The following is a 144179-nucleotide window of genomic DNA, read 5'->3' as shown; positions in this document are numbered from 1 at the left end:
AGAGGGAGACCAAGAGATGAATACACTAAGCAGTTTCAGAAGGATGTAGGCTGCAGTAGGTACTGGGGTATGAAGAAGCTTGCACAGGATAGAACAGCATGGAGAGCTGCATCAAACCAGTCTCAGGACTGATGACCACAACAACAAAAACAATGTTGAGCAGTTGGATGTGAACAGCGCGTAGCGTTGGGCAGTTGGAGGTGAACCGCCAGCAGTGGTGGATGTGGAGAGAGAGATGTCAGAGTTTTGAGAGTTTAGTATAAGCGGACGATCTGGACGTGTGTCCGCCAGAAAAAGGAAATTTGTGAAGATCGATGTCAACAATTGATAGATATATCTGTCATGACTTTTGAACATTATTAAGGTAAATACATTGTTTGTTCTCTATCACAATCTTTCATTTGCTAACTGTACCTATCAGTAGTTAGTGCCTTAAGTAGTTAGAATCTTTGATTTAGTTGGCAGTATTGGCGCTCGCTGTATAGCAGTAGTTCGAGTAACGAAGATTTTTGTGATATAAGTGATTCAAGAAAGGTATAGGTTATCGTTAGTCAGGGCCATTCTTTTGTAGGGATTATTGAAAGTCAGACTGCGTTGCGCTAAAAATATTGTGTGCTAGTTTAGTGATGATCAGAATAAGTAAAGAGGAAACTGTTTGAGTACGTTGAGTTTTGCTCAGCTGTTTGAAAATCAAATATCGTAGAAGTTTACCAGCACTGTCATTCATAATTTTTTAAAGGGGGCGTTTCAATGTTACTTCTCGTAACCTATACGGCTGAGCTATCATAAAAGTTCTTCATGCGATGACATCGAGAGGAGGAAAATTCTCTATGCAAGTTGCCAAAGAACGAAGAACTGAATCAATATGAACAATAGCAACAGAAAACTATATTGCTGTCCAGCTTCTACAGCAATTTTAGTGAAAGCAAAATCAATACGTCCACCACGGAACACTGGTTGACCTTGCAATACAGCAATTACCTTCGCTACATCAATATTCATCGTGTTTCACCTTTTCCTCTCGTTTAATAATTCTGTACGATCTGTTTTTTGAACATATCTGGTATTGTATTTCCATGTGGTCCGATGGAGGACATGCATTACATACCTTTGTTCGTGAACTTTCCTGCTTACTTCTTGCATAATAACGTGAATTAATTTCAAATCTACCTTTATTTTCTTCTGTTAACTGTTCTAAACTTTATATTTATGCTTAATTTATGCATGCTTATTTATCCTTTGACAACATTCGTAAATGATGCTAGCACAGCTCATTGAAAACAATTTGCCTTCCGTAGAGTTAAAATAACAAGCAACTGCTCTTGGCCGATGATCTTTCTTCTTTCCACGAAACTTATAGCCTGTATAAAGCAGGTCTGAAAATGGCTCTGAGCACTACGGGACTTAACAGCTGTGGTCATCAGTCCCCTAGAACTTAGAACTACTTAAACCTAACTAACCTAAGGACATCACACACATCCATGCCCGAGGCAGGATTCGAACCTGCGACCGTAGCAGTCGCGCTGTTCCGGACTGCGCGCCTAGAACCACGAGACCACCGCGGCCGGCTAAAGCAGGTCTGAGCCGCAGAGAAGCTCGAGATACTTGCCGGAGTCTTTGAGTACATCGAGAGTTGATTCTTTTGAGATACATGCTCATTACTACGGTTTCATAGGGTGCTAGGCGGTACCAGTGAAACGTTTCTCCTCGTCCGTCGTGTCGGAGCTTCTGTAGCGTCCGGCAAAGTTCCCCGCGGCTGCGACCTGAGTAAAAAAGACCGAGCGGTGCGCGATTCAAATCACATGACGTATTGCTCCGTAAACTTCCTTGTGGGTGGGCATGGATGATTTCTAGGCCCTGCTACACCTATGCTATAAAGCCAAATAAAAGTCGCCAGCCTCGCTTAGACAGGCGAGATAAGGTTAAATTAGTCATTTCCGTTATAGGACTACCCCATACCCCGCGACAATCCGACTACTCTCGAAGGTCCGACCGCTGGATTGGACAACAAACACTGCAGTCAGCCTCTGTACCATTACCAACCGGTTTCTACCATCTCCTCTGTAAACAACACAGGAAAACAGTCTAAACTCAAAGAGAGTAATGGCATACACGAGAATTCCACACTTCAAATTTCAATTGAAGCAAAACACAGTGTATTGTCTTCTAATATCCATTCACCATTGCCAAATTCGTTTCTTCCGTCAGACAACGTGTGCAAGTAGCCCGTTGCTCCACAATTTGTTAGGTTGCCTCTTAGTTAACAGCTCGCTAACATCAAACCCCCATCTAGAAAACCAGCAATAGATTAATATGTTTCCAAGAGCGCGAAAGGGAACATACTTCTGATCTTTCCACATCCATAGAAACACCGTACTGCTCCCTGACTACGAACCTCCTTCCAAAATACGCCTCCACACCTCCTCCGCCCCAGAGGGCTCAACTCACCTCTTGCACGTGCCTTTATTTGCACATACGAGGGTTCGAACTTAAATGGTGGCAACTATTTATTCACAACCGATACAAAAGAGTTACATGTTTGCACCTGTTACTGTCCTTCGAAGGTCACCATCGTTGTGTAGAACCCGTTGCCAGCGATGTGGAAGGCGTAGAACACCGTTGGAAGAGGCTGTTCTGTTGATGGTGCGAATGGAGGCGTCTACTGCCTGTCGAATTTCTGGAACAGTTCTGAAGCGAATCTTCGGAATCAAATCAAAATCACAAGGAGTCAAGTCCGGGGAGTATGGTGGATGGTACAGTACTTCCCAGTTACATCGATCGAACAGAGCAGCCACAGCTTGCGCTGTAAGCGCCCGCGCATTGTCGTGCAAAATGATGGGTGGGTTGCGCCGAAAGCGTCGTCGCTTCTTTCTCACAGCATTATGGGTCGCCGCGAAAGTCGAAAGTGCGTCAGAGCCCCAGTACGGTGAAAGTTATGGTGATTCTTGTGTACGACTGTGATGGTGTTATCCTAACGCATTACGTTCCTCCAAGGCAGACCCCTCAATGCACAGTATTACTGTTCGTTCTTGGAGCATCACCTGCGACCAGCTTTGCGGAAAAAGCGGCGATACTTTCTGCGCAACCCACCCATCATTCAGCACGACAATGCGCGGGCGCTTACAGCGCAAGCTGTGGCTGCCATGTTCGGTCGATGGGACTGGGAAGTATTGTACCATCTACCACACTCCCCGGACTTAAGTCCTTGTGACTTTGAGTTGATTCCGAAGATGAAGGAACCACTTCGTGGCATTCGCTTCAGAACTGTTCCAGTGATTCGACAGGCAGTAGACCGCTCCATTCGCACCATCAACACAACAGGCTCTGCCAACGGTATACTACGCCTTCCACATCGCTGGCAACGGGTCCTACACAACGCTGGTGACTACTTTGACGGACAGTAACAGGCGCAAACGTGTAACTCTTTTGTATCGGTTGTGAATAAATAGTTGCCACTATTTAAGTTCCAACCTTCATGCATAACGAGAGATACCGTGGCTGCGCTCCTTTCAAAGATGTACTTTGATTCTCTCGAAGGCATCGATAGATACCGTCGTGAATGCAGCAGTCATTCTAGCAGACGAATTAAAGCAGAAGCTCTTTATATGTTCAGCTGGACCATTCATTGCAAATCTAGGAACTACTGCTGTCTTTTCTTTCTTTGAAAGTGACTTTCTGCCCACTTCATACTCGTTATTTACATAACGGTATGTAATATGAATGGCACTTAAGAAACTCCCCCACCGCTAAATAAGTGTGGTGGTTGTGTGAAGTGTGTTCTAATTAGTGCAAACATTATACGTATTCCTGTATTTTCCTTCTTTGTAAGTGAGAACCTGTCAACTACATACTAGTTATTTATGCAGTGACTTGTATTACAAAAATTGCTTAAGGAGAAGCTCCCCCCTTCCCCCTCCCCCACACACACACCCTACTAAATAAATGTGCTGGTTGTGTGAAGAATGATGTAATATTGGCGAAAAATTACAATTCATTTCCAGGAAAATAAACTGTTTCATTTCCTCATGAAAGTAATTGAAACAACTACAAAAACCACCAGCAGAATTATGCCTGCACCATTACCAGAATATATTTCATACTCATATGTGCTTAATTTGAAGAGGTTCTAGTTTTGAAAAGAAGTCTCCTGAAATAGCTAGCTTGTAAATTTTGTTTTATACTTTATCGGCGGCTGATAGACTAAGCCATCTTTTAATTCTTTCTCATATGTGTCAGTCTTGTTTGTGTTTTTTGTTCTGACGATGAACGGTAGTTTGTTTCTTCCAGAATATCAAGGTGTTTTGAATACTCACTCTCACATCCGTATTTCACGCTTAATTTGTAAATGATTGACAATTACAAGTCACAGAGGTCGTCAAAAACGTGAAGATGAATATTAAAATTTTTGCGGATGGCAGGACGCGACCCCAAATCTCTTAATATACAACGCTACCTCAAATACTTTCGTTACCCCCTATGCCAGAGGTTTTCTTTTCCTTTTTAGATTGGTTTATTGACACCAACGATACTACAACGTTTGACCACGTTAAAAATGTTACAACTCATGCCACTAAAGTGAAAGGCGTTCGTGAATGGCCAACAGCAGACTGAACTACACTTTTAAAGATGTACACGACATTCATTCTTTATTCCATTATTTCATTATAAGATAGAGTCGCTGAAGGAGACGTACTTCAGGCTTGTTCTTACGGAAGATAGCCGTCGATGAGGTGGGTATTGTATCCGCGTGAAATGTAGCCGCAGCCGTCTACGCTCACCTTCGCTGCATGAGTAATGAGTACTGGGTTTCACCTTTGTTTTGTGTTATACGGTTACCGAAACCTTTAAACGCTCATAACTCACTATTTGACATTCAGCATCAATAAACTGTACCCTTTCGGGAGTTTCTGAATGCGCTAGTATTTTGTAACAGCATTTATATGCAGAGCATATACTGTTGTTTATAATATAAAACACACCAAATTCGAGCTTGACGAAATCGAATATGGCGTCATACAGGTGCTTCAGCCAAAGTATATACAGGGTTATTACAAATGATTGAAGCGATTTCACAGCTCTACAGTAACTTTATTATTTGAGATATTTTCACAATGCTTTGCAAACACATACAAAAACTCAAAAAGTTTTTTTAGGCATTCACAAATGTTCGATATGTGCCCCTTTAGCGATTCGGCAGACATCAAGCCGATAATCAAGTTCCTCCCACACTCGGCGCAGCACGTCCCCATCAATGAGTTCGAAAGCATCGTCGATGCGAGCTCGCAGTTCTGGCACGTTTCTTGGTAGAGGAGATTTAAACACTGAATCTTTCACATAACCCCACAGAAAGAAATCGCATGGGGTTAAGTTGGGAGAGCGTGGAGGCCATGACATGAATTGCTGATCATGATCTCCACCACGACCGATCCATCGGTTTTCCAATCTCCTGTTTAAGAAATGCCGAACACCATTATGGAAGTGCGGTGGAGCACCATCCTGTTGAAAGATGAAGTCGGTGCTGTCGGTCTCTAGTTGTGGCATGAGCCAATTTTCCAGCATGTCCAGATACACGTGTCCTGTAACGTTTTTTTCGCAGAAGAAAAAGGGGCCGTAAACTGTAAACCGTGAGATTGCACAAAACACGTTAACTTTTGGTGGATTGCGAATTTGCTGCACGAATGCGTGAGGATTCTCTACCGCCCAGATTCGCACATTGTGTCTGTTCACTTCACCATTAAGAAAAAATGTTGCTTCATCACTGAAAACAAGTTTCGCACTGAACGCATCCTCTTCCATGAGCTGTTGCAACCGCGCCGAAAATTCAAAGCGTTTGACTTTCTCACCGGGTGTCAGGGCTTGTAGCAATTGTAAACGGTAAGGCTTCTGCTTTAGCCTTTTCCGTATGATTTTCCAAACCGTCGGCTGTGGTACGTTTAGCTCCATGCTTGCTTTATTCGTCGACTTCCGCGGGCTACGCATGAAACTTGCCCGCACGCGTTCAACCGTTTCTTCGCTCACTGCAGGCCGACCCGTTGATTTCCCCTTACAGAGGCATTCAGAAGCTTTAAACTGCGCATACCATCGCCGAATGGAGTTAGCAGTTGGTGGATCTTTGTTGAACTTCGTCCAGAAGTGTCGTTGCACTGTTATGACTGACTGATGTGAGTGCATTTCAAGCACGACATACGCTTTCTCGGCTCCTGTCGTCATTTTGTCTCACTGCGCTCTCGAGCGCTCTGGCAGCAGAAACCTGAAGTGCGGCTTCAGCCGAACAAAACTTTATGAGTTTTTCTACGTATCTGTAGTGTGTCGTGACCATATGTCAATGAATGGAGCTACAGTGAATTTATGAAATCGCTTCAATCATTTGTAATAGCCCTGTACTTGAAAGGAGCGCAGCCATAGTTCCTCTCGTATACAAATAAAGGCACGTACCTCTTACACGCTACCACTGCAACCGACCGACCTCTCGATTACGCGAGCTGCCACAGCTCCACGACATGGGTTCGTTGGAGTAGTTGCCAGCGGACTTGGCGGCCGAAGTGGCCGTGCGGTTAAAGGCGCTGCAGTCTGGAACCGCAAGACCGCTACGGTCGCAGATTCGAATCCTGCCTCGGGCATGGATGTTTTTTGATGTCCTTAGGTTAGTTAGGTTTAAATAGTTCTAAGTTCTAGGGAATGGAATGGCCAGTGTTTTGAATGGAGGATATAAGATGAACATCAACAAAAGCAAAACGAGGATAATGGAATGTAGTCGAATTAAGTCGGGTGATGCTGAGGGAATTAGATTAGGAAATGAAACACTTAAAGTAGTAAAGGAGTTTTGCTATTTGGAGAGCAAAATGATGATGGTCGAAGTAGAGAGGATATAAAATGTAGACTGGCAATGGCAAAGAAAGCTTTTCTGAAGAAGAGACATTTGTTAACATCGAGTATAGATTTAAGTGTCAGGAAGTCATTTCTGAAAGTATTTGTATGGAGTGTAGCCATGTATGGAAGTGAAACATGGACGATAAATAGTTTGGACAAGAAGAGAATAGAAGCATTCGAAATGTGGTGCTACAGAAGAATGCTGAAGATTAGATGGGTAGAACTAATGAGGAAGTATTGAACAGGATTGGGGAGAAGAGAAGTTTGTGGCACAACTTGACCAGAAGATGGGATCGGTTGGTAGGACATGTTCTGAGGTATCAAGGGATCACCAATTTAGTATTGGAGGGCAGCGTGGAGGGTAAAAATCGTAGAGGGAGACCAAGAGATGAATACACTAAGCAGATTCAGAAGGATGTAGATTGCAGTAGGTACTGGGAGATGAAGAAGCTTGCACGGGATAGAGTAGCATGGAGAGCTGCATCAAACCAGTCTCAGGACTGAAGACCACAACAACAACACAAGTTCTAGGGGACTGATGACCTCGGATGTTAAGTCCCATAGTGCTCAGAGCCATTTGAACCATTTTTCAACATGTAAACACGACGGCGAAAAACGGTTTCCGAAGTTCGGTTTTCGTCTGTCGGAAGATGAAGTGAATGAACTATATATGCCGAGAGTGGAGTTTGAATTTCCGAGTATGCTGCACACTGCGCATGCACAGAGGCAAGGGACTGTGGCGGTGTCTGCTAGCGTCGAAGTTATAACTTATTTTGATCGAGCTCACTCCCATCATGATTATTATTTTGTCTGCGTGTTTTCGTGGCACATTGAAAAGTTACACACGGTCCGGGGATCTTTTTTTTTTTTTTTTCCTTGTAGTGTTCTTCTCGTCTGCAAGAGAGACGAAATACCTGAAAGCAAAAAGTATTTATGTTTTTCAGAGAAAGAAACCTACACCACGTATAAATAAGAACGTAAATAGACAAATGTATTTAACTAAAATCATCTACACAGCGGAAAAGTAAAAATTATTGGATGATAAAAATAATCTTCGTTGTTTGTCACTTAGCAAGAAAACAAGATACAGAGGATAAAGCGTTCTACAATTTGTCTGATGTGTTTGCAAGTAGACATTATTTTCTCGAGCAAAGAAATGTACACGTTCTGAAATGTTTGGATGACACTTTCCTGTTCCTTTAGTCATCAGGTATGTATTGAACAATTTATCACACATTTGACAAGAACTTCGACTATGGATTCTGCTTCAGTCATTAATCAAATCTATTCTACTTCGGTTATTAATCAAATCTATTCTGAAATGGTCTTTAATCAAATCTAGTGTCATTGCTTATTCCAACATTTTGTTACTATATTCCGATTTTTCGTATAAACAATAATCCGTCATAACCTCCTTCAAATGCCAAACTGTACAACAGACAGCTCCACAACTCCGGCAAGTTCGGTGCTGACGTGTAAAGAACGTGACCACTCAAAACTGACAAGACTCAGTACGGGAAAACATCAGGGGTGCTGCAGTAGCCGCACTTCTCTCGAGTCAAGTCAACTGAATCAAGGAAGACGATTGTGTAAAAGGGACTTAAGAGAAGACGCACCTACATTTTTTTTCGAGTCATCAGTCTTCTGACCTAATTTTTGACTGATATCATTTTATTTCGTAGCAGCTTTACTGAGTTCACCCTCATCATGCATCCATTAATTTTATTTCAGCCAGTCCAACTGAATTTATTTGTATGAAAACGTCACAATGATTTTTTTAAAAATTGTAGTTATTAGTACTTTTAACGAAGTTACTGCGGCTGTCATGGATTTATATCGTTATAGTCTTCTTTCTGAATAAAATGCGTCTTCAAACTTTGGGGTCAAAATTACACAGATTGTGGAGTAAATTAAACTGAATGCTTTGAGATAAGGAACTAATGTAGAAAGTAAGTAGTTGGTTCCTTATTGACACAAACTGTTTACAAATAATAGCAGTAACCCAAAAACAATTTTTGTAGCGACAATGGGCCTGCAACAGTAGTTCGTAGTAACGACCTCTGTTCTCAGTGCATGCATTACGGTGTAATTCACTGACAAAACTGAACTCCCAATTCAAACAGTTTTTTATTTCTTTCCTCTTCTTCGTTTCACTCTTCTTTGGGGTAGGTTAAATCAATCTTTTTTTTCAAATGTTCTGTGCTTTTGTATTGACCCAGTATTATTAAATTCATTCTGATCTTTATTACCTTCTTCTTCAGAGTTTTGGATTGCTCGTTTGGTTTTCATTAGTCAAAGTTTATTTTGTTGATCTCTTTTAGTTCATGATGAGGAGGTGTCCATAAAAATCAATTCTCCTTCTTCTCATTGTGTCTGAAAGTTTTTCGGTAGTTTAATAAAGTATTTCACTTTTGATGCGAATTACTTTGCTGCTGTGGAATCTGGGACCAGGGAGTTTTCTTATATCTTCCTTTCTTTAGTCTCCAGCCTTTCAGTTGAGCCATGGGTGGTAATGGACAATGTTTCGGCTGAATACAGGGCTTCTGGTTTGGTTACTGTATTGTAATGTCTTATTTTTGTGCAATCCATGAGAGGGACTTTTTGTTATATATGTTTTCTGTGAGGCTTTTTTTTTTTTTTTTTAGTAATTGGCTTTCGGAATGTGCTCATACAGCTATCTCCAGAGTGGAAAGTCAATTACGACAATAGGATCGTAAGGACGACACAACACCAAGTCCCCGAGTGGATAAAATCTCCGACCCGGCCGGGTATCGAATCCGGGTCCCTTCGGTTAGCAACAAAATAATTTGGCCCTCTAACTTGCGCACTTTGCTCATGATGGCGAGGGCGGAGGGGGAGGGAGCGAGAGAGCGGGAGATAATCGGGTGACCCGGTGGGGGGCTAAGGTGTAATTGGTGCTTTACCAGAACTGTATTCTCTCAAATTCTGTTTGGCAAACAATTCTTGCTCGAGAACATTGGCCAGCTCTCAACGGCTGGAACGACACAGTTTCGAGAAACTTTCCATTTCGCCTTTGCGACACTACCCGCTGCTACACCGCACTTTAATTTCTTGTCAGCTTGTTCTTGTAACGGCAAAGGCCTTATCTTCAATAACCAGTTACGAACTGTAAACAGTGATTCACTCAACCTAAGCACACCACAGATAACTGTTGGTCAACCAGCATCGCTGCAGCAGGCGGCTGTTTACTGTCAAACACACGAGTATGCTATTTGCAAACACGAGCCTTACTTGAATTTATCGCCGGCCGCGGTGGTCTAGTGGTTCAGGCGCTCAGTCCGGAACCGCGCGACTGCTACGGTCGCAGGTTCGAATCCTGCCTCGGGCATGGATGTGTGTGATGTCCTTAGGTTAGTTAGGTTTAAGTAGTTCTATGGGACTGATGACCAGAGATGTTAAGTCCCATAGTGCTCAGAGCCATTTGAACCATTTTTTGAATTTCTCATTCGAGAACTCCTGTAAGATATACGTCACCTGATCAAAAGACCACTAGATGTCATGAGAGGTCAGGTAAGCAGTTGTTAGCATCCTACTTCGACAGTGAGTAGACATTATTTAGTTTCAATACGGTGGGCACAGAGGAATTGTGGGCAAAATTTAAACTAACTGCAAATCGCGCTGTGGAGAACTGTGTGTCCAGTAGATTAAGTATGAGGAAGACTCGTTGTGGCATAGTAACAGAATTCTCTGGTAAAAAAAAAGTAGAAATGATGACAGGTAAATGTTAGTAGAAATACGTACGTCCATAAAAAAAAAAAAAAAAAAAGACAACGGTGCTCGAAGAGTACAAGAAGTTCCGCCGTCATACCTTAGCGAAGGACCTTGCCGAAAACGCGGAATATTCCGTTCCCACGGAAAACCACTTAGTGGGCTGAAGGCTTCTATGCAGCCACTCGTCGGCCAGTCTGGTTTGACAACAGAAGACATTAAAACGGAAGCTGAAGTTTAATTTCGCTTTTGAGGAATCATTCACGAAGAGGGATCGTATAAACACACCACGTTGGACCGTCGCACAGGATCTGGTATGGACATAAAACTGGCGTCCCTGGCGTTGAGAAGCAGCTGAAAGAGTTGAAATAGAGTAAGTCGCCAGGTCAGAAAGCAATTTCAATTTTGTTTTGCAGAGATTACGGCATTGACCCCTTACTCAGCTTGCGTTTATCGCGAATCTCTCGCCCAGCACGAAGTTCCAAGTGACTGGAAAAAAAAGCAGGTAACTCCTGTATCTATCATTTTTTCGCACGGTATCCTGCGAACCACGGATGAAGGACAGCAGGTAGATTTTAATTTTCTAGATTTCCGGAAAGCGCTCACACAGTGCCCCACTAAAGACTGTTAGCGAAGGCACGAGCATAAGGAACAGGTTGCCAGATACCAGATACGTGAGTGGCTCGAAGACCTCGACAGTGAGTGTTCATCAGAGACAAGGGTATCGTCAGGAGTGCCCCAGGTATACATAAATGATTTCATGGAGAAGGTGAGCAGCAATGTGCGACTGTTTGCTGATGATTTTTTATTATACGGGAAAGCATCGCCGTTGAGTGGCCGTACAAGGATACAGGACGACAGACAGAATTTCTATTTCGTGTGGTGATTGGCAGCTTGCTTGAATCCAGAGAAGAGTAAGTTAATGCAGATTAGTAGGAACAACAACTCCTTAATGTTCAAATACAGTACAAGTGTTGTGCTGCCTGGGACAGTCACGACGATTAAATACCTAAGCGTAACGTTGTAAAGCGACATGAAATTGAACGAGGATGTAAGGACAGTAGTAGGGAAACAATTGGTCGATTTCGGTTTACTGGGAAGGTTTCATTAAAGTGTAGCCCACTTAAAAGGAGACCGCGTATAGAGTCCTCGAATGTTTGGGATGCCCACTGCGCCGCATTAAAGGAAGACATCGAAGCCATTCAAAGTCGTGTTGCTACATTTGTTACCAGTTGTGGGTGTTCTTGTATACTCAAAGGGGAATCCCTGTAGGAAAGACGATGCTCTTTTCGTGATATACTATTAAGAAAATTTATAGAACAGGCATTTGCAGCTGCCTGCAGAACAACTGAACTGCCGCCAACGAACGTTTCGCGTCAGGATCAAGAAGATAAGGTAGAAATTAAGGCCCGTACGGAGGTTTAGAGAGGTTGTTTTCCCTTCGCTCCATTTTAGTGAAAGAGGAAAGGAAATAGCCGCCAACGGCATTGACGCAGTGCTAACACCGGTTCCCGTCAGATCACGAAGTCAAGCGCTATGGGATGGATGACCATCCGGTCTGCCGAGCGCTGTTTGCAAACCGGGTGCACTCAGCCCTTGTGGGCTCTGGTCTCGTAAACTGACATACGGCACGGAGAGCGGTGTGCTGAACACATACCCCTCCATATCTGCATCCTGTGACACCTGAGGGCTGAGGGTGACACGGCGACCTGTCGATACCGTTGAGCCTTCATGGCCTGTTCGGGCGAAATTTTGTTTTAAAGGAAATGGCTCGTAGTGGTACTTGGTACCCTCCGCCACATGCCATATGGCGGCTTGCAGAGAACGTATGTAGATGTATACGAAGCAGAACAGCGGAACTTATCAGTCAAGACAGCTGAGTGGACTCGTAGTTGGATATCAGATGAGTAATAGTTGCACAAGATACATTTCAACCCTTATAAAGCTGCCCACGTCGACTGTTGCGGATGGAATTGTGAAGTTGAAACATGAAGAAAGAACAACAGCTTAACCAAAACCAAGCATACTTCATGCTCTGATGGACAGGGACCATAGAACTTCGTGGAGGGTGACTGTAAAACATTACATGAAATCAGCAGAAGAAATCACTCTTGAGTTCCAAAGTTCCACCTACCAGCAGTACAGCTAACGCAATGACTATATGTAGGGAGTTAGAAAGAATTGTGATCAATGGTAGAGCAACTCTGTTGTCAATCGTAAGCGACACCTGAGATGGTGTAAAGAGTGACTCGACTGGACAGTGGATAGCTGGAAACGAGTGATTTGGAGTGATGAATCACGCTGTACCCTGTGGCAATCGAATGTAAGGATTTGGATTTGGCGAATATCCGGAGAAAATTACCTGCCATCACGTGTAGGGTCAACAGCGAAGAACGGAGGAGGTAGTGTTACGGTAAGGGGATGTTTTTCGCGGTTAGGATGGGATCCACTTATTGCGCTTAAGAAAACGTTAATATGAAAGGATATTAAAACATTTTGCAGCATTATGTACTCTGTACAACAGAGGAAGAGTTTGGAAGCGATGACTGTACCAGCATGACAGTACACCCTGTCATACAGCAGCATCTGTGAGGCAAAAGGTGTGTAGACAATGACATTCCTAAAATGAACTGGCCTGTCCAGAGTCCTGACCTGAACCCAATGGAACACCCCTAGGACGAGTTAGAACGTCGCCTTCGGTCCAGATCCAGTGTCCATTATCACTACCTTCTCTGCTGTCAGCGCTTGAGGGAGAATTAGCTGCCATTCCTCCTCAGAGATTCAGACACCTCATTCAATGAGTCCCCAGCAGAGTTCAAGCCGTCACAAAGATGAAGGGTTGACCCATCCCTTATTAACGTCCTCTGATAGGTTCAAGTGGTTCAAATGGCTCTAAGCACTATGGGACTTAACATCTGAGGTTATCAGTTCCTAGACTTAGAACTACCTAAACCTAACTAGCCTAAGGACATCACACAAATCCCGAGGCAGGATTCGAACCTGCGACCGTAGCAGCAGCGCAGTTCCGGACTGAAGCGCCTAGAACCGCTCGGCCACACCGGCCGGCCTCTGATGGGTGTCCACATACTTTTGATCAGAGTATTTACAAACACGAACTTCACATGAATTGCCCATTCGAGACCTCCAATAAGAAACGCTCTTTTCCAGCCCTTAGTTCCTTATCCCAAAATATTCAGTTTATTGTATTCTACCGTTGTATGATTTTGATCCTAAGGACTAATTAAACGCACTGTGTATAGTTGTAAGCTGCAAAGCCTGAATGGTTGTCGAGTTCACGGGCACTGCAAACGGATATTTGCTAAAAGAGTCCACAAGAATAGGCCACCGAATGTTCCAAATGAGACCAGCAAAGTCAATAGGCCCTTATTGCCAGAGCGAATGAAACTTTGGCCAAGCTGAAAACGTTTGCGGTGGGGCTGATAGAGTTTCAGCACAAGCACGAGGCTGTGACATCACCTGTTCAATGCGAGCGTCCATATCCGCCCAAGTACCGTGTCGTGCCGATGCTCTAACTGTTTCGTTCATACAATTTCATAGTGTCCTTGGTGGAGCAATTGTAACACATATTTTTGCAACACTTTAGGGACAAGCACACGTGACTGTCCAGAGTCATTTTGCAATGAAATCACACGGTGCTGGATGGACAGGTAATGCCGACAAGTAAAATATCGGCGCACAAAAGAATTCTGAATGTTTTTCACTGCACGAGGCGAAGCAGTACGGATGTAGTGCAATAAAATGTTCAAATGGCTCTGAGCACCATGCAACTTAACTTCTGAAGGCATCAGTCCCCTAGAACTTAGAACTAATTAAACCTAACTAACCTACGGACATCACACACATCCATGCCCGAGGCAGGATTCGAACCTGCGACCGTAGCGGTAGCGGTCGCTCGGCTCCAGACTGTAGCGCCTAGAACCGCACGGCCACTCCGGCCGGCGCAATAAAATGTTCAAGCGAGTGTCTACTTCTGTGGCCTGTGCTATTTTCCTAAGGCGTAGTGGAAAAATTTGTAAAAGTTCAATGTCCCGCGGTCGATCTGACAACAAGATGCGGCAGTAGCATCAAACTCAGAATCAGGACCAACAGGAAGGTGAAGAAGGGCGTCAGCACTTGCATGCTTCGACGTGGATCGGTACGGTATTTCGGACTGATACTGTGCCAATAACAAAACCCAACGTTGCAGCTTCTGAGCCGTGCGTGGCGGAACAGGTTTGGACGGATGAAACGGACTGAAGTAGCTTTTGGTCCATAACTAGGTAAAACTTCGGAAAAAAACAGATAATGGTGAAACTTTCTCCCACCATAGATAAAAGTAAGCGCTTCCATCTCGTTATGGGAATAGTTACATTGAGTCTAAGTAATTTGAAGTGAAAGCAGTCAGCCTGTGCTGTGGACTAAATGTGTGCCAGAGCACAGCTCTGATCTTCCACGAAAAAGCGACCACTACCAGAACCACAGGCTTACCGGGATCGAAATTAACAAGGCATCTGTCACTCAAAAAGGCATTTTTAAGTTTCTGGAATGCACCCTGACACTCTTTGGTCGAAACAAAAGGCACATTCCTCCGGCGCAACAACGCAACGGAGCCGCAATCTGGGCTACGTTGATATAAACCGGATATAATGTCAAGTTCCCAAGGACTGACTGCAATTCCGTCATGTTCCGCGGGCAGGGATGCCAACATGGCCTAGGTACTAAATTACAGTCTGAAAAAAAGGGACATTCGTCCAGGCGACACTTCAAACTTGCAGCTGAAGTACTTGAACAAGCGCATGAAGGTTACTGATATGTTCCTCCGGTGTATGGCCTGACACCGCAATGTCGTCCTAGTAATTTGACACTGTTCTAAGTAAACTGTTGTAAGTAGCGCAGGAAAATGGCAGGTGCGGAAGCGCTGCCAAAGGGTAAGCGCAAAAGTTTGAACAACCCTAAATGTGTGTTGACCACAAACACTTTCTGAAACTAGCCGGCCGGAATGGCCGAATGGTTCTAGGCGCTACAGTCTGGAACCGCGCGACCGCTACGGGCGCAGGTTCGAATCCTGCCTCGGGCATTGATGTGTGTGATGTCCTTAGCTTAGTTAGGTTTAAGTAGTTCTAAGTTCTTGGGGACTGATGACCTCAGTAGTCAAGTCCCATAGTGCTCAGAGCCATTTGAACCATTTGAAACTCCCCATCTAGTGGAATTTGCAAATACGTATCGCGTAAGTCAATTTTTGAAAAATAGCGGCCTGCACCAAGCCTGTCCATTAATTCCGCGGGCTGAGGCAATTGATAATCATAAGTTATTGTTTGTGGATGCACAGTGGATTCAAAGTCAAGACAAATACGAAGTCTTCGAGAAGGCTTTGGTAAGATTAGCCTGGATAGGAGCAACAACTCCATTGTCTTACCATTATGTAACTTCACTTGCAACTTTGTCTCTAAGCGCACTAGGGACGGGATGTGCCCGAAAAAATTTAGGTTGCGCGTTGTCCTTCATTGTCAGAAGTACCACAAAATTATTATCTCTGCCAGCTAGTTCAGAAAATAAATCAGGAAACTCCAAAATCAGTTGTGTAACACCGTCTTTTAGGTTGAACGCAGAAACCGAAAAGTACATTGTCCTGAATAAGAAGAGCAGACACATCAAATGAATCTAACCCAAAAATATTTTCACAGTCTCGCGAACGCAAAATTGTAAATGTCACCGTTTTGGTGTGAGACTGGAATGTGACAGGTAAACGACATGTACCAAGCACTGGAATGTCCTGACCGTTATACGCAGTAAGTTACGAGCAAGATTTTGTCAACTGTTGCGAGCCTATAAAGCAATATAACGGAAACGCCAGTGTCTAACTGAAGTCGTAACTCAGCGTCTGACAATGACTAAGTTCACAAACAGTATGTTTGACTGTCGATGCACAACACTTGGTGGGGTGAACGCACATTAGGAATTTAGTCATTAGTAGTACCAGTAGCCAGTTTAGAAAAAACTACAGTCACTAAGTGAGAAGGTACTCCGCGCTTACGAGAGCGAACGTGGGTAGAGTTCTTTTGCTGTTGCATGCGCACTGACTGTAAATGATCTACAGGGTGTTTCAAAAATGACCGGTATATTTGAAACGGCAATAAAAACTAAACGAGCAGCGATAGAAATACACCGTTTGTTGCAATATGCTTGGGACAACAGTACATTTTCAGGCAGACAAACTTTCGAAATTACAGTAGTTACAATTTTCAACAACAGATGGCGCTGCGGTCTGGGAAACTCTATAGTACGATATTTTCCACATATCCACCATGCGTAGCAATAATATGGCGTAGTCTCTGAATGAAATTACCCGAAACCTTTGACAACGTGTCTGGCAGAATGGCTTCACATGCAGATGAGATGTACTGCTTCAGTTGTTCAATTGTTTCTGGATTCTGGCGGTACACCTGGTCTTTCAAGTGTCCCCACAGAAAGAAGTCACAGGGGTTCATGTCTGGCGAATAGGGAGGCCAATCCACGCCGCCTCCTGTATGTTTCGGATAGCCCAAAGCAATCACACGATCATCGAAATATTCATTCAGGAAATTAAAGACGTCGGCCGTGCGATGTGGCCGGGCACCATCTTGCATAAACCACGAGGTGTTCGCAGTGTCGTCTAAGGCAGTTTGTACCGCCACAAATTCACGAAGAATGTCCAGATAGCGTGATGCAGTAATCGTTTCGGATCTGAAAAATGGGCCAATGATTCCTTTGGAAGAAATGGCAGCCCAGACCAGTACTTTTTGAGGATGCAGGGACGATGGGACTGCAACATGGGGCTTTTGGTTCCCCATATGCGCCAGTTCTGTTTATTGACGAAGCCGTCCAGGTAGAAATAAGCTTCGTCAGTAAACCAAATGCTGCCCACATGCATATCACCGTCATCAATCCTGTGCACTATATCGTTAGCGAATGTCTCTCGTGCAGCAATGGTAGCGGCGCTGAGGGGTTGCCGCGTTTGAATTTTGTATGGATAGAGGTGTAAACTTTGGCGCACGAGACGATACGTGGACGTTGGCGTCATTTGGACCGCAGCTGCAACACGGCGAACGGAAACCCGAGGCCGCTGTTGGATCACCTGCTGCACTAGCTGCGCGTTGCCCTCTGTGGTTGCCGTACACGGTCGCCCTACCTTTCCAGCACGTTCATCCGTCACCTTCCCAGCCCGTTGAAATTTTTCAAACAGATCCTTTATTGTATCGCTTTTCGGTCCTTTGGTTACATTAAATCTCCGTTGAAAACTTCGTCTTGTTGCAACAACACTGTGTTCTAGGCGGTGGAATTCCAACACCAGAAAAATCCTCTGTTCTAAGGAATAAACCATGTTGTCTACAGCACACTTGCACGTTGTGAACAGCACACGCTTACAGCAGAAAGACGACGTACAGAATGGCGCACCCACAGACTGCGTTGTCTTCTATATTTTTCGCATCACTTGCAGCGCCATCTGTTGTTGAAAATTGTAACTACTGTAATTTCGAAAGTTTGTCCGCCTGAAAATGTACTGTTGTCCCAAGCATATTGCAACAAACGGTGTATTTCTATCGCTGCTCGTTTAGTTTTTATTGCCGTTTCAAATATACCGGTCATTTTTGAAACACCCTGTAGCTTTCCACAAGCAAAGCAAGTCGCGTTCCACGAAGGAAAATTTTGTATTTTATGCTTGGAAAAGCAGCGGGGACTTGATTTCACAGTAAGACAGAGGTTTTAACACTTGTTTACTCTGTCCATGGCGTGGTGGCTTTTTTGCGTGCAGTGATCGGTCTCAAGGCTGGACCTGTCCGCCACTTTGCGTTTCACTGCAAATGTGAGCTACCTCAAAGTTTTGTACGGCATTATCACACGAAAATGATGTTCAATGATTTGTAACACTTGTTTCAAAGTAGTGTCAGAATATTTGAGAATTTGTTCACGAATCCTGCTGTCTGCCACATTGCACGTAGTCGCATCACGAATCATTGCGTCAGCGTAGTGCTGTCCACAACTAAATTGAAAACGACACTGTCGTGCCATATCCTGAAGCTCTGTGGACCAACTGACGGTATGTCTGTTCTGGCTTTTTCCAGTACTGAAAGAACTTGTAATTAGCTGCAGCAACTTGTACCTCATCCTCATAACCCTTAGTGACGGTGGGAATTAAATAAAAAATTAGCAACTCGGGCCTACTAATCGGCGATAATTTGACAAGAAATGAGAAATTTTCACAGTACCTTGCATTTGATGTGTAGAACAATGGTACTGGGTTGGTTCAAATGGTTCTGAGCACTATGGGACTTAACATCTATGGTCATCAGTCCCCTAGAACTTAGAACTACTTAAACCTAACTAACCTAAGGACAGCACACAACACCCAGCCATCATGAGGCAGAGAAAAACCGTGACCCCACCGGGAATCGAACCCGCGAACCCGGGCGTGGGAAGCGAGAACGCTACCGCACGACCACGAGATGCGGGCAATGGTACTGGGCTACCGTCATCAAGTGCGACATTTGGCGATTCTAAGACTGAATAAACTGCATTAGATCAAAGCCGACAGCAACCAAAGGTCTAGGCGCAAGTGTTGTAGGAGGCGAGTTAGAGGCAATTTTAATGAGAGGAGCGCTGCAACAAATTAATCACAAGCAATGGAGGGACGCAAATAGCTGAATCCTTGCGGCTAGTCTACAAGAAAGAACACATTTAGTAGCAATGCACCTGTGTGAGAAAAGAGGGAAATATTAGTAACGTGATGTGATGGTGCAGCGGAGAGAGCGTAGGTTATATAATCCTCGTCGCCAGATGTGACGGCTACTTTAGGAGTCAGTACCGACACAAACAAGGACGGAGAGAAGTTTCTGTGGCCAGAGGCAGGAATCCAATATGATCTGTACATAAAATTTGCAGATTAACAGAACACCTCATTTCTAAAAAGGAAAGAAACGTAACTTAATTTCAGGTTATGAGGTGGCGTGATGTGTTTCCTGTACCTCAACATCTACATCTACATGGATACTCTGCAAATCACATTTAAGTGCCTGGCGGCGGGTTCATCGAACCACCTTCACAATTTTCGATTATTCCAATCTTGTATAGCGCGCGGAAAGAACGAACACCTATATCTGTCCGTACGAGCTCTGATTTCCCTTATTTTATCGTGGCGATCGTTTCTCCCTGTGTAGGCCGGTATCAACAAAATATTTTCGCATTCGGAGGAGAAATTTGGTGATTGGAATTTCGTGAGAAGATTCCGTCGCAACGAAAAACGCCTTTCACCAACTGTGACATGGTCGCTTATACAATCAGTGATCCAATACTGTCAAATGTTTTTTATTTCAGTCTTTGATCACGATATGAATTCTTTAGACGATGACCGGTTTCAGTCCGTGATGACCATCCTCAGATCTTTTTTAAACCATGTCCTGAAGTGATAAGGCCATAATGGCATCGTCAAAACATATAAATATAATCAGCAAAGCGTCGTCATATAGATCTAAATTGGCCAGTTGCAATAATGACTGCGTGGACGATGCGGCCTATTCTACACCTTTTTTTAGGTCTATATGACGATGCTATGCTGATCATATTTATATGTTTTGACGATGCCATTATAGCCTTATCACTTTAAGACATGGTGTAGAAAAGATCTGAGGATGGTCATCACGGACTGAAACCGGTCATCGTCTAAAGAGTCATATTGTGATCAAAGACGGAAATAAAAAACATTTGAAAAACGCCTTTCTTTTAATCATGTCCAGCCCAAATCCGGTATCATTTCAGTGACACTCTCTCCCATATTTCGCGATTATACAAAACGTGCTGCCTTTCTTTGAACTTTTTCGATGTACTCCGTCAGTCCTATCTGGTAAGGATCCCACACCGAGCGGCAGTATTCCAAAAGAGGACGGACAAGCGTTTCTACAGCTGAAAGATGATATCTATTCAGCTTTCACGCCAGTCGCATAAGAGTGCCGTCAGTGACGCCACTATGAGGATGTAAATACATACTGTAAGGGTCGTGGTCGTTAGTTAACTTAGTGATTGTACGTAGTGAGTTGATGTTAATCAAAAATACCATGAAAGTGATAAAGACACACTTATCAACAGCTCACTGAGTATGAACGAAGTCGTCTAATGGGGATACGAGAAGCTGAATGTTCCTTCTGCGATATTGCAGGACTTGACAGGAATGTAGCCACTGCTGGCGGCTGCGGTGACGAGACTGTACGGTCGCAAGAAGACCGTGCCCTATACGGCAACGTGGTACTACCGAGAGCGAAGACCACTGTGTTCGGCGTTTGGCTCTGGTGCATTGAACTGCGTCTGCAGCAGCAATTTGAGCAGTGGTTGGCACCACCGTGACACAGCGAACAGTCATAGATCGGTCACGTCAAGGACAGCTCCGAGCCATACGCCCAGCAGCGTGCATTCCACTGAACCCAAACACCCAAACCACCGCCATTTTTGACTTCAGTGGTGTCAAGCGAGAGCTCATCGAAGGCAAGGTGGACGTCTGTTGTGTTTTCTGATGAAAGCTGGTTCGGTGCCAATGATGGCCATGTGTTGGTTGAGGGCCTGCAACCAATCTGTCTGTGGCCGAGACACACTGGACCTTCGTCTGGAGCTGTGGTCTGGCGTGCGATTTAGTATGACAGCAGGAGCATTCTCGTGTTTATCCAACGCATCCTGACTGCAAATTTGTTCGTCAGTCTCATTAGTCGACGTGTTGTGCTACCATTAATGAACAGTATTTCAGGGGGTGTTTTCTAACAGTAATACGCTCGACCAAATACCGCTATTGTAACCCAACGTGGCCGGCCGCGGTGGCCGTGCGGTTCTGGCGCTGCAGTCCGGAACCGCGAGGCTGCTACGGTCGCAGGTTCGAATCCTGCCTCGGGCATGGGTGTGTGTGATGTCCTTAGGTTAGTTAGGTTTAAGTAGTTCTAAGTTCTAGGGGACATGACCTAAGATGTTGAGTCCCATAGTGCTCACAAGGGAACCTCCCCATCGCAGCCCCCTCAGATTTAGTTATAAGTTGGCACAGTGGATAGGCCTTGAAAAACTGAACACATATCAATTGAGAAAACAGGAAGAAGTTGTGTGGAACTGTGAAAAAATAAGCAAAATATACAAACTGAGCAGTTCAAGGGAAGATAGGCAACATCAAGGACACTGGGTCCGCAAGAGCGCCGTGGTCTCGTGGTAACGTGAGTAGCTGCGGAACGAAAGGTCCTTGGTTCAAATCTTCCATCGAGTGAAAAGTTTAATTTTTTATTTTCAGTTTATGTGACAAACTCTTATGTTTTCATCACTTTTTTGGGAGTGATTATCACATCCACAAGAAAACCTAAATCGGGCAAGGTAGAAGAATCTTTTTACCCGTTCACCAATTATACAAGTTAGGTGGGTCGACAACATATTCCTGTCTTGTGACGCACATACCGTCACCAGTGTCGAATAGAATATATCAGATGTGTTTTCCTGTGGAGGAATCGGTTGCCCTATGACCTTGCGATCAAATGTTTTCGGTTCCCATTGGAGAGGCACGTCCTTTCGTCTACTAATCGCACGGTTTTGCGATGCGGTCGCAAAACACAGACACTAAACTTATTACAGTGAACAGAGACATCAATGAACGAACGGACAGATAATAACTATGCAAAAATAAAGAAAGTAAAATTTTCACTCGAGGGAAGACTTGAACCAAGGACCTCTCGCCCTGCAGCTGCTCACGCTACCACGGGACCACGGCGCTCCTGAGATCACATTGTCCATGATGTTGCGTATGTCGCCCATGGACTGCTCAGTTTGTATATTTTGCTTATTTTTTCACAGTTCCACACAACTTCTTCCTGTTTTCTCAATTGATCTGTGTTCAGTTTATCAAGGCCTATCCACTGTGCCAACTTATAACTATTCTTGAGTTTCTCCCGGCGTATTTGATAGTCAAAATATCCACGGGTGTGGTGCCGGTCTACAGTGTCCAACGGGCACAATATTTCGGCGATCATACATGTCGCCATCATCAGGTGAACTGACGGACTGAGCTCCTGTGAACGTGCCGGCACGGAGATCCGTACGCTATGGCTGCTCAGAGGGAACTGGGTTCGGTCGCGGCGGCGGCTGATTTAAATACCCTCCGCCCGCGGCGCGCTCCCTCCGCCGTCCGCGCCCCGCGCCACGGTCGCGCGGTGGAACAGATTGCGACGGCATCTGAGATGACGTCGGAGTGATGGCTCTGTCCGCCGTGGTCGTCACAACTATACGTTTGCTCGATTTACTCTTGATTAACCCGATCGCTGGTTCCCAAGCCTTGCTAAGATTATAGCCACAGTGACTGTGACTGTGGCTATAATCTTAGCAAGGCTTGGGAACCAGCGATCGGGTTAATCAAGAGTAAATCGAGCAAACGTATAGTTGTGACGACCACGGCGGACAGAGCCATCACTCCGACGTCATCTCAGATGCCGTCGCAATCTGTTCCACCGCGCGACCGTGGCGCGGGGCGCGGACGGCGGAGGGAGCGCGCCGCGGGCGGAGGGTATTTAAATCAGCCGCCGCCGCGACCGAACCCAGTTCCCTCTGAGCAGCCATAGCGTACGGATCTCCGTGCCGGCACGTTCACAGGAGTTCAGTCCGTCAGTTCACCTGATGATGGCGACATGTATGATCGCCGAAATATTGTGCCCGTTGGACACTGTAGACCGGCAGCACACCCGTGGATATTTTGACCAACTTATAACTAAATCTGAGGGGGGTGCGATGGGGAGGTTCCCTTGTCAGAGCCATTTGAACCATTTTTTTAACCCAACGTGCTCTACAGAGTGTCGACATGTTGCCTTGACCTGCTCCATCACCAGATCTGTCTTCAATCGAGCGTGAATGGGACATCATCGGACGACAAGAACAGCGTCATACACAACCAGCATCAACCATCTCTGTACTGACCGACCAAGTGCAACAGACATGGAACTCCAACCCACAAATGCATCTGGCACCTGAACAACACAACGCGTGCCAGTTTGCACGCCTTCTTTCATCATTCTGATGGTTACATCGGTTATTAACGTACCAGCCCGTCACATTTGTAATGGTTTATCTCACGCTTACATTAAGCTGTGATCTTGCAATGGTTCAAAGTGTGTGTGAAATCTTATGGGACTTAACTGCTAAGGTCATCAGCCCCTAGGCTTACACACTACTTAACATAAATTATTCTAAAGACAAACACACACACCCATGCCCGAGGGAGGACTCGAAACTCCGCCGGGATCAGCTGCACAGTCCATGACTGCAGCGCCTTAGATCGCTCGGTTTCTTGCAGTGCTAATCACTTAAATATGTTACGTAGAGCAATGTATTCCCGAAATTTCATTACTCTACATTAATTATTTTTGGGTGTTACGAATTATTTTTCTGTCAGTGTAAAAGACCTCCCACAACATTCAGTTATTGTAAGTTTTCGTTTTTCAGACGCATCAGAAGCTTAGTTTCGAAAACCCTATTTATTTTACGAAAGCACTCCATGTCACGAGTGCTCTTGTATTTATTTCTTTTATATCCATCTTGTCATCATTAACTGACCTAAATGCAGAAATTCATAAACTGTTTCTATGACTTCTTTGTTAATTTATGTTATTTTCTTTGGGATGTGATGATTACACTTTATTTTAGTTTTAATGTAATTGATAATTGGTCGCCGTTATGGCCTAGTGAGTAGAGCACTGAACTCTGGTCCTGGAGGTCCTGGGTTCAATCATGAATAAGGGCGGGTATTTTCCCTCGTTTCACTCCTTCCAGGACGTCCCCAGGTCGACACCGCCCGCTATCAAATACTTACCGGGGATTTTTCCAGGGTAAAAGACGGCCAGAGCGATGGGCCCACCACCCTCACCCTCCTAGCGCCGTGGCAAAGAAAATTTGTACTATACCCATTGTCAGGCCAGCAATCCGGCCACAGGCTTCTGCAACAGTCTTTGCTTTTTATAGACTGGTCAAAACAATTAGGGGATCAGTTGAGATATCTAGGTTCTGAAGTACTTTCATCGGCAGAATGAACTACAATGGTCCGACGTCTTTCTGTCGGTTCTATGGAGTGGAGACAATAACATTACGGTCACTGAGATAGGGGTAATAACGGAAATTTGCTGCAGAGGGGGTTGGTGTTGACTTGTGTTTACTCTCCCAAACGAATTACTCAATCAGTTGAGTTCAGATAGTGTAGTGAGCAGGTAGTGCAATGGAACAACAACGTGACTTACCTGAAACTATGGCACTGAGAGCCATAGGACGGTTGGAAGCGGGACAGACGCAGAGGGAGGTGGCTACAGCTATTGGAGTGTCCCAATGTATCCAGGACCTGGACGCGATTTCAGACAACAGGAATCGTTAAAAGAAGGCAAGGCCAAGGTCGTCCACGGGTAACATCAGCAAGAGATGACCGTTACCTCCAGTTAACAGCCCGTCGAGACAGGAGGCTGAATGCAACTCAGCTGCAACGCACTCTCCAGGCAGCAACAGGGCGCGCAGTATCAACACAAACATTCCGAAATCGCCTTCGGAAATGTGGCCTCTACGCAAGGAGGCCTATGGTGTGGGTCCCATTAAACTCACGACACCGTTTTGCCCGCAGAAACAAGGCGGAGGAACATCAGGATTGGAGTCGTAACGTAGGTCGCCGCTCACAGATGAGTCAAGATTTTGTGTTCAGCCGCACAATTGTCGTTCCCTCATGTGGAGTGAATATGGAACTCAGAACAATCCTGTTTATGTGCAGGGAACATCACAATATCATGGTAGTGGAAGAATAGTGTGGGCAGGAGTCAGTATTGGCGGACGTACAGACCTCTATGCTGTTCAGAATGGCGCTTTGACTGCTCGGGGGTATCGAGAGCCTCCGACCTTTTTTTTATGCCCTACGCTGGTGCTATAGGCGATGGGATCCATCTGGTGGACGGTAACGCTCGTCCCCACAGAGCTGCACTAGTGGACAACATGCTTGAAGCTGAGGGAACTGAACGAATGGAGTGGCCAGATTGTTCACCGGACTTAAACCCGATTGTCTGGGATGAACTTGGCAGACGCACTGCAGCCAGACCAGCACCTCCCATAACGGTTGCACAGCTGGATGTTGCACTCATGGAAGAATGGCCAAATATCCCTCAAGAGGTGTTTGATAACCTCATACTGTCCATGCCACCCAGGTGTGCAACTGTACTGGCCGTCCGAGGTGATCACACATCGTATAAGATGGCAACGAGAATGGCTGTTTCAGTATTATGGTAGTCCCATGGTGCCTTGTTCTACGTAAACGCCATGTAAACCTCAAGTAAGGGGTTGACACAGCAGAATATTGTACGGTATCACACACAAATTACAGTTGTAAACGATACCTGAATAAAATACGTTACCATATGTCTATTGTTTATGATATCTCACCTGATCTCCTAATTGTTTTGAGCAGTCTAATTGATGTTACGGCCTACTTTCAAACTGGTGCTATTAAAATTCGTTTTATAAATTCGAAAACCTGTTTTCTTGCTGAAAATACTATTCATTTACGTTTCAAATACGTTTCGTGTGTTTTGTTACAGGTAACCTCAGGAGGTCGTTTCCTGGAATAATACACTTTGGATTTTACATGTGACGCACATAGATGCGAAACAGTTCAGACAGTAATTTCTGCAAGAGTAAAATGATACCTACAGCTCAGAATTGTTGAGGCTTTCGTGACCTCTTACTGACGTACTGCCTGTTGCCGATAGGCAATGTGTTAGCTGCAGCTACTCGTTTGTACTTCCAAAACCTGCGATTTCTCTCATCTGAAGGATAAAGGCTTCACCGTATACTTCCACATCATGAACTTTCATTTCACACAGGGCAAACGAATAACTGTAACATTTTATTCGTGTAAAATTTAAGGGGTGAACTGTTTCGAATCTACCCTATCTGATCAAAAGCGTCCTACACCCATCAGTTGACATTAATAACAGGTGTGTCCAACCTTCGATTTCATCATGCCTCGAACTCTGATGAGGACACTGCCAGTGAAGTATCTGAATTTTTGTGGAGGAACGGCAGGCCATTCTTCCTCAAGAGCTGAAACCAGATTAGGTAGCGATGTTGTACGCTAGAGTCCAGAGCGAAGCCGACGTTCTAATTCATAGTATAGGAATTCCATTGTGTTCAGGTCAAGATTTCTATGCAGGTTAGTCAATTTTAGGGAAGTTATTGTCCAAACTTGGCCTCAAAGGTGCATTGTTGTGCTGATACAAACAATCATCATCTCCGAACTTTTCGTCTACTTTACGTAGTACACATTGCTATTAAATGAGTTCGTATTGTTATGTATTTAGCGTTTTCTTAAGCACAATAAGGGGACCACACCCTTACCACGAAAAACGGCCCCTTACTGTAACACCACCTCCTCCGTACTTCATTGTTACCACTACACATGTTGGCAGGTAACTTTCTACAGACATTCACCAAACCCAAACGCTTCTATCGGATTATCACTGGGTGTAGTACGATTCATCACTCCTAGTCATTTGTTTCCAGTGATCTACTGTCCGGTGGCGTCGCTGTTTACACCAGCTCAAGTGTCGATATCACCGACCTCAGAAATATGTGGCTTATTAGGAGCTGCTCGATCATTGTAATTCTCTATGCACAGTTATTGTGATAACTGGGCTGCTGGTAACACTTTCGAACGCGCTAGTGATTCCTTGCGCTTGATTACATGCCTTTTTTTTACAACCGCCTTCAGCAGTGCTTCCCGGTCCCTATCCAACAGTACCCCAAGCCTGCTTTGTCTTGGTTTAGCTGTAGTTGTTTCTTCGCGTTTCCATGTCAGTCATGTCGCCAACAGTCGACTTAGGCAGGTTTAGGAGGGTTGAAATGTACGTGATGAATTGTAACACAGGTGACATCCAATGACTAGTCGACGTTGGAAGACGAGCTCTCCTGATCGACCTATGCTGCTGTTGCTGCTACTTTACTGAAAACACAATGTCCCTCTTTCCTTTTATACTGGTGGGTCCATTTTTCGTGATATATAATGATCAGTTCCGCATTACATAGGGGTATCTGGATGCTTTTGATCTAACACTACATAAGTATCAGAAGAGAAAATAAAATTGTATTATTAATGGTTCAAATTACCCTGAGCACTGTGGGACTTAACATCTGAGATCACCAGTCCCCTAGAACTTAGCACTACGTAAACCTAACTAACCTGAGGACATAACACACATCCATGCCCGAGGCAGGATACGAACCTGCGACTGTAGCGGTCGCGAGGTTCCAGACTGAAGCGCCTAGAACCGCTCGGCCGCACTGGCCGGCAATTGTATTATTTCACAAAAGAAATCTACTGGCGATGCACGTAATAAAAAAGGCGTAACTCATGTAAAACGTAAATAGATATAGTATTGTAGCAAGTGAAAGGCGTTTGGTTTATAGAAAGGATTCTTTACTTACTTGCTGCAAAAAATTACCAAACCAAAAAACTTTGTGCACTATCAAGATGTTTCACTTGCTGTAGGAATTCATCTGCACTTCAAGCAAAGAGTACAATGTACATTGAAGCGCCAAAGAAGGTGGTATAGGCATGCGTGTTCAAATACAGAGTTACGTAAACAGCCAGGATACGACGCTGCTGTCTGCAACGCCTATATAAGACAACAAGTGTCTGGCGCAGTTGTTAGATCGGTCACTGTTGCTACAATGGTAGGTTATCAAGATTTAATTGAGTTTCAACGTGGTGTTATAGTCGGCGCACGAGCGATGGGACACAGCATCTCCGAGGTAGCGATAAAGTGGGGATTTTTCCCGTACAATCATTTCACGAGTGTACCGTAAATATCAGGAATCCGCTAAAACATCAAATCACAGACATCGTAGCAGCCGGAAAAAGATCCTGCAAGAACGGGACCAACGGCGGCTGAAGAGAATCGTTCAGCGTGACAGAAGTGCAACCCTTCCGCAGATTGCTGCAGATTCAATGCTGGGCCATCAACAAGTGGCAGCGTGTGAACCTTTCAACGCAACATCGTCGATATGGGTTTTCGGTACTCGTGTACACCTGATGACTGCACGACAGAAAGCTTTACGCCTAGCCCGCGCCGGTCAACACCGACATTGAACTGTTGATGAGCGGAAACATGTTACCTGGTCGGACAAATTTCAAATTGTATCGAGTGGATGGATGTGTACGGGTATGGAGACAACCTCATCAATCCATGGACCCTGCATGTCCGCACGGGACTGTCCAAGTTGGTGGAGACTCTAATAGTGTGGGGCGTGTGCAGTTGTAGTGATATGGGGCACCTGATACGTCTAGACACTACTGTGACAGGTGACACTCACATAAGCATCCCGTCTGATCACCTGCCTACCTACATTCATACCCATTGTGCATTATGACGGACTTGGGCAATTCCAGCAGGACAACGCATCATTTCACACGTTCAGAATTTCCACAGAGTGGCTCCAGGAACACTCTTCTGAGTTTAAACACTCCCGCTGGCCACCAAACTCCCCAGAAATGAACATTATTGAGCCCGCATCTCGTGGTCGTGCGGTAGCGTTCTCGCTTCCCACGCCCGGGTTCCCGGGTTCGATTCCCGGCGGGGTCAGGGATTTTCTCTGCCTCGTGATGGCTGGGTGTTGTGTGATGTCCTTAGGTTAGTTAGGTTTAAGTAGTTCTAAGTTCTAGGGGACTGATGACCATAGATGTTAAGTCCCATAGTGCTCAGAGCCATTTTGAACATTATTGAGCATATGTGGGATGCCTTGCAACGTGCCGTTTAGAAGAGATGTACACACTCTCGTACTCTTACGGATTTATGGACAACCCTGCAGAATTTTTGGTGTCAATTCCCTCCAGCACTACCTCAGAGATTAGTCGAGTCCATGCCACATCGTGTTGCGGCACTTGTACGTGCTCGTGGCCGGCCCTGCCGATATTAGGCAGGTGTTTCAGTTTCTTTGGCTCTTCAGTGTAAATAATAGAAGATATTGATTTTAAGGGAAATGTTGTTGTGAAAAAATGGCTCTGAGCACTATGCGACTTAACTTCTGAGGTCATCAGTCGCCTAGAACTTAGAACTAATTAAACCTAACTAACCTATCACACACATCCATACCTGAGGCAGGATTCGAACCTGCGACCGTAGCGGTCGCTCGGTTCCACACTGTAGCGCCTAGAACCACTCCGGCCGGATGTTGTTGTGAAAGATCTGCAAATAAGATTTCTAAAATTACTGTGAGCAAGGGACCGACACGTCGAGGTCGGAATCCCTACAAGCGGAGCATTTACCCCTGAGAAAGGTATATGCACCCATGTCTATAGTTAGCATGTCGCCTTACGTTGTGTGGCGGAGGGTACATAGTTAACCATAGTTATTTTCATCCCCACCTTACTCCATTCGCGGACGGTACTCTGCGTAGTACGATATTTCTCTAATTTTCAAGGGTACGCGAGAAACATTTTGGAGGGAGTAGCGTGTTTCTTCACCCATTTAGCAATGTGAGCTCTCCGAATTGAGTAAGCCTCTCTCAGACCTTTGTTGTATCTTTACCCAGTGCGATCTCGTATGCGAATCGGAGGCTAGGCTTGTCGAACTGTACACCAAAGAGTGGAGCAAGCTAAACAGTCTTCAGTTTGAGGATTGTTCTGAGCTCCTCTTGTGGGCTGGAGGCTAAACGTGAGGGTCCTGTGAGGAAGTGTCTCGCCCCTGGAAGCGTGTGGGCGATAAAGCGCCGCCCTTATCTGCGCGTGGACCAGTAAACAAGGCTGATAGCTGGACACGCGGCCGGCGCCGTACGTGGCGCCCAGTGCTCAGTGGCAGAGGCGCTCGCTTCTGGCCAAGCGATGTGGCGCGGCGGTGAAACCGAGCAGCGTGGCGGTTCGCACACTCGATCGCCATACAAATCAAGGTTGGAACGTCTATTTCGCCCGTCCTTCGGAGCTTCCGTGGCGTCGTATACAGGGTGTTACAAAAAGGTACGGCCAAACTTTCAGGAAACATTCGTCACACACAAAGAAAGAAAATATGTTATGTGGACATGTGTCCGGAAACGCTTACTTTCCACGTTAGAGCTCATTTTATTACTTCTCTTCAAATCACATTAATCATGGAATGGAAACACACAGCAACAGAACGTACCAGCGTGACTTCAAACACTTTGTTACAGGAAATGTTCAAAATGTCCTCCGTTAGCGAGGATACATGCATCCACCCTCCGTCGCATGGAATCCCTGATGCGCTGATGTAGCCCTGGAGAATGGCGTATTGTACCACAGCCGTCCACAATACGAGCACGAAGAGTCTCTACTGTACATTTTGTACCGGGGTTGCGTAGACAAGAGCTTTCAAATGCCCCTATAAATAAAAGTCAAGGGGGTTGAGGTCAGGAGACCGTGGAGGCCATGAAATTGGTCCGCCTCTACCAATCCATCGGTCGCCACATCCGTTGTTGAGAAGCGTACGAACACTTCGACTGAAATGTGCAGGAGCTCCATCGTGCATGAACCACATGTTGTGTCGTACTTGTAAAGGCACATGTTCTAGCAGCACAGGTAGAGTATCCCGTATGAAATCATGAAAACATGCTCCATTGAGCGTAGGGGGAAGAACATGGGGCCCAATCAAGACATCACCAACAATGCCTGCCCAAACGTTCACAGAAAATCTGTGTTGATGACGTGATTGCACAATTGCGTGCGGATTCTCGTCAGCCCACACATGTTGGTTCTGAAAATTTACAATTTGATCACGTTGGAATTAAGCCTCATTCGTAAAGAGAACATTTGCTCTGAAATGAGGATTGACACATTGTCGGATGAACCATTCGCAGAAGTGTACCCGTGGAGGCCAATCAGCTGCTGATAGTGCCTGCACACGCTGTACATGATACAGAAACAACTGGTTCTCCCGTAGCACTCTCCATACAGTGACGTGGTCAACGTTAAGTTGTACAGCAGCAACTTCTCTGGCGCTGACATTAGAGTTATCGTCAACTGCACGAAGAATTGCCTCGTCCATTGCAGGTGTCCTCGTCGTTCTAGGTCTTCCCCAGTCGCGAGTCATAGGCTGGAATGTTCCGTTCTCCCTAAGACGCCGATCAATTGTTGAGCCCGCATCTCGTGGTCGTGCGGTAGCGTTCTCGCTTCCCATGCCCGGGTTCCCGGGTTCGATTCCCGGCGGGGTCAGGGATTTTCTCTGCCTCGTGATGGCTGGGTGTTGTGTGATGTCCTTAGGTTAGTTAGGTTTAAGTAGTTCTAAGTTCTAGGCGACTGATGACCTAAGATGTTAAGTCCCATAGTGCTCAGAGCCATTTGAGCCGATCAATTGCTTCGAACGTCTTCCTGTCGGGACACCTTCGTTCTGGAAATCTGTCTCGATACAAACGTACCGCGCCACGGCTATTGCCCCGTGCTAATCCATACATCAAATGGGCATCTGGCATCTCCGCATTTGTAAGCATTGCACTGACTGCTAAACCACGTTCGTGATGAACACTAACCTGTTGATGCTACGTACTGATGTGCTTGATGCTAGTACTGTAGAGCAATGAGTCGCATGTCAACACAAGCACCGAAGTCAACATTTCCTTCCTTCAATTGGGCCAACTGGCGGTGAATCGAGGAAGTACAGCACATACTGACGAAACTAAAATGAGCTCTAACATGGAAATTAAGCGTTTCCGGACACACGTCGACATAACATCTTTTCTTTATTTGTGTGTGAGGAATGTTTCCTGAAAGTTTGGCCGTACCTTTGTGTAACACCCTGTCTAGAGCCGCAATCGTGGCCGCTGTCAGAATTTACGCAGTATTAAGCCGTCCTCGCCCGCCGCTGTAACAGAGCAGTTCTAGGCGCTCCAGTCCGGAACCGCGCTGCTGCTACGGTCGCAGGTTCGAATCCTGTCTCGGGCATGGATGTGTGTGGTTTCCTTAGGTTAGTTAGGTATAATACGCTCTAAGTCTGTGGGACTGATGACCTCAGATGTTAAGTCCAATAGTGCTTAGAGCAATTTGAACCATTTTAAGCCGTCCTCACACGGGACGAGAAGGCGTTCGTGGAAGAAGAGCTGGTCCAGTTTTCTAACATCACAACGTAGACTTTTAAGTTCTATAGCATTCCGTAGCGCGAAAGACTAAACAGTCAAGTCAGATTTTTAGTTTCGCCGAGAGATGCAAGATATCGTTCTACATCGAAGCAGATCGTGGGCCGCGCCATTTGGGATTTAATCATTTCCAGTTGAAGCCCATATTTTGCATTATAATTTACCTCGCATGCTGCTCCAAACCACCAACACATTTAGATCTCTCGAAAACGCGTCGTTATTGGAACAAGTTGTTCTTATAAAACGACGGGAAACGTAACATTGGTGGTTACGGAAATTTCGTATTTGTTGTTTTCGTGTTATAGATTCAAATGGCTCTCAGCACCATGGGACTTAACATCTGAGGTCATCAGTCCCCTAGAACTTAGAACTACTTAAACCTAACTAACCTAAGGACATCACACACATCCATGCCCGAGGCAGGATTCGAACCTGCGACCGTAGCAGCAGCGCGGTTCCGAGCTGAAGCACCTAGAACCGCTCGTCCACACCGGCCGGCTACGTATTATAGCTTGCGAGTTATGAAAGTATACCTTTTGTCAGTTAATGATGTATCCGCGTTTAAAGGCTTCAGGAGACTGTAACGTGCAAGATATGTTTGTGCGTTTCACAAGGTTACCATAGAAAAAGCCGTAGTTTAGAGATCAGAGGTAGAGATTTAAGAAGTCGAATATTGTTGGTTCACATTCTGCTACATCCAGATATTTTTATATTCACTTTTGCGCTTTCTAAATGATTCTCGTGCTTTATCACAAATTTAATAGAAGTGTGCTCTGTAATATTCGATGTTACATACTTACAAAAGCATTCTCTCTCAGATATGAGCTTTTCGATTTTGTGAAAGTTGCAGGGAATGTGGACCAACGAATTGCAAGATAGCTTTCTACGTCACTGCCAGATTCGATAGCAATTCAGTATTTAATTTTTCACTCAAAAAACCTTCCAGATTGTGGGAAACATATAGGGGTTGCAGAGGAATATGAAAACATAAAAAAACACGGCCCACTACCATACCTAATACGCTGTAGGAAACCCGATGACATTCAAAGCAGCTTCCAGCCCTCTCGGAATTGATAAATACGCTTACTGTATTGTTTTCAAGGGAATCCGGCGACTAGTGGCCAGAGAAGCTGCGAAAATTCTTCCTCGTCCTCACAAAACTTCTCCTGGACGATGCGAGCTTTCTGATCAGGTACCCTGACGTTTTGGAACACAGTAGCAGCATTGGGGAACCAACATTGTACCATGTGATGGAACTGGTCAGCCAAAATGGTCAATAATCCTTCGCAGTAATCTGACCTTGCAGAGTAATCGTGGGGCCCATGCAATACCACGATATGGCTGCCGAAAACATCACCGAACTGCTCGCCATGTTTCACGCTTGGGACGCAAACACTGCCAGAAATTGGAAACAGTGTGAAACAAGACTCACACGTCCAAATTACGTTTTCTATAGTGCAGGTCCTGCCAACGGCCTTGCTGCAGTGGTAACACCGGTTCCCGTCCGATCACTGAACTTAAGCGTTGTCGGGCTGGGCTAGCACTTGGATGGGTGACCATTCGGTCTGCCGAGCGCTGTTGGCAAGCGGGGTGCACTCAGCCCTTATGAGGCAGACTGAGGAGCTACTTCATTGAGAAGTAGCGGCTCCGGTCACGGAAACTGACATACGAGGTGCGGCTAGAAAAAAACCGGACTGATGCTGGAAAAAACATTTATTTACAATTATTTACAATTTCATGTTATCTCCTTCAATGTACTCGCCTCCTCGGTCTCTACACCGCTCCATACGAATTTTCCACTGTTCATAGCAATGCTGCAGATCATTTTCGGTAAGTCCATACATTACTTCCGCCGCTTTTTCTTTTACTGCTTCAACAGTCTCAAATCTATTTCCTTTCAAAGCTGACTTGACTTTAGGGAAAAGAAAAAAGTCACAGGGGGCCAAATCAGGTGAGTAGGATCTAAAATGGGAATGGGAGTAGGATCTAAAATGGGAATGTTGTGTTTTGCCAAAAACGTCTTCACTGACAACGCACTGTGAGCTGGGGCATTGTCTTGGTGAAGGATCCATGACTTTTTTCTCCGTACTCGCTCACGTAGGGTAGCCAGGACGCTAATGTAGTAATGCTGGTTCACTGTTTGTCCCTCTGGTACCCAATCAATGTTTGCATCAGTTTTTGCTGACAATGGTCTGCCAGTGCGAGTGTCATCATTGGTGTCTTCGCGGCCATCTTTAAATCGTTTAAACCACTCAAACACTTGTGTTCGCGATAAACAATCATCGCCGTACACTTGTTGTAACATTACAAACGTTTCACTTGCAGATTTTCCTAGTTTGAAACAAAATTTGATGTTAACACGCTGTTCTTTCTGTACACTCAACATTTTCCGTCAACTACTTAAAACAGACGCCACGGGCAGACTGAGTGCAGGAGGCAGATGAAACTCGAGCAGTAGGCGGAGCGAGAGTCACGTGACAGGCCACGCGACTTTCAGCCTTATTGCATTCGTTTTATTGTTTCACCAGTACTAGTCCGGTTCTTTTCTAGCCACACCTCGTACGGCCGGTAGAGCGATGTGCTGACCAGATGCCCCTCCATATCCGCACCCAGTGATGATGCCTATGAGCTAAGGACGGCACGGCGGCCAGTCAGTACCTTTGGGCCTTCATGGCCTGTTGGGGTGGAGTTTAGTTTAGTTACAGTGCAGGCTTTATGGCTTCAGCACCACGTTTTCCTGTTGCGGGTCATTTTATCACTGATGAGTGGTTGTGGAGTCCCAGTTCGGACAGCAGTTCCCTGTTTATGCAACTCCCTCCGCATTGTTTTGGTGCTGACAGGGTTCACGAATGCCACAGTCATTTCAGCAGTGACTTTTGCAACTGCCGTCCACTTATTTTTCGTCAACAGTCCTCTTCAACGACCGTCTGTCACGATGACTCAACATTCACTTTCGGCCGTTTTGTGACTTAGCGGATGACGTTTTCCTATTTTCCCAGTATAAGGCCTAAATCTTTGATAGGCTGCCTCTTGAAACACCAAACACATCGGCTCCCTTCGCTACAAAAGCACACACCAGAAATGTGGTGTCACCGCCAAACACCACATTTGCTAGGTGGTAGCCTTTGAATCGGCCGCGGTCCATTAGTATACGTCGGACCCGCGTGTCGCCACTGTCAGTGATTGCAGACCGAGCGCCGCCACACGGCAGGTCTAGAGAGACTTACTAGCAATCGCCCCAGTTGTACAGCAGCCTTTGCTAGCGATGATATACTGACAAATACGCTCTCATTTGCCGAGACGATAATTAGCATAGCCTTCAGCTACGTCATTTGCTACGACCTAGCAAGGCGCCATTACCAGTTTATATTGAGATTGTAATTAATGTATCATCAAGAGCGATGTTCTCCAATTATGGATTAAAGTTAAGTATTCCAGAAGCTATGTACTATTTTTGGCTACTATAATTACTTTACCTTGTTCCAGACCTCACGCCAGTCTGCGTGAGCTTAAACGCGTGCATTTCGGCCTCCTCTAGCAACACGGTGTTGGCTCTTCTGCCAACACGTCAAGAAGCGCACCAACAATTCGTCCACGTTCTAAATCACTTAGCTCCGACATAATGCAATCACAACTAACAGAATTCCACAACTGATATTTGCAACATATTGAGGACATTACACATTTGGCGTTGGTGGTCAGATACGACAGTGCGACCTTCTGGATTGGCTAGCATCTGCATTTATGTTCTAGCACGCATGTCTCGCGATCTTTTAATATTTTTATCCACTTCCAGTAATTCCTTTATAAATGTTGTGTATGACTGTTTTCAGTCTGCGCAAACACACACACACACACACACACACACACACACACACACATCCATGAAGTACAGAAAATATGATAGTAACATGCAGTAAATAAATAATTTCTTTAGCTTTATCTAGAAGAGAGGTTGCAGTACTTGCAGTAGGATATTTTACACTTCCTTGTTTAAATACATGAAATGTATTCGCAGTTGCGAATGTGGACAACTATCAGCTGTATAATGGTATGACGACAATGAAAATTTGCGCTGGGTCGGTCTTCGAATCCGGATTTCCCGCTTATCGGAACGGGGGACTTACCATTTGGCTACCCGAGCACGATACAGGGCCACCCCCAAACTTCCTTATGTCGTCGACCATGTGTCTACAACTTGTACATTCATTTTGTACAGGGTTATTACAAATGATTGAAGCGATTTCACAGCTCTACAATAACTTTATTATTTGAGATATTTTCACAATGTTTTGCAAACACATACAAAAACTCAAAAAGTTTTTTTAGGCATTCACAAATGTTCGATATGTGCCCCTTTAGTGATTCGGCAGACATCAAGCCGATAATCAAGTTCCTCCCACACTCGGCGCAGCATGTCCCCATCAATGAGTTCGAAAGCATCGTTGATGCGAGCTCGCAGTTCTGGCACGTTTCTTGGTAGGGGAGGTTTAAACACTGAATCTTTCACATAACCCCACAGAAAGAAATCGCATGGGGTTAAGTCGGGAGAGCGTGGAGGCCATGACATGAATTGTTGATCATGATCTCCACCACGACCGATCCATCGGTTTTCCAATCTCCTGTTTAAGAAATGCTTCTGCTTTAACCTTTTCCGTAAGATTTTCCAAACCGTCGGCTGTGGTACGTTTAGCTCCCTGCTTGCTTTATTCGTCGACTTCCGCGGCTACGCGTGAAACTTGCCCGCACGCATTCAACCGTTTCTTCGCTCACTGCAGGCCGACCCGTTGATTTCCCCTTACAGAGGCATCCAGAAGCTTTAAACTGCGCATACCATCGCCGAATGGAGTTAGCAGTTGGTGGATCTTTGTTGAACTTCGTCCTGAAGTGTCGTTGCACTGTTATGACTGACTGATGTGAGTGCATTTCAAGCACGACATACGCTTTCTCGGCTCCTGTCGCCATTTGTTCTCACTGCGCTCTCGAGCGCTCTGGCGGCAGAAACCTGAATTGCGGCTTCAGCCGAACAAAACTTTATGAGTTTTTCTACGTATCTGTAGTGTGTCGTGACCATATGTCAATGAATGGAGCTACAGTGAATTTATGAAATCGCTTCAATCATTTGTAATAGCCCTGTATATTCCCGTACAGGGGAGACATTTTAATTGAAAGTCGCTTGCCCAGTGTCGGCGGATAAATACGATATTACAGTGCCTGTGTTATTCCAAATTATGCTGCAAAAGTTTCTTCGGACATGCAGGCATGGCACTGAGGCGGTGACAGTTGTTATGAAATACATGAAATGTACTCGCAGTTGAGAATATGGGCAACCATCAGCTGTATAATGGAATGACGACAGTGAAAATTTGTACAGGACAGTGACTCGAACCCGACGTCCCTGCTTATTGCGAGCGGTTGCCTTACCATTTTTAAAAATTTTTTTTTTGTTCGATACTGTTCGTTGCATTTGTTCGGTGCGGATGACATCCTGAAAGACATGCAGCATCTGTAGACTTCCAAAAAACTCAGTGCCATATCCATGCTTGTTCTCATAAGTGCGATCGTCTGAAGTATCAAACGAAATTTCTGACCGGACTGAAGATTTCTGGAATGGAGGGCGCACCATGCTATCATAGGTGGACAGTCACTGACAGATGGAGAAGTAATTTCAGGTGTGGTTCAGGGAAATGTGTTGGCACCCTTACTGTTCATAATGTATATTAATTACCTTGCGGACAACATTAATGGTAAACTCTGACTTTTCGCAGATAATGAAGTACTGTCCGAGAAAAAGCTCCAAGATATTGTCAGATCTTATAAGGTCTCAGAGTAGTGCAAATATTGGCAAATTGGTTTAAAAACTTGGAACTGTAAAACTGTGCACTTCATAAAAAGGAAAAGTGTAGTGTCCTATGACTACAATATCAGTGAGTCAGAGTCGAATTCGGTCAACTCATAAATATACCTGAGTATAACACTTTTTAAGGATATGAAATGAAATGATCACATGGGCTCATTGTCAGTCGCGAGTTAAGTGGGTGGCAGACTTCGGTTCATTGGCAGAATACCAGGGAAATGCAACCGGTATACAAAGGAGAGTGCTTACAAATCACTCTAGCGACACATCCTAGAGTATTTCTTAAGAATGTAGGACCCATGCCACATGTGGTGAAATTTCTTGGTGTGTGAGTGGTGCTTCAGATTATGTATATAAATATATTTAAAAAAAGTGCGTCATACAGTCTTCGCTGCTGCATGATCAGCACTGAAACGTAATGGCGCGGTTTTTTCAACGACGCCACCACCCCAAGGAAATTTCATCATTTGGGAAAACAAAAAGGGGAAACTAACGTAAAATATATCTTAAGATGAACTAGCTGTCTGAAGATGAACCTTTTGGTTCAAAACCAGTAACGGCGCTATTTAAATACATAAATAGCATTGTGAAAAGTGGCTGGTTGCTGCTGTCTTCTCTGTAAGAGTCGACCTATATTTTGTACACAGCCACGGACTCAGAATCTCTGTTTTCGACAAAATAGCATGACGAATCTGAACTGACTTACACATGACGATAGATGCAAAGCTTACTTACAACGTTTCATTGAACAAATTTAAACGATGAATCTATCAGTATACTACAATTCCGTAGGTATCGTTCCCGCAGGGATCGTGAGGATAAGATTACATTAATAACAGCGCTTAAAGAAGTATTTAAACAATCTTCCCGTGCTCCATACGTGAATGATGCGGGAAGAAGACCTAGTTAGTTACGAGTTCCATTGATCAATCTCACGGTAACCGTTATGATGGGAACGAGTGAAGTGCATAAGAAATGCACACATGAAGCAAGCGTTTAAAGAGAAAAAAAAAGAAAGGAAGCTTAAAATTTTTATTACCTACCCCATTCCCTTAAATGGCACAAAATGCATATATTATAACTGTAGATTTATTTATTCCTATTCAAGAATTCATCTGTGGTATAGGAGTTGTCAAGGAGATGTGATTTCAATTTATTTTTAAAACTATTACTGTTGTCTGTCGCCGGCTTGAGTGGCCGAGCGGTTCTAGGCGCTACAGTCTCGAACTGAGCGACCGCTACTGTCGCAGGTTCGAATCCTGCCTCGGGCATGGATGTGTGTGGTGTCCTTAGGTTAGTTAGGTTTAAGTAGTTCTAAGTTCTAGGGGACTGATGACTTCGGCAGTTAAGTCCCATAGCGCTGAGCCATTTGAACCATTTTTTTGTTGTCTGTCAAACATTTTATTTCATCTGGTAATTCATCGAAAAGTTTTACGGGAGCATACTTTATCCCTTTCTGTGTCAAAGACAGGTTAAGTAGAAGAGAGTGTAAGACTTTCTTTCTTCAGGTACTATAATCATGAATGTAACTGTTGTTTTTAAACTGGACCGTGCTATTGAGAACAAATTTTATTACTGAGTAAATGTACTGTGAGGCTGTTGTAAGAATTCCTAACCTTTTAAATAGTTACCTACAAATATGTGCGACTATGAGCTCCACACATTATTCTAACCACTGTCTTTTGAGCAGTGAATACTTTTCGCCTATGTGTTGACTTACCCCAAAATATTATTCCGTATGACATCAGAGAGTGAAAGTACGGAAAGTATGTTAGCTTGCTAATTTTGAGGATTAGCAATTATTCTGATTGCAAAAGTTGCTGAACGTAGTCGCTTTAGGAGATACAAAATATGAATTTTCCATTTAAGATTCTCATCTGTATGTTCACTCAAAAGCTTAATGTGCTTTACCCTAGCTACTGACTCCCGTTGATGTGTTATACTTATTGAAGGAACTGTACTCCTTGCAGTAGAAAATTTGATGTATTGTGTTTTTTCAAAGTTCAGAGCAAGCCCATCTGCGGAAAACCAATCAATAACTTTTCCAAAGACATATGTATCAGTTTCTACTGAAGTTTCTTTTACTGGATTAATAATGAAGCTTGTATTATCTAACCATCAGCAAACAGTGTCATCACATGACAAAATTGCAGTGTCATTTTAGCTTGTTAATCACTGGCTTAGTTTCCTTATCACTGGTAAAATGGTTAGTACCCTCTGCCATGCACTTCACAGTGGTGTGCAGAGTATAGATGCAGACGTAGAAGCTAGCAACCAAAGGCTTACGTCACTGTGCCTGTAGGCCACGTGGTCCACTGCCGCGGTCGACCATGCTGTCCTAACGGCTTTGCCTCGCCATTACGTGCTCTCCCCCGTCCCTCCTGACACGCCACGTGCCCCACACTGACGTCACTTCCTGTCGCGCCTGGCGCCCTCAGCACGCATCCTCATTCCATCCATCGCAGCAGTGGCATCTCTTGGGGGAAACGCTTTGTACTGACGGGCGCGAGCAAGCTTCCCCGCGCCGACGCGGCAGCACTGTCGCAGCGCGTGAGCGGATTTTGTCTCAACATTTCTGACATGGCAGCTATCTTATTAAGTTAAATGATAAAAGATTGTCACCAGCTCGTTTAACAACGATTTTGAAAGCTGATAATTTGTTTCCGGGTCTCGTTTTCGCAGTAGCAATTGTACAAGTAGTAGTATTGGGCAAAAATACAGCGCGAGAAATGCATGCTCCAACATAAAAGCAGATGCTAGCTAATCCTGCTGGTTGCTCTGTTGTTTTTGACAGCGAATGGCAGCTCTGCAATGTCCTCAAATCGTTGCAAGTGTCAGTCGTGGTCAGAACAATCTTCTGTGTAATTGTGAGTGCATTACGTCGCAGCTGTGTGAATTCGAACGTGGCAAATTGTTGGTGCTCTTATGATGGGCGCAGCTGAAGTGTTTAGTGTTTCAAAGAGCACCGTATCGAAGGTTTATACTGCATTCAGGGAAAGCGAAAAAACATCATAAATCATAACGCGAACGAATGTATGTGATGAGTAATTGTTATGGACGGTCATTGAAGAGAATTCTGACGAAACAGAGGACGACAGCTGCAAAATCACTGCAGGACTAAATGTTGCACTTGCAAACCCTGTCAGCACTAAAACAACACAAAGGGAGCTCCATAAGGAGGGAATTGTAGGGCGAGCTGGAAATCCAAAACTATTCATCAGTGACACAAATACCAGTAACACAAAAACGTGGTGCTCAAGCCATAAAATCTGTTCTATGGAGCACTGAAGAAAATCATTTGGTCGGATGAATCTTGTTTCATACCGATTACAACTTCTAGCCGACTATATGTCCCAAGATGAAACTCATTTGGGGTTCGGGTAGCTCGTGGTCTTGCGGTAGTGTTCTCCCTTACCGTGCACGGGCTCCCAGGTTCGATTCCCGGCGGCGTCAGAGATTTTTCCTGCCTCGAGATGACTGGGTGTTGCGTCGTCATTATCATTCATCACCATTACGGTCGGAGGAAGACAACGGCAAACCCCTTTCGCTAGGACCTTGCCTAGTAGGACGGTGCAGGTCTCCAGCATCGTCCCCTAGGCTCCTCGGAGTATGAGACCACATCATCATCATCGTGGTATTCTATGGGCCCCATAGTTAGTTTGCAAGATCGCGTTACTGACAAGGATTACATGACCATTTTGGCTGATGTTTTGTTCCCCATTGGTGATGCGGTGTTCCAGGACGATAGGACATCTATTCACACGGATCGCATTGTTGAAGACTGGTTCTGTGAGCAGGGGGACGAACTGTCGCATCTTCCCTGGCCATTACACTCACCGGATCTCAATATTATTAAGCTTTTGTGATCTATTTTGGAGAAAGGAATTCGTGATCGCTGTCCACCTCCGTCATCATTACCTGAACCTGCCTCTATTTTGTAGTATTAAATACATAAGATTCCCTTGAAAACTATACAGAACCCGACACGAATGGAAGTTATTTTCAATACCAACAAGTTTTCTACATTGCATTAGGCATGGTAATCTTGTGCTTTTTGGTGATCCCATATTTTTATACGTAGGTTACATGCCGTCTATTTCGACTGAAATAAAAGTCTTATTTAGACCATACGCGTATCGCTTTATTTTACCTTTAGTGGTCAGATTTATTGCAAGTATCACTTCTTTCACTTCTGACAATGTTTGTTGATGTGAAAAAATCCCGAGTTGCACCGTGGGTTCGCTATGCACGCTAAACTGTAGTTCACCCTGTAACTGGCTGGTTAAGTCAGTTTAAAGATCAGAAAAAGGCAACGGCATACCACCACCTCCAACTAGACCATGCCTAATAATGCACTTTGGGGTTCAAAACAATCTTCGGATTGATGAATGCTCACTTTACTTCATTGTTAATGTTCCTCTTCCACACACAGTTGTTCGATTTCAGTAACTACATTTAGGTGTAAGCGATCTGCTCAACATGAAAGAGAAAATGTATTCAGTGTCATTGCTGTGTAGAATACTAAAATCGAACACCTATTGTAGAAGAACATTAGGAGTGAAGTAAGAAAGAAGAAATCTGACAAGATACTTCGAAATAAAGCGAAATGCGTGTTGTCTAAATAAGACTTCTATTACAGTTGTCAAAAACGGTATATCCATACATATTATAAAAATGAATGTGTGTGGCCGTGTGTGTGACTGTGTTCCACTTCACCTACTAAACCACTGCACCGACTTCAAATAAACTTGATACACATTTCCCTTACTATCAGGCAACAATCACTGTGAGGGTAAGAACTAGGTTACGTTAGGTTTACCTATCATAGTTCAGGAGATGTGGCGTATAAACAATGAGATACGCGAATAACTGGCGCATCATGCATGACATTTAAATTTATTACTTCTACACTACTAACTCTATTCGCAACATATTTCGCTGACAGTATCCATACATGTCGCTGAATGTACCTACACAAATACATCATCGCACTACAATATCCCTACACCAAGTTATTGCAATAATGTTATAATTCTCTCCTAAATGAATGTCTACTGTATTGAGCGATTGTGCAGATAAAAAAATATAAAAAGCAAGACTATTATGAATATTTGTGAAGTAAATTGCAGGACTTTACCTAACAAAAATCTTGAAGATTCTCTGAAAATAATAATTATTATTTATTTATTGTATCTGCAGCAATTGAGATTCGCTGGAGGAAGAATTCTTCTGAATCTCGGCGATGTCGATCCCGGGACTCCACAGCTGCGGCGATCGACGATTTACTATTGATGGTTCTGCACAGTCTCGAAGAAAAGCGGGAGGGGAATGAAAATGTCAGCAGATCCTTAATCATTGTAGCGAGAATAAATCCACGTCCGGGCTATTGAATGTTTCTTTTGAGAAAAGACGGCAATGTTGCTCGTCGATGGTTTTGATCCGTGTTCTTATAAATTCGATGCAGGCACTTGAAATTATTTTCGCCAAAGGATGTAAATCTTGCTGGTAAAACATATATAATGTCCAATGTGAAGTGTCGGGTTTTTAAAATAATGAATTACCTTTTCCCGTTTTTTTTTGTGTTTGACGATGATTATATTCGCCGTTTATTCATCAAATCGAGCTCTTCCGAATTACAATGGTTTTTAATCCTTCCACCTTTTCTGTATTGACACCAAAGATTAAAGTCACAATTATGATTGCAATGGCTGACTATCCCTTTCATACCACAATATACAGGGTGTTACAAAAAGGTACGGCCAAACTTTCGGGAAACATTCCTCACACACAAAGAAAGAAAATATGTTATGTGGACATGTGTCCGGAAACGCTTACTTTCCATTTTAGAGCTCATTTTATTACTTCTCTTCAAATCACATTAATCATAGAATGGAAACACACAGCATCAGAACGTACCAGCGTGACTTCAAACACTTTGTTACAGGAAATGTTCAAAATGTCCTCCGTTAGCGAGGATACGTGCATCCACCCTCCGTCGCATGGAATCCCTGATGCAGCCCTGGAGAATGGCGTATTGTATCACAGCCGTCCACAATACGAGCACGAAGAGTCTCTACATTTGGTACCGGGATTGTGTAGACAAGAGCTTTCAAATGCCCCCATAAATGGAAGTCAAGAGGGTTGAGGTCAGGAGAGCGTGGAGGCCACGGAATTGGTCCGCCTCTACCAATCCATCGGTCACCGAATCTGTTGTTGAGAAGCGTACGAACACTTCGACTGAAATGTGCAGGAGCTCCATCGTGCATGAACCACATGTTGTGTCGTACTTGTAAAGGCACATGTTCTAGCAGCACAGGTAGAGTATCCCGTGTGAAATCATGGCGGTGAATCGAGGAAGTACAGTACATACTGACGAAACTAAAATCAGCTCTAACATGGAAATTAAGCGTTTCTGGACACATGTCCACATAACATATTTTCTTTATTTGTGTGTGGAATGTTTCCTGAAAGTTTGGCCGTACCTTTTTGTAACACCCTGTATACCTCTCTCTACTCCCACTAGGAAGACAACACAAAACAAAAGAAGAAATTACATCCAAATCGGCTACAAAAGCCAGAGATACAATGTACAACAGTCTTCTTAGCGTCGCTCCTGCCACTGGCAGCCACGACATCTTTGAGTGTGTATATTAGCGTCATAGTTTCATATAAACAATGCGATGGGTAGTTCTATATAGTCTGTCGGGATCAGACGTAAGAAAATCAATTATGCATTACATTCCAAATCATATGCAAGTGATCATTTGGCCACTGTCACACCGTAACAAAATTAAAAAACATATCTACCGCATTGACACTTTCGCACACGCGTCGCAAGACAGTGAATATAATGAAATATTAAATTCTCCTGACTTGATACTACAGCCCGACAGAGTCAAGAGAGATGACGCAATGAACACTGAGATACGTGAAAAAATGCCACATCATGCGTGAGGTTTTAATAGATTTATTCTTTGTACTTAGACTCTCCTGCAGTCAATTCAACTTAGTGGCCGAGCGGTTCCAAGCGCTTCAGTCCGGAACCGCGCGACTGCTACGGTCGCAGGTTCGAATCCCGCCTCGGGCATGGGTGTGTGTGATGTCCTTAGGTTAGTTAGGTTTAAGTAGTTCTAAGTTCTAGGGGACTGATGACCTCAGATGTTAAGTCCCATAGTGCTGACAGCCATTTGAGCCAAGTGAACTTAGAGAGATCCTGACATCTGGCTGCGCTCTTTAGCAGCTTTCAGCTGCGAAGCACAAACGGTTGTAGGCGAAAGCGACAGTCGTCTGTTGAGACATCAAGAGGCATTACCATAGAGACATCTACAAAATCGTGTTGTAGACACGCGAAGCAGCTGCGTCCATCGTACTGAAACTGTCAGGAATTACGTTTCTTAATTTGGATACTGTTCTTATACCCTTGTACTTAATGCATATTTCTTTGTACGACTGTTTCGTAGTTTCCAAGATATTTTCGCGGATACATGAAATTTTTTCGATACTTCACTACAAACACAGTTCATTTTTTGTTTCTGTTTCTAAAAGAAAATTGGCAAAATGAATGCCCGGGTGGTGCCAGGTTTGTCAGCTAGTATAATCAACTCTTGAAAATAACAAAGATCAGTATCACAGAAAACAATTAAGACGTTCTAGGAAACTTAATCTGTGCTTTCTCAGAAAAATTTTGCTTTATTATATGTCATTCCATCACTGTTACGGCATGTTGCCAGAAAGATTTGAACAGCATATGAAACAAATTTAAGCTAGTTAAAATTGTAGGAAAATAATTGAATAAATTTTTTTGTGATGTTGATGTCGAGAGCACCACTTTGAAAGAAATCAGAAAAGCTGCAGTGACAGGCAAAACGGTTACTAAATTCGAAAATGTTATGGAGTTTGTGTAGACTTCCGTTCATTGGCAGGAACTGGGCAAATGCAGTGTGTCAACAAAGGAGACTGCACACATAACTTCGCACCGTAGAAAACTCCTGTAGTGTGTGGAGTCGTTACCAAATAGTATTAACAGATGGTAGAGAACCTACAGAAAAGAGGGCAGCACGAATGAACCTAATTACAGGAAGCACAGAGACGAAAGACACGGAAAGACATCCTGATAATTTGTTACAGTGGAGGACACCACACAGCGGTTTGTAGAGTTTGGTTGGAGATATAGAGCACTGATTTGTTACAGAATTCGTCTGTTTGATACTTCAGGGTAGAACAAAAAAGCGGAAAATGAAGGCACACGACAGGGGAAAGAAGTGAGGAGCGATATTTGTTATCTACCATCTACACAACAAACAAAGAGGCCCTGATAGAAAAAACACAAATCAAGAAACTATAATCTGTGAAGTTTTGTTTAGACCATATGCATATCGCTTTATTTCAAAGCACCTTTAGTGGTCAGATCTTTTGCAAGTATCACTTCTTTCACTTCTGGCAATATGACAGTCAGATTTGAAAAACTGAATATTAGCAGTACAGAAGACCTTGGATACAAAATTACATTAATCAAGAGAGCATAGCAATTCGTGATCCACAAGGAACAATCAGGGCCGCTCCTAGAACTGTTTTCCACCCCAATTTTTTCATGCAAGCCACATATAATCTGCCGCCATTACCTCCCTCATACATTACATTACCTCGGCTCTTAGTAAGGACTTCAAAAACAAACCTAAATCTAGTGGCGTGGAAACAGGTTGTTTTCGCTGGTGATTATAATACTCTCTGCGTAAAAAATTTTTACCAGGAGCATGCATGTCGCCCCTCTCAACTTGGTGCACCATGCAGTCACGCGAGTTGCTTGGGCTTTAAACCAGGACTAAGTACCATAGAAGTGAAATGGATGCCGCTTAGGGAGAGCTGATCTAGTGATCGGTTGACAAACTTAGTAGGAGGGGGAAAAGAAGAAGATGGCACGGAAGGTCGGTGATCTTTATATCAGGTGTTCTTCAAATAAAGAACTTCCACGTGCCTTCTGAGTCCTGTGCTTTGCATCGCTCGCCATTTTGTAGCTGGGTGAAAAGTTTTGCTCGATCTGCACGTATTTTAGGAGAATTTGTCCATTTCAGATGGCCAACCTAACGGGTAAGTCATGGACTGTAACAGTAAATGAAACACGGAGCTGTCAGATCACTAGTATATTGCACTCCTTCATTAGAAGAGACATACAAAAACAGATTAATTGCACCCTTCATGAAGACTATGAATTTTGCAGAGTCTCTCATAGTTTTATTCTAACAAATCCCAGTAGAAAATTTAGAGCTCCAAGACTTATGGAGAGATAGAGAAACTAACATAACATACGAGCGTTGTCCAGCAAGTAAGTTCCGATCGGTCACAAAATGGAAACCACTGGGAAAATCCGGTAAAGCTTTGCACAGATGTGTTGGGCAGTGTATCTACACTCCTGGAAATTGAAATAAGAACACCGTGAATTCATTGTCCCAGAAAGGGGAAACTTTATTGACACATTCCTGGGGTCAGATACATCACTCACATGATCACACTGACAGAACCACAGGCACATAGACACAGGCAACAGAGCATGCACAATGTCGGCACTAGTACAGTGTATATCCACCTTTCGCAGCAATGCAGGCTGCTATTCTCCCATGGAGACGATCGTAGAGATGCTGGATGTAGTCCTGTGGAACGGCTTGCCATGCCATTTCCACCTGGCGCCTCAGTTGGACCAGCGTTCGTGCTGGACGTGCAGACCGCGTGAGACGACGCTTCATCCAGTCCCAAACATGCTCAATGGGGGACAGATCCGGAGATCTTGCTGGCCAGGGTAGTTGACTTACACCTTCTAGAGCACGTTGGGTGGCACGGTATACATGCGGACGTGCATTGTCCTGTTGGAACAGCAAGTTCCCTTGCCGGTCTAGGAATGGTAGAACGATGGGTTCGATGACGGTTTGGATGTACCGTGCACTATTCAGTGTCCCCTCGACGATCACCAGTGGTGTACGGCCAGTGTAGGAGATCGCTCCCCACACCATGATGCCGGGTGTTGGCCCTGTGTGCCTCGGTCGTATGCAGTCCTGATTGTGGCGCTCACCTGCACGGCGCCAAACACGCATACGACCATCATTGGCACCAAGGCAGAAGCGACTCTCATCGCTGAAGACGACACGTCTCCATTCGCCCCTCCATTCACGCCTGTCGCGACACCACTGGAGGCGGGCTGCACGATGTTGGGGCGTGAGCGGAAGACGGCCTAACGGTGTGCGGGACCGTAGCCCAGCTTCATGGAGGCGGTTGCGAATGGTCCTCGCCGATACCCCAGGAGCAACAGTGTCCCTAATTTGCTGGGAAGTGGGGGTGCGGTCCCCTACGGCACTGCGTAGGATCCTACGGTCTTGGCGTGCATCCGTGCGTCGCTGCGGTCCGGTCCCAGGTCGACGGGCACGTGCACCTTCCGCCGACCACTGGCGACAACATCGATGTACTGTGGAGACCTCACGCCCCACGTGTTGAGCAATTCGGCGGTACGTCCACCCGGCCTCCCGCATGCCCACTATACGCCCTCGCTCAAAGTCCGTCAGCTGCACATACGGTTCACGTCCACGCTGTCGCGGCATGCTACCAGTGTTAAAGACTGCGATGGAGCTCCGTATGCCACGGCAAACTGGCTGACACTGACGGCGGCGGTGCACAAATGCTGTGCAGCTAGCGCCATTCGACGGCCAACACCGCGGTTCCTGGTGTGTCCGCTGTGCCGTGCGTGTGATCATTGCTTGTACAGCCCTCTCGCAGTGTCCGGAGCAAGTATGGTGGGTCTGACACACCGGTGTCAATGTGTTCTTTTTTCCATTTCCAGGAGTGTAGTATGCCCGGTGACCGTGTCGTGTCGCCCTTTTCACTTTTGAGTGAACTGTGAGCACGTAAAGATGTTTAGGGAATAGCGTCTCCCACCAAGTATGAGGGCTTGGTTAGAGATTTCGCCTGTATCATGCAGCCCTCATAACACAACTGTCGAGCAGTTCCTCCTTCATGCCAATTCTCGGCCGCACACTGCAGGGGCAATGAAGACGCTCCTGCAGCGTTTCCGATGAGAAGTGTTTGATTACCTACAATACAGTCCTCAACAGATCTCCAAAATAGTTTTCAGCTGCCATGAAGTGCAATAAGAACATACCACAACGGAATCTTACTCGCTATTGTGGGATACGGGTCGAGCGTTTGGGCTCACAGAGCTAAGGACAGCGCAAGCTCTACGGCGCCTCACAGGCGCGTCTAGAACAACACCGACTCAGGCGCTGATGGTGATATTAGGCTTGCTACTTCTAGACCTAGTGGTAAGACAAAGACGTGCACAATATTGGCTCCAAAAAGCGCGAATATGATAAAGGAGATATTCTCACAAGAGTCGTCTCGAATAAGGAAACAAAAGCATGCATTGACAAAACATGGCAAGAAATCTGGGACAGGACAGAAACACGCAGGAGAACCTACCAGTTCCTTCCTACATAAAAGACAGAACGACATACTTCTTTCCAGCCAAGGGAGCTATACATTGCCTGTCCGGTCATGGTCTGCTTACTAAAACTATAACATTGCACCACGGACACTTGTGAATGCGGAGCATATCGTCTAGGAGTGTGCTGTTAGACAAGCTGTTACAGGGCAGGACAGGAAAGCGTTTGGAAATGCAACAGTTTATAACATAATAAAGAAAGAGGAACTGTCGCATAAGCTGAACTCGCTCATCGCTAAGATCTCAGCTTATGAACTGCAAGCCTACAGGCCTGGGAGACAAATAGGGAGAGGTCATACCTCATGATATCGAGGCGCGCCATAGCGGAACATCCACCTGCAACAACCTTCTGGAAGCAGTGAGAAGACGAGTCTCGGGGAGGAGCAAGAAACACTTCCTGAGATACATCCGTCATCTCCCAATCTCTACACCATGGGTGGCACAGCAGCACAGCCCCTGTGAATCCTGAGTTGAACTCAGCACGATGGAGGCTAACCAACCAGACACCTGAGAGACCCATCTTGGTTCTGGTACCGAGTACAGTAGTCTAGCGTAGTATTGTGTATTGCAGTGCTGTGTAATATAGTGCTGTATTAGTGTAGTTCAGAATTATAAATTACAAAATTTGTGATCTACCAAAGATGCAAAGTGTAATAGATCAGTAGTGTGTGCTTTCTGGATTCCGGATGAACAGATATCTCTGCACCAGATGGCCAAATGGTGGTATGTAGACTTTTTTTAATTGTTATTATTATTTCTTTGTTTTAATGTACACTGAAGGCCCATAGGCATGCGTATTCAAATACAGAGAAATATAAACAGGCAGAATACGGCGCTGCGGTCGGCTACGGCTATACAAGTCCCTTGCGCTGTTGTTAGATCGGTAACTGCTACTACAATGGCAGGTAATCAAGATTTAAGTGAGTTTGAATGTGGTCTTATAGTCGGCGCACGAGCAGTGGGACACAGCATCTCCGAGGTAGAGATGAAGTGGGGATTTTCCTGTAGGACCATTTCATGAGTGTACCGTGAATAACAGGAATCCAATAACACATCAAATCTCCGACATCGCTGCCGCCGGAAAAGATGCTGCAAGAACGGGACCAACGACGACCGAAGACAATTGTTCAACGTGACAGAAGTGCAACCCTTCCGCAGATTGTTGCGGATTTCAGTGCCGGGCCATCAACAAGTGTCAGCGTGCGAACCATTCAACGAAACATCATCGATATGGGCTTTCGGAGCCGAAGGCCCACTTGTGTACCCTTGATGACTGCACAACACAAAACTTTACACCTCGCCTGTGCTCGTCAACACCGGCGTTGGATTGCTGACGAGTGGAAACATGTTGCCTGGTCGGACGGGTCTCGTTTCAAATTGTATCGAGCGGATGGACGTGTGCGCGTATGGAGACAACCTCATGAATCCATTGGCCTTGCAGACCTTGCATGTCAGCAGGGGACTGTTCAAGCTGGCGAAAGGTCTGTAATCGTGTGGGTCGTGTGCAGTTGGAGTGATATGGGACCCCTGCTACGTCTACATACGGCTCTGACAGGTGACACGTATGTAAGCATCTTGTTTATTCACCTGCATCTATTCATATCCATTGTGCGTTCCGACGGATTTTGACAATTCCAGCAGGACACTGCGACACTCCACACGTCCACAATTGCAACGGAGTCGCTCCTTGAACACTCTTCTGAGTTTAAACACTTCCGCTGGCCACCAAGCTCCCAGACATGAACATTATTGAGCATATCTGGGATGACTTGCAACGTGTTGTTCAGAAGAGATCTCCACCCCCTCGTACCCTTACGGATTTATGGGCAGCCCTGCAGAATTCATGGTGTCAATTCCCTGCAGCACTACTTCAGATATTAGTCGAGTCTATGCACGCCACGTTGCGGCACTTCTTCGTGCTCGCGGGGGCCTTGCATGACATTAGGCAGGTGAATCAAGTTTCTTTGGTTCTTCAGTGTAGTATTCTATGTTGATTTTTCCCCCTTAAATAGCATAATGCTCTGTTATTACTAACACATTTGAAGTGATGTTAAAATACTATTTGCTTTATTAGTGCCAATTCACGTGCACGTTCAGTCCTCTTATATAGATAACACACCAAAAGAAAATAGCAAATAAATAATAATAAATACTCCAGAGATGGCGCCTCAGCGCCAAACGTAGCTTTAGTGGTGACATGTGGAATCTGCTATGCTTGGGTGGACCCATGGCTTTGGGACAGAACCCGGGTGGTGGCTGGCTCTGTGGCACCAAACCCCACACGAAAATCGTCGGTGAGGCTGGGGTACCTAGCCCCAGTGAGGCCTCAACGCAGACAGTAGGCGCAACCCTGTCGCAAACCCATCGCTGCTAGTGGAGACCAGTCATCTCACTGTCAAGCGTTGTTCTGGGCTCGTGGTGCTCTGCCTTAAAATTCAGCCTAATTTATATGTTTCTGGCGTGCATTTGCTTCACTAAAAACCAGCACCTCCCATAACAAGAGACTTGGTCTGGTGTGGTGACATCACCCTGCTCTCTACATGGTTACCGCTGGAGCGGTGCAGTTTATCGCCTTGCTCGGCTGTCCTCTATTTGCAATCCACTTGTGTGTCTGTTATTGTGACCCTCGTATCGCCACACCGGCGGCTACTGACCCATAGCTGTTAACGCAATGCTCAACGGCTGCTCCACACTGCTTCTCATTACTTCTACCAAAGACTTATAATTTTTTGTCTGAAGGCTGGTTAACAGACCTACACTATTCTTGTGCACGAAAGCCCGGTCCCCCGGGTCTTTCCTCGGCCCGGTTCTCGACTGTGATTACTTCTAATCTTAATCCGAAAAACAAATAACATAATACAAAATCGGTTACTCTTACCCACTGTGCAAATTATTACATCACTCTCTGACTCCATAAATCGACACAGTGCATCAGATTTAAAGGATCATTCTTTCGAAACCCTGGAATCGTCCCCCACTGCGATGCGGAAGCTTGAAATTTGGCTCACAGGTGCCTACAACCTTCCAGTGCAATGGTGCAAAAACGTGATGCCCTGAGACGGCACCGTTGAGCTAGATGACGTTTAAAACAACAAGGTGTCGACACATGTGAGAATAAGGCCAGAACTCGGAAGTTCATGCGACGCGTAAAGTGGATTAATGATGTCGCATTGGCACCAAATTTCCCTACGACTCCGCTCAAAGCAACCGTGGAGGTGTCACACAAGGGGAGCATCGTCACAGCCTTTCACTCCTTGTTTTGACGCCTCTGCGATCGAGGTCAGAATTGCGAAGTTCGGCGTTGAAATCACGAATTTTTCATACGAGTGGCCGAGGAAAATTTTTCTGTCGCCGAGAATCGACACGAAAAGGCCTCAGCGGCTGGTATTAAGGGCGTCAATGAAACAACCTTTTCCATGGGACGTTGATTCCGAGACATTTCAAAATCGAAAACGTTAGTTCGCAGTGTGGTGAGGATCATGAAGACGTTCTTGACACTATTTGATACTGCTGACATCTCTTTGATGCTTAAACCTTTCTTTAAGGACACTTGAAAGTGATATCCCTCCTTTGGAGTGCAACGCGACCGCAGTTTTTGCTCTGCTTTCAGGGTGATACCACTAGGGACCGTTCAAAACCATCTGGCGAACTTTGAACGTGATCCAAAGCAGCAAAGGGTCCTTGCTACTTTTTCAGTGCTCCTGTTTCACACTCTCCTGTGGCGTGATAATGGAGGGGTGCGACATTGACAAATGTGTAAATACAATGGCAAACGGTCCCTATTAACTCCCCCCCCCCCCCCCCCCCCTCCTGCCATTTGACAATACCCTCGGTGGCGGACCCACACTTACTGAGAATTTTAAAAATGTTCCCTTACAAAGGAAAATGGCAAAGTAGTCATAGGCGTCTGCAGATAGGCAACTGGTGGCCGAGGTGTGGAATGTGGTTGCTCACCAGCATGTGCCTTTATGGCAGCTGTTTTAGCCATAAACTCCAGTTATTGTTTCTTAACTTTGATCTCTTCCATTTCCGCTTTTCTTCCTCATGCACATAACGCAGTAGCTTCACTTAAAGGCGTAATTTCTTTATAGGGATTGGTTTAAGTCTGTTCGATACATTTACTGTTTTTCTTAAGGCTTGTGGACAAACAATGTTGGTAGCAACCACTCCTAATTTGGCAATATCTATTTTTGATGGTATTTCACAGAACAATGTCCTAGACTGAGAGAAATGTATTTCTCCTGGTTTAATAAAGCACTTCTGTAAAACCATTGTCTTTGTTGGAAGTGGTGTTAGGAATCTCCATGTAGTTTACAGGTAGATAATTAAAACTGTATGCAGACAGAACATAGTTAATAAGTCTTTCTCAGTTTTGAGTGTCTGGAAGGCTTACTTGTACACCAGTCAGTTTTCGGGTATTCTTATTACCCAGTAGACTAGCTCTGGAACGTTGTTAAACGCCACACAGCAGCTGTTCTGTAAGTTATTGACGCCACATGGCAGCATTTGGCACACAGCTTCGTGGCGCACATCGTGAGTACTCTTTGTTACATGGTCTTGCATAGGTTCAAACACGCGATCCATCCTTTGCCAGCTATAAGATTCTGTTTTGGTGTAAACTGATAGGCACTCCATTCGTTTGCTAAACTGCTAATTCTATACATAAGAATATAGCGATAAAAAAAACTCTTCGACATGTGCTATGTCCATATACGAGGGCAGTTCAATAAGTAATGCAACACATTTTTTTTCTGAAACAGGGGTTGTTTTATTCAGCATTGAAATACACCAGGTTATTCCCCAATCTTTTAGCTACACAACACTATTTTTCAACTTAATCTCCATTCAATGCTACGGCCTTACGCCACCTTGAAATGAGGGCCTGTATGCCTGCATGGTACCATTCCACTGGTCGATGTCGGAGCCAACGTCGTACTGCATCAATAACTTCTTCATCATCCACGTAGTGCCTCCCACGGATTGCGTCCTTCATTGGGCCAAACATATGGAAATCCGACGGTGCGAGACCGGGGCTGTAGGGTGCATGAGGAAGAACAGTCCACTGAAGTTTTGTGAGCTCCTCTCGGTTGCGAAGACTTGTGTGAGGTCTTGCGTTGTCATGAAGGAGAAGTTCGTTCAGATTTTTGTGCCTACGAACACGCTGAAGTCGTTTCTCTAATTTCTGAAGAGTAGCACAATACACTTCAGAGTTGATCGTTTGACCATGGGGAAGAACATCGAACAGAATAACCCCTTCAGCGTCCCAGAAGACTGTAATCATGACTTTACCGGCTGAGGGTATGGCTTTAAACTTTTTCTTGGTAGGGGAGTGGGTGTGGCGCCACTCCATTGATTGCCGTTTTGTTTCAGGTTCGAAGTGATGAACCCATGTTTCATCGCCTGTAACAATCTTTGACAAGAAATTGTTACCCTCAGCCACATGACAAGAAAGCAATTCCGCACAGATGGTTCTCCGTTGCTCTTTATGGTGTTTGGTTAGACAACGAGGGACCCAGCGGGAACAAACCTTTGAATATCCCAACTGGTGAACAATTGTGACAGCACTACCAACAGAGATGTCAAGTTGAGCACTGAGTTGTTTGATGGTGATCCGTCGATCATCTCGAACGAGTGTGTTCGCACGCTCCGCCATTGCAGGAGTCACAGCTGTGCACGGCCGGCCCGCACGCAGGAGATCAGACAGTCTTGCTTGACCTTGCGGCGATGATGACACACGCTTTGCCCAATGACTCACCGTGCTTTTGTCCACTGCCAGATCACCGTAGACATTCTGCAAGCGCCTATGAATATCTGAGATGCCCTGGTTTTCCGCCAAAAGAAACTCGATCACTGCCCGTTGTTTGCAATGCACATCCGTTACAGACGCCATTTTAACAGTTCTGTACAGCGCTGCCACCTGACGGAAGTCAATGAAACTATACGAGACAAAGCGGGAATGTTTGAAAATATTCCACGCGAAATTTCCGGTTTTTTCAACCAAAATTGGCCGAGAAAAGAAAGTGTTGCATTACTTATTGAACTGCCCTCGTATCTCGAGTTGGTTTATTAGTAGTGTAACGTGATTTGTTAAGACACTCTTTATTTTGGCTCCGAATGCTGTGGTATTCTCTCCCAACACATATGAGTTGCAAGACACTTGACTAAGACTAGGAGTGCGAGGTCGCAAGACGCCTGTCCGTTGCCAGAGATGCGGACTGCTTCGTCAGATACATCATTCGGACTCAGCTTACAAAAATCGCCCTTGTGGGCCCACCAGCAGATTGATGCTTCCAAGTGATAACATACGCGGCCGGAGGTCGAAATGCTGTGTACCATTTCATGCTTCACTGTACTCTGTACCAATCATTTCCATGTAGCGTCAGTCAGTGAATAACTTAGGGAACAGCTGCTGTGTTGTGGTAACTCGCCAGGGTGCCGCCATCTTGGTTCTCTAGAGTAAAAAAGGAGACTTGATAGCTGCAACCTATCAGTCTTCTGTGGTAGTGGAAAATGTTAATGTTAACATGAATCTCTCGAAACTGCTACACATCCCTCAGCTACTAGGAAGACGAGACTAACTGACGAACACTTTGGTTTGTAGTTATTACTGGAGAACCTGCTCAATCTTGTTGCAAGAAGAATCTAAATTTGCTTACACCCATTACAGAACCATTTAGCAACAACATTATGCTAGTTAAAATCTGTGATCTGTTGGAATGTTAGGAATGATTAGAAAAGGGACAATCATTAGCGTTAAAGAAGTAGAGATTTGCGTCACTTAACTATTATTAAGGTAATAAATTCTCCAAGTTCATCACTGCGAGACACAATATCAAGGCAAAGCTCCCATTTCTTCTAAACGAGAATGACAACGTCACAGTAAGAAGGCATATCGCAAAAATTCAGCAAGGAAGCACTGGAAATGATTTCACAGAAGTAAAGAAATCCTGAGGCTACACCATGTAAAGTGGAATTAGCCGACGTTCTAACGGAAGACCTGCATGGAATATTGCAGCATATTTGTGTAGACGACTATTACCTTTTGGATACAGACATAAAGCAAGATTTTGCAGGGTTTTTAATAAAATAGAAATACATGACTAGTTAATATCAAACCACAGTTTTTTCATTGAAGAAGACTGTCAGGAAAACAGTAATGTGATTGTGGACAACGACAAGATACGTGGGACTGACTGTTTAATGTGGTTCAGCTCCAACTACACAATAAAGATATATAATAAAATTGTATGTCAAATCACAATCGTGGGAGTGAATAAAGTTATTGGTAACCACCTTAAAGATTTTGTAAACTGTCCACACATGTGACTACGAGAAACTTTTCCGTCTTACTTGGCTAAAGAACATGGTATTACCAGGCTGGGTGCTACGATACACAACTACAGAATGGACCATGTGTTTAACCCTGTGCAAGACTGTTTAAGTATATGAAACACCAACAAACTATTTATGATGTGCTCCACTCTACACTGTCAATTGCTTCCATGTGACATCAATTAACGAGTAACTTTCAGAACAGCTGTTGTGCGGTGTTGAACAACATTCAACAGTTGTCTACTAGGTAAAAAGAATATCTGAAAATTGACTGGCGTACAAGTAGGCCTTCCAGACACACGAAACGGAAAAAGACCTATGAACTATGTTCTGTCTGCATACAGTTTTAATTATCTACTTGTAAACTACATGGAGATTCCATACACCAGCTCCAACAAAGAAATGTAAGTGTTGTATATAAGTGCTTTATTATCGCAAGAAGAAACATACCTCTCTCAGTCTGACATTGTTCGGTATAATACCATCAAATATAAATACTGCCAAATTAGGACTGGTTGCTACCAACAGTGTTAGTCCACAAGTCTTAAGAAAGAGAGTAAATGTATCGAACAGACTTAAAAAATTCCCCATAAAGAAATTACGCCTTTAAGTGAAGTTGCTGTGTTATGTGCACGAAAAAGAACTGCGGAAATGGAAGAGATCAAAGTTAAGAAGCGAAAACTGAAGATTAAGCCTAAAACAACTGTCATAAAGAAATATATAAACTGCAAAAAGAAGAAGTTTATGCATATATGCAAGCAAGTTTTACATATGGCTTTAAATACAATGTATGGAGAAATCCGACTACGACTGGGGAATACAAAATAGCTTCGTTTACTGTTAATAGCAATGGTAAATGGCTACTTGTTGGAGCCTGGGCGAAAATGATGAATTGGGGCACGTTTACTACATTAAAGGATACACAAAAAGTCTATTTATAAAGCTCCATTCCCACATGGATCCACTTAAAAAGAGTGGTTACAATATGTATAAATGTGGTTGGGTTGGGGTTGGGTTATTTGGGGGAAGAGACCAAACAGCGAGGTCATCGGTCTCATTGGATTAGGTAAGGATGGGGAAGGAAGTCGGCCGTGCCCTTTCAAAGGAACCATCCTAAATGTGGTCGATTGGATGTTGTGCACCTAGCAACAGAATAAACATCCGCAGGGCTTAAAAAAACGGAATAACAACCTGTAACGGTAATTCATTTTCAAAAGTTGTAAACTTATAGCTGTATACGGAAATTCCAGAAGAACATGCAGCAGAGCAGCTGATAGTGTACACCCAGGAAGATGTGGAGTGTTGTAATAATAGTGTTATGAAGGAAATAAGAGGCAAAATTAAACTCCCTGAATGCTCTAGGCTAGAAGATTTGGGGGAACTAATTGTTAAAGCCATAAAAGGGTTATTTTAAAGGGAAAAAAGTAGATACATATTGGAATTAGAGAACATACCTTATTTGTACTTGTCAAACTACTGACTAGAGAAAGAATTAGAAGTTTCCAATACAGATTTAAATTCTAAGTTAAAAAAATCACCAAGAAAACATAGAGAAGGGTTGTCATCTGTGTGAAAATATATGTGTAGAATTTAATTAAACATTTGGTACAAGAATATTTGTTTTAAAGTTCTCTATGCTGCAAAAAATCCTAATAATTTTCCTGTTTATGATGATCTGCGAGCATGGGAAGTGGGTAGTTGTGTTAGCTTGAAAAGTAGCCGAAACTGGAGAGCTGGAAGTATAGTAACCCTCGTTTCTTATCAATATGAAGACGTGTTGAGAAGTTATGACACTTCGATGTTATGTAAGAGTCTAGGGATGTATAATAAAACTTTCTGCTCATCATCAGATTAGAGTTAAAGATAAAAAAGGAAATATTCAGACGAACTCCGAATCAGATTGAAAACACTAAGATTTACCCTAGAAGACACAAGTACTGAATGTTAGCCGTTTGTTTTTTTGATCAGACAACTTAGTGGCGTGGCTCCTTGCTACACAGTTGATTGATACATGTTTATTTGTAATGTTGTACTGGCAGTGTCTTCACTCTTCTCAGTGATTTTTTGCAGCTCTATGTAAAAACCATTTTCTTCATAATCCGATATTGTTATGCCACAGATCGATGTCATTCGAGTGTACTTTTTCTGTGATAATTACGAAACACATATTTGATGCAATGTATTCCTATGACTCGAACAGTAACCGATCTGTATGCATCTTAAACGACATTGCCATAGATGAGGTGTTGTAGGAATTCCTACTGCCTGCTCTAACGATGCTTGGGAAATAGGAAAGGTGGACTTGCAGTAATTCTCGACGTCCTGCCTCTAAGACATCCTTATAGTGGGGACGCAGCACACACACGAAGTAGTGTAGTGTAACTGGACTAGGAGTTTACAATTGGATTGCAAGTACGCTACAGTCAACAGAGCCTAATCCAGACGTGTGAATAATATGTTTTTAGACTTCACATATTTTCAGCTGTCCCCATCGAGGTATATCAATAACACTAGTCGGCAGCTGAGGGTTTCAATTAATTATCATTTATTCTAGAGAAGCTGCACAGTCATCAATGGTATCTGTTCTTTCGAGAACAGTTACTATCTTCATACAGATATATAGTCTCTGGCCACACATGCGACTCCAGTCCACCACCAGCAATGAATGTTGAATAACACTTGTCAGCTCCTCGCGCTGGCGAAACGGACTTTGGTCGAAGATCCCGCGACGAAAGTCAACGGGCAATTTGTCTAAAACTGACCAGAAAAACATCAATAATTTTGTCACATTAAAATTCCTCGAGTGGGGAAACGGGAATAAACTTTAGAAAACGCTTATTCATATTAATGGTACTTCACATCTGACTTTCTTATTGGATTTATTGCATCAGTTTCCTCTTCTATTATTTAATTCTGAGTGTCATACTTAAAGTTGAACAAACATGTTTTCAGTGCAACAGTTTGATTGTTTGGGTAAAGTCATGCGACCAACATTCGACTAGATAAATATGGGAAAACTCCCAAAACCACTCTCAAACATGCCAGTACGATCGACTTTTAATAGCCAAGGAAACCAAGGAAGTCTTATCCTCACTGTGACACGTTAACAAGCAGCCATGCTAGCTGAACTGAAGGACTGCGCATGTTACGCTGTGTTGCACCCAGTAGAGTATGGAACGTTTCAGTTCTTAGAGTGGATATTTTTTCGACCTTGAAATTTCGCCTTTTCCCCTACTTCTCTACTGATGCGTTTGGGTCAATAGAGGTACACAACAATAATATATAATACACATCTATTATATATCATGCACATGCTGTTCAAAGTCTGTCACAATAGCTATGTTGTGTAAAACTGAATGTAAACAAAGAAATTCGTCAAGACTTTTCTTTGTCTACGTACTTAGTACACTACTGTTGTGAATAATCTCTGCAGCAAGGGAAAGGTTCGTCCTCTAGGCAACTGATGCGAATTGTTGCTGGAATCCGGGCGCCACGTTGCTCCGGGTATTCCCTGTACACTTCTGCACCTCGATAACGGTTGTACGGGAAGCAGATAGAGAAATGATTGAGGGATCCATTTCAGCTGTGTATTGTTGGGGTTTGCATCCACCCTGCTCGCAGAACAGCTCCCTTAAATTGATAATTTCCTATGTAAAGAGTAGCTACCAAACAAACTCAAGTTATATAGTGATTGCTAAAGCCGCAGTTTCCCATCCCGCTCTGAAGTGGTAAGTCTGTTGTTTAGTAGAATCAAAATCATATCAAGAAATATGTGATAGTTTTGCAAATAATATACAGTCTACACTCAACAGATTTTACTAGGGACAGTAGTAGGGCTAAAAGAGTTGAGCAAATACTACATTGTTACAAGATTTCCCCCTTTCCCTCCCCTCTCTAACTTCACAGGCCAATTTCCCAACATATAAAATAGCGAAACATTCAAAAAATGGGGGAATTTCAAAAAATGGTGGGATATTCTAAAGCTGACCAACTATGCTAAAGGGTCTTCTCCCATTCTATGACATCTCTGTGGAAGTAGGGCAGTTCTCCTAAGTGTATAACGGTGGGAAATAAAAAACATCAAGAATAGATATTGTCATGTTGAAGTAAATTTTAAAAAAAATCCAAGACGGCGGTCGAAGATGGCAAACCTTGGAATACAAATGCAACCCCATGACATCAAAGTCCAAGATCGATGACCTGGGAATATGGTTGCAGGCTGTATAGTTGTCACATTTCCCCATCCATATGATTTAGGCACTGAATGCTGGCTAAAGCCAGAGATAAACTCAGCCGAAATTTTTGCGAAGAACCTAACGGTGTTCCGAAAGGATAAGCTAAACACGGTTGCCGGTGGGGTGTATGTTGCTGTTAGAAGTAGTTTATTTTGTCGCTAAATTGAAGCAGATAGTTCCTGTGAGCTATTATGGGCAGAGGTCATTGTTGGCAACCGGAATAAAATAATAATTCGATCCTTTTACCGACCTCCCAATTCAGATGATACAATTGCTAAAAGGTTCAAAGAAAATTTTAGTTTGATTTTAAACACGTACCCGACTCATACGATTGTAGTTGGTGGTGACTAATTTACCCTGGATATGTTGGTGAAAATACATGTTTAATTCCGGAGGTATGCATAAAACATCATCCGAAACTGTGCTAAACGCATTCTCAGAAATTATTTCGAGCAGTTAGTTCATAAGCCCGTGCGAATAATAAACGGTTGCGAAAACACACTTGACCTCTTAGAAACAGATAATCCCGAGTTGTTAACGAGCATCAACGAAACTTTGTCTCGAAACCTGAAAGAAAATCCAAAGAGATTCTGGTCGTATGTGAAGTATGCTAGCGGCAAGACACAATCAATGCCTTCTCTCCGCGATAGCAATGGAAATACTATCGAAGACAGTGCTGCAAAATCAGAGTTCATAAACACAACCTCGCGAAGTGCCTTCACAAAGAAGACGAAGTAAATATTCTAGAATTCGAATCAAGAACAGCTGCCAACATGAGTAACGTAGAAGTACATATCCTCGGAGTGGTGAAGCAACTTAAATCAATTAATAAAAGCAAGTCTTCTGATCCAGATTGTATACCAATTAGGTTCCTGATGCATCAGCTCCATACATAAAAGGGGACGGACAAGCGTAGTGTAGGCAGTCTCCTCAATAGAACTGTTACATTTTCTAAGTGTAATGCCAATAAAACGCTGTCTTTGGTTAACCTTCCCCACAACAGTTTCTATGTGTTCCTTCCAATTTAAGTTGTTTATAATTGTAATTCCTAGATATTTAATTGAATTGAAGGCCTTTAGATTTGACTGATTTATAGTATAATCGAAGTTTAACGCACTCCTTTTAGCACCTATGTGGATGACCTCACACTTTTCTTTAGTTAGGGTCAATTTCCAATTTTCGCATCATTCAGATATCTTTTCTAAATCGTTTTGCAATTTGTTTTGATCTTCTGATGATTTTACTAATCGATAAACAACAGCGTCATCTGCAAACAACCCTAGACGGCTGCTCAGATTGTCTCCCAAATCGTTTGTATAGATAACGAACAGCAAAGGGCCTATAACACTACCTTGGGGAACGCCAGAAATCACTTCCGTTTTACTCGATGACTTCCCGTCAATTACTACGAACTGTGCCCTCTCTGACAGGAACTGACAAATCCAGCCACATAACTCAGACGATATTCCATTCGCACGCAATTTCACTACAAGCCGCTTGTGTGGTGCAATGTCGAAAGCCTTCCGGAAATCCAGAAATACGGGATCAGTTTGAAATCCCTTGTCTATAGCACTCAACACTTCACGCGAGTAAAGAGCTAGTTGTGTTTTAAAAGAATAATGTTTTCTAAATCCGTGTTGACTGTGTTTCAGTAGACCTTCTTCCTCGAGATAATTTCATAATGTTCGAACACAATATATGTTCCAAAATCCTGCTACATATCGACGTTAATGATATGGGTCTGTAATTTAGTGGATTACTCCTACTATCTTTGTTGAATATTGGTGTGACCTGTGCAGCTTTCCAGTCTTTGGGTACGGATCTTTCGTAGAGTGAACGGTTGTATATGACTGTTAACTGAGAAAGAATTGACATGGGATCGGAGACGGAAGTTAAGCAGGAGACTGTCAACATGCAGATTTCAGTGAGACTTGGCGGGAAAAATCGCAAAGGGAAATGAATTTAGGGAACAAACAAAGCCAGGCACAGGTTAATGAAGCATTGTCAGAAGTTGAATTTAGGAGAGAAGACGATAAAGAGATTTCACATGTACTGTAGACTTCTGAAGTAATAGGTCATGAAAACGTGGCAGAGAGTGATGCCACTCGTGAGCCCATACCTTAACAACCGGCAGCATTCGATCTCTGCAAAGATTTCTGATCGAACAATTTAAGACAACTGAAAACTAAACTAAAAAGCAGTTCCAGAAAAACGAAAATAATAATTAGAAGAGTATGAGAAAAGTTAAGAAGAAAGAGATAGGCAGCTCAAGAAAGTGGAAGAATGATTCAAGAAAGCGAAAATTTACTCCAGAAATGTGAGGGAACAGTTAAGAAAAGTGAAGAAAAGAAGGACGCACCATTCGAAGAGAATGGGAAACAGTTTTAAAATTCAGATAAAAAGATAGATGAACAAGTAACGGCAGTGAATAAGAACTCGACGATCATGTGAACAAATGTGAGAAATAGATTAAAATATTAGACAAAAGATTGAAGACAGGGTTACTGAAGCTGAGAAACAGCTGAAGAAGAAGGTATATGAGTGGGCACAAGATTTTAGTATGAAAGCAGATACGTTGACACAGAATATAGAGGGTACTATGGATAGTTTATACAGAAAGCTAATCATACCAACGCACAGAACATTGATAATAGCGCACAGAATATTGAGTTGCAGAAGAATAAATTAGGCAAAGTAATTGAACAAGGTTAAGTGTTAACCACGTCCATCGAGCAGCTGACATGCAATGAAATCACATCTGGTACGAGAGCACCAGCAAACCTATGCGAGAAGGAAGAAATTAGGGATCTGGTACAATTTAAGGCGATCCAAAACCACATCACTCGAATGATCAGAGAAATGATACGTGTGCAAATAAAAGAGCAGAAGACAGCAGCAGAACCTCGAGCCCTGTAACGTAAAACGAAACGAGACAAACCAAAGTACAGAAGAAAAAAAATCGAGAGGAAGAGGAATTAAGAGAACTTAGACAGATTACGTCGCATCAGGGGGTTACTGAAACATTCAATTCCACCGGTTATCACCACCACAAACGTCGTGCGATGTAGATGAAGAATCGATCAAAAAGCAGTTTGTACTGTGCAAAAATATTGTTTCTGGATCCATCGAACCACTTACGTCCAATGATTTGGACTGAGCAAATCCGAAAGGATTTACTTAGATCATGGCCACATGTTCTGAAGACTAACTTCATGCACACTACAGGGAAAAGGCAGCAGTGACAGTGTGAGTGATTGTAGGCAAGTGTGAGAAATACGAAGAGTTGAAACGCGAATTCCTTCATGAATAATGGTTAAACGCAAAGCACGATCGAGTTAAACTGGGAATAATGATAATGGAAATTACGTAGCATCGAGGAGGCAGGACCCAATACAATATTTCAAGGAGATGGTCAACAGAAATCAGTTCTTAGATGTACCTTACGAGCCAACAGAACTAATGCGAATTTGTTTGACGAAACTACCACGTCAAATACAGAGAGATGTTCTAATCGCCAGTAGGAACATGCAAGATATACGAGGATTCCAACAGTTACTGCAAGAGTCGGGATACAATCGTAGTACACAAGCAAAGCAACCTGTGCACTTCACGCAGACGCATTTTCCACCTGAAAACCAGCAACACAATAACTAAAACTGGAGAGCGGAACAACAACCACGAAAAAGTGAAAATAACTGTGGTAGGCGAAATGATCACAAAAATGGAGAAACAATAGGGCACGTAACGATCAACGAGAACTAGAGGCGAAATAGTAGAAGAACGTGGGCCTAACCTAAGATACAACCAGGTAATGGAGAATGAGCGAACACTCCAAGAAATTGACTAAGAACGGAGGCTCTGGTGTCACAGTTAGTTGTGGTACGGATATTTATGTTAAGTCTACTGGGAGCACTGCTTATAAATTGCGACAAACTGAAAGAAACGTTGACCGCAGGAATCAAGAAATCTGGCTGTAGAACAGAGGACATAGCATACCCGATCATAAACGTGAATATGGGGGAAAAGGTAGTACTATGCATTCTCGATTCTGGAAGTCAAGTGCCGGTGTTGGACAAGGAAGTCTACGAGTCATGTGATAAAGAAGAAGAGTGACGATTTTTAAGATGAAATGTATGTGAGAACGAGGGGCAGTGAACAAAAATGTGCAGTGTCTAAGGTGCAAATGAGAAGAGATTTTGAGTACTAGTAACACGCATTTAGTGCAAATTTCTTAAATGTGAAGAATTTCACAATGAAAGCCATATTAGGACTTGATGTTTTGAAATATTACCTCATCCTGCTACACTTGAACAACGGCCTTGCTGCAGTGGTAACACCGGTCCTCGTCAGATCACCGCAGTTAAGCGCTGTCGGGCTGGGCTAGCACTTCGATGGGTGACCGTCTGGTCTGCTCAGCGCTGTTGGCAAGCGGGGTGCACTCAGCCCTTGTGAGGCAAACTGAGGAGCTACTTGATTGAGAAGTAGCGGCTCCGGTCTCGTAAACTGACATACGGCAGGGAGAGCGGTGTGCTGACCACATGCCCCTTCATATGCGCATCCCGTGACGCCTGTGGGCTGAGGATGACACGGCGGCCGGTCGGTACCGTTGGCGGTCATGGCCTGTTCGGACGGAGTTTAGTTTGTTACAATTGAAGGAGACATTCACAATGAAGAATTTGAAGGGCGAAGATCAAATAAAAATTCATTGGGGGTGCACAAACGTAGGGGGGAAATATCTATTCACTAGGCCTGGTTGTCACTGGAGAAGAAGAGGGAATGACGTCACGGAAAGAAGAGGAAGTAGTAGGAAGAGATGTAGGAGAAGTTAGCCACGAACAAACAAGACACTGTGAGGAAGTTCAGGCAGGTGATCCGATGCCAGATGTGACTCCAGCTTCGATGAGAAAGAATGATGAAATGGATGACGAAGACAACAACGATTGGGAAGATATGTGGATCAGCGAGTCGGAAGAGATAGAATACACAGAACTTAATTCAGAAGGAGAGGACTATCTGACATTCGATATTTTTAACTTGAGAGGATTTGTAGAAGCACAGCTAAACTCACTAGAAGAGGAAGAGGACATGAGCGAGGTTGAGGATGTATCAGACGCTGGAACATGTTGGAAGTGCTACTGATAGGAACAGAGAAAAAGGGGAAGAACAACGAAGAGGAAGCGGATAGCGATTGCGAAGACCTTTGTGGAGTAACCTATTCGAAGGAAATAAATAAACAGTTAATACTTTTGGGGAATTTTCAGTAACTTTGCGAGACCACTCTAAGTGAACACTGAATGTTATCAATAAACTAGGGGTATCACGACGTGGTTTATCGTTAACATTCCGAGAGCGTATGTTCCTAGAAAGAGTCAACTAACATATTGCTTCCTGCTACGTATACCTCGTGGACACGCTCTGAAGATGAAATCCGAGAGATTTGAGCTCGTAAGAAGGCTTACCAACTGTCTAACATCTTCGAACAGGAAAGGTAGGAAGTGCCCTCCACCACGCATCGTAAAGCGGCCTGGGAGTATAGATTAGGCGTAGAAATCGGCCGTTAAATTTTTAGGCGATCCGCTTCTGCTCTGGGGGGATTTAGAAAACCACGGAAACTGAAAAAGAGTGTGACCGGAGAAATATTTTCAACCCAATTCCTTCCGGATGCGAGTGCGGTGTGTTGACTGTTGCGTTACGTCGGTCAGTGCATGCTCCCAAGAGACGCTGCGCCGTGCACCAGAGCTGAACTCTAGCGGTCACAGGGGGCGGTGTTGCAATGCCTCCACAGCTTCCGCGCCAGACGACGGTTGACGCTGGGCGGTCACGCTTTGTGCTCAGCCATTGTCTCCCTCCGATCGCTGCGGAGCAAGCAGACGCGGTACTCGCCAACGTCGTAAGGAGGCACCACATATCGTGCCTTGGGACAGCATTGCATTTTTTTCTTCTTATAGCGGGTCCCATATGAAAAATTGCGGTATGTCATATCACTTACTATACGTTCATACCAATGGGTCGGCTAAAGATTACTCACACGCGACGACCGTCTGCGCAAAAGTTTGCGCACATGCACATCGCGCGGACAGGTCGCAGCGTGCGGACCTGATATTTTCGTGGATTTGAGATGTGCGCAAATCTAGAAGTTAAAGTCGGAAATTTGAGCAAAATTTCTCAATTCTGCGCGTGTAAGTCACGTCTGCACAGACAAATCATAGCGCGTGGATAGATCTCTGCAAATCTGGCGCGTGAAATGTGTTGAGTCAGCTGTTGTTCAGTCTAGCGTTTCTCGCCTCTGTGTGTACATTGAATTCAAAAATGGATGATATGCGACTGCGTGCTACAGAGTTCATTATTGAATTTATTGAAATACATAGGACTCACAAATGTTTGTGGTAAGTTAAGAGTAAGGAATACAGCGACGTGGATGCGAAGGCACCCAGTTCTAAAAGTCTATAACAGGTTACTGATAGGCTTCAAGCAGGGAAATGAACAGTCTCCAGATATTTGGAAACAAAGTAAAAGGTACCTCACAGGAAACTCCTATACTTTATCAGCATATTTGGAGTTCCAATCATTCGCAATATTAAATGATTGAGGTACATTACTTGCCTTCATAATATCTGCTGCAGAACAATGTATATAGCTTCGCATGTATTAGGTATTGTTTCGCTCAATGCTTAACTGGACGTTGCAGATGAAAAGTTCTAATCCTTAAAACTTTATCCTGTTGCTAGGTACCATAATGTCGCCTGTCAAATGGTAAATCTGCTTTACTTATCTACGTAACTTGATGTATCATGTGAGGAGTTAAGAAGTGTACATAGATATTTCTATGTCTCTGTCTCCATTTAAATAATTTCGCCAGCCTCATATTCGTCCAGTAACTCACGAAATAAATTAATATGTGAAAACGGTGCCTTAACGTATCCACTGTCTTGACCATTTAGATCGTTATTTCTGCTAATAACTCATTGTCTGCTATTTTTTCCTCTTTTCGCGTTGCTAAAAAAGGATAGAAGAATTTCTTCCATTACAAATTATAGTCCTGGAATGTTTAGGGTGGCCATATATGTATATTCAACTGGAAAACGAGTTCATATAAATTCGAATGTCCAAATACCTAAAAAATATATAAATTTAACATTACCGTTCTCTGATGTATAACATACGAACACTGAAGATTGTTGTGTGCTAGAACTTGGTCACTCTTCATTGTAAGATTGTGAAGTTCGCAATTTTTCAAAAAAGGGATGTTTCTTCTCTCATGACATCCTAAAACTGCTGACAATCATAGTCAGCGCTAGTTTTTATTTTCATCACACTTTGCATTGTCTCTACTGAGAGCCTACTTTCTTCATACGACCAATAGTTTGAGATAACACTGAACGAACACTCTTTCACAGTCCGCATTGGTTCCCGGAATATAAAAATGAACTCCTAAATCACACCCAGCCTTCATAAAGCATCGTATAATATTTTCCCAACTTTTGTGAAGATTCACAATATTTGTCTCCAGGATTCCAAGTAGTCTTCTGTTATTCGCAGCACGTATCGAAAATAATGTTTTCGTCACCATGGTACTCAATTACATTTTTGTAAAGTTCAAAGTATGATTAAATTCTTCATTTGCTGTAATAGAATTTAACAGCAATTTCCTTAGTTCTAGCATATCTCTGTGTACAGGGTGTTTCGTAATTCATGTTACACACTTCTAGAGGTTATAGAGTGAATATTACAAACTGTCTAGCTTGATGGAGAACGATAAATGTATCAGTCTGAGGTAAGGGTTCCTGTACCGGTAACGAACGAATCGGAAGTTATAAGCGAAAACCGTTCTCATAACTCTGCCAGTGAAATACTTACATCTACTGGTACTGTTGTTGACAAAGAAATATGATCAAATATTCGTCAAATTTCTTTGACAAAGATGTTTGACATGATGTTACAAAGGGTATTACACTGTCGTCAGACTTTTCGTCAAATTTCAAGATGGCGGAAGACAACTTATTACACGCTGCAGTTGCTAGTACCAAAGTTGCAATGCGTGTGTATTTGGAAGAAAAGCGGCGGAAAGAGATGGAAACTTACTTGGATGAAGCCCTAGGTATTACGTCGAGATAATAAAAGCATTCAGCAAAATTTGTTACGAGAGCTGCAAGTGGAGGAAGTCAAGTCTTAATATATAAATTACTTACGAATGGATGCGGGTGTATTTCAGTATTTGCTCAGTAAAGTGGTTTTTCATATTACAAAACAGAGAACTCTCTTGAGAAAGGCTGTACGTACAGAAGACAGGCAAACTGTGACACTGCGATTTCTTTATACATGAGAGAGCTACTCTAGCGTACAACACAGCACTCAAAAAGGATTTTGCACATTAACCAAAATAATTCCAGAAATGTGTAAAGCGATTTATAAAGCAGTGAAGAGGGAATATGTGAAGTTAAATAAATCTCTATATATGGGCAATAAGAAGTATTTTTAAATCTGAATAATTTGTTATTGTTGTGGTCTTCAGTCCTGAGACTGGTTTGCTGCAGCGCTCCATGCTACTCTATCCTGTGCAAGCTTCTTCATCTCCCAGTACCTACTGCAGCCTACATCCTTCTCAATCTGCTTAGTGTAACCATCTCTTGGTCTCCCTCTACGATTTTTACCCTCCACGTTGCCCTCCAGTACTAAATTGGTGATCCCTTGATGGCTCAGAACATGTCCTACCAACCGATCCCTTCTTTTTGTGCCACAAACGCCTCTTCTCCCCAATTATATTCAATACCTCCTCATTAGTTATGTGATCTACCCATCGAATGTTCAGCATTCTTCTGTAGCACCACATTTCGAAAACTTCTATTCTCTTCTTGTCCAAACTATTTATCGTCCATGTTTCACTTCCATACATGGCTACACTCCATACAAATACTTTCAGAAACGACTTCCTGACACTTAAATCAATACTCGATGTTAACAAATTTCTCTTCTTCAGAAACGCTTTCCTTGCCATTGCCAGTCTACATCTTATATCCTCTCTACTTCGACCATCATCAGTTATTTTGCTCCCCAAATAGCAAAACTCCTTTACTACTTTAAGTGTCTCATTTCCTAATCCAAAAGAGTCGAAGGAACAAACAACTTTGAAGCCATGTTTACAAACTCACCGTGGGACGTCAAATAGCGATAGCGACGCCAGCGCTCGAATCGGTTACATTTCCCATTGCAGTGAACATGAGACGAACGACTTTTATGATCAAATCTACGGCAAGGCCCTAGATTTGATCATATTTATCTGACGACAGACGAGATTTGACAGAGTTCCCTATTACACCATCAAATTTTTTTGACATAAATATTTGACATAACAACTTTGACAAAGAAATTTTGTAATGTAATACCGGCCTAAGATGTATAGGTAGGCAACTTGCAGAGAGGGTAATACGGACCAAAACATGAAAAAATGTCTACTAAACATCGGTTCTAAAGCGCATACCTTAAGAATTATGAGCACTTGTTCAATAGCAGAGATAAACAAGGGCTTATAGCTCCTCACGTATGCATTTTAGAGACCAGGTTCACGGGACATTTTCTCCTAGTTTTCGGTCGTACTACCACCTCTGAAAGTTACCTACCCTTCAGTCTTAGTAACAACAGTACCAGTATGTCTATTTCACTGTCAGAGGTATCAGAACGGTTTTCGTTTATAACTTCGACTCGTTCGTTTCCGGTACAGGGACGCTTACTTCAGACATTTATCCTTCTTCATGATACTAGAACATTTGTAACATCATCACGGAATCACCCTGAATGTACATACATTTACAGGAGCCGGCACTATAACTTTGAATTTTTGTAGCGTCGTTGGATGAGGTTACCAGACATGAGTTCCTACGTAAAACTTTATCTACTAAGGCCACTCTAGAAGTGTGTAACGTGAATTGTGAAACACCCTGTATGACAACCAATGTCTCGACTGACTGAGTCACTCACTGACTCATCAACGGCCAGCCCAAACCACTAATAACAGAAACTTGAAATTTGCATAGGGTGTTGATCGTGTGCTATAGACGTCGTTTAAGAAAGTATTTTTCGATATCCTAGTCTTAAGCAGGTGAAATGGGGGAAGAAACGCTTTCTAAAAATATATCGCTATTAAGAAATTTTGAAGCTAGAACTACAGAAATTGGTAACTTATTTGGTTTCTTCGTCAGAAATAAAAAATACATATTTCGGCATTTTTGGACATTCAACCCCTCAGGGATGAAATAGAGAATGAAAGGTTTTAGAAAAATGTTTTATTAAGGCAATTTCGAACCTAGAGCCATGAAAATCGGTATTTGACTTTTCGGTCAGAAAGAAAAAAATACATGCTTTAGCGTTTTTGTAAATTCGATCCCTATGTGGGTGTACTAGGGGGTCAAATGTTTTATGAAACTGTTTAATTATCAAAGCATTTTCAAAACTAAATCTATGAAAATCTGAGTTTCTCTTCTTGGTTAGAAATAAATATTGGTTTTACTGTTCTTGGAAATTCAACACCTATGGAGGTAAAATGAGGGCGGAGAGGTTTTGTAGAAATATTTAAATACGCAAGCATTTTTGAAGCTAAACAAATGAAAATTTTATTTGCTTCTCTGTTAGAAATAAAAATACGCATTTCACTGTTTTTGAAATCAACCTGTAAAGGAGGTGAAATGTTTTATGAAAATATTTCATTGTGAAAGTGTTTTAAAGCTACATCTTCGATAACTTGCATCAGGCTTCTCTGTTAGAAATGAAAAAATAGGTATGCCACTGTTTTTGGGAACTCAACTCCGAAGTACGTGAAAGAGCGCCTGACTGATTCAATGACTCATCATCGTCCATCCCAAAGAGTTAAGGATACAAGCTAGGAATTGGAAATGGGTGAGGATTTTATACGTAGGCATCGCTTAAGGTGGAATTCTTTGGAATTCCATTCCTAAGGCGGTTAAATAGGGGATGAGAGGCTTTTTGAAAATATCTCGCTATTAAGGCAAGTTTGAACCTTAGAGCTACGGAATTTGGTATTTGGTTTCCCAGACAGAAATAAAAAAAGGCTTTCAGCATTTTTGAAAATTCAGTCATTAAGGGGTAAGAGAGTGGGTTAGAGTTTTTTGAAAATAAATCATTATTAAGGAACTACTGAAGCATTTTTAAAGCTACATATATAAAAATTGGTATATGACTTCTCGGTTAGAAATAAAAAAATTGGAAATTCAACCCCTAAGGGAATGAAACATAGGGTGAAAAGTTTCATGAAATTATTTCATTATGAAACCATTTTAAAATCTAAATCTATGAAAATTTATATTTGGCTTTGCTGTTAGAAATAAAAAATATATGTTCCACTGTTTTCGAAAAGTCAGCCCGTAACGGGGTGAAATGCGCGAAGAAAATTTTTAAGAAAATGTTTCGCCATATTAAAAATTTTTAAAGCTAAATCTCTGAAAACTGGTATTTCACTTCTTGGTTAAATATAAAGATACACGTGTTAGGCGATGGAAGTTTCTATGGCAGTATCACTACAAGAACGCAAAGGCTACCAGAATCGCTGTTTGGTCAGAACTACCTTCAGAAAAGACCGTGCTTCTAAGACCTTAATTAGAGAGAAGAGTTTAGAAGGTGTTGCAGTTGGGGAAAAACATAAAATTTCGATTAGAGAAAAACGAGAAAGATCTGTGCAGTTGGTTCACTCTATGTGAACGAAGCAGAAAGCGCTAAGCTAGACTCTAATACTTCGTTTAGACCAATTTGTCAGATATAAGATACAGTCATTGTAAATATCCTGACAGTTTCCGGAACCTAAGGATTTGTTTAGAACACCATTCTCTATTGTGTTGTGCTCTGTCGCGACTGTAAGCGGAATACATATATTCACTTGCCTGTCTTCTAATTTCTGAAGTAAATTGTTAAAATTTGCTGCCTCTTCAATTGCAGTAATATCTTTCCCCTGAATTCTTTTAAGAAAATTGCTGAGCAGTTTAAATTGTGCGTGAGTAAGCAGAAACCACAGTTCACTGTCTTTCTGTTCAAAGAACTTCTTTAAACTTCTTGGGGAGTCCCCATTACTTAAAAAGTAGCTCTTCAACAGTTCAGACAATTTTAGGATACGTATCACCACTATAATCTGATTAAATTATTTACACTTCACACTTCTTGCGTTGGAGCTGGTTTCCTTCAATCAGAGCGCTCAATATCATGCTCGAACCGTTCGCCGTTGCCAAACTGCCAGAACAATTTGTCATTTCGCTTCTAATTTCTTATCCGGCATTCTTTCTTGATGTGTTTGGATCCCGAATCATGTGTCTGCCACTTTTATGTCGTATTTCATCGTACATGGGAACCACACCACAAACAGCACACACACATAACGATGCTAATGAAATAGACACGTTTCGTACACAGCATTAACTAAACACTATTGGATACTTCCGCACAAGACACAATTCATTATCACATGTGCGGTTATCATAATCACAGAGAATGGTTCATATTAGATAAGCTCCGCACGGCATTGTGTGAAACAGAGTTTTTGAAGGATGCAATTCATCACTACGACTGTGTGTTCACAGTCAAAAATATAACAAGTTGCCTGAGTGTTGTACTTTAGCGCAATGTTTAGCGCAGTAATATGCCATGTTGAAGGTCGAAGGTTTGAAGCACGTCAAATGTAGTTAAAAAAATTTATTTCTGCATCAAATAAAACAGTTAACCATTTTTATTCAGTTAATTAGTTTAAATGTATTTTTTTCATTTATAACTTTTTGCGACGTCATTTTCATCGTCGCATTGACAATTTAATTTGCTCTAATTTTTCTGTCTATCATTCTTTCTTCGTTTGGAGTCTGCCTGTGTCATCTATAATCTGCAACTAAGTGCCAACGAGTACTGTTCATCGCTTGGTAACGCGGCAGCTCGTGTAGCCAGTGAGAGAATAGTGTTATGTGACCAATGATAGCGCGAAATTACAGTTTACTTTCAGCGCTGAAACTGAAGTTTTTCTATCTTGAGTTTGCTTGTAAAAAGGGATCGTAGTTTTAGTTCTACGGCAGATTGTTGACCTCTGCTCTCTCAATTACATTACACATCACGAGGGTGTGGTTAGCTTAGAATGTGAGTTCAAATTTAGGATGATGATCTCTATTCCAATTTTCTGTACAGGTTCCGGACCTCTCGGAACCGAGGTGACGCAAAACTTTTTTGATGTGTGTACAATTTTGCGTCAAATTGGTGAATTCTCATATATTGCCGGTAACATGCAGATGTCGAAAAGTAAATGAAAAAAAAAAAAAACTAGAGAATATCATTTGCGCACGCTAAGTGATCCTCACTTCTACATAACATTACTTAGATGAACATTTTAAAAAAATACCACAAAAACAACAATTTCCACAGTTTCCAGGAAGTGCGACGATGACAGTAGTACTAAGTTGCTGACGTGTGAACGAAAGTCTGTGATAATTCGTACAGCCCTGTTGCAGGGACAGCGCTACCTGGACTTTCCAGCACTCCAGACAAACAACATTCCTTTGAGGCTCAGTACACACGTTGGTGCCAATATTGTCGTAACGAAAGCTCATCGACGCCACTTACAGGTCAGGGGAACAAGATACGCTCTATACTGGAAAAGACACTGAAATTCAGTATCAGCAAGTGCTGCAGCGTGTGAAGACTCACTGGGTCTCTCTCTTTCTATAATACGTTTAAAATGACTTGATAGCTGACGTCTGCCACTTGCCGCTAGGGTGTTGTCAGGTCGGGCGCCGACTACCGCTCGGTTACAGGTAACACACAAACATGGAAAGTCACTTCACAAACGCTGTTCATGTGTAACGCGAGGCAATGTTGGAAGTGGCAGGGCGCAAGGTAAGTCGTAAATGCGAGATGCTCTGTCCACAGCAGATTTTAAGTGACAAATGACTGAACTGCGACCTTTTTATTGATCATGAAAACCACACATTGCATGTTGTACCACCATACAGCGAGACCTTCGGAGGTGGTGGTCCAGATTGCTGTACACAACGGTACACCTAATACCCAGTACCTCTTGCATTGATCCATGCCCGTATTCGTCGTGGCATACTATCCACAAGTTCATCAAGGGACTGTTGGTCCAGATTGTCCCACTCCCCAATGGCGTAGATTCCTCAGAGTGGTTGGTGGGTCACGTCGTCCACAAACAGCCCTTTTCAACCAGGCGTATTCGATATGGTTTATGTCTGGAGAACATGCTGGCCACTCTAGCCGAGCGATGTCGTTATCCTGAAGGAAGTCATTCACAAGATGCGCACGATGGGGGCGCGAATTGTCCATGAAAACGAATGCCTCGCCAATATGCTCCCGATATGGTTGCACTATCGGTCGAAGGATGGCATTCACGTATCGTACAGCCGCTACGGCGATGTCGTTATCCTGAAGGAAGTCATTCACAAGATGCGCACGATGGGGGCGCGAATTGTCGTCCATGAAAACGAATGCCTCGACAATATGCTCCCGATATGGCTGCACTATCGGTCGAAGGATGGCATTCACGTATCGTACAGCCGCTACGGCGCCTTCCATGACCACCAGCGGCTTACGTCGGCCCCACATAATGCCACCCCAAAACAGCAGGGAACCTCCACCTTGCTGCAGTGTGTCTAAGGCGTCAGCCTGACCGGGTTACCTCCAAACATGTGCCCGACGATTGTCTGGTTGAAGGCATATACGACACTCATCGGTGAAGAGAACGTGATACCAATCCTGAGCGGTCCATTTGGCATGTTTTTGGGACGATCTGTACCGCGCTGCATGGTGTCGTGGTTGCAAAGATGGAACTCGCCATGGACGTCGGGAGTGAAGTTGCTCATCATGCAGCCTATTGCACACAGTTTGAGTCGTAACACCACGTCCTGTGGCTGCACGGAAAGCATTATTCAACGTGGTGACGTTGCTGTCAGGGTTCCTCCGAGCCATAATCCGTAGGTAGCGCTCATCCACTGCACTAGTAGCCCTTGGGCGGCCTGAACATGTCATCGACAGTTCCGTGTCTCTGTATCTCCTCCACGTCCGAACAACATCGCTTTGGTTTACTCAGCGACGCCTGGACACTCCTTGTTGAGAGCCTTTCCTGGCACAAAGTAACAATTCGTACGCGATCTAACCGCGGTATTGACCGTCTAGGCGTGGTTGAACTACTGACAACACGAGCTGTGTACATCCTTCCTGGTGGAATGACTGGAACTGATCGGCTGTCGGAACCCCTAATAGACGCTGCTCATGCATGGTTGTTTACATCTTTGGGCGGGTTTAGTGACATCTTTGAACAGTCAAAGGGACTGTGTCTGTGATAAAACATCCACAGTCAACGCCTATCTTCAGGAGGTCTGGGAACCGGTGTAATGCATAACTTTTTTTGATGTGTGCATAAAAGAAAAGTTGTAGAGAATCAAAACGATTTTTCAAAAGACTAAGGAAGTGACGAAAATCGTAGCTGGTAAGTACACATGAGCACTGGTGTGCGAAACGTAAGGACGAAAGTAACTTTTGGATGATGTGGCACTGCCAAGTAACTTAGCTCGATGAAACTAGGGCCGTACATAGAAAGAACTGGTACAGATAGCACAGAAGGTAACTAGAATATGTTATGAGACGAACAGAAATAACTCTACTGAAAGACGATAATCACACTTCAGTCACCACCATCCGTGTTGCCCCACCCCGGACATAATAAAGGCGGGACGTAGTTCTTAATAGGATGTGTAATCACAATGGGCGGCAGCGCATGCTCGCGTGCTGACCATGAGGTTCCTCTACCAGCGCGGTCGACGATTGATGGAAGTCCTTGGTGCATGTGGACATGCTGCATGCAATACTGCTCCACAACGCGTGCTTAATGGGATTTGAATCGGGGGAACGGGTAAGACGGTTCTCACCGAATATTCTCTCGTTCCACGAGCTCGTCCACTAGCGAAGTGCAATTCAGTCTTACACTGTCATCCACAAAAATTAAGCCAGAACTGGATTCAGCTCTGTAAAGACACACATGGCGAGGGAGTACGGTATCACAAGAACGTTGATCGGTCAGTCTACATCTACATCTACATGGATACTGTGCAAATCACATTCAAGTGCCTGGCAGAGTGTTCATCGAACCACCTTCACAATTCTCTGTTATTCCAATCTCGTATAGCGCGCGGAAAGAATGAACACCTATATCTTTCCGTACGATATCTGATTTCCCTTATTTTATCGTGGTGATCGTTCCTCCCTATGTAGGTCGGTATCAACAAAATGTTTTCGCATTCGGAGGAGAAAGTTGGTGATTGGAATTTCGTGAGAAGATTCCGTCGCGACGAAAAACGCCTTTCTTCTAATGATGTCCAGCCCAAATCCTGTATCATTTCTGTGACACCCTCTCCCATATTTCGCGATAATGCAAAACGCGCTGCGTTTCTTTGAACTTATTCGACGTACTCCTTCAGGCTATGTGGTAAAGATCCCACGCTGCGCAGCAGTATTCTAAAAGAGGACGGACAATCGTAGTGTAGGCAGTCTCCTTAGTAGGTCTGTCACATTTTCTAAGTGTCCTGCCTATAAAACGCAGCCTTTGGTTAGCCTTCTCCACAACATTTTCTGTGCTCCTTCCAATTTAAGTTGTTCGTAATTGTAGTTGAATTTACGGCTTTTAGATTAGACTGATTTATCGTGTAACCGAAGTTTAACGAGTTCCTTTAAGCACTCATGTGGATGACCTCACACTTTTCGTTATTTAGGGTCAATTGTCACTTTTCGCACCATTCAGATATCTTTTCTAAATCGTTTTGCAGTTTGTTTTGATCTTCTGATTACTTTATATTGAAACATCCCCTTAGAAAAATTTATGAATGACTGTGCTGATAAACCCCTTACGTTATTTGCTTTTCAAACAGCTGAGAAAAACTGAACGTACTAAGACATTACTCTTTTTACTTATTCTGATCAACACTAAACTGACACACAATATTTTTAGCGCAACGCAATCTGACTTTCAAAAATCCCTACAAAGGAATGAGCCTGACTAACAATAACTTATACCTTCCATGAATCACTTACCTCACAAAAATCTTCGTTACTCAAACTACTCCAATACAGCGTGTGCCAATACTGCCAGATGAATAAAAGAGTCTAACTACTGAAGGCACTAACTACTGATAGGCATAGTTAGCAAATGAAAGATTTTGATAGAGAACAAACAATGCATTTACCTTAATAGTGTTCAAAAGTCATTATATATATATATATATATTTGAACACTATTAAGGTAAATGCATATATATATATATATATATATATATATATATATATATATATATATATATATATATATATCAGTTCATGACATCCAGTCTTACAAATTTACTGTCTCTGATGGACACACGTCCAGATCATCCGCTCTCAAAACTCCGCCGTCTCTCTCCCCACATCCACCACTGCTGGCGGCTCACCTCCAACTGCGCAACGCTACGTGCTGTTCACATCCAACTGCCCAACAATACAATAGCAAAATTCCAACAATGCAAGCCAGCCACAGACTGCAAACAGCACAGACAGTGATTTTCATATAGAGCGCTACGTGGTGTTACCAACACAAAAACCTAAACAGCCTATTTGCAATATCAGTCGATAAACGACAGCTTCATTTGCAAACAACCGAAGACAGCTGCTCAGCTTGTTTCCAAAATCGTTTATATAGATAACGAACAGCAAAGGGGCCTATAACACTACCTTGGGGAACGCCAGAAATCACTTCTGTTTTACTCGATGACTTTCCGTCAATTACTACGAACTGTGATCTCTCTGACAGGAAATCACAGATCCAGTTACATAACTGAGACGATATTCCATAAGCATGCAATTTCACTATGAGCCGCTTGTGTGGTACAATGACAAAAGCCTTCCGGAAATCCAGAAATACGGAATCGATCTGAAATCACTTGTTAATAGCACTCAAAACTTCATGTGAATAGAGAGCTAGTTGTGTTTCACAGGAACGATGTTTTCTAAACCCATGTTGACTATGTGTCAATAGACCGTTTTCATCGAGGTAATTCATAATGTTCGAACACAATATATGTTCAAAAATCCTGCTGCATATCGACGTTTAAAGACTTGGATGTCAGCACGTCACTGCAACATCATGTCTGGGCCACCACAACATATTATCTGGACCACAAAAACGATCCTAGAGAGCTAGTTGTGTTTCACAGGAACGATGTTTTCTAAACCCGTGTTGACTATGTGTCAATAGACCGTTTTCATCGAGGTAATTCATAATGTTCGAACACAATATATGTTCAAAAATCCTGCTGCATATCGACGTTTAAAGACTTGGATGTCAGCACGTCACTGCAACATCATGTCTGGGCCACCACAACATATTATCCGGACCACAAAAACGATCCTTTTCGACAATGCTGGAAGTATCCTCATATGGCGAGGTGTGTCAACACCAAACGCACATAGGGACATTACAGAACATGATGGTTTTGATGTTCTAGGTGGGTGCATTGGCGGAGCTGTCATTTGTGCTCAGGCGATTCATGTGAAAAGGTTTCCGACGTGATTGTGATCGCACAGACTTTTGAAAGCAGAATAGTAGTTGGAGCTAGATGCATGGGAATTCAATATTTCGAAATCCACAGAGTCAAGAGTATCCCGAGAATACGAAATTTCACACGAAGCACTGGTTGCTCTGGTCCAACTAAATCGACCATTGACAGGAAATGATTATTTTCAATGACTTGGACGCTGCTGGCACAATATTTCTGCAGGAGACGTCCAACGAACTGTTGAGTCCACGACATGTCAAGTTGCTGCACTACGCCAGGCACAAACTCCGACGCAATATTTGAATGTGTTCCATGACTTTCATCACCTCAGCGTCAAATGTTGCACGGGCGTACTGACCGCCAGATCTTTGAACACATTACAGTTTACTGAACACAAACTGAGTAAAAGAATTGCCTTGAGAGATTTTTACTGCTTTTTGCGTAATGCATACTTCAGGCTGTCTGATGTCATTATGGGGTTAATTTAAAAGATGGTAACACATCTACAAGATCCCTTGATCCATATTTTTGTATGTAATTTTCTCAAGATATAGTTGTGTATTTGAAAAAATACTATAAATTTCTTTCGTTGACAGTATAGCCTAGGAGAACTGTTTTTGTACAGGAGTAAACGTTGTTTAGAGATGACAGTGAACATCTGTGCACACATTTCGGCAACCCAAGTTTTTCCAAAAATGGTACACCTGTAGTGTCAGACAATAACAATTAGTTAGCGGGAAAAGCAAAACAATGATAGTCAGGAAGTATAAGTATAAGGAAAATAATTTCCCTTTTCATCAAAGCTGACAACACACTCACGGTTTCTGTTTTGGAGGCACATTAATGATTTGCTATGGTAGATGTAAGGAAGTAAGTTTAGTGGTTTATGTCTCGTCGACAGCTAATGCCATTAGAGACGGAGCCTTGCTGGAATTTTTATTACTGTAGGGGAGGAAAGCGCTGTGGTCTTTTCGAGGAACCGTCCTGGCATTCTCCTAGACCATAGAAAACCCTAATCTAGACGGGCACCTCGGTGGCTGAACCCGGTTCTCCTGAATGCCAGTCTAGTGCGTTTGGCACTACGCCACTTCGCTCATTGCTTTAGTAGAAAGCTATAAGTTTTCGTGAAAGCGCAGAGCAGAGACCTTTAGGTTCAGATGTGGTACTTATTAACAGTAATACATATGAAATTAAATTAAATGTGATGTAAAAATGTTAGATAGCAACGCTTAGCAATGCCCACCTACTACACGAAGTTTATCGACTTTCTCCCACACAGAGGCCTACTTATTTCATCTTTAGCTTTTGACAACCGGAAGTCGTAGTACCATTTGTATTTTGTTTGAGGTCCCTGTCAACCTTGGCAGTCAATAATTGTGTTAGATTAGGATTAATTTAAGTCCATAAAACGATGTTACTTCCACGCTTTCCACGCTACATCAGGAAACACTAGTTTTTCTTCTTTCGATAAACAATTGTTTTATCGTTATAAAACGTGCAATATTTGTGAATAGACCAATTTGAAGAAAAAATTTTTTAGGAGGGGAGTTGAAAAACATTAAAATGTGTTTTCAAAAAGGCAAAGAACTGTTAAAAAACCTAGTTGGTTAGTAAGTATCGCCATTTCTCATATTTTGGGAATCGCATGGTTAATGAGTTGCGATTTTTTACATTCCATTCAATGGTTTTTGCAGTATTCACTCTTGCTGTTTCATTTATTTATCGGGACAATCATTCTCTGAAATTTCTTACTCCGTTGCCGAAAACGTGTGCTCTCTGTTGGGTCTTTTATTGACCAATGTTAAATCTGGCAGTAGAGGCGGCGTCAGTCGTCAATTGAGCATTGTTTAAATGTAAGCGTAGGCTTCTGCGGCAGTTGTCACAGCCAAGGATAATTCTTATGAGTATGTGACAATGTGCAAAATTCTCATGCGTTTCGGTCACTGTTGCAAATTGTGCAAGACCATTGTTCAAAATGTTCAAATGTGTGTGAAATCTTATGGGACTTAACTGCTAAGGTCATCAGTCCCTAAGCTTACACACTACTTAACCTAAATTATCCTTAAGACACACACACACATCCATGCCCAAGGGAGGACTCGAACCGCCGCCGGGACCAGCCGCACAGTCCATGACTGCAGCGCCCAAGACCGCTCGGCTAATCCCACGCGGCCAAGACCATTGTTCTCACGGATGTGAGACAGAGGCTAGTGACATAAATAAAGAAATCGAACCACTGCAGTATCATCAAAGAAATGTATTTCAAACGACTAGTCTGCCCGCAACACGTACACGATCTTCAGATCCAGAAAGTATTCATTTGAAATTAATTTCTTTGAAGATACTGCGGTGGTTCGTTTTCTTTATTTATGTCACTAGCCGCTGTCTCACGCCCGTGAGAACAATGGTCTTGGCCGCGCGGGATTAGCCGCTACTTACTACTTAGTGTGTTTTTGCGGTTACCAAAACCACCCCGATGAAGGCCGTTTGCAACAGCGGCCAAAAGGTTGGAGAATTTTACACTTAACAATGCGGTCAAATACCCAGAAAAATTTTATTGTCTGACGATTGCCTAGTTACGTTCATTAGTGGGGTTCAGTGTGATGTCTGAACGTTTTATTTGTGGTGGAAGTGTTATGGATGGGCTAGACCTGACACAATGAAGGAAAAAGGTATAGAAATGTTTATTGAAAGAGTTAAGACGAGAAACGATGGTTAACATGTTGTTTTGGTGAACTGTGCCGCTGTTGTTGTTCACACAAAGTGCAGGAAATCTCATTAGAAGGACGATTTGGCTAGAACGGGTACAGTGGAAAATGACTACCACATTTATTGATCACCTGTTCAAAAATTTTATCTTAAAACAAACTTTACTTTGCGGGTGGGTGCATTACAGGATTATTTGAAAATTTTGTGGTGATGACTGGGTGTTGTGTGATGTCCTTAGGTTGGTTAGGTTTAAGTAGTTCTAAGTTCTAGGGGACTGATGACCATAGATGTTCAGTCCCATAGTGCTCAGAGCCATTTGAACCATTTTTTTTAAAATTTTGTAAATGTTGTTCGTAAAGTTAAAAAGACGTTCTCAAAATTGGTAAAGGAAATGGTGACAAAACGGAATAATTACTGGGGCAATCAAGTAAAATTTCGAGTAGGGCACGAATACGATCTTGTTGTTGAAGGTAGAAACCATGGTAATTGTGCGAAAAGGTTTTTCAAATCAGATGTTGCAATTTAAAGTAGCGTTGGACGACCAAAAGCTGATGAGCTATCTCCTCAGGGAATTTCATTTGTGAGCATTTGGAAGCAAATGAAGATTAATGACAGTTCGCACTCCTAAGAGATCCTGAAGAATCATAATAGATACTTCCCAAAGACCGAGACGATATAGAAACGGACGTTCGAAAAGTTCTATGAAGATTTGTTATTCGTTGGAAAATTAAATCAGCAAAAGGAAACTGTGATACGCTTTCGAAACACAGGCTATTCCATGATATCTGATGTGTTTTAGGACGCCAGACGCAAAGGCCAACAACAGGAACTCAGTTGAACTATTGAAACTGTTGCTGTAATATCGAAAGACATTAGATCGCGAATTTATGAAGTGGAGACATATTCTTCGATGAAGCTGAAAGTGATATCCATCGCAAATCCATGAGAAACTGCCCAGCATGCATTACGTTTAAATTTATCACTTCAGTGCTACTAACACTATTCGCATTAAATTTTGCAGACAAAATTCAAATGCACCTACAATATTTTATCATGGAATCGCCCGCAGTTCAGGGATATGATCTCATAAACACTGAGATGCAGGGCAAAAATGCCACACCATGTATTAAGTTTTAAAACTTTTATTCTTTACTAGCGAGACACTCTTACAGTCGATTAAACTTAAGGAAGTCGCTGACACCTGGGAGCGCTTTTGACAGCTTTCGACTGAGGCACAAATTGCCGTAGGATAAAACAATTGCCTTTTACGGGGCTACGAAGAGAGAGAGACATTACAAAGTCGCGTTGTAGACACGCGAAGCAGCTGCGTCCAGCTTGCAGAAACTGTCCTGAATATTAAACTACGAACATACTTCGTTTTTGTTTTCGTTGGCTGGCTCTAAGCACTATAGGACTCAACTGCTGTGGTCATAAGTCCCCTAGAACTTAGAACTACTTAAACCTAACTAACCTAAGGACATCACACACATCCATGCCCGAGGCAGGATTCGAACCTGCAACCGTAGCGGTCGTGCGGTTCCAGACTGTAGCGCCTTTAACCGCTCGGCCACTCCGGCCGGCCCGTTTTCGTTTCTAATAGAAAACTGGCAAAATGAATACCTGGGCAATGCTGGATTTGTTAGCCGGTCTGGTTTTGGCTAGAAGTTCATTTTTGTTACGATGTTCATTTGTTGACCCTCATCGCCCCTCCCCCCAAATCCCGTAAGTGAAACCCTGGTTATGCTATGTAATAGAGGCAGAACTGACAGGTGCATTATCTTCAACATAACCAATAACTCTTTCTTTCGGCATGTAACACTAAAACGGGAAGAACATGTTCTGCAACAGTCTCGGCAGTCCCAATTGGAAGAGTGCACACTAGCAGAAGCCTCATTTTTATGTGAAAATTTGTAAATATAAACAAAACAGGAAGCATCTTCTTGTCTCTCCTATTAATTGTTTGATGAGTCACAACGAAATTTGCTGATTTTAACTCATCTTTTAATCTTTCTTCAAACTAGTTATGTAGAACGTTCGTAACAATAGTCATTGATTTAGTCCTTGCAGCAGAAATTTGCTGATCACATGACTCTTTTTTTGAAAGGGTTCCTCATTATGAATAATTATGAGCAACCTTATGATACAACCACACAAGTTCTATATGACTCGAAACACAGTTATGTTCGGAAAGATATTTATAATTTAGTTTTGAAAGCAGGACTTTGTTGCACTTTTAGGTTATGCAGCGGTGTATTTAAATGCTGCGCAATGTCATGCTTCCCTTTGTTCTGAATTGACTAAACTACAATGCAGGGGATACATTCAGCCTTGCAGTCATTGTCTTTAATTAGGATTATGTCAGGGTAGTCATTCTCAAAACTAGCTTCAAATTTACATTTCCAACGTGCCATTTCGGTTTTTGTACTGATCTTGTGAGCAGCGGCTCATTAGTTGATGATACACACCCATCGGAGCGGATGGGGGGCGGGGGGGGGGGATGGTAAGGAGTTAATGAAGACATTTACGCAAGTAGCAAATCCAAACTAATTGGATAAATGTCCACACTGACCGGTACGTGTACTGTCAACTCAGTATGTCACAAAATCTTGCATTATGCTAAGTCACTTTCTGTCAACATAAGTACGGCATACGGAAACGTATGAATGAAGCATTAATATTCAGTGGTAAGTGAGTATCGAATCGGTTGTGCATAAGCTTAATACGAGGGTCATTCAGTAAGTAATGCAACACTTTTTTTTTTGTTTGTTCTGAAAGCAGGTTAATGGTTCAAATGGCTCTGAGCACTATGAGACTCAACTTCTGAGGTCATCAGTCCCCTAGAACTTAGAACTACTTAAACCTAACTAACCTAAGGACATCACACACATCCAAGCCCGAGGCAGAATTCGAACCTGCGACCGTAGCGGTCGCGCGGTTCCAGACTGTAGCGCCTAGAACCGCTCGGCCACTCCGGCCGGCACAGCAGGTTAATTTTATACAGGATTCCAATACGCCATATTACTCCCACTCGTTTCGTTACAAAGCCCAGTTTTTCTTATAGTCTCCGTTCAATGCGACGGCCTTACTCCAACTTACTGGGATGGTCTCTATGCCTGCATTGTACCACTCTACTGGTCGACGTCGGAGCTGCATCAATAACCTCCCCTTCATAGTTGTACTGCTTCCCGCAGAGTGCATCCTTCATCTGTCCAGACAGATGGAAGTCGGCAGGTGCGGTGTCCGGGCTGCAGGGTGGATGAGGAAGAACAGTCCAATGTAGTTTTGTGAGCTCCTCTAGGGTGTCGAGACTTGTGAGAGGCCTTGCGTTGTTATGGAGAAGGAGAAATTCGTTTGCATTTTTGTGGCACCTCCAACACTGCAGGAGTCACTGTTATGTGCGGCTGGCCCGTACGCGGCAGAATGGACAGCTTTGCGTGACCTTGTTGCGATGATGACAGACGCCTCGCCCAACGACTCACTGTGCTTTTGTTCTCTGCCATGTCTCCGTAGACACCCTGCAAGCGCCTATTAAAATCTGCTAGTCTCTGGTTTTCCGCCAAAATTATTTCAGTGACAGCTCTCTGCTTAGAATGCCCCTCCGTTACAGACGTCATTTTGAGTGCCGCGTATAGTGCTGCCACCTATCGCAAATTTTGTATTTTTTCAACCTTAACTGGCTAAGAAAAGAAAGTCTTGCATTACTATTGGACACCACATGTATTCGGCACCAATGCCAGCTGATTCTGTCAAAAAAAAAAAAAAAAAAAAAAACAAACATTAGTGCTGCCAACTTCGAATCCGAAGCGTCTTCGACGCGAGATTGGAAAGTGCAAAAAGAATACATGCGGAAATAAAGAGAAAGTGAAGAGTGCTTAGAGCAGACGATGAGAAAGAGTACTTGTCCTCTTGGTCCCACTTCCTTTGCTAGACTATAACTATTTATCGCTGAATTTTATTTTCTAGACCCACAGATGTCGGACTAGCAGTGGACCGAAACTGTATCGAATACACGCAGAAGATTTGCAGCAGTTTGCGGCATGCACAAATTTTTTGCCAGATATCAGTCTACACAGATCGCTGCGTGTGAACTCCCTTAATACCGCTTTCCTGAAACACTTCCACAAAGTGTTTTCCACCTTGAACTATAAATAACGTTTCTCCACCTGTCTGCAAATCAAGTAATTAATCTTACAATATTGTATTTCTTTTCTGTAGTCGAAAAGTTTTATGTCGCAAAATATATGAAGGAGTGCTGAAAAGTAATGCTTCAGAATTTTTTATGTAAAAACTCTTAAACCTTTTTTAAATAAAATAAACGTCATTAACATTCTACACCTTTATTCTTCATGTGTACATATTTGTTTCTCAACATAGTTACCCTGATGACGAACTATCTCGCAACGAGAGACTAGTTCGTTAATGCCGTCACTGTAGAATGTTTGACTTTGTTGACGGAGCCGCAGCATCACCCCTTCTTGCACAGCTTCATCACTATCAAAGTGAAGTCCTCGAAGGTGTTCTTTAAGTTTTAGAAACAGAAAATCGGATGGGGCCAAATCGGCACTGTATGGAGGATAATCGAAGACTGTGAACCCAGGGCGTCGGACTGTTGCCGATGTCGCAGTGCTCGTGTGTAGTCTGGCATTCTCATTCTGGACGAGAGAGTGCTCCATGTGTGGACGAACTCTTCTAAATCGAAACTCGAGTACAACACACTGATTCTCACTTGTCGACGTAGTTGCATTACACATCGCCATGTTACACACTACAATTTGAAGCCTTCTAGTGGCAGAGGTCTGCAAATATGTAGACGTGAAGAATAAGGTTGCAGAATATCGCCGACGTATCTTTTATATGCACTCATGCTCATAAATTAAGGGTAATTCCAGAATGTGGTACCACACAATGTGGCACTACACAAAACTGGTGCCAATAGCATAGGCGCAAAGGGAACACACACGACACACATCTGAAAGACCACGGTATTGGTGATAAGTTGAGAAAACCGTCCCGAAACACATGTGCTACAAAACGCCACGGTTTCCTACGCACGTACGCCGACATCAATATGGAATATGGTCACCATGCACACGTACACAGGCCAGACAAAGGGTTGGCATACTCTGGATCAGGTGGTCTAGCAGCTGCTGGGGTATAGCCTCCCACTCTTGCGCCAGTGCCTGTCGGAGCTCCTGAAGTGTCGTAGGGGTTTGAAGACGTGCAGCTATACGTCGACCGAGAGCATCCCAGACGTGCTCGATGGGATTTAGGAGTGGAGAACAGGCAGGCCACTCCGTTCGCCTGATACCTTCTGTTTCAAGGTACTCCTCCAAGATGGCAGCTCGATGGGGCCGTGCGTTATCATCCATCAGGAAGAAGGCGGGACCCAATGCATCCCTGAAAAGGCGGACATACTGATGCAAAATGACGTCCCGATACACCTGACCTGTTACAGTTCCTCTGTCAAAGACATCCTGGGGTGTTCGTGCACCAATCATAATCTCACCCCACACCATCAAACCACGATCTCCATACAGGTAACTTTCAAGGACATTAAGGGGTTGGTATCTGGTTCCTGGTTCACGCCAGATGAAAACCCGGCGAGAATCACTGTTCAGACTATATCTGGACTCGTCCGTGAACATAACCTGGGACCACTGTTCCAATGACCATGTACTTCGTTATTGATACCAGAACTTACGGGCTCTCCTGTGACCAGGGGTCAGTGGAATGCACCTTGCAGGTCTCCAGGCGTATGAACTATGTCTGTTCAGTCGTCTGTAGACTGTGTGTCTGTAGACAACTGTTCCAGTGGCTGAGGTAAGGTCTCGAGCAAGTGTTCCTGCACTACTCCCTGGCCTCCGAGGGCACTGATGGTGAGATATCGGTCTTCTTGTGGTGTTGTACATTGTAGACGTCCCGTACTGTAGCGCCTGGACACGTTTCCTATCTGCTGGAATCGTTGTCATAATCTTGAGATCACACTTTGTGGCACACGGAGGGCCGGTGTTACGACCTGCTGTGTTTGACCAGCCTTCAGTCGCCCTAGTATTCTACCCCTCATAGCATCATCAATATTTGTCCTTTGATCCATTTTCAACACACAGTCACCATTAGCACGCCTGAAAACGTCTGCCACTGACTCGCTGCACCGTACTCTGACACCAACACACCTCTGCGTATGTGCTGTCACCGTCACCGTGCGACGACCGCAGGACAAATGCACCGCATGGTTTTACCCCGAGGTGATTTAAACCCGCAAACCGCCCACCAGAGCGTTGTTTCACCATGTATCAGCATTATCCTTAATTTATCAGCATGAATGTAGAAAGCTTTAAGAGTTTTCACACCAAAAAAAAATTTGAGAGGCATTACTTTTCAACACGCCTTCGTATAGTAAATTTGTTATGTAGTGTTGACTGCACTATTCAGATGGCACATACTTTCTTCACTATGTTTTGTCAGCCGCTGTAAGTGAGTAATTTTATAAATTCCTAACTGCCAGTTTATCTCTGTCTTTCTCTCCAATGCCTGTAATACCTACCTTAATCTAACTTAGCGGTAACGCACGCCTCCTTTTCTTGAATGTCATAACTTTGTGTTGTATCTCTGTGTTACAGTATTTTTGATGCTTATGTATCTTGTAACCAGCAGTGAGCTCAATACTAAATTAGAGAGACTACCCAAACGTGTATTTGCCTAGAAATCCATCTTTGATGAAGCCGCCATATTAGAGAGAGGCATTCGTAATTGTTTGTAGTTTTTCTACTTTCGCCTTTACAGTGATTATGTGAAAATGGCTAAACTTTGTGTTCCATAGGAATGCAGAAATCGATGGATGACAGAATCTACATCTACATCTACATTTATACTCCGCAAGCCACCCAACGGTGTGTGGCGGAGGGCACTTTACGTGCCACTGTCATTACCTCCCTTTCCTGTTCCAGTCGCATATGGTTCGCGGGAAGAACGGCTGTCTGAATGCCTCCGTGCGCACTCTAATGTCTCTAATTTTACATTCGTGATCTCCTCGGTAGGTATAAGTAGGGGGAAGCAATATATTCGATACCTTATCCAGAAACGCACCCTCCCGAAACCTGGCGAGCAAGCTACACCGCGATGCAGAGCGCCTCTCTTGCAGAGTCTGCCACTTGAGTTTGTTAAACATCTCCGTAACGCTATCACGGTTACCAAATAACCCTGTGACGAAACACACCGCTCTTCTTTGGATCTTCTCTATCTCCTCCGTCAACCCGATCTGGTACGGATCCCACACTGATGAGCAATACTCAAGTATAGGTCGAACGAGTGTTTTGTAGGCCACCTCCTTTGTTGATGGACTACATTTTCTAAGGACTCTCCCAATGAATCTCAACCAGGTACCCGCCTTACCAACAATTAATTTTATATGATCATTCCACTTCAAATCGTTCCGCACGCATACTCCCAGATATTTTACAGAAGTAACTGCTACCAGTGTTTGTTCCGCTATCATATAATCATACAATAAAGGATCCTGCGGTATTCGGTTCCACAATTACGTTACTTACGTTACTGGGTTTCAGGTCCTCTATTATGCAAATTATTTATAAATGACCAAACATGTTTTAGCACTGTTGTGAAATCATCAGAGAATACCGCACTTTTATTCAGTTCTATAAAATATAAACACATGTAAGTAATAATTATTCTAACGAAATTAGACATAAAACCAGTTTACGTGGTTATTACTTTGTTTGGTTCTGTAGGACATCTTTCATTACTGTATACAGTACTGGTGGGTGTCACTGTGATTGTGGTTGGTGAGTTAGCAAGTCACCTTATCTATGGAATGTTCTTTCTTGGAGAAAAAAATTTCACGACTCTACGTTTCGTGATTACTTACAGTTAGTTGTGAAATATTCCTTCTCACCTATTACGAAAATGCACACGTAAACACGCTATATGTTTTTGCAGAGCTCCACTCACAACTTCCACATTTTCGCTTCACTAAAAACAGTGATTATACTGCTACATTGTGTCCAGACCCCGTTCATGTTCACTTGTTTTCATGTCAGTTTGGCACTAAGTATTTTTGTTTAGTTTTCCTGTATCTTTATGTGTTTGTGTGTGTGTGTGTGTGTGTGTGTGTGTGTGTGTGTGTGTGTGTGTGTGTGTGTCTCATCTGTTCGCATCATCTTTCATGTATTTTTGTCTGCAGAAGCGGCCATTACTAGAGCTACATAAACCAACTGATGGTTAGTCCATCGTCTGGCCAGACATTCTCCAGCAAGTTCTATGGTAAATATGGGAACATCTTAATCACACTTCAGAAGACTGTCCTCATCTTACAGTTTAATAAACCTTGTATAGCACGTAATGTAATTCCGATCAATATAAAACGCTCTGTGAACAGCACTTCGTCTGCAACAAGAAAAAGAAACAAGAAGGCAGTGATAACGTGGTTATATTAAAAAATTGGTGAACTGTATGCTACTAAAAGAGTTCATCAACATTGAAGTTTGCAAAACACGTCTAAAATTGGCCAAGAAAGTCAAAAAAATAACTTACATTGAGGAAATAACGGAAACTCCCTGGGAGTTTAACCACCTGAAGCGGCTGGAAGCCCGAGAAAATTATATTAATTCGTATCGCTGCGAAACCATGCATTCATACAAAACTAGAACAAGACTTGTAACTGTGATGACATGCTGTAAGTGTGCTGATAGACTGCAAAGAAAGAATCAGTCGAGGTAAAGGACACAGTCCATGATAACCAATTGGTAGCACACAGCTCAGAAAATATTCACGTGTCTGAACCTGACCGGTCCGCTCTTCAGTATGAAATCGAAAGCTCGATGTAATCTCTTTGCCTGTGTAGGAAAGCAGCTGCTTCCCTCAGGTCCTACCTGGAGGACTCTGTCCTTCCGACAGTTATTTCTTTTTCGATGTCTTCACATTTTTCCTGTAGCCATTTCTTCTTAGCTTCCCTGCACTTCCTATTTATTTCATTCCTCAGCGACTTGTATTTCTGTATTCCTGACTTTCCCGTATCATTTTTGTACTTCCTCCTTTCATCAATCAACTGAAGTATTTCTTCTGTTAGCCACGGTTTCTTCGCAGTTACCTTCTTTTTACCCATGTTTTCCTTCCCAGCTTCTGTGATGGCCCTTTTTCGAGATGTCCATTCCTCTTCATCTCTACTGCCTACTGAGCTCTGAGCTATTCTTTATTGCTGTATCTATAGCCTTAGACACCCCCCCCCCTCCCCGCCCCATGAACCATGGACCATGCCGTTGGTGGGGAGGCTAGCGTGCCTCAACGATAGCCGTACCGTAGGTGCAACCACAACGGAGGGGTATCTGTTGAGAGGCCCGACAAACGCGTGGTTCCTGAAGAGGGGCATCAACCTTTTCAGTAGTTGCAAGGGCAACAGTCTGGATGATTGACTGATCTGGCCTTGTAACACTAACCAAAACGGCCTTGCTGTTGTGGTACTGCGAACGGCTAAAAGCAAGGGGAAACTACAGCCGCCATTTTTCCCGAGGGCATGCAGCTTTACTGTATGATTAAATGATGATGTCGTCCTCTTGGGTAAAATATTCCGGAGGTAAATTAGTCCCCCACTCGGATCTCCGGGCGGGGACTACTCAAGAGGATGTCGTTATCAGGAGAAAGAAAACTGGCGTTCTACGGATCGAAGCGTCGAATGTCAGATCCCTTAATCGGGCAGGTAGGTTAGAAAATCTAAAAAGGGAAATGGATCAGTTAAAGTTAGATATAGTGGGAATTAGCGAAGTTCGGTGGCAGGCGGAACAAGACATTTGGTCAGGTGAATACAAAATCAAATAGGGGTAATGCGGGAGTAGCTTTAATAATGAATAGGAAAATAGGAGTGCGGGTAAGCTACTACAAACAGCATAGTGAACGCATTATTGTGGCCAAGATAGACACGAAGCCCACGCCTACTACAGTAGTACAAGTTTATATGCCAACTAGCTCTGCAAATGATGAAGAAATTGATGAAATGTATGATGAGATAAAAGAAATTATTCAGGTAGTGAAGGGAGACGAAAATTTAATAGCCATGGGTGACTGGAATTCGACAGTAGGAAAAGGAAGAGAAGGAAATGTAGTAGGTGAATATAGATTGGGGCTAAGAAATGAAAGAGGAAGCCGCCTGCTAGAATTTTGCACAGAGCATAACTTAATCATAGCTAACACTTGGTTCAAGAATCATGAAAGAAGGTTGTATACATGGAAGAACCCTGAAGATACTAGAAGGTTTCAGATAGATTATTAATGGTAGGACAGAGATTTAGGAACCAGGTTTTAAATTGTAAGACATTTCCAGGGGCAGATGTGGACTCTGATCACAATCTATTGGTTATGAACTGTAGATTAAAACTGAAGAAACTGCAAAAAGTTGGGAGTGTAAGGAGATGGGACCAGGATAAACTAAAAGAACCAGAGGTTGTACAGAGTTTCAGGGAGAGCATAAGGGAACAATTGACAGGAATGGGGCAAAGAAATACAGCAGAAGAGGAATGGGTAGCTTTGAGGAATGAAATATGAAGGCAGCAGAGGATGAAGTAGGTAAAAAGACGAGGGCTAGTAGAAATACTTGGGTAACAGAAAGGATACTGAATTTAATTGATGAAAGGAGAAAATACAAAAATGCAGTAAATGAAGCAGGCAAAAAGGAATACAAACGCCTCAAAAATGAGATCGACAGGAAGTGCAAAATGGCTAAGTTAGGGATGGTTAGAGGACAAATGTAAGGACGTAGAGTCTTATCTCACGAGGTGTAAGATAGATACTGCCTACAGGAAAACTAAAGAGACCTTTGGAAAAAAGAGAACCACTTGTATGAATATCAAGAGCTCAGATGGAAACACAGTTCTTAGCAAAGAAGGGAAAGCAGCAAGGTGGAAGGACTATATAGAGGGTTGATGCAGGGGCAATGTTCTGGAGGACAATATTATGGAAATGGAAGAGGATGTAGATGAAGATGAAATGCGTGAAGAGTTTGACAGAGCACTGAAAGACATGAGTCGAAACAAGGCCCCGGTAGTAGACAACATTCCATTACTGATAGCTTTGGGAGAGTCAGTCCTGACAAAACTCTACCATCTGGTGAACAAGATGTATGAGACAGGCGAAATACCCTCAGACTTCAAGAAGAATATAATAATTCTAATCCCAAAGAAAGCAGGTGTTGACAGATGTGAAAATTACCGAACGATCAGTTTAATAAGTCACAGCTGCAAAATACTAACGCGAATTCTTTACAGACGAATGGAAAAATTGGTAGAAACCGACCTCGGGGAAGATCAGTTTGGATTCTGTAGAAATGTTGGAACACGTGAAGCAATACTGACCCTACGACTTATCTTAGAAGAAAGATTAAGGAAAGGCAAACCTACGTTTCTAGCATTTGTAGACTTAGAGAAAGCTTTTGACAATGCTGACTGGAATACTCTCTTTCAAATTCTGAAGGTGGCAGCGGTAAAATACAGGGAGCGAAAGGCTATTTACAATTTGTAAAGAAACAAGATGGCAGTTATACGAGTAGATGGGCATCAAAGGGAAGCAGTGGAAGAGAGTGAGACAGGGTTTTAGCCTCTCCCCGATGCTATTCAATCTGTATATTGAACAAGCAGTAAAGAAAACAAAAGAAAAGTTCGGAGTAGGTATTAAAATCCATGGAGCAGAAATAAAAAGTTTGAAGTTCGCCAATGACATTGTAATTCTGTCAGAGACAGCAAAGGACTTGGAAGAGCAGTTGAACGGAATGGACAGTGTCTTGAAAGGAGGATATACGATGAACATCAACGAAAGCAAAACGAGGATAATGGAATGTAGTCGAATTAAGTCGGGTGATGCTGAGGGTATTAGATTAGGAAATGAGACACTTAAAGTAGTAAAGGAGTTTTGCTATTTGGGGAGCAAAATAACTGATTATGGTCGAAGTAGAGAGGATATAAAATGTAGACTGGTGATGGCAAGGAAAGTGTTTCTGAAGAAGACAAATTTGTTAACATCGAGTATTGATTTAAGTGTCAGGAAGTCGTTTCTGAAAGTATTTGTATGGAGTGTAGCCATGTATGGAAGTGAAACATGGACGATAAATAGTTTGGACAAGAAGAGAATAGAAGCTTTCGAAATGTGGTGCTACAGAAGAATGCTAAAAATTCGATGGGTAGATCACATAACTAATGAGGAGGTATTGAATATAACTGGGGAAAAGAGGAGCTTGTGGCACAACTTGACTAGAAGGGATCGGTTGGTAGGACATGTTCTGAGGCATCAAGGGATCACCAATTTAGTACTGAATGGCAGCATGGAGGGTAAAAATCGTAGAGGGCGACCAAGAGATGAATGCACTAATCAGATTGAGAAGGACGTAGGCTGCAGTAGGTACTGGGAGATGAAGCAACTTGCACAGGATAGAGTAGCATGGAGAGCTGCATCAATCCAGTCTCAGTACTGAAGACCACAACAACAACAACATAGCCTTAGAGAACTTTAAGCGTATCTCGTCATTCCTTAGTACTTCCGTATCGCACTTCTTTGCGTATTGATTATTTCTGACTAATGTCTTAAACTTCAGCCTACTCTTCATCACTACTATATTGTACACTGAGTCTATATCTGCTCCTGGGTACGCATTAGAATCCAGTATCTGATTTCGGAATCTCTGTCTGACCATGATGTAATCTAACTGAAATCTTCCCGTATCACTCGGCCTTTTCCAAGTATACCTCCTCCTCTTGTGATTCTTGTAACATTCGCTATTACTAGCTGAAACTTGTTACAGAACGCCATTAGTCTGTCTTCTCTCTCATTTCTTGTGTCAAGCCCATATTCTCCTGTGATCTTTTCTTCTACCCCTTCCCGTACAACTGCATTCTAGTCCCCCGTGACTATTAGATTTTCATCCCCATTTACATTCTGTATTACCCTTTCAATATCCTCATACACTTTATCTCTTTATTTTCAGCTTGCGACGTCGGCATGTATACCTGAACTATCGTCATCGGTTTGCTGTCGATTCTGATAAGAACAACCCTGTCACTGAACTGTTCACAGTAACACACTCTCTGCCCTATCTTCCTATTCATAATGAATCCTACTCCCGTTATACCATTTTCTGCTGTTGTTGATATTACCCTATACTCATACGACTAGAAAACCTTGTCTTCCTTCCACTTCACTTCACTGACCCCTGTTATATTTAGATTGAGCCTTTGCATTTCCCTTTTCAGATTTTCTAGTTTTCCTACCACGCTCAAACTTCTGATATTCCATGTCTCGGCTCGTAGAACGTTATCCTTACGTTGATTATTCAATATTCGTCTCATGGTAACCTTCCCCTTGGCAGTCTCCTCCCGGAGACCCGAATGGGGGACTATTCCGGAATCTTTTGCCAGTGGAGAGGTCATCCTGACACTTCTTCAATTACAGGCCACATGTCCCGTGGATACACGTTACGTGTCTTTAATGCAGTGGTTTCCATTGCCTTCTGCATCCTCATGCCGTTGATCATTGCTGATTCTTCCGCCTAGGACAAGAGAGTGCCCTGAACCTCTGTCCGCTCCTCCGCCCTCTTTGACAATGCCGTTGACAGTATGAGGTTGACTTCTTATGCCGGAAGTCTTCGGCCGCCAATGCTGATTATTAATCAGAATTTAAGCAGCAGCGGGATTCGAACCCGGGACAGGAAACCTTTTGATTATGAATCAAAGACGCTACCCCTAGACCATGGGTGCTCTTATCGTGGAGAACTTCCCGAAAGCTTGGACTCCATAATTGTCCATATACATTATGGAAATATAACCATTGTGAGTACTTGTCATTGGTTTTTGTTGAATGAGAGCACTGTGGTTCTGTATTTCTACTATTTCAAAATTTTCACACAGTGATTTGTATTCTTGACACATAAACCTGAAAAGTGTCTATAGTGATGTGGAACTGGTAGTTGGGAATAAAACAACTTCGCCGCGCGGGATTAGCCGAGCGGTCTCAGGTGCTGCAGGCGCTGTGCGGCTGGTCCCGGCGGAGGTTCGATTCCTCCCTCGGGCATGTGTGTGTGTGTTTGTCCTTAGGTTTAGGTTAGGTTAGGTAGTATGTAAGCTTAAGGACTGAGGACTTTAGCAGTTAAGTCCCATAAGATTTCACACACATTTGAACATTTTTTTAAATAAAACAACTTCATACAGGTATGCGGCTTTTAGAAATACCTTATTATTCTTGTTTTTTTTTAACTTTTATATTTTTTCTAATATTTTGAATGGTTGCTGAGTGTTGAATGTTGTTATTGTTGGACATACGATTACATTCTCAGAAAAATTGGATGATTTATTCAAGAGAAAGAGCCTCGCAAATTGAGTAAGCCAACTACAAGTTGATCCACCTCTGGCGCTTATGCAAACAGTTATTCTGCTTAGCATTGACTGATGGAGTTGTTGGATGTCCTCCTGAAGGTTATCGGCTAAATTCTGTCCAATTGGCGTACTGAGTTGTCGAAATCCCGAGCTGGTAGAAGGGCCATGCCCATAATGCTACAAATGTTCTCGGTTGGGAAGATCCGTCGACTTTTCTGGACAAAGTACGGGCTGACAAGGACGAAGACAAGCAGTAGGAACTCTCATCATGAGTGGAAGGGCATTACGTTGCTGAAATGCAAGCCCATGATGGCTTACCACGAAGGACAACAAAACGAGGTGTATAATATCGCCGATGTACCGCTGTGCTTAATGATGGGCACGGATAATAACGATAGGGGTCCTGCTATGAAAGAAACGGCACCCTAGACCATCAGTCCGTTGATGGACCGTATGGCGAGCGACAGTCAGGTTGGTATCCCACTGCTGTCTGAAGTGTCTCCAGACATGTCTTCACTGGTCATCGAGGCTCAGTTCAAATCGGGACTCATCACTGATGACAATTCCACTCCAGTCAATGAGATTCCCAGCTAAAGACGTGTCTGGCGATGGCCCAGATAGTGCTGGGATACCAGCCTAACTATCGCCGAAATATGGCCCAACAGCCAGGAATGACAGACTAGGTTGCCATTTTATTTCATTGCAGGCTTCTTCTGCTGTCATCCGCGGCCTCCTTACAGAACAACGGTATGTTTACGACTTTCTACGACCCGTTTTGTTGCCCTTCGTGGAAACCCATTCTGGGCGTACATTTCAGCCATATAATGGCTGCCCACAGACGGTGAGAGTTTCTGCTGGTTGTCTTCGTGCTGGCCAAGCCACACCTTGGCCAAAAAGGTCACCGGATCTCTCCTCAACTGAGAACGTTTGATGCTGGGAAGAGACAATGGTAAACCAACACGTTCTTGACTTGCTCAAACTGTGAAGCGCTTTCACTTGAATAAATCACCCGTTTTTTCTAAATTGTAATCATTTGTTTGTCTGTACGTACACGTCACATCTACAGATTTCCGTTAATTCAAATAAATTCTTCGTAGTGCATGTTTTTCTTTATTTTATTTTTTAAAACGTTAAGGTATAGTTGAGGCGACCTAGGATGTCTGAACAAAGTGTTAATAACATTCAATGTAAATTTCAATTAGCTCTCGTAAGCCAGTTCTCGAACAGTACGGAATGTCGGGAACCAAGCAAAATAAAGTCAGCTATCTATAAAATTACTCGTAAACTGTTAGATTTTCGTGCTTATAATGCTTAAATTGTCGAAACGCTGCTACAACACGATCGTTCTATGCGTTACGGAGTGTTTTGCTCGGTTCTGAATTTAATCGGCGAAGATAATGGATTCTTACAAAGACCGTTGCTAAAAAGCGCAAACAAAGTTGACCCTCGGCGCGGTGGCTGATGGGAGCGACCGTAAAGCCATTTCCCATTTATAGTCGCTCCCATCAGCCACCGCGCCGAGTGTCAACTTTGTTTGCGCGAACAATACATTCCGGCTGAAGTCTTAAATGTTTGCCCTAGGTTTATACATGACTTTGCGATATTGTCGTTTCTCTTTTCTGGAGTCCTTTTCGTGTGATATCCCACTATGATGTATTCGGACTGTGCGCACTTCGCCCAAAGCAAGAATTCCAGCCAACAGTAATTTTAAAATAACTCTGCTCCATTGGTGTTCAAGTCTATCTGCACACAGACTTCCCTGACAGGATGATAGAATGTGGCGCAGTAATCGATTAACTATCCGAATTCCCTCCGATGGAATTTTTCCTTGGGATATAAAGGACATTCCTGCCTACGACCCACGTCCAAGAAAGAAACCTGTGAATAGTATTGAACATGATCTATTTGCAAGTTTCTGCGCTTTTTCTGTTTTTTAAAAGCGGTGAAAGGGCCTGTGCAATTTAAAGACACTGCCACACAATGTGTTGAAATGACAGTACTTTCATTAGAAACCCTTTTTTGTGATATTACAGTGGGTGGTGCTATGCAGCTCATAGATATTAGAAGAAGGTCATATTCATCTGTATGCAGAGTAGACTTCACACAGAATGATTGGCTCTGATCATGACAGTGTACGAAGGTTAATTAACTACTGTATTGCATTACTTGACGCCACAGTAAGAACGTTGTCATACAGGCTGCTGTCAATAATTTTATGATACCTGAAGGTGATGATCGAAACTGTAGTTGAAGACTCATTTCAGCAGCAGCTTCTGGGGCAGTTCTGAAATATGACTTTTTTCATGTTTTGCTTGATATTATTGGTCGTTCTCGGGAGGTTTGTAACTGACCAGACAGTCATGACACGCCGCATAGTCATAGAAGTGGCGCCACGTAGCTAACCTAATGGCTGTGTTGCGTGGTGTTCGGTTTAATTTTCATTTGTTGGCGTTTGGTGAACACACACTGAAGCACCAAAGAAACTGGTATAGGCATGCGTATTCAAATACAGAGACATGTAAACAGACCGATTACGGCGCACGGTCGGCAACGCCTATACAAGACAACAAATGTCTAGCGCAGTTGTTAGATCGATTACTGCTGCTACAATGGCAGGTTATCTAGATTAAAATGAGTTTGATCGTGGTATTGCAGTCGACACACGAGCAATGGGACACAGTATCTCCGAGGTAGCAATGAAGGGATTTTCCCGTACGACCATTTCACGAGTGTACCGTGAATATCAGGAATCCGGTAAAACGTCAAATCTCCGACATCACTGCGGCCGGAAAAAGATCCTACAAGAACGGGACCAACGAAGACTGAAGAGAATCGTTCAACGTGACAGAAATACAATCCTTCCGCAAATTGCTGTAGATTTCAATGCTGGCCAATCAAAAAATTGGTTCAAATGGCTCTGAGCACTATGGGACTTAACATCTGAGGTCATTAGTCCCCTAGAACTTAGAACTACTTAAACCTAACTAACCTAAAGACATCACACACACCCATGCCCGAGGCAGGGTTCGAACCTGTGACCGCAGCGGTCACGCGGTTCCAGACTGTAGCGTCTAGAGCCGCTCGGCGACACCGGTCGGCGTTGGCCAATCAACAAATGTCAGCGTGCGAACCATTCAACGAAACATCATCGATACGGGCTTTCGGAGCCGAAGGCCCACGCGTGTACCCTTGATGACTGCACGACACAAAGCTTTACGCCTCACCCGGCTCCCGTCAATACCGACATTGGACTGTTGACGACTCGAAACCTGTTGCTTGGTCGGACGAGTCTCGTTTCAAATTGTATCGAGCGGATGGATGTGTGTGGTTATGGAGGCAAACTCATGAATCTATGGACCCTACATGTCAGCAGGGAACTGTTCAAGTCGCTGGAAGCTCTGTAATGATGTGGGGCGCGTGCAGTTACGTAAGTGAGCATCCTGTCTGATCACCTGCCTCCATTCATCTCCATTCTGCATTTCGACGGATTTGGGTAATTCCAAAAGGACAATAGAACACCCCACACGTCCAGAATTGCTACAGATTGGTTCCAGGAATACTATTCTGAGTTTCAACACTTCCGCTGGCCCCCAGACTCCCCAGATATGAACATTATTGAGCAATCTTGGCTGCCTTGCAACGTGCTGTTCAGAAGAGATCTTCACCCTCTCGTACCCTTACGGATTTATGGACAGCCCTGCAGGACTCATGCTGTCAATTTCCTCGAGCACTACTTCAGACATTAGTCGAGTCCCTGCTACGTCTGCGGCACTTCTGCGTACTCGCGGGGAACCTACACGATATTAGGCAGGTGTACCACTTTCTTTGGCTCTTCAGTGTATACTACTCCAGCATCTTATTACATACGGTACACCCTATGACAAATAAAGACGTAAATATCTAAGAACTTACAGGGTACACAATAAGTGATAACATGTCACACTCACGCATCGTGGTAACTGGTAACAAGTACCATTCTTTTCGGCTATTGAGGAAAAAAGGGCAAGGTATGGAATAAATACGCTAAGAACGTACAGAGCACGACAATAAGTGATAAAAAATCATAGTCACACATGGTAGTAACTGGCAACAGGTACCATTCTTTTCGTTTATCGAGGGGAAAATGTCAAAGAATAGTATAAATACACTAATTAAGTCTGAAGTGAAATTGCCACGTAATCCTCTGGTTGTACTCTACTTTCTGTGACGTATACATTAACTCATCAAAAGTATCCGGACACCCCTACGTAAAGCAGAATTTATGACTAGATATCATAGAGGGCAGAACCACCAAAATAAATGGAAAAGGATGCGAGGAGTATTACGTCGTCAGTAGAGAAACTGTAACAGCAGAATGGGTAGTAAGGAGAACTCAGTGTCTTAGAATGTGGACTAGTCATTGGATGTCACTTGAGTAACATATCCATCAGGGACATTTCATCCCATCCAAGGGGGCCAAGTCGAATGTACCTGATGTGACGAAGTGGAAACGCGAAAGAACAACCACAGATAAGGCCAGGCACACCTCATGTGTCGACAGATAAGGACCGTCATACATTGTGAAGGGTGGTTGTGAAACATCGCATGAAATGAGTGGATGGAATCACCCACGAATTCCGAAGTTCTACCGGCAGTCCAGTTAGTACAATGACTACACTACGCTCACAAGCCACACATTTCTGCAGTCAGTACCAAGTTACACTTGAGATGGTGTAAAGAACGACTCCACTGGCCAGTGGATGACTTTCAACAAGTGATTTGAAGTTATGAATCGCTCTGTACCGTGTGACAGTTCAATGGAAGCATTTGGCTTTGATGGATGTCTAGAGAAGAGAGAGGTGTTTTACGTGTTTATAGTGTGACACCCTTACTGTGCTTAAGGATACGCTAAATGCGAAAGGATATGAACACATTTTACAGCATTATGTACTGTGTACAGTAGAGTAATGGTGTGGAGAAGGACTGTTCGCATCAGCGTGATAGTGCATCCTGTCTTAAAGCAGCATTTGTGATGCAATGGTTATGTTGGCCACTGATGCATATGGTAACCCCTTTCAGCGTCGACTAAGACCAGAAGAAGGCGAACTGAAGCGCCGAAACTGGTAGTTACACAATAAATAAGATCATAAGGACGGCTGTTGGCGTTTCATTTTCTTACGATAAACAATACGAGGGGCGTTTCAAAAGTTCGTGCAAAGTCCGAGAGATGGCACCACCGGCGTGTATCGAGGTCATGTTTAGTTAGTAGCATCTTTGGAAAGAACGCACGCCATGCACACACCAAGTTTCAGCCATATTGGTCTATTTCTTTGTGTTTGGTATTCTTATAAATCAAGGAAGTCGAGTGATTGAAAAAAAATGGACGAAGAAGAATTTCGTGTGGTGATTAAACATTGCTTTACGAAAGGCAAAACGCCCCAGGAGACTAAAGAGAAGCTTGATAAACATTATGGTGACTCTTCACCTTCGATTAGAACAGTTTATAAGTGGTTTCAAAATTTTCAGAGTGGCCATATGGGCACAAGTGATGCTGAATGTTCTGGACGTCCTGTGGAGGTTACGACTCCAGAAATCATTGATAAAATCTATGATATGGTGATGGATGACAGAAGAGTTAAGGTGCGTGAGATTGCTAGTGCTGTGGGCATCTCGCGTGAACGGGTACACAATATTTTGCATAAACATTTGGACATGAGAAAGCTATCCGCAAGATGAGTTCCGCGATTGCTCACGCTTGACCAAAAACGGAATCGTGTGAAGTGTTGCATGGATGGTTCGCAGCTGTTCAGGTAGAATCCGCAGGACTTTAAGTGTCGTTTCGTCACTGTGGATGAAACATGGATACATTACTATACTCCTGAGACCAAACAACAACCTAAACAATGGGTTCCCCAGGGAGAATCTGCAACAAGAAAGGCGAAGACCAGCCCATCGGCCAGAAAGGTTATGGCTACTGTCTTTTGGGATTCACAAGGGATAATCCTCATTGACTATCTGAAAAAGGGTAAAACTATTACAGGTACATATTATTCATCGTTATCGGACCGTTTGAAAACCGAGCTGCAAGAAAAACGCCGGCGATTGGACCACAAAAAAAGTCCTTTTCCATCACGACAAATACCACTACACACCTCAGCAGTTGTGGTCCCAAAATTAATGGAAATAGGATTCCAACTAGCTTCACATCCCCCATATTCTCCAAACTTGGCTCCCTTGGACTACTATTTGTTCCCTAATTTGAAGAAATGGCTGGTGAGACAAGGATTTTATTCAGATGAGGAGGTGACTGCAGCAACTAATAGCCATTTTGCAGACTTGGACAATTCCTATTATTCGGAAGAGTTCAACAAATTAGAATAGCGCTGGACAAAGTGTATAAGTCTAAAAGGAGACTATGTCGAAAAATAATAAAGGTTTACCCCAAACACGTAAGTATTTTTGCACGGACTTTTCAAACCCCCTTCGTATGTGGAAATGGCACTATTGTCTGACAGACGGAGCATAGGTTCGTAAAGAAGCTCGCTGTTCGACCAGCGTGCAAGTTACAATATCTTAAAGAGTCGTGAAGATTTTGTAACTTGTACGTTCTGGTGAGACAATAGTGGTGATAGTAGCGGGAAATTGGTGTTTCAACATGGTTAGCATTTAACACCTTGGTTTTTAGGGAAGCATTATGTTAGAGCGAATCATATTCACCAATTGAATAGCAAACTGCAAAAATACTCTACCAATTCAAGCTACAACGTTCAGATGGGGTGAAGGCAGTATCGCGAATAAGGACTATCCCCTCACTTCAACAAGCCACAAAAGAGGATCCTCTCCTCGTGGATTCCTCAACAGAAAACATGTTAACTGATGTAAATGCCATGTAAGAAACTGCCTGTGAGTCAAATAAAAGCCCCAAAACATTGGTTTTGTGTTGTAGAACAGCTTGGAGCTGAGGCGACGATGTCGGCGTATGAAACTGCAGGGACACTAAGCGAACCACTTCCCAAGTTCCAAATTCACTTGTTATGGAGTTCTGCTTTGATGCGGTAGTTTCAGTCATTGTGGAATGACCTAAAATACACATCTCCCAATAAGCACAGAGTTCTGTGTGATCTGTTTGCCACTTTCAGACCCACAACCAACACTCGCTGTCCCCGGATCGTTTGCTAATTGAGCCCTGGATTATATGTTTACGTACGGACATGTCCGCAGCTTGGCTGGGCAAGCACGCTTATTGACTCGCGGGCAGTGAAAGCAAACGCGATAAGATAACGCCAACCATCCTGGGCGTAGCATTTAAAGCTGCTCTTCACCCGCTCCAGCAAAGATTGAGAGCTAGTTCGTTTTCTCTCCGTATCTACTTCATTTGGTAAGCAACACATGGAAATTACTAACTGTAACGGAGCGAAATGGCACAGCAGCGTCTAGCATTCGTAAGGACCGCGCTTCATATCCCCGCCCCACTATCCACATTTCGGTTTTCCTTAGTTCCCTTAAATAGTTCGAACGAAAGGCCTGGATGGTCCTGTCACCAACACTGTGAATTTCGAGCGTGTGCTCCGTTTCTAATGACGTCATCGCCCACGGCACTCTGCACTCTAACCTTCCTTCTTTTTTCCTTCTCGTAAGCCGGTGTCGTAACCATGCCGACGATTATTTTACGCCGCACTTAAACATTTCATAGTCGCCAACTACAGGACAAATTTAAAGCTAATTAATTTTGACGTAAGTATTAGTTTGCTGGTCTGTTATGAAATTTGTTTCTTCTCTCTCATTTTAATGAAGAAAACAAGACTTTCCAGCAGTCAGTTGGCTTACCTACCTGCAGCCCGTCTAAAGGTGAAATTGTCATCACCCAATATAGCTTGTGACGGTTTATGGGTATTTGTTTCTCTTAGCTGAAACCTTAAACGATCGTGTCGTAAATCACTTTTGCCTCTCCTGGACGCAACTGAATTCTGTGACGGTTCTATAAGTAAAACTAAATGTTATAAGGGCAGAGATAATGATTGTGGAGAGAGGCAGCTACTGTTCGAAAGCTATACCGCATTATTTATTTCAGTCACATTTGCGATTAAATATAGGTGATTTTACTGCCATTGGAAACTACTGTTGATATATTTTCCGTGTTTGCGGATTAAATTTCGGTTTTTAAACTACGCCTTCTCCAAAACATAATGTATTTCTTTTTCCGTTTACCAGAACATGTTTCGACACCTACGTGTCATCTTCTGTGGGTCTCGGTTTATTTCGTGGTTGTTTTTCTATTTTAGGCCTAAAATTATAACATGTGCATTGTATTTATTTTGTTTTGATTGCTCACCTAAAACTATATTATGTGCGAAAGTGAATTTCTACAGGTCGGCTTGTGTTTATGCCTTTTATCTTTGACATCATGTTAGCTGCAATGTTTTAAGTAAATTCCTCCGACTACTTTGCAGATGATGAAAAGTCACTATAGAATCGTTTCATAATACATTTGACCAATTTTATCTCGTTGCCATCTCATTTTCTGCACCGCTTTTCCGCGGTGTACTTCTTTAAAGTCGCCCAGGAAAACTGAGCAATGGGACTGATATAAATTCAATAATTATCTGACGTTTAGACCCTAGCGAGTTGTGCTCTGCATCAGAATTTTTATGTACTGTGTAATGCACATCCATATTTATATAATGGTATCCTATATTACAATATTTCCTCCTTTACCCTGCCTTTTGTCTGAAAAAATGAGAGTATATGTGTCTTTTTGGGTTTACAAGGCATACAGCAGACTAACTGCTTTTTGTATGGTGGGGGTACAGGGTAATCAACTTAGTGTTCCCTTACCTAGGCAAATAGAACTGTCCCCACAGTCCGCGTCTTTTCTATTTGTTATGTTGGTGGCAAAAACGACCCCTTTGGGCTTGTCAGCCCGACCAAGGTGGTTGGCTCTGAGCACTACGGGACTTAACTTCTGAGGTCATCAGTCGACCAGTGTGGTTCTCTGAGTGCTACCGCTCTGGAGGCATTCTTCTGCTGGCTAATGGTGAGTTTGGTTCGTAGTTCGTAAGCGCGGTCTTGCAATTGTAAAGTCGTTGTGAATGTGTAAGTTCTTCAGCCTAACTGAAGGGTTTCATCTCCTTTTCCCGGATATGTATTAAAAGCATACTGCTTCATTTATGCTACGGAATGTTGGTGGTATCGATTTATTTATTCTACTGGATTTGCTGGGTCCCTTCGGAAGTTTGTGATGTGGAATGTTCTCCATCGCATAATGATTAGGCCAAGTTAGAGCAACCTTTGTGAATGTGTGTATAATTGTGTTTTCGTGTGCGTGTGTTTCGTCCTGTTCTAATTCACGGGTCTTTTTCTGCCTCAGATTAATGTGTGCTTAGATATATCGATTTCCATGTGTGCTTAGTTACACTTATTTCCACGTGTCCTCGTTCAGTGAGTCCTCAGCTCTAGTTTCTGTATTTCAGCGCGTGGTCCTAATTAGACTGAATGATCAGCATCTAGCGTGTTATTTGAGCACTTGTATTTTCGTAGTTTTGAGAGATTTTTGTAACCTCCTTTGTTTGTGGGGACCGAGTTTTGCATGAAGCAGGGAATCCTTCAGCTTTCCTGGTCCCCTTGGTTCTGTTCGCGGTCCTCCATGTACTCTTTATTGAGTAATCTCGCGATTTTTATCGGTTTCACTAAGGTGTTACTCGATGAGTGATTTACTTACATACGTGATTCTTCTCTTTTCTCATGTATATAGTGGGTGCGAATTCCCATATCTTATATCAACAAAATTGTTTGAATCGGTATAAATCTCTTTGCCTTAATTTCATGTTTGTGGTTTTCATTAATTTCTCTCTGAACTTTATCTTCTGACTGCATGAAGCTGTACACTCCTTTTCCCCTCCTTTCACCGCCTATACGATTGATTAAGATGTACAAAGTTGCATTATTTCATTGTGACCTGGTGAGTTGTTTCATGCTGAGGCAACAGCCCGCTACTGAGTTGGCAAGTTCTACCTTATTTCTCATATGTGAATTTAGGAATAAAAGTTCCCATTGAAAAAGCTATTGCCATTTGTTCCACCGTTTTCTTGCTGACTTCTACATCTACATCTACATCTACATTGATACTCCGCAAGCCACCCAACGGTGTGTGGCGGAGGGCACTTTACGTGCCACTGTCATTACCTCCCTTTCCTGTTCCAGTCGCGTATGGTTCGCGGGAAGAACGACTGTCTGAAAGCCTCCGTGCGCGCTCTAATCTCTCTAATTTTACATTCGTGATCTCCTCGGGAGGTATAAGTAGGGGGAAGCAATATATTCGATACCTCATCCAGAAACGCACCCTCTCGAAACCTGGCGAGCAAGCTACACCGCGATGCAGAGCGCCTCTCTTGCAGAGTCTGCCACTTGAGTTTGTTAAACATCTCCGTAACGCTATCACGGTTACCAAATAACCCTGTGACGAAACGCGCCGCTCTTCTTTGGATCTTTTCTATCTCCTCCGTCAACCCGATCTGGTACGGATCCCACACTGATGAGCAATACTCAAGTATAGGCCGAACGAGTGCTTTGTAAGCCACCTCCTTTGTTGATGGACTACATTTTCTAAGGACTCTCCCAATGAATCTCAATCTGGTACCCGCCTTACCAACAATTAATTTTATATGATCATTCCACTTCAAATCGTTCCGCACGCATACTCCCAGATATTTTACAGAAGTAACTGCTACCAGTGTTTGTTCCGCTATCATATAATCATACAATAAAGGATCCTTCTTTCTATGTATTCGCAATACATTACATTTGTCTATGTTAAGGGTCAGTTGCCACTCCCTGCACCAAGTGCCTATCCGCTGCAGATCTTCCTGCATTGCGCTACAATTTTCTAATGCTGCAACTTCTCTGTATACTACAGCATCATCCGCGAAAAGCCGCATGGAACTTCCGACACTATCTACTAAGTCATTTATATATATTGTGAAAAGCAATGGTCCCATAACACTCCCCTGTGGCACGCCAGAGGTTACTTTAACGTCTGTAGACGTCTCTCCATTGATAACAACATGCTGTGTTCTGTTTGCTAAAAACTCTTCAATCCAGCCACACAGCTGGTCTGATATTCCGTAGGCTCTTACTTTGTTTATCAGGCGACAGTGCGGAACTGTATCGAACGCCTTCCGGAAGTCAAGAAAGATAGCATCTACCTGGGAGCCTGTATCTAATATTTTCTGGATCTCATGAACAAATAAGGCGAGCTGGGTCCCACACGATCGCTGTTTCCGGAATCCATGTTGATTCCTACATAGTAGATTCTGGGTTTCCAGAAATGACATGATACGCGAGCAAAAAACATGTTCTAAAATTCTACAAGAGATCGACGTAAGAGATATAGGTCTATAGTTTTGCGCATCTGCTCGACGACCCTTCTTGAAGACTGGGACTATCTGTGCTCTTTTCCAATCATTTGGAACCCTCCGTTCCTCTAGAGACTTGCGGTACACGGCTGTTAGAAGGGGGGCAAGTTCTTTCGCGTACTCTGTGTAGAATCGAATTGGTATCCCGTCAGGTCCAGTGGACTTTCCTCTATTGAGTGATTCCAGTTGCTTTTCTATTCCTTGGACACTTATTTCGATGTCAGCCATTTTTTCGTTTGTGCGAGGATTTAGAGAAGGAACTGCAGTGCGGTCTTCCTCTGTGAAACAGCTTTGGAAAAAGGTGTTTAGTATTTCAGCTTTACGCGTGTCATCCTCTGTTTCAATGCCATCATCATCCCGTAGTGTCTGGATATGCTGTTTCGAGCCACTTACTGATTTAACGTAAGACCAGAACTTCCTAGGATTTTCTGTCAAGTCGGTACATAGAATTTTACTTTCGAATTCAATGAACGCTTCACGCATAGCCCTCCTTACGCTAACTTTGACATCGCTTAGCTTCTGTTTGTCTGAGAGGTTTTGGCTGCGTTTAAACTTGGAGTGGAGCTCTCTTTGCTTTCGCAGTAGCTTCCTAACTTTGTTGTTGTATCACGGTAGGTTTTTCCCGTCCCTCACAGTTTTACTCGGCACGTACCTGTCTAAAACGCATTTTACGATTGCCTTGAACTTTTTCCATAAACACTCAACATTGTCAGTGTCGGAACAGAAATTTTCGTTTTGATCTGTTAGGTAGTCTGAAATCTGCCTTCTATTACTCTTGCTAAACAGATAAACCTTCCTCCCTTTTTTTATATTCCTATTAACTTCCATATTCAGGGATGCTGCAACGGCCTTATGATCACTGATTCCCTGTTCTGTACATACAGAGTCGAAAAGTTCGGGTCTGTTTGTTATCAGTAGGTCCAAGATGTTATCTCCACGAGTCGGTTCTCTGTTTAATTGCTCGAGGTAATTTTCGGATAGTGCACTCAATATAATGTCACTCGATGCTCTGTCCCTACCACCCGTCCTAAACATCTGAGTGTCCCAGTCTATATCTGGTAAATTGAAATCTCCACCTAAGACTGTAACATGCTGAGAAAATTTATGTGAAATGTATTCCAAATTTTCTCTCAGTTGTTCTGCCACTAATGCTGCTGAGTCGGGAGGTCGGTAAAAGGAGCCAATTATTAACCTAGCTCGGTTGTTGAGTGTAACCTCCACCCATAATAATTCACAGGGACTATCCACTTCTACTTCACTACAGGATAAGCTACTACTTATCCTGTAGTGAAGTAGAAGTGGATAGTTCCTGTGAATCACATAGTCACCTTCATTGCAAAATATAGTGGGCTGAATACTTTGGTTTTCTCAGAATAATTTCAGTGTTGCTTTTACAAGCTGCTCAAAAGGGGCAGTGATACTAATGAAACATAATCTGAGAAGGTGCCCACACCAATGGAATGTATAACCCAAGTTTTATTAATCTACCACATATTTTGTCGTGTGATTGCGCGATTTCATTTTGCATAACTTGATTCAGTTAATTTAAACTCGTTTAATTTTGATTATGGAGTCGTATAAAATTTTCCAGTTCAGTCTAATCTGTAATGTGTAAAGAAGAGCTTGGACAGATGGCAACGCTGTGATATTTAATAGTTCATACCTTAAATACGTGGCCTGAAACATGTGCACTTACATGAGTAGTACTACCTGTACACGAGGGAGATGTTAACAATGACAAGTTACAATAAAAGGCATAAAAAGAGGCGACATGTAGAAATCTACCTTCACAAATAGTTTAAGATGAGCAATCGAAACAAAATAAATAAAATACAAATTTTTAGGCGTAAAACAAAAGACAACCATGAACATTTTATGATATTCCACGTAAATTAATAGGAACGCACATAATGTGAAACACAGGTATCGAAACATGTTTGGGTAAACAGAAAAAGAAATGCGTTGTGTTTTGCAGAAGGCGCAATTTAAAACCCCAAATTCACTACAGGCGATTACGGGTTTCACTCATTATCAGCCATCTTCAGAACTTTTCCAACTCTGTTGCAGTTTTAATATTGTGTTAGTCACGCACAGCAGCGAAGTTGACACGTTACTCTGCAACAAAGCCGAAAACATCTGAAGCTGGCCGATAAGAGTCGAAACCTGTATTCATCCATATAAAGTCGCAGCATGTTGCAGGAAGTATAAGTATGTTTCACACACGAATACTTTCTGGTCAAATGCTGGCTCATCTTCAGAAAGTCGGAGGTAAATTACGTTACTGTTTTGGCAGCTGCAGCATCGTGGAGAGTTTTATATCTGCGTACACTGTCACACGTATGAGAAAAAAAGGAAAGTGGCCAGAAGGGAAGGAGGAAACGAAATGAAACTTCACGGGTTGAGACGATACGTGATGTTATTTCAGTGATTACAAAATCAAGTCATATTTACAGAGAGCTTGACAGTATGACCCTACTTATCAGTATGACGTTGCTCCCCTTCTGGCTGGCATATTTACTTATTCGGTTGGGATGGGTGTCAAAAGCCGTTGGATCCTCTCCTGAGGGAAGGTGACGCACTGTTGTAAGTGGTCCTTGATATCCTGGAACTGACCCTGGGACGGAGCTGACGTCCGAACTAGTCCCACACATGTACTCCTGTTGGCCATGGGAGTACCTCAACGTCACCCAGACCATTCGAAGACACATGCTAAGTATGGACCAGCATTGTCCTGTTGGAAAATGGCACCACGATACTTTGGCACGAAAGGCAACACATGAGGACGAAAGAATACCGTGACGTACCGTTATGCCGTCATAATTCTCTCAAAAACTACCAGCCACGACTAGAAGTCATACCCTTGGCTCCCACAACACGACGCCAGGAGTAGCACAGTTGTGCCTGTCAAAAACATTGGAAGTGTGGGACCACTCCCCGGGTCGCTGCCATACTCGCCGACGAACATCATCCAGAATAGTGCAGAACAGCGATTCGTAGCTTAGTACAGTGCGACGCTATTCATCAGCAGTCTGTCCTTCCCAGTCACGGCACCGCTGCAGACCACGCCGTTTGTGTGGCGGTGTTAATGGCAGCATACGCAAAACACCATAATTCCCTAGTCAAGCTGCTGCAAATCTCCGTCCAATAATGCGGGATGAACGTAATGTTGCAGGAAGTCTGTTGAAACGTCCCCTTAGAAAAATTTGTGAATGATTGTGCTGATAAACCTCTTACATTATTTTCAAACAGCTGAGCAGAACTGAACGTACTAAGACATTTCGCTCTTTACCTATTCTGATCAATACTAAACTGACACACAACATTTTCAGCGCAACGCAATCTGACTTTCAAAAATCCCTACAAAAGAATGGCCCTGACTAAGAATAACCTATACCTTTCATGAATCACATACCTCACAAAAATCTTCATTACTCGAACTACTGCAATACAGCGAGCGCCAATACTGCCAGCTAAATAAAAGATTCTAACTACTGAAGTCGCTAACTACTGATAGGCATAGTTAGCAAATGAAAGATTTTGATAGAGAACAAACAATGTATTTACCTTAGTAGTGTTCAAAAGTCGTAATATATACATCCAGTCTTACAAATTTACTGTCTCTGATGGACACACGTCCAGATCATCCGCTCTCAAAACTCCGCCATCTCTCTCCCCACATCCACCACTGCTGGCGGCTCACCTCCAACTGCGCAACGCGACGCGCTGTTCACCTCCAACTGCCCAACACTACAATAGCAAATTCCAACAATGCAAACCAGCCACAGACTGCACGCAGCACAGTCAGTGATTTTCATACAGAGCGCTACGTGGCGTTACCAATATAAAAACCTAAACAGGCTACTTACACTGTTATTTTTATTCGGAGGGCTGGTGCAGTTTTGATGGGGTTACTTTACGGCGATCCTCCCTTATGGCTGTCAGATAGATTAGAACCTTGACGACGCGTATGCCTGCACTCACGTTCCCATGCAGTCCAACATCGGACCACTTCACATCCAAATGCCCCAGAAATCCGCATATGACCAGGCGGCTAAATGCAGACCCTCAATGAGGTCCCTTCCGAACTCTGTCAGGCGCTGATAATGCTGTCTCACCCGAGTACGCGACATCTCCGTGTATTTCACACTGATCATTCAGTATTTGTTCATGTCCTTTATATACCCTACCAGGCTTGGTAACACCACTAAAAACCTACAACACCAATGTACTTTGGCGGCTCTTCTACATGTCACAGAGTAGTACAACTCAAATCTTTTTCATTCCTGGCGAAGGTACGTACGGGAGCGAAGTTACGTTGACATCTGACCATGTCTTTGAGTGTTTCACTTCTTTTGTCAGACAATGTGTAATCTGCGGTTGACTGTACAATGCATGTTGCCAACAGTCTTGTCGCAGTGGTAATACCGTTTACCATCAGATCACTAAAGTTACGCGCTGTCGAGCTTGGTTAGTACTTGAATGGGTCACCGTCCGAGTCTGCCGAATACTGTTCGCAATCGGGGTGCAATCAGGCCTTGTGAGGCCAACTGAGGAGTTCATTAAATGAGAAATAGTAGTACCAGTCACGAAAACTGACAATGACCAGGACAGCGGTGTGCTGACCACACGAACACCTGTATCCGCATCTGGTGACGCCTAAGGGTGAGGATGACACGGCAGCCGGTCGGTTCCGTTGGGCCTGTTCGGACGGTGCTTGTTTTGTACCGTGCAATGTATGTTGGGGAGTACTTTGAGCTAATTTTAGCCACTCTCTTTGCTTCCTACTCGTTCAGGCCTAGAGCGATGTAAAAGTGTCTGTATGATTTAGTACAAGCGTTTATCTCTCATGTCTTACGTGCAAAAACCCTCCGTGAGATATACGATAGAAGCAGCAAAGGTATTGCTCAGCTTTCTCGAGTACTGGTTTTTAAGTTGCCGAACGGGTTCACTGTTATAACGTCACCTTCCTTCGAAAGATTACTATGTAAGAGCCCTGAACATCTCCGTTATACTTTCGTATAAGCTGCACTGAGCTATTACTATTCCAGTAACGCGTGTCTAAATTCGTTCGATGTGTGCTCCAATGGCATCCTGCTAAGGACTCCTCATGCTGCAACAGTAACCTAGAATTAGACACATTTGATTTGAAGGTTCCCTTATTGAATCCCAAGACTTAACAGGTACAAGAACTCGGTAGTTTTTCTATGTGAAGGAAGGCAAATGCCGTGGCTACTCTCTGAAAAGGAGACAACCGATTTCCTCCGCCAGTCTTCCTGAGTTCGAGCTTGTGCGCTGTTGCTAAAAAGCTTGTCGTCGATGCTAGGTTAAACTTTAATCTTCCTTCCATTCTTCAAGGAACGGCCCCAATGAATCTCAGCCTTTCATTCGACTCTTTAACTCTACTGATTTAGCGCTTTAGTCCCATTCGTGAAGACTAAGTATACACTGACGGAACTGGGAAATGCTACACCATGAACACCCCGCCCAAACGACAGCAAACTGATACTCCAGTATTTGCAAGTATGTGGGATACGTTTTTTATCCTTACGTAAGCTTATTTTCAGTGCAGGAAAAAGCCATTCCTTCGGACGCAAAATGGTATGAATATATGAGGCCTCTTGGGTGTGTCTCACATTACATGCAGTTTTCAATATATCGCAACACATCATGCCCAGATGACGTGTACGTGCAGGTTATTGCAATGTTTTTTGACTTTGAGAAAGGTCGAACCATTGGCTTGAGCGTCTTGGGAGCATCATACCGACAGATCGGCCAGACTGTCGGTTGTAATACAACGACAGCAACGAGTGGTGTCGAGATGGACTCGGGATAACAATGTGGCGAGAATGGCAGGTAGATGGTAGGTTTATTGGACTGGCTCTGAAGAGTAGACGCACGATAATAGGTGAGCTCTGTACAAAGGTTACATTCAAAGTGTCACCATGTATCGTTGGACATTGATTACTGTTTTGGTTCTGTTCTCTCGTTTCCATGCTTAGCTTATCACTGATACCATACCACAGACATCCTGGACTTGCCTGGTGCAGAGCCAGAATGAAATGGGTCATTGAGGTATTGTTTGGTGGTCAGCGATGGGTCTCGCTCCTGCCTGTGGCGGTCGGATCGATGTCAACGTGTCCGTAGACGCCCTGAAGATTGCTCAGAGAAAGTAGTGATTCTGGAGACCCAAACCATCTGGAGTTATTGCAAATGACAACACTACTGATTTGGTAATTGTTGAAGGGAATTTAAATGCTAGCCCAGCATGTGTCAAGAACAATAAATCCTGTTCTCATACTCTTCATGACCAGGTACCAAATGAAATTTTCCAGCGGTATAATGTAAGACCCCCACACGTGAGATCCCACAATGCAGTTCATACTATAAACACCTTGATGAATATACAGATACCTGACTGGTCTGCCCAGGCGCCTGATTTTTGACCCACAGAGCTCTTCGCTGATGACATTGTTATCCTCAATTAAAGTGAAGAAGAACTGCAGGATCTGTTGAATGGAATGAACAGTCTAATGAATACAGAATACGGACTCAGAGCAAAACGAAGAAAGACGAAAATAATGAGAAGTAGCAGACATGAGAAGTAGCAGCCATGAGAACAGCGAGAAACTTAAAATCAGAACTGATGATCAGGAAGTAGATGCTAAGAAATTCTGCTAGCTAGGCAGCAGAGTTACCCATGATGGACGGAGCAAAGAGGAGATAAAGGGCAGGGTAGCACTGGTAAAAATGGCATTCCTGGCCAAGAGAAACATACGCCTTAATTTGAGGAAGAAATTTCTGAGAATGTATGTTTGGTGCACAGCATAGTATGGCAGTGAAACACGGACTGTCGGAAAACCGGAACAGAAGAGAAACGAAGCATTTGAGATGTGGTGCTACAGAATGTTGAAAATTAGGTAGACTGATAAGGTAAGGAATGAAGAAGTTCTCTACGGAATGTTCATATGTGTGTGAATTCCTGTGGCAACAAACTGCGAAGGTCATAGGTCCCTAGACTTACACACTACTTGAACTAAGTTACGCAAACATCAACACGCACACCTATGCCCGAGAGAGGACTAGAACCTCCGGAGGGAGGCGCCGCGCAGTCCGTGACAAGGCGCCTCAAACCGCGCGGCCACTCCGCTCGGTTCTACAGAATCGGCCAGGAAAGGAATATGTGGAAAACACTGACAAGAAGAAGGGACAGGATTGTAGGACATCGTTAAGACATCAGGGAGTAACTTCCGTGGTACTAGAAGGAGCTGTAGAGGGTAAAAACTGTAGAGCAAGACAGAGATTTGAATACATTCACCAAAAAATTGAGGACGTACGTCGTAAGTGCTACTCTCAGATGAAAAGGGTGGCACGAAAGAGGGATTCGTGGAGGTCGCATCAAACCAATCATAGGACTGATAAAAAAAAAAGACGTTTCTGCTGTGCATTAAGTGAGGCAGAGGGGCAAATGTACGGCTCCAAATACCGCTTGGCTCCTAAATGTCATATGGACGAACCGTACACCTTCTGCTTTCCGCCCTGTTCCTGTATTAGCAAAATATTTGTTAAACGGTGATCTTGCAATCGAATAATTGAGAGAAATTATGCGAATTATAAATTAATGAACGCAAACAAAAAGGAAAACCATTGTAATAAATGTAGGTAACGTTGACGGTTCAACTTTTAAGAACAGATGATTTATTCAGTAAGATCCAGTAAAATTAATTACTGAACTATATCAAAGGCCTCGAATTATCTAGTGTGGCAGAGAAGATAACAGTATTCCGACTCAGATCAAGCCACAACAAGTACTCGATACACAAATTTCTGCACCTGCATTCTTAGATGCCCGTAACTTAGATCCAATAAGCGATCCGAAGTGTCTCTACAGATCAGTCACACCACTCTGCCGTGCATTCCGATGGCAGAAAAGCTACAGTCTCTCGTTCTCGATCGATGTCCCGAACTGTTCTCTCTTTCCTTCATTCCTCTTGTTCCCAAGAGAACGTCTTCCACCACCAACATCTCCCAACTTCATGATACTTCAGCCAGATAGTGCTCGAGCAACTCCCCACCAAGTTACACACTTCGAACATTTGACTTACGTGCTAATGGACCACCATTCCTATTCTAATTATTCTATAACTAAAAGAAATATTCTGATATAGAGGTTATGTCATGGTTTGTCTGCTGACGTCAATTCTTATCATTTTTAATTACGTTTCTTATTAACATCGACCTATTTGTGCTTCTCAAGCACCCGTATTCATACTGTAATCAGTATCGATCGTTGATTAATGAATAGATTCACTAATAACTAAATATCGCTTCATATTATCAGAGTAATTGTGGGGAACGACCTGGCTCGACACCATTGGACATATAAACTTAATGTTATAGAATATTTAACAGCAACAATATAATATTAGTTGTTTGTCTCGATGATGGCTACTGTGCAGTGCCATATGGTTCATTGTGTATCACAAAATTATTTATCACGCAACAAGTGTAACATTTGTAGCGGAATGAATGTTTATGATTGCAGGTGGCAATTTTTATACGCAGTATTGCAGTCTGTTGATTGAACTTGATGCTCTTGCATTTACTGTTGTAGCCTTCCTAGCCTCATTTCATGTTACTGAAGTGTATACCATCTCTGCTGTTAGCCAGCCGTACACTTTAGCGTCCAACTACCTTCGGTCCGTCGCGGCTGCTCTGCGGCCGTCTGAAACCGCCCTGCCGGTAAAACCCAGTCGCCCGCTCGCGCTAGTCTTGTCATTGTCCGTAGGTCCTCTCTATATCTGCTTAGTGGAAACCATTTCCAAGTTTTTAGCTTTCTGTTTACATTTACTCAGACTTAAGACCCACTTAACTCTCTTTAGGTTTCACTGCAGTCTCGGGATTCTCGCAAGACTTGTTAAGAAACAGTAAGCGCTTCCTCGGCTGCTCAACAAACTTTAACTACTTGTTATGTTCAGTGCCACCAAGGGTTTCTCCCTAGACTCGTTAAGTTAGAATACCTCCACTTCGTGTGACATTTAGTTTACTGGATGGCATATTAAGCAGCACCTAGCATAACAGGTGACGCTGAGCATACCCGCTAATGGTGTCTTAACCTGCAGCCCGACTTGAGGTCGTGCATGAAGCAGTATGACTTACCTAAATAAACTGCAAAGATTCAACACAGGCAACTATTAAATTAATTTGAACGTTTAAATTAGAATAATAGTAGTTTTAGATTTCAAAGTTTTAGGTGAATTCTGAAGGTGGCACGGGTAAAATATAGGGAGCGAAAGGCTATTTACAATTTGTACAGAAATCAGATGGCAGTTATAAGAGTCGAGGGGCATGAAAGGGAAGTAGTGGTTGGGAAGGGAGTGAGACAGGGTTGCAGCCTATCGCCGATGTTATTCAATCTGTAAATTGAGCAAGCAGTAAAGGAAACAAAAGAAAAATTCGGAGTAGGAATTAAAATCCATGAAGAAGAAATTAAAACTTTGAGGTTCGCCGATGACATTGTAATTCTGTCAGAGACAGCAAAGGACCTGGAAGAGCAGCTGAACGGAATGGACAGTGTTTTGAAAGGAGGATATAAGATGAACATCAACAAAAGCAAAACGAGGAAAATGGAATGTAGTCGAATTAAATCGGGTAATGCTGAGGGTATTAGATTAGGAAATGAGACACTTAAAGTAGTAAAGGAGTTTTGCTATTTGGGAAGCAAAATAACTGATGATGATCGAAGTAGAAAGGATATAAAATGTAGACTGGCAATGGCAAGGAAAGCGTTTCTGAAGAAGAGAAATTTGTTAACATCGAGTATAGATTTAAGTGTCAGGAAGTCGTTTCTGAAAGTATTTGTATGGAGTGTAGCCATGTATGGAAGTGAAACATGGACGATAAATAGTTCGGACATGAAGAGAATAGAAGCTTTCGAAATGTGGTGCTACAGAAGAATGCTGAAGATTGGATGGGTAGATCACATAAATAATGAGGAGGTATTGAATAGAATTGGGGAGAAGAGGAGTTTGTGGCACAACTTAACTAGAAGAAGGGATCGGTTGGTAGGACATGTTCTGAGGCATCAAGGGATCACCAATTTAGTATTGGAGGGCAGCGCGGACGGTAAAAATCGTAGAGGGAGACCAAGAGATGAATATACTAAACAGATTCAGAAGGATGTAGGTTGGAGTAGGTACTGGGAGATGATGAAGCTTGCACAGGATAGAGTAGCATGGAGAGTTGCATCAAACCAGTCTCTGGACTGAAGATCACAACAACAACAACAACAATAAATTAATTCATTTGCAACTATTTTTATATCCTCTTAAACAGCACACGCTATTGCTTCACAATACTGAATTATTTCACAGTACTTTAATGACGTTCTGGCGTCGGGATGCTTACACTTCGAGTTGCAGGTTCTCCAGTATCTCTTGATAATGAGCCTGGCACCAGACGCCAAGTACTGCGACCACACACGTGTCACTTTGCGGCCACAGTCAGCAATGATGATGTGAGACCTGCCAAAAAGTGACCAAAGTACAGATGATAATAAATTATATTCTATCGAATGCCCGTAGTTCCGACCCTAAACGTCTTCCCCAGTGGAATCGACACATACATAAGTGGCAGTGCAAATGACATATTTATCTGGCAGAAATGCTTTATTATGTGAAAATTTCCTAATAGTCCTTTTATTTGCCCACAAAAACTCCATAGGTTCATCGGTTTATTCAGTAAGTATTCCTAATGAATTTCTTCATCTGACAAGTGAGTTAAAATTTTGATTCTATACCTGTGTAGAATTCATACCAAATTTTATTTCAGCCAAGGATTTGCGTACTTCTTCCCACCTAAATATGATACTTAAAGTTACAATCTATTGTTCATAAACGAGTATTGACATCATATTCCGTTTAACCACTTCTTAAATACTTAATTCCTCACAATTTTCCGACCTTCACTCTCCTAGAGTGTGCACATGGTCTCAAATTTTTATCCATCCTTGCACACAGAACTACTGCATTTTGTGTCTTTATTTCAGAACTATGCCAGTTGTTAACCTGTGCAGTGTCGGTATACCTTTGAACTTTACCTTGCGTTTCTTATTATCTAGCTCAAATTCAAATTTACTATCTCCCGCTGATGAGAATATAGGTACATCGCCTACACCGACGGTACTTAACATTAAATTTTCACTTACGCATAACAAATCTTTCTTGTTACTACAAATTCGTGGTACCTTTAAATTCTGTCTGTTTCGGGCTGATTTTCTCCCTTTGCTCTAATGCATGACCGCAACATTTACAAAACAGGCATTAGCTATAGATACCTTATGTGTTTCAAGCAAAGCATTACATACTTTCCTAGCACCCAGATCTTCTCTTCCTCCCTGAAGTCCCTTGCTACTTGAAATTTTTCTTTCGCTCACGATTTTGGTATAATTTTTTTAAAAATCTCCCAGATGATCTCCAGTCATTAATACTATAATCCGCTTCTTCCTTCACGTACCACTCATTGTCAGTGTTAATTTCTGAATCTAACTCAGTAGTTTCTCCAAAGTCTCTTACGTTGTCTCCTGGTCTGTTTCGAAACCTTTTTGACACTCTATCGCCATCTAACGCCACTGGCTCACCTCCCGCTACAGAACTGAAAGCACTGATTCCCTCTTCGGAAATATTCACTCCAGCAGCAACACTATCCTCGAGCACAAATTTATTTCCTAAAATCTCCCCCTCACTTTCTCTTGACAAAAAGTTTGTTATTTCTGTCGACGCAGACTCAACGTTTTCCACATCTGCTAATGCAACATAAGCATCACTATTTTATTCAGCGTTCGGCGACACATTAAAAACTTAAAGTTTGCACTTACATCTGGTCTTGAATTCGATACACAATTTTCCCCCGCCCTAAATATCTTGTAATACAGTGGCGCAGTTAAAAAGTAGCCCGTGTAAGTATAAAAGAAATGTGGTGACACTACAGATACGAAGAGCTGACATGGACTTTCCATTTATTTTCAATAAAAAATACAGTGGAGAATACATTTATAGAAAACATTGAAAGTGATACCCCCCAACATCAATACACAGTTGTGCACGTCTAAGCATATTCAGATGCACCCGGCATAGAGCTCGGATATCGATGGCAGCAACTTCATGACTCCACTCCTAAACCGTTTATATAGATAAGGAACAGCAAAGGGACTGTAACACTACCTTGGGGAACGCCAGAAATCACTTCTGTTTAACTCGATGACTGTCCGTCAATTACTAAAAACTGTGACCTCTCTGACAGGAGATCACGAATCCAGTCACATAACTGAGACGATATTCTATAAGCACGCAATTTCACTACAAACCACTTGTGGGGTTCAGTGTCAAAAGCCTTCCGGAAATCCAGAAATACGGAACCCATTTGAAATCCGTTGTCAATAGCACTCAGCACTTCGTGCGAGTAAAGAGGTAGATGTGTTTCACAAGAACCATGTTTTCTAAATCCGTGTTGACTGTGTGTCAAAAGACCGTTTTCTTCGAGGTAATTTATAATGTTCGAACACAATATGTGTTCCAAAATCTGCTGCATATCGACGTTAATGATATGGGCTTGTAATTTAGTGGATTACTCCAACTATCTTTCTTGAATATTGGTGTGATCTGTGCTACTTTCCAGTCTTTGGGTACGGATCTTTCGTCGACGAACGGTTGTATATGATTGTGAAGCATGGAGCTATTGCATCAGCATACTCTGAAAGGATACTAATTGGTATACAGTCTGGACCAGAAGACTTGTTAGTAACCCCTTGGTTCTTCTGGACAGTCAATTACTCTATAGTTGCAGGGCTAGTCCCTCGTATATATCTCGGCAGCCATCGTTCGCCCCTGTCATCGCCTGAAATCAATTGCCACGCCCTTTTGGACGTCAGATAAATCGCTCCTTTTCCACAATACGACAACGACTGCAGTGTTCCCCGCGTCCCCCTTATACGCTTTATTTGCCTTCCACTTCTCGTGCTGCCATCTGCAGCCTGTAAGTGGTTATTGTACGTCTAACATAGGTGGTGGTCACATTAATGTGGGTGGACCGTGTATAAATACAGACGGAAATTTTTGCTTCAATTCTGTGTCGAATCCTTCTCTTTACCTCAGCGTTATTAATACTCAGCCACTGGAATCCACGATAATCAAAAAATGTGTAGTAGTACCCGCCATAATCCACAAGAACTTATTTGTACGTGTCCAGAGCGATTTGACGGTGAACGAAAGCGTAAGATTAGCAACAAGAAAAGCGTATGCTATACTATGATATACAGGAAGAATCCAGTTAAAGTTTAATCTACACATGGAAGAAATTGCTCCAACACTGTTTTTAAATTTATTGATGGCTTTCGGAAATCACACACACAGTCAGCCTCAGAATGTTTTTTTTTTTTTTTTTTTTTTTTTTAATATTGCTCATAAATAGCCTGCACCGACATAAAATAATAACTATTCGTTACACCCATTCACTATGAAATTAAGTCGCTGATCTGTTGCTGTTGTTGTTTTCAGTCTGAAGACTGGTTTGATGCAGCTCTATCCTCTGCAAGCCTCGTCATCTCCGAATGACTACTGCAACTTACATCCTTCTGAATCTGCTTACTTTATTCATGTCTTGGACTTCTACGATTTTTACCCGGCACGCTTCCTTCCAATACTAAATTGACGATCCCTTGATGTCTCAGAATGTGTCCTGTCAACTGATCCCTTCTTTTGGTCACGTTGTGCCACAAATTTGTTGTCTCCCCAATTCTATTCAGTACCTCCTCATTAGTTACGTGGTCTACCCATCTAACCTTTAGCATCCTTCTGTAGCATCACATCTCAAACGGTACTATTGTCTTCTTGTCTAAACTGTTTATTGTCCATGTTCCACTTCCATCCATGGCAACATGTCGTACAAATGCTTTCAGAAAATACTTCCAAACACTGAAATCTATATTCACTGTTAACAGATTTCTCTTCTTCAGAAACACTTTTCTTGCCATTATCAGTCTACAACTTATATCCTCCCTACTTCTGTCATCATCAGTTATTTTGCTGCCCATCTAACAAAACTCATCTACTACTTTAAGTGTCTCGTTTTACTAATCTGGTTCTCTCAGTATCATCTGATTTAATTCGTTTACACTCCACAATCTTTGTTTTGCTTTTGTTGTTGTTCTTCTTATACCCTACTTTCAAGACACTGTCCATTCCGTTCAACTTCCCTTCCAAGTCCTTTGCTGTCCCTGACAGAATTACATTGTCATCAGCAAACCTCAAAGTATTTTTTCTTCTTCCTGAACTTTAATTCCTACTCCAAATTTTTCTTTTGTTTCCTTTACTGCTTGCTCAATACACAGGCTGAATAACATCGGGAATAGGCTATAATCCCGTCTCACTCTCTTCTCAACCACTGCTTCCCTTTCATGTCCCCCAACTCTTATCTGCCATCTGGTTTCTGTACAAGCTGTAAATAGCCTTTCGCTCCCTCTATTTTACGCCTGCTATCTTCAGAATTTCAAAGAGAAGACTCCAGTCAGCATTGTCAAAAGCTTACTTTAAGTCTACAAATGCTATAAACATAGGTTTGCCTTTCCTTAACCTCCGGAATCCAAACTGATCTTCCGCAAGGTTGGCTTCTACCGGTTTTTCCTTTGTTCTGTCAAGAATTCGTATTAGTATTTTGCAGTCATGACTTATTAAACCGATAGTTCGGTAATATTCACACCCATCAGCATCTGCATTCTTCTCAATTGGAATTATTACATTCTGCCTGAAGTGTGAGAGTATTTAGCCTGTCTCATACAACTTGCGCTCCATATGGTATAGTTTCATCATGGCTGGCTCTCCCAATACTATTAGTAGTTCTAACGGAATGTCATCTATTCCAGGGACCTTGTTTCGATTTAGGTCTTTCTGTGCTCTGTCAAATTCTACTCGCAGTATCATATCTCTCATCTCATCTGTATCTATGTCCTCTTTCCTTTTTATGATGTTACCTTTAAATTCATCTCCTTTATACAGAGCCTCTGTACCCTCCCTCTGATACTGTCAATAACTTCTGGTTCCTTCAGTTTATCCACGTCCCATCACGTTAACTTCCTACCTGCTTGCAATTTCTTTAGTTTCAATGTAGAGTTCACAACCGGTGAATGTTGGCCAGAGTCCACATCTGCCCCTGGAAGTATCTTACAATTTAATACCTGTTTCAGAAGTGTACGTCTTACCATTATACAATCAACATGAAGCCTTCCGAAGTCTCCAGGTCTCTTTTACGTATACAATATTTTTTCATGATTTTTAAATCAAGTGTAGCGATGATCAAATTATGCTCTGTGCAGAATTCTACCAGCCCACATTCTCCTACAATTTTTCCTTCAATTCCTGTTCCTGCTATCGAATTCCAGTCCGCCATCACAATTAAATTTTCGTCAATTATTTGCATGTTTTCTATTATCTGATTACATATCGCTTCAATCCCATCATCATCTGCGGAACTAGTCGGCATATAAACCAGTACTACTGTGGTGGGTGTTTGGGTCTATGATGGCTACAATAACACGTTCACTTTGCTGCTCATAGTAGCTTACTCACATTTCTTCTTTCTTATTATTATTAAACCTAGTCCTACGTCACCCCTATTTGATTCTGAATTTGTAACAATGTATTCACCTGACCAGAAGTCCTGTTCCTCCTGCCACCGAATTTCTCTAATTCCCACTATATCTAACTTCAACCTACCGCCGGCCAGTGTGGCCGAGCGGTTCTAGGCGCTTCAGTCTGGAACCGCGCGACCGCTACTGTCGCAGGTTCGAATCCTGCTTCGGGCATGGATGTGTGTGATGTCCTTAGTGTAGTTAGGTTTAAGTAGTTCTAAGTACTAGGGGAATGATGACCTCAGAAGTTAAGTTCCACAGTGCTCAGAGCCATTTCAACCTACCAATTTCCCTTTTTAAATTTTCTATCTGCGCGGTTAAGGGATATAGCATCCACACTCCTATCCGTAGAACGCCAGTTTTGTTTCTCCTGATGACGACATCCTTCTGAGTAATCCCCGTCCGGAGATCCGAATGAGAGGCTATTTCACCTACAGTATATTTTATTCAAGAGAATGCCATCATCTTTTAACCACACAGTAGAGCTGCAAACCCTCCGGGAATAATACTGGTGTAGCTTCCCCTTGCTTTCACCAGTCAGCAGTACCAGAACATTCATTAACATGAAAGGATGGTTGATAACACAAATCATACCTATTCATTTACTATATTTTAACGTAAAAATTTAAAAAATCGTTTTTTTCCATATTTTAATTTGTCAGTCTATAAAATCGTATAGGAGTTTATACATTTTTTTGTCTTCTGTCGCTAAGAGCGGTTGAATGTTTGTTGGCAAAGCATTGCCAGAGGAAGTCAGACGCTGCATTAGTTTTGTATTTTCTTGATATCTTCTGTCACAGCTGAAGAAAATATGGTTAATATCGTTTTCCTCAATGCCACATTCAAGTGAAGAAGATCTGATCGTGTTGCGACGATGAGGTATTGCCGGGACCTCCCGTTGTGGAATCTAAATCGTGCCATTGTCACTATAAATTTCTGCTACGTTTGCAATTTTGGTACCAAGGACGTGGTGAGAGATCAGGTTACCACTGCGGCACAGCAGATACCTTCAATTTCATAAGATCGATAGAGATTTTTCAATCCATCGATCCCTGATTCTAGTCCTTATGGTTCAAATGGCTCGGAGCACTATGGTACTTAGCATCTGAGGTCATTAGTCCCCTAGACTTAGAACTACTTAAACCTAACTAACCTAAGGACATCACACACATCCATGCCCGACGCAGGATTCGAACCTGCGACCGTAGCAGCAGCGCGGTTCCGGACTGAAGCGCCTAGAACCGCTCGGCCACAATGGCTGGCTAGTCCTTATGATACGCAGGAATTCGTCATGTGGTACTTCATCATATTTCTCTGAACCAGTGCACGCAGCTTCCTTAACCACAGTACCTACATCTTAATTTCCCTTTATTCCGCAGTACGCCTTCACCTAAAACTTGGTGGTATTCTTATTTGGGTGGGAGTTTCTGAACTACTTCTACAATGTGGTATAACACATAATTTTGGTGTTTTTGACATCGTAGCATTTTAACAGCATCAGTGCCAAGTGTGAACTTGTTAAAAACAATGGTCGTTTCTTCTTGACCTTATCTTGCCTAGTTATGTCGCTCTACAATTCCTGGAAACTCTGCAGCGGGTATGGACGCTACTTCAGGGAACTTGAATTTGCAACGTTCATTAGTCTCGCATTTGCAAGTACACTTCCTGCTCCGTTTTTAGTTCTAATTGTTCGACGATCTGGAGCTCTTAACGTACTGGACTAATGGAAGTGATAGAAGCTTTTCAAAGGAGGGCTACATGATTAATAACGGCCCACGAATGCGTCTATTCAGCATGAGTGTTGCACAGATGCTCAGTAGAATTAACTACAAGAAAAGTTTTGAGAACTGCAAGTACATTTACTTACAGAATTCCGAAAACCATAACCTGAAACGAGTCAAGAAACATACTACTTTCTCCAACATACATCTTGCATGATGACTGTCACACTAATTAGAGAAATTCCGATTCATGCTAAGAAGCATCGATACTCTTACTTTTCGCGCACGATCCGTGAATGGAGTAAGAAAGGGGAAGCTGTTACTCATATAACAAGTACTCTCCACCACATAGTATACTGAAGTCGTGGAGTACAGATGCAAAAGCCGAACGAAACAAGCGCTGACTGTTTATCCCTATGAGAAATCGCTAGTGTCCATCACTACGTGTGCTAAACTACAGCGTAAATGATGTTATCTCTCAACATTCAACGTCTGCTAATGGAATTACACTATAGCCGCAACGGTTCTACGTACTAGAACACCTTGGTGAATATCTTCTGATCTGCTTATTACAATGAGAGCAATTTCCAGATCTCGAATGACGTGGCATGGCTGTGTATGCGAAGATCCATTTTTAAATCCCGGTTTTCGAACTGACCTGTGATAAATTATGTGGTTTCTTAGACGGAATCTCATATTTATATAAAGACGAGACGCAAATGCTACAGTCTAGGTGCACTCCGTAGCGATGTTACATCCTATATCTCTCACTACACACTAACGGCCTTTAAAATTGCTATACCAAGAAGAAATGCAGATGATAAACAGGTATTCATTGAACAAATATATTATACTATAACTGACATGTGATTACAAATGGTGTAACCTCCCCACCGCAATTTTTTTAAAAGAAAGAAAATATAGCAATACTTCATATAAATGGGAGCCAAGTGTAACCTCCCCACAAAAATTTTAAAAGAAAAAGGACGATACTAATTAGAAATGCTGATGGACATGGCTCTATGCGTAACCTGCCTACAATCAAATGTACTGACAATGGCAACGAATGTGAAATTCGCAATCTGACTCAATTATAAATCCTTCAAAAAATTAAAGTCCATTCAGTGACAAGAAAATTCAATTAAACCGAAATATCGGTCCTTGGCCCTGTGTAAAAACAATCAGAATTAAAGTCTTACCTCAGAATAAATGGATGTCACATATCTGCTCTTGTTGTTGCGCACCACTTGGAGGAACTGCATTGCAAATAATAATATTCTCCCTTTTTTTTTTTGTAATTCTAGTGAAATTTTTCTTCAAAAGAAGTGGAATGAAATGGGAAGTGCAACGAGGTCTTTAGTTCAATAAAAAATTAAATTTTTGAAAAAATGCTTTTGAAATAAAAAAATTATTATTGGGAGACTTGTTGGAGAATAATTACAATAAATAAAATTTTTCATTATCTAATGATTATATTAATTAACAGTATACCTTATTCCTCATCGTGACCAGTGTTGCCGACCGCCTACATCACACAACCGCACTGGGCTGCTACTACTGACCGACCGCTCTGCATGACGACTACAGACTGAGTACTGCTCTCAACTAGACAGAGCTACAGACTCGCAACGACTGAACTGACAGACTCGCAACGACAGACTGACTGCTACTCTGCATAGCGACAACTAACTCGCAAAGACTACTACTGACTGAGAACCGCTCGCAACACTCGCGCGGTCAAGCGCATACTCTCTGGTCACAGATGCTACAATGCCTCGCCATCGCTGCTGCGTTACATACGTGTTTCATAACCCTCCACTCGGGGGGCAAAAATTTGGCAGCGATGGTGAGTCATTTGGACTTGCCAAGCGCAGCAAAATTTTTCTTTAATTAACAAAATCCTACAACTTACAGAATATTTAAATGTTGTGCACACGCACTAAGTACAAGATATATCAGACAAGGACAAAATGTGAATACTAAACATAGTAGCAAATCAGAAAAAAGTATATACAAACTTTTTGACAGATAAAGTGCACAGGCACTGAAAAAATTCTTTAGCATATGCAGAACAAATAAACAGACTGGCAAGAATAATTAGATGTAGTACATAAAGTAAATGTTGTGCACACGCACTAAGTACAAAATATATCAGACAAAGACAAAATGTGAGTACAAAACATAGTAGCAAATCAGAAAAGTATATACAAATTATTTGACAGATAACAAAGTGCACAGGCACTGAAAAAATTCTTTAGCATATTCAGAACAAATAAACAGACTGGCAAAAAATATTATGTTGACAAGTGTACATGCACTGAAAAATGTCTTTAGCATTTTCACAACAAATAAACATAATGGCAAAAAAAAAAAAATTCATGTCCAAAGTGCACATGCACTGAAAAATGTCTTTAGTATTTTCACAACAAATAAACATAATGGCAAACATCATGTCGACCAGTGACATAAGTGTACTCACACTGGAGTTTAGCGAATCGAAAAATGTATAACCTATGAACATAAATGATGTTACCAAAAAAAAAAATTTTTTATGTGACAAGAATCAGGATAGGAAAGGGAAGGATTGCATCATGGTTGTAGCACTTTAGATTGCACACAGCTGCTCTGAAAGTCCATATCTTTCCACAGTAGTACAACACCAAGTGACACAACTTGAAGTTCTTTTCCCATCAGAATTTATCAGTGTAGCCAAGACACTGAACTGTCGTAGTAATGTTCCATGTTTTCATTTTGGCAGTACATTAGGTACACCAAACAGTGGGACCATAATAATGTCTTCATCGCTCATGGTGGTGGACAGCATGTCGTGTCAACACCACACTCTTACAAGGCACACCAACGTAGAATTAGTGCAAAACCAAATATAGTGCTCCATGATCACTGGGATAAACAGGACAAATGGACATTGCAGTAATTCAGGGTAGTCAGCTTATGAGGTGAAGGACATCAAGTCACATAATATTGTCAATTACAGTAGTAGTGTGCGGCATTCATAGCCCAGTTATTGAACATTTCTGTACCAAGTATGTAGTATTACAGAAAAATGTTCATTAATTGTTTTACATAGAATCAGTAGCCTTCTTTTCCTGGTTACAAAATATTATGAAATAATCGCATTCTTTTCAGTTACAGAGTATAATTAAGAATCATTAATCTTCTCCTAATTACAGTTAATTAATCATTTGTCATTAATTAATCATATGTCTAATTACAGTTAATTAATCATTTGTATAATTACAGTTAATTAATCATTTGTCGTTAATTAATCATTTGTCTAATCACAGTTAATTAATCATTTGTCGTTAATTAATCATTTGTCTAATTACAGTTAATTAATCATTTGTATAATTACAGTTAATTAATCATTTGTCATTTCAATATATTAAGAATTATTAGCCTTAATTAATTACAAAGCATTATTAAACCGTCACATTCATTTCAAATTACAAAGTATCAACATTGGAAACAAGAGCTAATCAATGGCATAATTAATAACAATTTCGTTGATTGACATTAATTATTGGCACTCAGTGGCCATCAAGTATTGAATAGAATAAAACATAGTTCATCATTCAGTATTATTCAGATCATTACAAAGTCATTATTAAAAATCAGTTAATTACAGTCAAATCATTAGTAATCACAGGCATTACAATAAACAGTGGCAGTTATTAGCTAGTGACAAAGCATTATTTTGAATATAGTCTCATTAAGAGGTCATTACTCGAGTGACATGCTATTCAGAGTTGATCAGTATTATTCAGAATTATCATAAACTAGTGACATTATGTGGGACTGGTAATACATTTTTTTGGTAGCAATGCATTGCGTTGGGATCGATAATTAATTGCTGAGGCATAATACTTTTTGCTTTTGACCTATTGCTGCAAATGAGGATAGGTAACGTCATTCGTCATGAGTCAGCTGTAGCAAGATTATGTAACAAGGCAGTACATGTGATCACATTTATAAATGATAAACACAAATGGGTAAAAAATATAAAAATGCAAGTACTAGAACAGGTATAATAAGTAACAGGTTTAGTAAGTGTCATGAAAAACTTCTCCTGGAAAAAATACAAAAACGGATTATTGACCTGAAAGAAGAAACGCACACTATGCTGAAAAGTAGTGAACTTCGAATTAACAAGTAGTGAAATGTGTATAAAATGTGTTCCATAGCTGTCCTTTCCAAAACTTTCCGTCATCCTACTATGCAATGTAACACCTGCTGTCAAAGCAAACCGCAACAAATACTTAAATAACTACGTGGCATAAAGAAAAAAAAACTTCATTATCCATATCATCATAACTTCACCATTATCATCACCTGTAAAGAAAAACTTCATTATTCATAATACCATTTCCTTCATCATTATTCATCAGTATTCACTATCATCTGCAAAAAATCACTTCATTACTCATTTCATAACTATTCCTTATCTCTAGCATATTTCATCACTAAAACTAAGATGTGTAGTTCTCTCTGACAGCCTGCATCAATCACCTTGTATTCTGAAAGAAAAAATTAGTTAAGACTGCTATTCTGTGATGAGTATAGTATATTCTTGTTAATGTTTGTTAATCCTGATCCATTTACTCTTCCTCATAAAGTTATTGCATCTCCTTTCGTTTATTCCGTAGGTGAAATTCCCATTTATGTTAAATTTATTTCTTAGAATCATCATTCCTTTCTGAAATTGATGAACAAAGATTAATGTCTTGCATTTAAATCCTATACCCACTAAATAATGACTGGTTTATGGTGACACAATTAATCATACAGCATAACATGACAGAAAACGTAATATGTCCAAGACATTGACAGTGTTCGGATGCGAAAAAATGTACACAGAATAATACAATGCAGTAGCAAAAAAAATGTGAAACAGTCACGATGTTGAGATGTCATAAGGCAAAAAAATGTCTAAGTCGACTGGTGTGTGTTATATCTTAACTATTTCATAGTCCATACAAACAAAACTGGAGTACAGTCACATACACAAAAAAATGGAAAATGTGCACGGTCTGATGTGTAACGACAAGAAAAGCGACCTGCTAACCTTACCTTACCGGGCACTTGCCAAGAAAAAAAATACGATAATCATCAATAAGTAGTCACATAAATATAATTGCAGAAATAGTCATAAATGTGTAAATTCATCTGGAAAAATATGCACGGTCTGACGTGTAACGACAAGAAGAGCGACCTGCTAACCTTACCTTGCCGGGCACTTGCCAAGAAAAAAAAAATACGATAATCATCAATAATTAGTCAGGTGAATTAATTGCATTAGTAAATGGCATCATAGTGTGTTGAATCATACAGTGGTTTCACTCAATAAACGGTTTAATGTTTGAGATATGGTGATTGCCTTTCGATTTTCTGGTTCTCAAAGTTTCGACGTGTACAACATTGGGGTGAGGGATACTGCGAATCCGATACGGACCTGCGTATAGAAGCTCAAATTTACTGCACTTACCTTTTAATTTGCTGGATAAATAGTGTGTACGTACTAATATCTTCTGTCCAACGTGAAAGTCGCGGCGTGTACAAACCTGTTTTTGCTGTCTTCTCCGGCGCTCTGCGGCACGTTTGATGTTGTTCAGCGCAATGTCAATTATTTCATGGTGTCGTAGGCGACGATTTTTGGGGAATTCTATTAATTCTTTAATTTTGTTCGGTGGTTCGACGTTTTTCAGTATAACAGTCGGAGATAGCATAGTGGATTCATTTGGAATGGAATTAATTACATCTTGGAATGAGAGTATGTGTGTATCCCAATCAATATGTCTTTTGTGGCAGTATATTCTGCACAGCTTACCAATTTCTTTCATTAATCTTTCACAGGGGTTCGAAGAAGCGTGGTACTTGGATATATAAATCGGAGAAATGTTTCTAGCTCGTAACATGCGTGTCCATACACTACTACGAAATTGAGATCCATTATCAGAAATTACTTTCATTACATGCCCTACATGAGATAGAAAATGTTTTACAAATGCTTTCGAAACAGTTTTAGCAGTAGCTTTGCGTAACGGAGTGAAAGTAACAAATTTTGAAGTGAGCTCAACAGCGACAAAAATGTAGCAAAAACCTCTGTTAGTTCTCGGAATCGGACCAAAAATATCTACTGCGGCCATATGTCTTAATTTCACAGGTATAATGGGATATAAAGGAGGAATATGTGAAGTGGTGTCTGATTTAGCTTTCTGGCAAATTTTACAAGACGCTAAAACTCGTCGTATACGTTTTTCCATGTTGGCAAAATAACAGTTCTGTCTCAGTATAAGAAAACATTTTCGTACTCCGTAATGTGCGTAACTTAAATGAGTGTACCAAATTAATTTGTTGATCAGTTCGTCAGGAATGCATAACAACCAATTGTTGCTGTCAGGATGAGAGCGGCGAAACAGAATGTCATTGCGTACAGTGTAGTGGTTTCTAATCGTAACATTATTCTTATCTTGCCAAAGGTGTTTAATTTCTTTCCACACATTGTCTTTATTTTGTTCTTGCGCTATGTCCTGTAATGACGATGAAATAAAGTTTTCAAAGGCAACTTGCTGAATGTACATGACACTGAAATTTGCTTTGCAGAAGTGGGTTGCTACGTCTTGCTGATTGTTGCTGAGAGAACGCGATAGTGCGTCTGCTATAACATTTTGTGTGCCGGGAATGTGAACAATCGTAAAATTAAATTCCTGTAAATATAGTTTCCATCTGCTTAATCTATCGTGAGTAAATTTAGCTGAAAGCAAAAATTGTATTGCTCTGTGGTCTGTGTAGACGGTGGTATGTCTGCCATAAAGAAAGTGCCGAAATCTCGTGAATGCCCATACAACACATAATGTTTCAAGTTCTGTGACGGAATAATTTCGTTCAGCAGGTGACAAAATGCGACTTGCAAATGCGATGTTTTTAATTACTGTAGAACCATCTTCTTCTATTTCCTGGAAAATGTGTACGCCTAAGGCGGTGTTGGAACTGTCGGTAGCAATGGAAAAATTTCTAGTAAGATCGGGGTGCGATAACAGTGGAGCATTCAACAGAGCATGTTTCAGGTTCATGAATTCAAAATGTGCTTGCTTATCCCAAGACCAAATACTGTTTTTACCTGTTAATTGACATAATCTAGGCGTGTCTAAAGCGGAGTGATGAATAAATTTGCGAAAAAAGTTAATTAAGCCCAAAAAACTGCGTAGTTGTTTCTTCGTCGTAGGAACACTAATGTCACGTAGAGCTTGAAGTTTTTCCGGATCGGGCGTAATGCCTTCTGCTGAAATTACGTGTCCAAGAAATTTTATAGAAGTTTTGCCAAAATGCGATTTACTGAGGTTAACTGTAAGTCCTTGTGCATGGAAAGTTTGTAACAGTTGTTCAAGAATCAGATTGTGTTCAGACCAGTTAGCTTCTGCGATAAGAATGTCGTCTACATACGTCGTAATTCTGTCTTTAAGTTCTGTCGGAAGTATTGTGTTCAAACCGCGAATAAAAGCTGCAGAAGAAATAGTTAAGCCGAATGGTAATTTGCAAAATTGATAACAGTCGCCGAAACAGAGAAAAGCTGTATATTTTCTACAATTCGGATGAAGTTGAATTTGCCAAAATCCCGATTTCAAATCTAATGTGGAATAAATAGCAGTGCCGTGAAATTTCTGTAAAAGTTCCTCTAATGTCTGTGGTCGATCTGTTTCATTAATAATAATGTCATTAATGTGACGTGAATCAAGTACAAGGCGAAGTGAGCCATCTTTTTTCTTAACAATATGTAGTGGGTGTATGTACGGACTAACTGCTGGTTCAATAATTCCCTGATCAAGCATATCTTGCAGCTCTTTTTTAACTTGTTCTCTGTGAATGTATGGAATAGGATAATGCTTTGCTTTAAATGTGTCATGCGGTTTGACTTGAAATTCATACATAAAGCCGGACATAGTACCAGGAATGTTGTCAAAAACTGGAGCTTGCTGTAAAAGAATTTTGTGTAATTGCGTTCGTTCGTCGTCTGTAATTGCACTACTCTCTTTAACTTTATCGGAAATCATTTGTATTACGTCGTAGTCCATTTCGTCTGGAGTATTATAGTTGTGTACGTACGTATCCGTTAACAATGTGGGATTACAGTCTATGTCACGTGTTGCGGAAATGACCTCTGTGCGGTTAATTGTTTGTTCTTCCGCAGATAAAGAGTGCTGAAACTCTAAAGCCAATTGTACATTTTCATCCTTTAGCATTAAATAAGAATTCTGAAAGTCGATAACTGCGTCGTGTTGTACCATAAAATTCGTGCCTAAAATAACGTCTGTTGTCAATAAAGGAACAATCCAAAAATTAGAGTGAAACGTGTGACCTGCGATACAAAATGATAAATGTGTCTGTAATTTAACGTCTACTCCTTTACTCGATACTGCTCCTTTCACTTTTGTTTTGCCTAAAGGTAATGTCGGATAAGTATTCTCTTTGTTGCACTCATTAAAAGTCTCCTCATTTATTACTGATATAGGTGATCCGGAATCAATTACTGCTGAGAATTTCGATGAACCAATTTTAATTTCGATAACAGGATGTGAAATAGTTTTCTGAACAAATGGTCTTTCCTGCAAAAGAGTGTCTCTGATATCGTCAAAAGTAATTACATTTTCGTGAACAACATTTTGCGTGTCTAAGGTAGTGCTTGTATTATTGCAAGATGCGTCCTGTACATTATCTAGTCAGATTCTATCTGACGTGTTATTATTATTAGGAGGATTCTGTGGCATTTCGACTATTTGAACTGTCCTATTACTTCTTCCAGGCGTGTTACGCTCTGGATGGTACCTACTGTCGGGTTCATTCATGAGAATATGTTCTTGCGTATGATTTTGCTGCTGGTATGACCGACTGTTGTTAGATGTTCGCTGAAAATTGTCCTCATTATTTTTACGTCTGTCGTAATAGTCATTCCTATACGGTGCATTACGATAGGAATTGAAATACTGTCTTCTTTGTACGTAGTTGTTTCCTTGCTGACGTACGTTACTATTTGTTGGACCAGGGGCTATACGTCCACGCGGCGAAACATTAAAGCCTGGTTGACCTTGCGTATTCCATTGTTGGTTAGGTATGTTATCCGGCTGGTTTTGATGTTGTTGTTGTGAAACATCTCTATTGTTACTAAAGTGTTGTTCCTGTTGCTGAAAATTTTGACGGTATTGATAATTACAATTTTGCCGGTTATTAAAGTTTTGGTAGTTGTCGTTCCTAAAACGTCTGTTATTTTTCCGATTGGAATTACGTCCCTGATCATAATTGCAGTACTGTTGTTGACCTTGGTTGTTACTCGAAAAGTTTTTGTTTACAAAAGAATAATCGGATTGCTGTACTTCCAAGAGCTGTAAAAGATCCCTGAATGCTGAAATGTTTTCTTTTTGCTGGCCTGTTAGAAGCGACACTCTTAATGACCGTGGTAATTTGGAAATGCATAATTGTATAAGTGCAGATTCACTGTACGGTTCACTTAGGTACTGATTTTGTTGGACCATATGCTCAAAAAATTGCGTTACACTGGGAAAATTTGAGTTTTCATAGTTTGGCAAACTAATTAGTTGATCTTTAATTCCGCGCTGTGTCGTCTTCGACCAGTACGCTGACAGAAAAGCATTCTGAAATTCCTCTACCGAGTAACACTGTCTCGCGATCGGTCTCATACGAGTTGCCGGTTCGCCTTCCAAAAAACTGCAAATAAATTCAAGTTTATGTGTTACAGGCCAAGTCGGTGGAAGAGCAAAGCTAAACTGTTGAATCCAATCCAGTGGGTGAATCTGCGTTCTATCGTTTTTAAATATTTTGAACTTTCTTACTGACAGAAAATGTTTATAGTCGAAATTATCATCTCTGTGTAATGGAACAGGTTCAGGATCGTAAGAGTATCTATTGAACTGTGGTTGTTCGGAATCTAAATCCCGTACTCTCTGCATATTACCCAAATTATACGCGCTGCGTGAGTCTGACACATGTTCATAAAGTGGCGTCTGTTGTGATATGTTATTAACTGAAATGTTTTTCATTTCTGTTACTTCTTGTTGTAAATTTGATAACTTCCGACGTAACGTGTTGTTAGATGAATCGATTTCATTAATTGTCTGCTGTAAATTTTGAAATTCAGGTGTTTGGATAAAAGAAACCGGTGCAGTATCGTCTGATTTATTGTCATTAGTATTTTCGATAACATCAATACGACTGGCCAATTCATCACATTTTTCAGTCAGTATTTTAACCTGATCATCGGTTTTAGAATCAGACGCATTAATCTGTTTTTGCAACTTGCGCGTAGTTTCGCTCAGTTTTTTAACATCAGCTTTGATGACATCGCAATCCTGTGTTAGATCTAGTTGTTCGAATCTATCTGTCACTGTTTGAATATTTACTGTGTGTGTATCTGTTTTTGCTTTAAGATCAGAAATTTCATCCCGTAATTCCGCGTTCAATTGTTCTATGGTATTAATTTTGTCGGACACTGTAGTAATATTATTGTCTACATACGTCTTCGCTTTCGCGAATATTTTACGTTTGTCCTCTTGTCTCTGTGCAGTGATTGTTTCCATGACTTGTCGTTTTACTTTGTTTTGATCTTGAATAAATCTGCGGAAACGCGTATCACTGTTCTGTATGTGCTGATTAAAGCGCTCGTTAATCTGAGTGTTCTGCTGTTCGAATTTCGCGTCTATCTTTGCGTCCATAGTGCGCGAAAGTTCTACCGTCATTGCTCTAAACTCGTTCCGTAATTGTGTAGCTTTTTCAGAGCACTGTTTGGCGACTCCGCTAATTTCGTCTCTGAGTGTATTTGCTGCGGCTGTTTGCATTTCCCTTAATTCTTGCGCAATCGACTTTATTTCTTCGCTATTTTTTGTGAACAAGCCTCAATTTCCACGCGCAACTGTTCCTTAGTGTCATGGCACTGCGCGGCAACAGCTTTAATTTGTTCACTAAGCTGCCTGAGGTTTTCATTTTGTTGTTTGTTATCTTCCCTAAGTTGTTTGAGATTTTCGTCATTATTGTCAAGTTTCTCATTTAAGTGTTTGTTATCTTCCCTAAGTTGTTTGAGATTTTCGTCATTCTTGTCAAGTTTTTCGTTCTGTTGTTTGAAATTGTTCTCCATTTTCTCACTTTGCTGTTGTATCAAACTTGTCATAATTCGTACCAAGTCAAAATTAGCGTTTATATTCTCTGTGCTGTTTAGTGGTGGATCTAGAACTCTCTCGCTTTCCGTGACCATTTGGTCATTCTGTAATTTAGAAAAAGGTTTGTCAGTCGGATGTACACGGTCAGACATTATTTCGGAATTAAATAAATCCGTCGTACTTTGTGTATCCTGATCACTTTCTTTAGACAAATTTGCCTGTACGTTACTTGGATTTTCTAAATCGGGTGTGTTAAACTCGGCAGCGCTCATTACCATAGAGCATTCTGCGTCATCAATTGTCGTCAAGTTAACAGACGAGACAATTGAGTTCGTTTGTTCATCATTAAGGTGAAAGTCATCATTAATGGTTGTATTGCACTGATTGTTAGTGAACGCAGGATTGTCATCATCACACTGCGTGTCACATGTCCTATCGGTAAAATTGTTTAAATCGGTAGTTTCGTTCGTAATACCTCGCGATACACTATTCACAGTCTTTCGCGGCATTTTTACAATAGTCAAAATTTTTCACAAAACAAATCAACACAATGCAAAAGCAACACACAAATACAACAAAACAGCAAATTGCCGTTGACCTGTAGAAAGAAAGTCACAATATTATTAAAAGCGTTGCGCCAAATCCTAATTATCTAAGCAAATAAGAGCAGATATCTGACTGTCGCTCAAAAGACTCTCAACGAAATACGATCCTGGACTGGGTGTCGCCAAGTGTAACCTCCCCACCGCAATTTTTTTAAAAGAAAGAAAATATAGCAATACTTCATATAAATGGGAGCCAAGTGTAACCTCCCCACAAAAATTTTAAAAGAAAAAGGACGATACTAATTAGAAATGCTGATGGACATGGCTCTATGCGTAACCTGCCTACAATCAAATGTACTGACAATGGCAACGAATGTGAAATTCGCAATCTGACTCAATTATAAATCCTTCAAAAAATTAAAGTCCATTCAGTGACAAGAAAATTCAATTAAACCGAAATATCGGTCCTTGGCCCTGTGTAAAAACAATCAGAATTAAAGTCTTACCTCAGAATAAATGGATGTCACATATCTGCTCTTGTTGTTGCGCACCACTTGGAGGAACTGCATTGCAAATAATAATATTCTCCCTTTTTTTTTTTGTAATTCTAGTGAAATTTTTCTTCAAAAGAAGTGGAATGAAATGGGAAGTGCAACGAGGTCTTTAGTTCAATAAAAAATTAAATTTTTGAAAAAATGCTTTTGAAATAAAAAAATTATTATTGGGAGACTTGTTGGAGAATAATTACAATAAATAAAATTTTTCATTATCTAATGATTATATTAATTAACAGTATACCTTATTCCTCATCGTGACCAGTGTTGCCGACCGCCTACATCACACAACCGCACTGGGCTGCTACTACTGACCGACCGCTCTGCATGACGACTACAGACTGAGTACTGCTCTCAACTAGACAGAGCTACAGACTCGCAACGACTGAACTGACAGACTCGCAACGACAGACTGACTGCTACTCTGCATAGCGACAACTAACTCGCAAAGACTACTACTGACTGAGAACCGCTCGCAACACTCGCGCGGTCAAGCGCATACTCTCTGGTCACAGATGCTACAATGCCTCGCCATCGCTGCTGCGTTACATACGTGTTTCAATGGTTCAAATGGCTCTGAGCACCATGCGACTTAACTTCTAAGGTCGCCTAGAACTTAGAACTAATTAAACCTAACTAACCTAAGGACATCACACACATCCATGCCCGAGGCAGGATTCGAACCTGCGACCGTTGCGGTCGCTCGGCTCCAGACTGTAGCGCCCAGAAGCGCACGGCCACTCCAGCCGGCCATGTGATTACATTTCACACAATTTGGGTGCATACATCCTGAGAAATCAGTACCCAGAACAACCTCGTCTGGCCGTAATAACGGCCGTGATACCCCTGGGCATTGAGTCAAACAGAGCTTGGATGGCGTGTACAGGTACAGTGGTTCAAATGGCTCTGAGCACTATGGGACTTAACATCTGAGGTCATCAGTTCCCTAGAACTTAGAACTACTTAAACCTAACTAACCTAAGGACATCACACACATCCATGCCCGAGTCAGGATACGAACCTGCGACCGTAGCGGTCGCGCGGTTCCAGACTGAAGCGCCTAGAACCGCTCGGCCACTCCGGCCGGCAGCTGCCCATGCAGCTTCAACACGATACCACAGTTCATCAAGAGTAGTGACTGGCATATTCTGACGAGTCAGTTGCTCGGCCACCGTTGATCAGACGTTTTCAGTTGGTGAGAGATCTGGAGAATGTGCTGGCCAGAGCAGCAGTCGAACATTTTTTGTATCCAGAAAGGCCCGTACAGGACCTGCAACATGCGGTCGTGCATTACCCTGCTGAAATGTAGGGCTTCGCAGGGATCGAATGAAGGGTAGTGCCACGGGACGTATCACATCTGAAATGTAACGTCCACAGTTCAAAGTGTCGTCAATGCGAACAAGAGGTGACACCCCATACCATCATGCCGGGTGATACGCCAGTATGGCGATGACGAATACACGCTTCCAATGTGCGTTCACCGCGATGTCGCCAAACACGGATGCGACCATCATGATGCTGTAAACAGAACCTGGATTCATCCGAAAAAATGACGTTTTGCCATTCGTGCACCCAGGTTCGTCGTTGAGTACACCATCGCAGGCGCTCCTGTCTGTGATGCAGCGTCAAGGGTAACCGCAGCCATGGTCTCCGAGCTGATAGTCCATGCTGCTGTAAACGTCGTCGAACTGTTCGTGCAGATGGTTATTGTCTTGCAATCGTCCCCATCCGTTGACTCAGGGATCGAGACGTAGCTGCACGATCCGTTACAGCCATGCGGATAAGATGCCTGTCATCTCGACTGCTAGACGAGGCCGCTGGGATCCAGCACGGCGTTCCGTATTACCCTCTTGAACCCACCGATTCCATATTCTGCTAACAGTCATTGGATCTCGACCAACGCGAGCAGCAATGTGGCGATACGATAAACCGCAATCGTGATAGGCTACACTCCAACCTTTATCAAGGTCGGAAACGTGATAGTACGCATTTCTCCTCCTTACACGAGGCATCACAACAACGATTCACCAGGCAACGGCGGTCAACTGCTGTTTGTGTATGAGAAATCGGTTGGAAACTCTCCTCACGTCAGCACGTTGTAGGTGTCGCCACCGGCGCCAGCCTTGTGTGAATGCTCTGAAAAGCCAATCATTTGCATATCACAGCATCTTCTTCCTGTCGGTTAAATTTCGCGTCTGTAGCACGTCATCTTCGTGGTGTATCAATTTTAATGGCTAGTAGTGTAATAAAAGCAACATAGGTAGTCGTGGTTTGCCGAATGCTGCTGTACTTCGTTCATCGTAAGAATAAATCATGTGCAAAGAAACACAAACGACATGACTGATCAGCAGCCGTAGCACACGATTGCTGGTATTGTTGCAATCTTGGAAGTAGGTGCAACTTATGTAATAGATATATCTTGTTACTATGCTACTGTAAATGAAACTTTAAGATATTATAATTTATAACAGCCACAAATGTTTTTCTTAATCATTCTTGAGTTATTGGTTTTTACTTCAAATATCATGTACAGACGCAGTTTCTGTAAACGCTTGCTGTGCTCTGACTGTCCCTCTGTTAATACGTACTGTTAAATGGCTAACGCAGCTTCCAGTTCCGTAGTGAAACACGCTTGTGGAGAATCGTTAAAAATAGAGAGAGAAAGGTTGTTCTTAACAATTGCACAAATATCCAGAGATAATCAGTTTTAAAGTGTCATGACGAGGAAGTCACTAAAGGTAAAACGTGTATACTGAGATGGGTGGCTGAACTGGTAGCGTTGCAGAGTCGTGAGCAGCTGGAATAAGTGGATCGTTGGTTCCAATCTCGCTTTGGTCATTTTTTAATTTTTTTCCGTTCATTTCAAGTACCTGCATCATTTACATAGAAAATTCATCAAGTATCTACTAACTAACACTCTTTAATTATCATTTTTATGAAAAATTCCGATCCCCTGATTTCCAATCAGAAATTGTACTCAAAATTCCAGTTTTCATTGCAAATAGATATTCTTAATTATCTATATTATATAAAAATATAGTGAGTAAAGATTGTTTAAATTAAGGAAACATTTCAACTTAAATTTTTGGAACAAAAAATGAAATATCAAATACTCTTTATTTGGAATATGTCCATTATTTTGTACCACAGATATGGTCTCACATGAGCCAGAGTGATAAGTGTCGTAGAAACAACGAAAACAGTTTTCACGACGTCCAGCACATCGTACAAATGCCACATTTCATTTATACCCACTGTACCACTACATCTGAACCCAACAGATTCATCTGTAACCAAGTTGAGGAACTTATCGCAAAAAATAAGACGACATTTAAGCTGCGAGATGTACTGGATCTAATGCACGAAGCTTTGTCATACGTCAATGCTGAACGCTGACGGCATGTATATCTGCACATCATAAAATGAGAAAGTACGGCATTTTGAACGCTTCAGGGATTCTGTTGTTGTTGATCGCCTCGTTATCAATGTAGCGGTGACAGTTCCAATACTGATATGTATTCCTCGGATTCCGATGTGTGTGTGTGTGGGTGGGGGGGGGGGGGGAGGGGGGGAGTTCATAGATTACGAGACGACTGACTGCAATTAATACCTTCAGTGGCTTCAATATTTAACTGTACGTTGAAATCTCTGCAATATGCCGTTACCTCACTAATAGCTCACCCAGATGAATTATCCTATGTTAGACAAGAGAGAGAGAGAGAGAGAGAGTATTACGTTTTCCGTCTGATCCCCTAAGAAGAGTGTTGGCGGAATTTTGCCGTAAATTATTCGTCTCTTTTTACCTCTTAACTGCAACTTTTCACACATCACTGCATATTAGTTGGACCAGCTGGCTGGCCAGTGCTATCAAATTTAATTGCACTGGTAAAGATACTGTCCCGTACTATCGTTGAGTCGATGTGCACGTAACGCACAACACAAAACGTACATTCTATCACCGTTCTTGTCTGTAATCGAGACAGCTTGGCTTCCACTCCAAGTGAAACGAAATCCAATGAGATTCCAGCAAACGCAGAAGAATACACCGCGTAATGAGTACATCACGATTATTCTTATAATGAAGGCAGTATAGATTCCTAATTTGCACGCGTAAATATGCTCTCTGGCGGTTGTGTTACACTCAGCAAGCTCACTGGTTACAGTGTGCTTCCGACGGAAACGTCATCTCTTCGCTATGCGTTTAGCTCCCAAGCGCTTGCGCATGTAGCGGAACGCTGTCTGCTGCGCGAGCGGGAAGTGCCCATCGATTCAACTTCCTGGTCTCCCCACCACTGCAGCCAACAGTGCTTCGCGGCGATAGTCTCACACGCCACCGCTAGAGGCGCTGTGGGAAATTTCTGTGTGCAGGCTCTCTATCTGTGCGTTCACGCTGCTTCATATTGATGTTCCGCAGATTATTCGAGTCGGATACACAATTTCATCTCCGTTGTCGCGCAGCAGTATGTGTGCATAGTACTTAAAATTTTCAGTCTGTCGACTGAGCGATATTTAGAATACCAAGACAGCGATAAACAAATTTCCTGTCAGCGACAAGGTATATGAGTAACGTAATAAGAAAATACTAATTCTTGAGGTCCTTGACATCTAGGTCATTAGCGCTGGAAAGTTTTGACTGGCCTGCAGTGACACCTATCGTACTACGCAAAAGAGGATCATTTGGTGCCTTATTCGAAAAATCAGCATTGATCAAAATTTCAAGAACCAGATTTAGGTGTGGAATCAATTAATATACCACACCCGTACGTATCAGTCCCGCAGGGATCTCAAAAACAAGATTAGGCTAATTACAGCGCACAAAGAGGCATTTAAGCAATCATTCTTCGTTCGTTCCATACTTTAATGGACCGGGAAGAATTCGTAGTAACTAGTACAATGGGATATCCCTCTGGCAATCCCTTCCCAGCGGTTTGCACAGTAGGCGTATAGATTACTTGTAGATGCTACAAGGCGCAATGTCTGGGGTGACGATCCAGTAATATCAGGAAACATGACAAGCTAAAATCAAGTTCATGAACAGAAAGAGTCATGGGCAGTCCTTAGGTGAAGACTGGTTTAGTAACTTTTAGGAGTTCGACGTCTGTTTTGGAGAAATTAACGTTAAGGTATGTGAGCTGTCTTACAAGGGTTTAAAATGAATGCCTATGAAATGAAGTGGATTTCTGTAATACTGGCAGATCATTAAAAGAGCTGCTTTCTTGATATTTTGCTTTTAACAAAGACTTGCACCACTTTACGATTATTTTACGCACTTCACATTAATTTACTTCCAAATTATTTTGAGATACAACTTGGATCAGGTAAGATGACTTGCACTCTCCAAGTTACAGATATTTCGAATGTTTAATACACTTTCCATCGTTAAACAAGAGAACTGAGGCTCTGCCTGTTGAACGTTCATGAAGGATGGAGATTAAATGACAAAACGTGTCAGAACTCTTATTATGAAGGGACTGATGAAGGTAAATGACATGCAAAATAATGACAAGCTGGATGTCCAACACATGTAAACAGATGTGCTATTGTGTACCATATTTGTACCATGTAACGAGCATTTGTGAGCAATATTTATATGGACATGGCCTTTTGGACAAGATGCTGCGTGTTTTTGAATATTGTAGCGATTGCAAACGTTTACAGTGTACTGAGTTTTATCCACTTGACATCTTGTGCAGGAGGTCAGCATAAAATGTACATTTTTACTACAAAAAACGTTTAAGACCTGAAGATAATTGCTGAGACTGTTGAAACCGGTTGTCTTGAATAAAAAATATTTTGTGCGATCTTGGCT

The 144179-nt window shown here is 42.5% G+C and overlaps 1 pseudogene; it reads left to right on the top strand.

Annotated features, from left to right (window-relative positions):
- The first annotated feature begins 34208 nt into the window (after positions 1–34208).
- Positions 34209–34326, top strand: LOC124607748 (annotated as a pseudogene).
- Positions 34327–144179: the final 109853 nt, after the last annotated feature.

The sequence above is a fragment of the Schistocerca americana genome, chromosome 3, assembly GCF_021461395.2.
Source record: "Schistocerca americana isolate TAMUIC-IGC-003095 chromosome 3, iqSchAmer2.1, whole genome shotgun sequence".
NCBI lineage: Eukaryota > Metazoa > Arthropoda > Insecta > Orthoptera > Acrididae > Schistocerca > Schistocerca americana.
The sequence above is the reverse complement of the archived record's forward strand: the minus strand, read 5'-3'. Positions and strand labels throughout refer to the sequence as shown.